The 144,179-nt window shown below is 32.8% G+C and overlaps 10 protein-coding genes and 1 long non-coding RNA gene across 14 annotated transcripts in view; all 11 read left to right on the top strand.

The window, feature by feature from the left end:
- The first annotated feature begins 17,262 nt into the window (after nt 1-17,262).
- On the top strand, nt 17,263-22,620 carry SDH4 (succinate dehydrogenase subunit 4). Its single transcript, XM_020379823.2, has 6 exons — nt 17,263-17,608; nt 17,739-17,769; nt 17,883-17,896; nt 17,998-18,048; nt 18,951-19,012; nt 22,175-22,620. Exons 1-6 carry the CDS (start codon nt 17,393-17,395, stop codon nt 22,449-22,451), a joined length of 651 nt encoding a protein of 216 aa, XP_020235412.1. The 5' UTR covers nt 17,263-17,392; the 3' UTR covers nt 22,452-22,620.
- An 11,014-nt stretch (nt 22,621-33,634) lies between these two features.
- LOC109815184 (two-component response regulator ARR6) lies at nt 33,635-36,133 on the top strand. Its single transcript, XM_020379829.3, has 5 exons — nt 33,635-34,097; nt 34,190-34,266; nt 34,365-34,442; nt 34,607-34,677; nt 35,627-36,133. Exons 1-5 carry the CDS (start codon nt 33,971-33,973, stop codon nt 35,877-35,879), a joined length of 606 nt encoding a protein of 201 aa, XP_020235418.1. The 5' UTR covers nt 33,635-33,970; the 3' UTR covers nt 35,880-36,133.
- Nucleotides 36,134-38,089: 1,956 nt separating this feature from the next.
- LOC109815180 (formin-like protein 4) lies at nt 38,090-41,205 on the top strand. The gene is made up of 2 exons (XM_020379824.3): nt 38,090-39,331; nt 39,817-41,205. Exons 1-2 carry the CDS (start codon nt 38,490-38,492, stop codon nt 41,144-41,146), a joined length of 2,172 nt encoding a protein of 723 aa, XP_020235413.1. The 5' UTR covers nt 38,090-38,489; the 3' UTR covers nt 41,147-41,205.
- Nucleotides 41,206-42,668: 1,463 nt separating this feature from the next.
- On the top strand, nt 42,669-48,952 carry LOC109815182 (protein EDS1L). The gene is made up of 3 exons (XM_020379826.3): nt 42,669-43,059; nt 43,699-44,502; nt 48,001-48,952. Exons 1-3 carry the CDS (start codon nt 42,766-42,768, stop codon nt 48,721-48,723), a joined length of 1,821 nt encoding a protein of 606 aa, XP_020235415.2. The 5' UTR covers nt 42,669-42,765; the 3' UTR covers nt 48,724-48,952.
- Nucleotides 48,953-54,684: 5,732 nt separating this feature from the next.
- LOC145958949 (uncharacterized) lies at nt 54,685-61,409 on the top strand. Of its 3 annotated transcripts, none has more exons than XR_014434524.1 (11): nt 54,685-58,234; nt 58,334-58,636; nt 58,720-58,926; nt 59,012-59,262; nt 59,351-60,043; nt 60,128-60,366; nt 60,434-60,601; nt 60,678-60,782; nt 60,868-60,937; nt 61,028-61,123; nt 61,216-61,409. XR_014434524.1 is itself a non-coding variant. In XM_083076693.1 (11 exons), the coding sequence occupies exons 6-11, from the start codon at nt 60,332-60,334 to the stop codon at nt 61,321-61,323; spliced, it is 582 nt and encodes a 193-aa protein (XP_082932819.1). In that variant the 5' UTR covers nt 54,693-58,234; nt 58,334-58,636; nt 58,720-58,926; nt 59,012-59,262; nt 59,351-60,043; nt 60,128-60,331; the 3' UTR covers nt 61,324-61,409. The 3 variants fall into 3 exon arrangements, 1 of the variants encoding a protein (XP_082932819.1); XR_014434525.1 differs by having other exon boundaries at nt 60,210-60,366; XM_083076693.1 differs by having other exon boundaries at nt 54,693-58,234.
- A 2,849-nt stretch (nt 61,410-64,258) lies between these two features.
- On the top strand, nt 64,259-66,937 carry LOC109815183 (protein EDS1L). Its single transcript, XM_020379828.3, has 3 exons — nt 64,259-64,946; nt 65,101-65,892; nt 66,173-66,937. The coding sequence occupies exons 1-3, from the start codon at nt 64,533-64,535 to the stop codon at nt 66,935-66,937; spliced, it is 1,971 nt and encodes a 656-aa protein (XP_020235417.1). The 5' UTR covers nt 64,259-64,532.
- A 4,716-nt stretch (nt 66,938-71,653) lies between these two features.
- On the top strand, nt 71,654-75,054 carry LOC109815176 (protein EDS1L). Its single transcript, XM_020379818.3, has 3 exons — nt 71,654-72,272; nt 72,662-73,453; nt 74,109-75,054. The coding sequence occupies exons 1-3, from the start codon at nt 71,940-71,942 to the stop codon at nt 74,841-74,843; spliced, it is 1,860 nt and encodes a 619-aa protein (XP_020235407.1). The 5' UTR covers nt 71,654-71,939; the 3' UTR covers nt 74,844-75,054.
- A 14,247-nt stretch (nt 75,055-89,301) lies between these two features.
- Nucleotides 89,302-95,844, top strand: LOC109815174 (TORTIFOLIA1-like protein 3). 2 transcript variants are annotated; one of them, XM_020379816.3, is made up of 5 exons: nt 89,302-90,238; nt 90,527-90,635; nt 90,908-91,461; nt 91,688-92,102; nt 95,438-95,844. In XM_020379816.3, the coding sequence occupies exons 1-4, from the start codon at nt 89,447-89,449 to the stop codon at nt 92,093-92,095; spliced, it is 1,863 nt and encodes a 620-aa protein (XP_020235405.1). In that variant the 5' UTR covers nt 89,302-89,446; the 3' UTR covers nt 92,096-92,102; nt 95,438-95,844. The 2 variants fall into 2 exon arrangements, with proteins under 2 accessions (XP_020235405.1, XP_020235404.1); XM_020379815.3 differs by having other exon boundaries at nt 95,441-95,844.
- An 18,426-nt stretch (nt 95,845-114,270) lies between these two features.
- On the top strand, nt 114,271-118,092 carry LOC145958829 (uncharacterized). The gene is made up of 2 exons (XR_014434385.1): nt 114,271-115,190; nt 117,182-118,092. It is a non-coding gene; the product is annotated as an uncharacterized LOC145958829 (long non-coding RNA).
- Nucleotides 118,093-124,846: 6,754 nt separating this feature from the next.
- Nucleotides 124,847-125,969, top strand: LOC145958541 (uncharacterized). Its single transcript, XM_083076042.1, has 3 exons — nt 124,847-124,979; nt 125,076-125,417; nt 125,509-125,969. The coding sequence occupies exons 1-3, from the start codon at nt 124,847-124,849 to the stop codon at nt 125,967-125,969; spliced, it is 936 nt and encodes a 311-aa protein (XP_082932168.1).
- A 17,592-nt stretch (nt 125,970-143,561) lies between these two features.
- The window catches only part of LOC109815172 (transcription factor MYB1R1), a 2,748-nt gene continuing 2,130 nt past the window's right edge, over nt 143,562-144,179 (top strand). The window contains exon 1 of the mRNA XM_020379811.3: nt 143,562-143,876. Coding sequence (XP_020235400.2) covers nt 143,666-143,876 — 211 coding nt within the window. The 5' untranslated portion in view covers nt 143,562-143,665. The remainder of the gene's footprint in view (nt 143,877-144,179) is intronic.

Genomic DNA, 144,179 nt, shown 5'->3' on the forward strand with positions numbered 1-144,179 from the left:
TTCTAAAATTTTTCTTATTTTACTTGATTATTTCAAATGTATTATAATATGTAAAGATGACATTCAATATATTATATAATTCCTCTTAATTTCTTAAAGTATTTGAAAAAATGCTTGGAAAATTTTACATATTATGATACAAAAAAGTCTTCAAAATAATCCTAATAATAAATTCATATTAATTGTTAACCAGATAAAAAATAAAAAATAATAATATGTAAATTAGTTAGTTTGGTTCAAATTTTAAATGTGTAAATTTAATATCTAAAACAATTAACATTGAATTTAATTGGTTTGATTTAGGTTAGATTCAAACAAAAGAAGATCCGAACCAATTTCATTGATTCAATTCGGATTGTTGAGTTCGTTTGATTGATTCGATATGATGAACTAATGAACACTCCTACTTACATCTACGTAAAATATAATAAAATATTGTTAAAAAAAATTAGATTAACAAAGACACTTATTAGTCTTAAACTATCTAATAATTTCTTAATATGGACATTATGATAATTGTACTTGCATACTATATATACATATACACACACACACATATATATATATATATATATATATATATATATATATACACGCATATACACAAGGATGGATCTATTTATTTTAGGAGCAAGTTTATCTAGACTTACTTCACTCAATAGTTCATGTTTTACATATAATTTTAACGATTCAACTGTTGGATTAAAAGTTTTAAATGTATAAATTAAGACTGCAAAGTATTAAAAATTTTGAAAATCATTTGATACTCAATTTCATTAATTCAAATTAATGGACAATCATGAAAACATTTTATATGTTGATTTGAATTAATAAAACGAAGTATCAAATAATATTCAAATTTTTTAAAACTTTGCATATTTGTTTTATGTATTAATAATTTTTAATTTGATGATTGGATCGTAAAGTTTTTAATTTAATGTGTAGTAATGAGTGGAGTAAATCTAAATAGACTTACTCTTAAAGTGTATATATGTTTGTGTGTGTGTGGTATGCAAGTACAATTGAAGATAAGGAACACTCATTACAACACATTAAAAAAAATCCAAATCTGTAATAGAAAATACATATAAGTTAAGATAATTTTGTTGGAATACTTAAACAAAGTGAACAATCATTTAATGTGTTTTTGGGTGATGAATTTAAATGGAGTAATTCATTTTTTTTAAGAATTTCAAATGTTTTTGGGTAAAATGCCTTGTTTGAATGGAGAATTTTCAAAGAATTTGAAATTCGAACGTTTGTAAATTTCTTTAAAATAGTGTAATTTTAAAGTCTCCCTAAAAGTAAGAATTAAAAATTCTTTATATTTTTCTTTCTTATTGTGAGATCTTGACTTAAGGGGGAGATGAACTTCAATAACCAAACACTTCTCTTTTTTTTTCCTTAGATTCTTAAGGGAAGATTTTTGAGACTTAAAGCTGAGAATCTCCTAGTGTAGCTGCAAGGCTTGAGTTGTTGGAGCTTAGAGCCCATTTTCGTCTCCTTCTCTTCTTCCATCTCAAAGTAGTATGAAGTTTTTTGTTTTCTTCTTCTTCCTCCTCGAAAAACTTGGAATCAAGGTAAGGAAAGCTAAAATCTTAGGTTTTGCTGAAATGTTGCTTTGTTGAATGAATTGAGAGCTTAAAATCAGTAGGATTTATGAAAATTTGAAGTTTGGGGAATGAATTCGAGGTGATGGCATATTGAAAACTGAGGTTTTGGTTTTCTTGGTGGAATGTTAAATGTTGATGAATTTCTTTGAATTTTTGATGCATGCATGTTGAAATTCTTGTGGTTTTTGGGTTGCATGAATGAGTTTAGTAGGATTATGAGTGTAGATCATGTTTAGGGCGAAAATTGGTGAAATGCAGTTGAGGAACAAAAAAGGGAGCCATAAAAGTGTAGAAAATGTGAGAGAGAAAATGGGGTGCCAGAGATCCAACGTTGTAGCATTGAGTTGAGTGTTTCAGCCTTGGGAGAAAACTGATATGGCAAAGATCTAATGCTACAGCCCTAGGAAGAAATGGAGCTGGCAAAAATCCAGTCTTGAAATGCTGACTTGAGCGCTACAATGCCAAGGGTAGATGATCGAACTTTGTATTAAGATCTGCATTTAAATTGTAGCCTTGGATGTTATCTTTCCAATGACATCAGAATCACCTAAAAAGGAGGTCTAAAACTCCAATTATGACCTTATTAGTGAGCAAAGGTTAAGTTATCAGCATTTAGGCAAATTGTTGTGGTTTTTACAATTTTTAACATGGTAGATAAATGAATTAAAACCTGAGTTCTTCGTGAAAGTTGTAGAAAATCTTCTTTTCTTTCATATGATATGAAGAATAACATTATAAAAGTAGTATAATTTCTTGTGCGTCATTTTATGTGAAGGTTGTCAGTGTAGGATAAATGATTTTGATAAGTTGTATGTTGATACATGTTGTATGATGGGTGAATTTGGTGAACATGAATATAATACTTGTGTCTATTGCATGTTGTACGATATAGAATGATGATAATAAGCATTGGTATGTTATCTTTGTGTACTTGAATGATAATTAGTATGTTATTTTTGTGTAGTTAAAATGGTGATGAGTATTAATATACTATTATTGGTTGAGGTGTTAAGCATTGATATGTTATACATGATTGATGTTATTGATCTTTATATACATTGATTGGATGTATATAATAGATGCATGGTGAGGTGTATATGTTGAAAATGCGGTGTGATATTAAAACATGATGGCTAACTTAGGATTGGAGGAAATAATTATTTTGAAAATTGAAGATCTCACACATGATATCTTGGAGTGGTGCTCGGGTAGGCTACTGTTTGGAAAATACTCATTGAGTAGGTGTATCTCTTGGAGTAGGTTTTGAGGTGTGTTAAGACTCTTTCACGTCCTTAGTTAGTGGTTGAGTAAGATAGGAGGTCGAGGGCTATAACCCTTAGCCAAGTACTTGGAAAGGTTGCGTGGTTCCTTAAGAATAATTAATGGACGAATTTCATACATGACTTGGTAATACATGCCTAGGTCGTGGTAAGCCTATATCTAGCTATACTACCTCTGATGGTGAAACCATACTTTCATAGTGTAAGTGATGAGACCCGAGAAACCAGAGGAAGGATTGATATCCCATTTTGTTGTGATCGAATCGATGCTTCGAATGTGAAGACGATTGGGTTGATTTTGTAGGGTGGAAATCACTTAGACTACTCATGTTGTTAGTAGATCTCTGTAGGTGAATGTGTGATGACGCATTAGTTGATATGTCTGCATATGATGTATGTCAAGGTTTGTTCATGTGCATTGTTGATGTTTTGTGAGACATGATTGGATGAGGTACATGGTTTGCTTCAAGTTTGTTAGCTTTCATGTATGATATATGGCATGATGTTGTATATTATAGACTTGCTTGCTATATGTATATATTTTCAAACTTTAGCTTTCCCTTTTTGTTTCCATGGTGATTTAGACTACGATGATCATACATTATATGAGAGCAAATTAGGGCTAGGCTTTGAGGAACTATTGCATACAAATGTTGTGATCTTTTTTTATGACAGTACTACTGATGTGTCTTGTATAGGTGTGCTCAATCAACACTAGGACGTATGATTATTTGGGATTACTGTATACATGTATATATCATGTTTATATCAATTTATTCGTTTTACTTACATACTCATGTTATATATATATATATATGTTATGTTCCTTCCATTAATCATGTATGTTCTAGTAATTTGGTTTTCGTTGTCATAGTAGTGATTCCATATAGTGTGACAACCAAGGTGGGTCATTACACTTATCTCACCTATATATATTTTATATCTCTCTTATCTATTGTGTTTTTTTTGCCTCTCTCTTCTATCTCTCATGCTCTTTATTTTCCATCTCCCTTCTCTATTATTTCTCTTTCTTTTTTTTTTCTTTCCCAAATTCTTTTTTAATTATTATATATTCAAAAATATTTTTTAATTATTAAATATTATCTAATATTACTTTTAAAAATTATTAAATATTTAAAAAATTGATTAATATTTATATTTATAAAATTTGATCTATATATAAAGTCAATTTTAATTATGTTAAAAAACAAATTACCATGTCCAAACTAAGAATTTAAAATTTAAGAAATTTGAATTGACTTATCCAAATAAAATATTTAAAAAATGATGAAAATTGACATAAATGTAATTTAAATTCTAAAAAGTTAAATTTCCTTAAAATTCTAAAATTTTCATACAAACACATTGTTAAGGATTTTAAAGAAAGAGTTAATCACCTATACACTGTCAGTGTAAAGTTTTTTACACTCACAGTGTATAGGTGATTAACTCTTAAAGAAATACATTACCAACATTTAATAGTGTATGGAATGTGACTAGATAAAGTGAATTTGAAAATATTTATAGTGGCCTAGACACCAATCTTCTTATACTTCTCTATTTAGTTTATTTTCACTCAAACAAAGAGAAAGAGTCTGAGAGTATAATATTAGTCAAATTACTATAAGAAACAAGTTTTAGAGGTAGGATGGATAAGTCTATTATAATCTTTAAAAATATACATAACTATAATTGTTTGATGGAGTGTCCAAATTCTCATCCTTTTTACTTATTTTATGTCATTTAACTATTATTAACATTCTATTTATCCATTTTTATTTTCTTTATCATCTTATATGTGTTATTTTTTTATATAAAGATATTTATTTCAGTGAGTTATGTTTGAATCAAATTGGGAGATAAATTTTTATTTTGTTTGAATATTTGGGTTGAGCTTAATGCAACTCATGCAAAAAAAAATAAAAAATAAAATTGTAACTTAAAAAAATTATAGTAAAACTTAATAGTTTATCAACAACTAGACAATCTCGAAATTGTGATGAATTAGTACAAATTTTTTACTCTTTATTCTTTATTATAAGAAAAAATTGATTTTATATATATTAAAAAAATTAATTATTTACATTAAATTTGACTATTTTTGTAAAATTCTTTCTAAATTGTCTTTTGTTATAAATGTTAAAAAAAATAGTGTAACTAAAAAATTATGTCTTAATTAGAGATATTTTAGAGAGATTATTGTAACGTCAAATTTAAAAAGATTAAACCATTATTTTAGTTCTTTATATTATATAGTTATATCGAAAGTTTGAAGAGTTTAATTTCTGATAATAAAAGAGAATTTTCAAACTCGCATACACATAAATAACTTACAAAGATCTTAAAATATTTACAAAAATATGTACATAATATCTTACATTACTATTTTTAATATTTACATACATATTATTCTACTATTATCGAGAGTACACGCACTACCTATTCTATATGTATATATTTTGTTATTTTACACTGCTACTACGATAGTATTTACATTGGTGGTGGAAAGAAGTTCACAATAGGATTTATATGATTTGCCGGTGGTAAAAATAAAGTCACTATAATAGGTCCATCTATGATGGTAGGATTTTCTTGCTCGGGAAAAAAAATGAACGAAGACAGTCCGATGCCTTGGAACGTGACAGAGATGGAAATAACATCTATTCCCCAATTACTCCCGGGAAAGACGGCAGTGATCACTACTGTGAAAGGACCTGGGATGGCCGGTAGATCCATTTATTTTATGATATATTAAATTTTTCACAACATGAAATAAGGAGTGAGAACACTTATTAAATAAATATTTATATGACATGCGTAGCAATAATTAATACAAATATATATATATATATATATATATATATTAGTAATAATTAACATTAAAATTTGAATTAAACTTGTAGTGACTAGTCAGGATAAATGAGCATTATTATAATATCAACCAATAAAAGGATATTTCACCTTAATCAACAATAGGATATTTCACCTTCATTTCTTACTCATTTAAAACCCCAAGGTCAAACCTTCAGCTACAAATAATTCAAATTTTATCTTCTATGACCATAGAACAATATTTATCTTCATAAATACGTGAAGAAATAATAACAAGACGAGTTCAAGATATCACAACTTATATCATAGTTGATTATAAATATATTTATAATAAATATATTTACGTAAAAAGAATATATTAAAAGTACCAATGATATAAATAAAAATGACAATCATTATAAAATAATTCAACAATATAAGATATTAACACCTTAATAATTAATATGGATAAAAATAATCATAAGTTAAGCAAATAAATAAGGTTAGGGACACCCCACTGAATAAATACACATAGAAAATAACATAAATAAATAAACATAATAATATATAAAATTTTAAAGAGATAAGGTTCTCCTCCCCCTTACCTTAGAACGTAGAATTATCACAAGTTAACCGCAAAGAAAATTTTACTACGCTTCTCCACCTGTTCTTTCTCTTTTTTCAATTTCACTCTCGTGCTCTCTTTCCACTATTTCTTTTCTTTACTTCGTGCTTCTTACCTTAGTGAAAGTGAAGCCTATTTATAGGAGCAGTTTTTGCTTCGATTACGTAAGGAAGTGCGTAATTTATGGTACGGTAGAATATTTACATTTATGAACATTGTTATCCTTTACCCTGAAGATAAATCTTCAGCATTTATGAACCTCTGATACACAGAAGAATTTACGGAAGAATCTTTGCTGACCCAGGTGTATATACATGCTGACGTGGCCACCCATTTTACTTCCCAGTTTACTATGGAAAGTTATATTTATTTTTTTTTCCTCATTTTGATTATTATCTTATCTCTACGCAGTAAAATTCCTTATCTATGTACTTTATTCCTTATCTCTGTGCAGTGAATTCCTTATCTCTGCACTCCATTTATTGTAATGCTCACATAATTTGTCACGTTCATTCCTTATCCCTGTGTCGCGGAACTTGCACAACACATTATATAATATCACTCCCGTTTTCCATATATAATTTTACTTCACTCATGTAATACTCACATCACACACTCACGTCACACACTGCACGTGTTTCATACATACCCCCTCCCCATTTACACGTAATGTACCACATCTTTTAATTTGTTTATACTAATTAATTTAATTATTTATTAAAATATATAAGTTGTAATAGATCATAATATGATAAATATTTATACTATTTTTGGATGTTATCTATATATATATATATATATGTGTGTGTGTGTGTGTGTGTATTTAAAAATGATTATTTATATATATATAGATTTATATATATACATGATAAAAAATTATGAAATATAACTATCTAAAAATAATAATAATAATACAACCAATTTTATCTATTTTAAATAAGGTAACTAAAATTTAAAAGAAATATTATTTTTAATAATAATATTGAGAATATTGTTATCTAAAAATATTAGGATATTACAATTCTCCCCTACTTACAGAAATTTCGTCCTCGAAATTTTTATTGCTTAAAAATAAATAAGGATAGTTTTTCCTGATTTTTTCTTCCAATTCCCACGTAGCATCTCCTGTAACATCATTCCAGATGACCTTTACTAGTGAAATCTGTTTGCCTCTCAACTGCTTGATCCTCCTGTCTGTGATCTGTACAGGCATTGTTTCAAATGTAAGGTTATCCTTTAACTGTACTGTATCAGGCATTATTACTTGAGATGGATCAGAAATATATTTTCTTAATTGAGATACATGAAAAACATTGTGAAGATTAGAAAGAAAAGGAGGTAGAGAGATTTGGTAAGCAACATGACCTATTTTTTTGAGGATTTGATAAGGACCAATAAATCGAGGGGTGAGTTTCTTTGATTTCATTATCCTACCAATTCTAGTTGTTGGTGTAACTTTCAAAAATACATGATCACTTTCCTGAAATTCAAGAGGTCGTCTTCTTTTATCAACATAACTTTTTTGTCTGCTTTGAGTCATTCTTAATTTTTCTTGAATCATTTTGATCTTTTCCGTGGTTTGTTGCACCAATTCAGGACCCAATATTAAATTTTCCCCTGTCTCAAACCAACATAAAGGAGTTCTACACCTTCTCCCATATAAAGCTTCATAAGGTGCCATACCTATGCTAGAATGGAAACTGTTGTTATAAGTGAATTCAATCAGAGGCAGATATTGATCCCAACTACCAGAATCCTCTAGCACACAAGCTCTCAATGAATCTTCTAAGGATTGAATGGTCCTTTCTGATTGTCCGTCTGTTTGAGGATGATATGCAGAGCTAAGGCGAAGCTTAGTTCCTAATGCTTGATGTAAACTTCCCCAAAATTTAGAAGTTAACCTAGGATCTCTATCAGATATTATGCTAGATGGTACACCATGCAGCCGTACAATCTCCCTTATGTATAGTTCAGTCAATTTTTCTAGTGAATACCTAATGTTAATGGGTAGGAAGTGAGCAGATTTTGTCAGCCTATCCATGATAACCCATATGGAATCAAACTTATGAATTGTTTGTGGTAAACCAACTACAAAATCCATTACTATACTATCCCATTTTCATTCAAGTATATCTAAGGGTTGCAACATCCCTGCTGGCTTTTGGTTTTCTATCTTGGCCTTCTGACAAATCAAACATGTAGCCACATATTGTGCTATTTCCTTTTTTATTTTAGGCCACCAAAACATTCTCTTGAGATCCTGATACATTTTTGTTGCCCCAGGATGTGTACTCAACTTTCTCTTATGTGCCTCACCTAAAATTATTTTCTTAATTTCTGAATCATTGGGTACATATATCCTATCATTAAATCTCAAAACTCCTCTTTGATCTATATTAAACTTTTCACCATTCTTTTTGTCCTATCAATCTCTTTTTCTTTTGAATGAATTTATCAACTACCTGAGCCTCACCAATTTGTCCATGTAAGTCACTAGTAATTTGAACCGCATGCAATTGTATTCTATCCTGACTTACTGTAGTTGATAAATTCATATCTCTAAATTTTTCTATCAAATTCATCTCATGAATCATTAATAAAGAGATATGTAAAGATTTTCTACTCAGTGCATCAGCCACAACATTGGCTTTCCCTGGATGGTAATGTAATTCGAAATCATAATCTTTCAAAAATTCCATCCACCTTGTTTGTCTCGTATTCAGTTCCTTTTGATCAAACAAATATTTTAAACTCTTATGATCACTAAAAACATCAAACTTACCACCATACACATAATGTCTCCATATCTTGAGTGCAAAAATAATGGCAGCTAGTTCTAGATCATGGGTTGGGTAATTCTTTTCATGAGCTCTCTATTGTCTAGAAGCATATGCTACTACCCTTCTATCTTGCATAAGAACACACCCTAATCCCATTTTTGAGGCATCACAAAATATGACAAATTGTCCATTAGGATTGGGTAAGGCTAAAACTGGTGCAGTAGTTAATCTTTTCTTAAGCTCTTGAAAACTATTCTCACATTTCTCTGTCCACTCAAAGGGTTGTCCTTTCTTGGTGAGTTGAGTTAAAGGCATAGCTATTTTAGAAAATCCCTCAATGAATCTCCTATAATATCCTGCTAAACCAAAAAAACTACAGATTTCTGTTACCGTCTTTGGAGGTTCCCATAGTAGAACTGCTTCTACCTTAGATGGATCCACAGACACTCCATCTTTAGAAATTACATGTCCTAAAAATTTAACCTCCTCTAACCAAAATTCACACTTAGAAAGTTTGGCATACAATTGTTTATCTTTTAGAATTTGGAGAACAGTTTGAAGGTGTTCTTCATGCTCTTCATGAGTTCGAGAATATATGAGGATATCATCTATAAAGACCACCACAAAATGGTCTAAATACAGATGAAAAATCCTATTCATATAATCCATGAACACTGCAGGTGCATTTGTTACTCCAAAAGGCATTACTTGATATTCATAATGACCATACCTTGTTCTAGATGCAGTTTTCTGTATGTCTTCAGCTTTCACTTTGATTTGATGGTATCCTGATCTTAAATCTATCTTAGAAAATACAGTGGCTCCTCTCAATTGATCCATCAAATCATCTATCCTAGGAAGAGGGTATTTATTCTTTATGGTAAACTTATTTAATTGTCGATAGTCCACACACAGCCTAAAACTTCCATCTTTCTTTTTAACTAACAAAACAGGAGCCCCCCAAGGTGATACATGATAAGTGTCTAATTAGTTTGATTTAATACTCACTTGAGACACTTATCTAGCACATTTTGTGTACATATTGATATTATTTTGATCTATATATGCTTAGAATCAAAGAGGTGCTTTTGATTAATGTTAGTACAGGGAATAGGAAGCCTTTGATCCAATTTGGTGCTTATTTTGTAGGTTTTGAAACCTGGAGAACAATGGCTCAGCCATTCTAAAGCGCTCAGCGGAATCAGGTCAGAGAACTTCCCAAACTCAAGGCGCTCAACCACTTCAAAGCGCTCAGCGGATTGGCCTTGGAGGAGAAGGAGTGCTCTCTGCCTTCAATCCGCTCATCCATTCCCATCCGCTCAACGGATTTCATCCAGGAACAAGGGGTGCTCTCTGCCTCTAAAGCGCTCAGCGGATCTCAGGCGCTCAGCCCTTGAGGTTTCTTCATGGTGAAGAACTCCCAATCCGCTCAGCCGTTTCAAGGCGCTGAGCGGATTCTTCTCTTTCCTGCCTACTCTGTTTTAATTCTAGCAATTATAAAAGGGTAGGGGAGGGAGAAAAGGGGAACGGAGACGAAAACAAAGAGAAAAACAAGAGCTGGGAGCACAGGAGGAAGAAAGAACAAAGTGGGAACGAAGATTTGGAGGCTGGATCACTTGGGAACGAGGATCAACTCCTTTTCTTCATCTCTTCCTTTGTAATTTCTTCTTCCACTCCTTTGATCTTGTAAATGGCCATGAGGGGCTAATTCTTTGAGGATTGGTCTAGATGTAACTACTAACTCTTCTTCTTCTTAAATATATATATGCATTTCATTTTCATTACTTGTGTTTGATTCTTCTCTTAATGCTTATATTGGCTTGATCACCCGTTGTATGATTTTTGGTTTTTGAATCCGGTTGGAAAACGTTTTTGAAAACCCGAACTGAATCTTGCACCTAAACATCTCTTGCTCTAGGAATAGACTTGATTTGTTTAGTCACCTTGTTCAAGTCATTGCTCTTAATGCAAAGTGTTAATCATAAAACATAGAGGAATCATGTTTTAGATTAATTACTTTAGGAATCAATTTTGAGGGATCTTGTTGAATTACTAAATGAACGTGGAAGTCATGAAGATGAAATCATATTTATTTTAAGGAAATTTAGGAGTTAGCAAGTGCTCTAGGGTCCAATCCTTGTTTCATATAATTGTTCTTATAACTTTTACATTACCGTTTTAATTTTGCCTCACATTAGCTCACTTCCAATCATATCAACATCTCTATATTAATCATTAGAGTAAGAATTACTAAATTCTCAAATCCCTGAGGACGATACTTAAATACTACATCGAAACTTGGTCCGCTTGCCAAGTGGAGAGATTGCAAAAATCGTCATCAATACACTAGGGTGTATGAATTATTTTTCAAGTAACTCTTCTAATTGTTTCTTCAACTCTGCCAATTTAGAAGGTGACATCCTATAAGGTGCCATTGAAATTGGTCCAATTCCAGGTATTAAATCAATCGAAAATTCGATCTCTTTGTCAGGTGGCAAACCAGGAATATCATTAGGAAAAACTTTAGGAAAATTTTGAACAACAGCTATGTTTTTCAAGTTGACTTCCTCTTTAGCTTCCATACAGATAAGATTAAATATCCTTGAACTTTACCCCAAGGAAACTTGCTTATTGGTTTGGATAATGAAATCAATAGGTCCTTAGAATCAGAAAATATTATAGACTTTTCTGCACAATTGAGAAGAACATGGTTGGAAGATAATCAGTCCATACCTAAAATCACATCTAATTGTGATAAAGGTAAGCAGATCAAATTTACAAGAAATTTTTTATCACCAATAAAAATAGGACAATCTAAACAAACTTTATTGGCAATCATAGATTTGTTTGTAGGGGTCGAAACAATTAGATTAGACTCTAAAGGAGAAACTGACAATTGAAGGTATTGAACGCAATCATTGGAGATAAAAGAATGAGTCGCGCCTGAATCATACAGTACATTTAAAGTTTCACCTTTAATGAAACATGTACCTTGTATTAGATCGTTGTTTTGAGCCGCTTCAGTTCCGGTCATGGTATAAACTCTCCCAGTTGTAGGAGGTCTCGGTTTGAGTCCAGAGGTATTCGCGTGTGCCTTTGGTTGTCCACACTCAGAAAACACATGACCAAACTTTCCACACTTGAAACAAACAGGTCCTTTGAGATGACAGTCTTTAGTATAATGACCCTGTCCACACTTAAGACACTTAGCTTGATTATTCATGGGTCTACTGGAATTTCCTGCAAATCGAGAAGATTGAGGTTTCCATTGTGGTCGATCATAAGGTTTTCCTTCATTATTCCTTTTCTTATTAAATTGAGGGCCAAAAGATTTTGGTCTATTATCCTTATTATGATCAAAACCTTCCAAAAATCGACACTTGTGTATTAATGTGGGAAAATCAGAGATTTCTAATATTCCTACTGCCTTTCTTAATTCTGGTCTAAGTCCATCTTCAAATTTAATACACTTCATTCTCTCATCAGGGTGATAAAAGAAAGTAGAGTATTTTCCCAATTCCTCAAACTTAGAAGCATATTCTCCCACTGACATGTTCCCTTGTTTTAACTGCATAAATTCTATTTCTTTAGCTCTCCTAACATCATTAGGAAAATATTTTTCAAAAAATTTAGCTCTAAATACTTCCCATGTAATGATTATTCCCCCTCCTTCTAATAATCTCCTGGTACTATCCCACCAATATTCTGCTTCTCCTACTAACATAAATATTGCATAGTTCACTTTTTGGTTATCAGGACAGTTCATGGCTCGAAATATTTTTTCTATTTCTTTAATCCATAATTCAGCCTTTTCAGGATTATATCCTCCGTCAAATTGGGAAGGTTTATTGCTTCTAAATTCTACCAGTCCTTGTGACTCCCCCATTCCTTTCGGTCGTTGATTTCTTAATAAGGCTGCGGCCATATCCTTAATAGCTTGTATAGCCTCAGTTAGTTCTGTATTTCTCCTTCTTGCCATATGAAATTTATAGATTAGTTTATTATACTAGAAACATGGTTAACACATTTCCCCAAGTTACACATGGAACGTTGCTCTTATACCACTAAAATGTAACGTCAAATTTAAAAAGATTAAACCATTATTTTAGTTCTTTATATAGTTATATCGAAAGTTTGAAGAGTTTAATTTCTAATAATAAAAGAGAATTTTCAAACTCGCTTACACATAAATAACTTACAAAGATCTTAAAATATTTACAAAAATATGTACATAATATCTTACATTACTATTTTTAATATTTACATACATATTATTCTACTATTATTGAGAGTACACGCACTACCTATTCTATATGTATATATTTTGTTATTTTACACTGCTACTACGATAGTATTTACATTGGTGGTGGAAAGAAGTTCACAATAGGATTTATATGATTTGCCGGTGGTAAACAGAAAGTCACTATAATAGGTCCATCTATGATGGTAGGATTTTCTTGCTCGGGAAAAAAAATGAACGAAGACAGTCCGATGCCTTGGAACGTGACAGAGTTGGAAATAGCATCTATTCCCCAATTACCCCCGGGAAAGACGGCAGTGATCACTACTGTGAAAGGACCTGCGATGGCCGGTAGATCCATCTATTTTATGATATATTAAATTTTTCACAACATGAAATAAGGAGTGAGAACACTTATTAAATAAATATTTATATGACATGCGTAGCAATAATTAATACAAATATATATATATATATATATATATATATATATTAGTAACAATTAACATTAAAATTTGAATTAAACTTGTAGTGACTAGTCAGGATAAATGATCATTATTATAATATCAACCAATAAAAGGATATTTCACCTTAATCAACAATAGGATATTTCACCTTCATTTCTTACTCATTTAAAACCCCAAGGTCAAACCTTCGGCTACAAATAATTCAAATTTTATCTTCTATGGCCATAGAACAATATTTATCTTCATAAATACGTGAAGAAATAATAACAAGACGAGTTCAAGATATCACAACTTATATCATAGTTGATTATAAATATATTTATAATAAATATATTTACGTAAAAAGAATATATTAAAAGTACCAATGATATAAATAAAAATGACAATCATTATAAAATAATTAAACAATATAAGATATTAACACCTTAATAATTAATATGAATAAAAATAATCATAAGTTAAGCAAATAAATGAGGTTAGGGACACCCCACTGAATAAATACACATAGAAAATAACATAAATAAATAAACATAATAATATATAAAATTTTAAAGAGATAAGGTTCTCCTCCCCCTTACCTTAGAACGTAGAATTATCACAAGTTAACCGCAAAGAAAATTTTACTACGCTTCTCCACCTGTTCTTTCTCCTTTTTCAATTTCACTCTCGTGCTCTCTTTCCACTATTTATTTTCTTTACTTCGTGCTTCTTACCTTAGTGAAAGTGAAGCCTATTTATAGGAGCAGTTTTTGCTTCGATTACGTAAGGAAGTGCGTAATTTATGGTACGGGAGAATATTTACATTTATGAACATTGTTATCCTTTACCCTGAAGATAAATCTTCAACATTTATGAACCTCTGATACACAGAAGAATTCACGGAAGAATCTTTGCTGACCTAGGTGTATATACATGCTGACGTGGCCACCCATTTTACTTCCCAGTTTACTATGGAAAGTTATATTTATTTTTTTTTCCTCATTTTGATTATTATCTTATCTCTACGCAGTTGTTGGTACCGGAAAATGAATTCGGAGGCACTCGAAATACAGAGGTGCTTTAAATCCTAGGTGATCAGAAAATGGCAAAGAAGTTTATGAGGAAGGACACGAAGACACTTTTCGTGAAAATATCGAAATCATTGTACCAGGAAGGACACAAAGGCACTTTTCGAGAAACTCTCGAAATCATTGTACCAGGAAGGACACGAAGACACTTTTCGAGAAACTCTAAAAATTATTGAACTAGGAAGGACGCTGCTCAAGAGAAAGGCTCACAGCCTCGCAACCTCTCAAAGTACAAGAAAAATCAGGAAACACTCGAGTAGTGTATTTTTCGTTGGTTACTCGAAATCCCAAGAATCCGGACATACACGAACACACTTCGCAACCTCTCAGAATGAAGAACTTAAAGGAGACACGATTTAAGAGCGATTGAAGTAAATCATGGGATAAGTGTCAAAGGCTGCAGAACGGTTTGGGGAAGTTAATGAGCAGTTCCAAGAGTTATCCAAAGACGTGCCCGGGAATAAGCCACGAGGTCGAGGTGGAAGTTTAGAACAGTTATGCACTTCCGGGGCACGTCAGAAACAGTTACCTTTCCCAAATCTTTGTCTATAAATTAAACGAGCCATGCTCGTAGCAGGAGGTCGAAAATCTAATTCCCACAATATCTCACATGCACTCCGCAGCCTGTGCATAAGGCATACTGTGCGTACGAGACAGCTTTGGGTACGATTTCTCGACCACCTTTCTTTTTCCTTTTTTAGGAGTAGCATAACATAGCGTAGCATAGCATAATCTAGTCTAGTGTAGTGTAGTCATTCTAAACACGTTTCATTACCCTTACGAATTGTAATTCTGTTACCATTTAATGAAAACTCTATTTCTTACTTGTACGATTTTATTTTTTCACTGAAAGTCTTCAATTCTGTCATGTCACGAACACGCATAAATTGAAACGTGAAATCTTGCTAGTTCGAATAAAAAGGATCCATAAAACGAAATCCACCGTAAACAACAGTAAAATTCCTTATCTGTGTACTTTATTCCTTATCCCTGTGCAGTGAATTCCTTATCTCTGCACTCCATTTATGGTAATGCTCACATAATTTGTCACGTTCATTCCTTATCCCTGTGTCGCGGAACTTGCACAACACATTATATAATATCACTCCCGTTTTCCATATATAATTTTACTTCACTCACGTAATACTCACATCACACACTCACGTCACACACTGCACATGTTTCATACATACCCCCCTCCCCATTTACACGTAATGTACCACATCTTTTAATTTGTTTATACTAATTAATTTAATTATTTATTAAAATATATAAGTTGTAATAGATCATAATATGATAAATATTTATACTATTTTTGGATGTTATCTATATATATATATATTTATATATATATATATGTATTTAAAAATGATTATTTATATATATACATGATAAAAATTTATGAAATATATCTATCTAAAAAAAATAATAATAATACAACCAATTTTATCTATTTTAAATAAGGTAACTAAAATTTAAAAGAAATATTATTTTTAATAATAATATTGAGAATATTGTTATCTAAAAATATTAGGATATTACAATTATTATTAAATAAGACAAAAATAATTTAATATACATATATTTTAAAATAAAAAATGTGTATTTTTTTCTTCTTATAATAAAAAAAAGCAAAGGGAGTATGTTTTTGTATATTTGCTTTTAACTTTGTTTACAAACTCATTTTGTGTTTTAAAAATATAAGTTTTACAAAAGTGTTTTAATAAATTTTTTCTTATTTTTTTTTTTTGAGGGGAAATTTTTTCTTATTTAACACTAGTATTTCAACTAAAAAAGTTTTGTATTGTTTGATGCAACAAATGAAACAATTTTTTGAATAAAAAAAAACAGTGAGAATCATTTGAAACATAATTCAACTCCCTTACAAAAGTGTAACAAAAGAGATCGAAAGTCATCATTTTACAACAAGTGTCCCGAAAAACCAAAATAATGACCACCGAGGTAAAGTTAAGGGAATTTAAAATAGCTTTCCATATTAAATATTTTATTCTCTCTATTCATTAATGTCCTAAAAGTCTCGACATTTTATCGTAAGATGTCTATTTTAGTACATTTATTTTTATATGGAACGCGATAAAATAATGTTTTAAATGTGCAACTAATGTAATAAATTAATCTATCTTAATTTATATTTATTACTAAAAGGAAAGTCTAACACACTTGTTTTATTTTTACTTTGTTTTTTTTACACCATTGTTTTACCTTGAATAATTTTTATTACCGTCGTTATATTTTTTTTAAATGACATAAATTTATAATTATAATTAAATTATACTCCGTATTAATTTCTTTCATGATTTATTCAACCAAATAATTAACTTATTATTTTATTATTAAAAAAAGCATCGAAAAGGTCCTAACTTCTAGGTCTTCGAACCTTTCTCATCGGAAAAAATTTCTCTATTTTTTGGTGTAAGAACTGAAAAGTTCCGATCCTGCACGGTTGCTTCGCTACACTCACTCTTCAGAGAAAATCCAAAGCGCGAAAATGCAATCTCTGTCCCTCACGCTCAGCAAGAGGCTCTCCAATTCCAAACCTCTCTTCAGAATCTCATCGAATCTCGTCGCTCACGCGTCTTCCGCCACCGCCTCTTCCCCCTCGCCGCCGCCGCCACCTTCTCCGCCGATCCCCGCTCTCAACAACCTCCTCGCCGCTCCGTGGTCCGCAACTCAGTCCCGCGGAATCACTCTCTCCGGATCTGATGTAAGTTCCTCCATTTTCTCGCGCCATTACTTCTTACGCTGCGATCTTCTCTCAGAAACTATTATCCGTCGTCGTTTTGTCGTCATTAGTGCTTTTTTAGGGTTCGTAACTGTTCTCATTTGTGTTGCAGGTTAGAGTCGGGAATCTCGTTGGAAACCGAGGTTTTATAAGTTATTGCGGTTTGTTTTTTGTGATTCGGTTTATTTGTGTTTTTAGTTTCTAACGTGCTCGCTTTGCTTTCCTGTTGTGGTGCACGTGGATGTTTTGCTTCTAGGACGCGCTCACGAGGTAATTTCGAAAATGCGAAATGCTTTTGGAATTTGGTTGTGAAGAAATGTTCATTGAATATAGTTGTCTAACTTCTCGTTTGGTTGTGTAACTTATGTTAGGTTCTTAAACTGTATCGCTCTTGTGAAGGAACAGGAAAAGCCGCTCTTGAGGTTTATTCTAAGATTTTTCTCTATTTAGTTTTTATTTATTTATTCTATGTTCTTATATACCTGCTTGAATACTGACCTCAACAGACATTTTGTTCTATTTTGGTACTGTTGCATGTTATGTATGTTTCTGGTTTTCTTTGTGATTGAAATTTGTCTGTGATTCATTGTTGTGTAGTTGTGTTGTTTGCACATATGTATATATCCCACCTGCCTTAAATAAGGAAAAGAGAATTAGAATAATGAATTATTATATGTTACATGATGTTTTAAGTGACGGGGAGGGGCTCTTTTTGGCCGTTATGGGTAGAGAAAATGTTCTGGGTAATTTTTTGCAACTTCATTAAGATGTAACTTGACATATTGAGCAACCCAGTGTCTCCAGTCTCCACAATATGGCATGCTTGATATTGTACTACTCCTCTTCCTCCTCTTGTAGGGAAAATTTTCTTAAAACAATTTTTTTCTTCTTCGGGTTCACTTGCCATTTATGAGAAATATGGTAGAGTGAGTACTTGGAGACTGACAGGTTATTAGTTGTTATAAAATATTTGCATAACCAGAGGGACTTTTTTTTTGGTTTGTTTACATATTTACTGGCTCAACAATGTTGGAGAGAAGTATTTATGTAACACATGCTTGGATTACATGAACAATGGAAAATAATTTTCCTATACAAGCTGCTGCATTGAGAATTTAATTCAAATACTAACTAGTGATTTTTCATTGCATTTACCATAGTTATTCAGTACCTCAAAGGGTCATATTGTATATTTTGATTAAGTAATATTCCATTTTAATGACGTGTGCTAAGTATTGGAAGGTGACTGCAATGAATTCTATATTTGGTCCTGGTAATGCTTAAAACTGAAGACCAGTTCATTTGTATGATCAATGACTCCCAGGTTCCGCCTCGCACTGTATCTGGTTATGCCACAGTTGCTACTACAGAGGATGACATCAAAAGGTTAGTTGGTGTGATATGAATAAAGCATTTCATGGTAAAATTGATGACTCTTTCAATCTCGTTAAGCATCATCCACTATTGCAATGATGAGCTTGTTTATTGTATTGAGTCTCTTGAGTTTAGGTGCCATGTATAGCTAGAATTTTTGAAGTCTGATTGTACATCTAATCATTACTGTCATTTATGTTAAAGAAAAAATATATTATTTGATAGGAAGGGGAAAATACAAAAGAGTATAAGGTATCCTCTAAAGAAACCTAAAATCTATAGGAACTTTGTATTTCAATAGCTCAATTACAATCAGACCAACACAGCGATCACCAATGAAACAACAAAAATGACTGAAAATGACAATGAACTGGTGTAGACAACTCCTTACAAGATGGATAGGAAAATTAAGGAGAAAAACAGTGACACTACCACCGAGAGAGAGAACCTTCTCTGCTCAGCCCAAACCTCTCCAATACCAAGATGCTCCCCTCCCTCCTTTGGGTACTCCTCCCCCAAATACTTATGATTCCCACACGTCACTTCTCCAGTTTTCTCTTGCCACCTGGCAATTCTGTTACCCACCCTTAACCTTATTTGGGCATGGCCCATTCCCCTATATGTCCCTTTACCTCTCCTTCGATAAACATTTGCTATGTGTCTAGCAGAAAACAAAGTAAAAATTCCTAGGTAACCACAATACAAGCATGACCCTAGGAGAAAATACAATTGAAGGGCGATAAATGCCCCCAAAACTCTCCTAGGAAACTCCCTCCACAAAATACCTGCAATTAAAGGGATAAACTAATCCTAAAAAATCCAAATAATACCACCTTTTCTTTCAACAAAGAAGATAACTTCAAAGCTTGAGAAAGCCTAATTAACCCGTCTGATTCCTTTACAGTACCTGCTCTCCGCGATGTACTGTTTTTAATTTCCTTTGCTGCTAAAATTGGTCATAGTTTCAATCTTGTTAAAGCATAATTATTGTATTGATTCTCTTGACATTGTTTATGTGCTGTGTACAGATAGAATTTTGAAATTTTGATTGTACATTTAATCACCCCTTTCATTTATTTTATTAAAATGAAATATAATTAAATAAGAAGGCAAAATAAAAAGCTAAAAATCCTAGGAAACCACTATGCAAACACAACCCTAGGAGAAAACAAAAAATGGAACTGCAAATGTCCCAAAGGCCAAACTCTCCTAGGCAATTCCCTCCAAGAACACCTGCAACAAAATGGATAAATTAATACTAAAATAAACTCAAAATATTACTCGCTTCGCTTTCAACAAAGATAACTTAAAAGCTTGAGAAAACCCAATTAAACCTGCTGAGCCATTTATGCTTTCAGTATTTTACTGCTGTTGCTAACCTTTATATTTCATTGCTACCTTCTTCCACTTGTATAATAGGTATTTGGCCAAAAGATCACCTTTGCTTCCTTTATACCCAACAGATTAACTTACTATATCCTAATTGGATCAGAAAGTGATTGTGGATCAGCAAATCACTTGCTTTGCGTTCTAATAGAAATAACTTCCTCATCCAATCTGATGCCCTTCACTTTGGCCAAAAGGTTTCATGTGTTCAACATTTAAGCAAGGCAGAATTGCCTTATTCAAAACCAGCATTAATAGAATGGCCTTCTAGAAGATTAATATTGTCCTCTATGGGGTATTGACTGCTTAAACTTTGTTGTCAAAAAAGGTTCTTCACTTCCACTAAAAGTTACTACTTTACTAGTTACCATCAAAATCAAGATAATCTTCCTGAACGTTTTAATAAAAATTTCCAGAAGAGTTTCATCTCTTTGATTATACTGGTGATCATCTTTGACCCATAGTTCATTCATAAGCAGACCTCCATCATCTTTGTAAAGAGGAAGCAAATTATCTCCATCACGTAAGAAACCCACTCAACAACTAATGCCTGTAAAGTAGAATCTTCTCCAACCTCTTCAGTAAAGTATAAATGTTGAATTACGAAGGCACTGCTAACATTATTTAATTGCTCTCAACCTAACCCATCTTTGAGTGTGGAAAAAACTCTAGACATGCCTGCAACTGCAGAAAATGCTTCTGCCTTGATCTCTTTGGGAATTATAATGTTTTTCAGCATTGTTCACGACTCCATCTAACCAGACATTATTGGAATTACCATCATAAATAATTTCTCTGTACAGTGATGCACATCTCCATAGTGGAACCTGGCTACTGAATCTGTGAAGCCTCACCTGACATGTTCGATTCCTTCCTTTATTAAATAGGCTTGTAACTGAAATTATTACTTGTTGCAAATTGGTTCTAGTTCTGTGGAGTGATTGGTTCTATGGAGTGATTGGGGTGCCTTTTATGGGTTCCACTGTGTTTTTGATCAATTGAAACTTACACTGTAGGACTGTTTTTTCTATACGATACAGAAGGGAAATGAAAGGGAAATTTTACTTTATGTACCAAAACAATATTATTAAAGAGGTTTAACATCTACAGCTTTATTAAATTTCTCACTCTCTTATTATAGTGTTACTTTTTTGTGTATGTTGGGGGATTGGATTGGCAAGGAATTGATTACTGTGGCCAATGCTGCTTTAGATTCTGGCGGTTATATTGTTGATGAATGAAATATATTCTTTGATTTTAGGTATTGCCACGAACAATATTTAGTAGCTTAATGATACAAATAGTTATATTACCTTCCTTTTCAGGGCCAAGGCTTAGTATGCTTTAAGCTGGAAGTTGAGCTGATAGCTATGTAATAAAAATATCCTATATAAGTTAATTGAGATTTGGATCAGACTGTCTTTTCTACCCCCATTTATTGATAATAAGCCTGTTTCACTTTTTCATTGCTGTTTTTTATTTACATCGATGGCCTTTTAGTTTCAATGCATTGGGAGTATACAAATTTATACTCTTATAGATATGCTCTAATTGTTGTGCTTATTCATTCCTAATTGTTGCTTTAGTTGATGCAAGGTTAAAAGGAGCATTAGATTGGTCTTGATGCTTGAATCATTGAAAAATAATGAATAAAAAATATTAAGATACTTAATACTTCCATGAGTTTCCCTTTTTTTTATTTTTATTTTTTATTTTTTAATGAAAACTGGTATTTTGTAGATATGGTTAGAAGAATTCTCATTTCTTAATATTGATTGGTATGTATAGGAAGGAACGAAGCAGTGCATTGGGGAATGAAACGAAGACAAAGAGAGAGCAGCTCCTTAAAGTTACTGCAGTTGCCCCTCTTCTTTTAATATACCCGAACGCCTATTCATTGCTCTTGGCAAATTTCTTTTTGTTCTGGCATACAAGTGCGGGGATCGAAGAGATTTTGGCAGATTATGTTCACCATGAAATGACCAGAGAATTTGTCGTGATTTCTCTCAGATTGTTCTTGATAATCGCAATGAAGGATGTTTTCTTGAAATTTATATTTGTATAATCAGATAATGCATGGGTTGTGCTGACATTACTTTCCAATAAGAGCTCATCGAGGGGCAAACTTGACAAAACCGTTATTTGTAGTTTTTAGTCGTTTTCAAAGGCGAGGCAACATTATAACTTCATGATTTGTCTAGTTAATGAATGAATTTTTGCGTGTATTGCATATATATCTTCTGCCGTTAATTAGTCTTCTTGCTAATTGGTAGTATTATACAACAATTATAACGGTGGATAATAATATATGTTTCGCTCTTGTTCCATGTTTTTGAGAAAAAAAAAATGGCATGCTATTATATTGTAACTTGTATTGGTTTACTTGAGGTGTGATTAGCTTTTTTAATCTTTGGAAATCTAGGATATATTGTGTTATTTACTTATACTTACAGTTAGATTTAGGTTTAGATATATGTCAACTATATAGATTTTGATAATTTTTTATACCCTTTTTCATTGTAGGATAAATTTTGCTGTTGATTTTGTTAAAGTAATTTAGGTTTAGTACTTTTTTGTTGTCATCATCCGATTCTACTTATAGTAACGAAAAGGAGAATGTTAAATTAAATGTCATTAGTTTTCTTTTATGTTTATCTTCCTATATTTTCTATTCTCATGATATTTTTTATGATAGCCTCATTTTAGTTAATTTAGATAAATAAACTACAAAATCTCCACACGACAGCAAACTAATTTGTAAAATATTGGTTTGCACAAAGTTAACCTTCAGCATGGTAAAATACAACTACTTTTTTGGTACAAAAATTTTACGTAAAAAAGGTTTTTTATTTTTAATTTTTTATTTTAAACTATTGTCACAAGCTTCAATGATAGCTTATATTACTTACAATTTGACTTATCAAAGAATCACAAATAAAATTTGAAATTGATGTTTGATTATGTAAGTATTAAAATTAGAACATGACACTTTTTTCCTTTTATATTGTGTTTGATTGCTAGGAGAGAAATAAGTGAATACAAAATAAGTACAAAAATATAGTAAGAATGGACTTGTTTGGTTAAAAAAAAAAAAGTTAGAAATAGAAGAGAAATAATATTTGTTTAGTTTAAATTAATGGAGAAAAAAGAAATTATAATTGGAATAAAATTACCATTTTATTCTTTCAAAAAAATTTCTTTGTGTAATTGACTAAATTAAATATTTATTTGAATAAATCAAACTTATTTATTTGGTTGTAATTTAACATCATGCATGTTATTTAAATACAATCAAGTCATTTAAAGTTTGTTTATTCGAATGAAAACTTTGACATTCAAAAACATGTAGTTAAATAAACTTTTTACATATTGGAATATATACAATTTGCATGTCAAAATCAAATAAGTTGTGTAACGACTTGCCATGGTCTCTACACTTAGTAGAATCGCACTACTACTAGTGAACTAAGAGAAATATTAAAATTGGACAACTCATACATACAGGTGTATAAATATAAATATAATAACTACGTTTTTATGTACAAAATATAGCACCATATATGTACAATCATTCCAAAATAACATCACCTTAGTGTCGGTCAAGCACACAAAACAGTTACCCAACACGGTAACTCTAACACGAGGACAAAACTCCTCGTCTCGCAGTGATCACCTCAACTCTAAGCTATCCCTGACCTGCTCCTATACAAATATGATCATCGCAGTCCATCCACACAGAAATAGAAGGGTAAACTAGAGTTCAAAAATCAATCATACAAGTATAGAACAAAATCTATACTACCCATTCATCCAATCTAGTCCCAAAGGAACTCCCATCTCAATCAATCATCAATTCATCAAACATGAAGTCACACCACACACTTCATCATAACATCAATCATGCAATAACATGCAACTCATGACAGATATCAATGCATATCAATCATCTAATGCGTCGTCACGTATACACCTAGGAGATCTCCCTAATAACAGAGCAGTGTAAGTGACATCCCAATCCTACCGAAACCACCCCAAGCGTTTTCACGCCTAATGCGCCCGCTCGGTCACAGTTAAACAAGCCAAAAATCTTCACTCGGGTTTACTCGAATGATGTCACTTACACAATTGGAAGTCCGAATCCACCGTCAGGTATAACACAACTGGGTACAGGCTTACCACGACCTTGGCATGCATTACCAAGTCACTTGTGGAGTTCGCCCACCAACTATCCGCAAGGATCCACGCACCTTCTCCAGTACTTGGTTAAGGGAATAATCCTCGACCTCATACTCCGCTCCAACACTAGCTAAGGACTTAGAGGAGACTCACCCAACCTAGTGGCCTACCTGAGCACCACTCTCACCCAAATCTAGTGGCCTATCCAAGCACCACTCTCAAGAGACTCTATGTGAGCTCTTCCAGTTTGAAAACATTTTCCCTCTCCTCAAGTCCTAGGCTAGACTCATGCCATAACATGCAAAAATGCACCTACATCATACATGGTCTACCCACCATCATGATCAATAATCATACTCATGCCATAAGGCATCACATGCAATAATGCATCACACATCATACATGCTCTACCCACCATCATGATCAATAATCATACACATGCCATAAGGCATCACATGCAATAATGCATCATACATCATACATGGTCTACCCACAATCATGATCAATATCATACTCATATGAACATATACTCATGCCATATCATATTTAAACATTCATATATATCATTACCAAGCATACATATGAATCACACCTCACCATACATCATATATCATACATACATGATCCAAAACTTCAACTTAACATGCATTAGCATCATTTTATTCATAAACATGTTCATGCCCGGCGTAGCCTGAGCGCGCCCAGCCTAATCCCAACCCGAGAGTCTTAAAACTCATCCACACCTAGCACGTTCAACTTGCGCTCGACATCCTTGAGACAGAGACTCCTAAGAGTCTCCACGCCCAGCGCACCCACCCTGCGCCCTGCGTGCTCCAAATAGAGACCATCAAGAGTCTCTCCACGCCCAGCGCGCTCACCCGCTCCCGACATCGTCCACACAAAGACCTTCAGAGGTCTTCGCGCCCGACGCATTAATCTTGCGCCCGACACCACACCAGTAAAGTCACAAATAGGTTCACTATCTGATATCGCCCCCGGCGTGGTTCTTCCCTCGCTTGACGTGATCCATCCAGAGACCCACCATTTTCAATCATGCCCGGCGCGACTAACATCGTGCCCTGCATGATCAAGAAATGAGTGTCTCTAATGAATGCACACCCGGCGCCAAGAATTGCGCCCGATGCAAATTCAAACAACATCCTCCAAAACTTCAAAAATCTCCTCTAACATCTGAAAATCAGCAAATCCAACCACATGCAAACATAAAAAATACAATGCATAGGCTCCATACAACACAGAACAAACTCAAAATCAACATGCTCCCATCCGATGCATCAAAATCACCAAAAATCCCATTTTTCCCAAAACCTCAAAAAATGAGCGAATTCTCCGATCCAGCCATGGATCCTCGACTTTCATGCATCAATTGAGTCACTAAACTCACATGCAACAAAACGAAAAATATTCTAGCTTCCCTTACCTGAAAATTGGCTCAGAATAGCCAAGAACGGAGAAGAAGTAGAATTTTCTTTCGAAGCTCAACCCGGAACTTCAATCCTCCAAAAGCAAGCTTCCTAGCCTGAATTTCAAGAGAAGACAAAAGAGATTATGGATCTAGAGGAGAAGAAGAATCATACAGAGAAATTCGGGAGAGAAAGAAGTTCACAGACCCAAAGTCCTTCTCTCTAAAACTTCTCTCTAAAACCTCTCTCTAAGTTCCCTTTTTCTCTTCTCCTCAACTGCATGCATGTGGCCTATTTATAGAAGTCTAGAGTGGCCAGAACGGCCCGTTTCGAATCCGGAACGGCCCGTTCTGCATTTATTTGTCATGTGTAAAATTAACATCCAGAACGACCTGTTCTCAAACTAGAACGGCCCATTCTGGGGTTGCATTTTAACCCATAACGACCATGTTTGGAACGACCCGTTCTCAACTAGGGTTCATAGGCCTATTTAGTAGTTTGGAATAGCCCGTTCTAATTTGAGAACGACCCGTTTTGGGCTACTAAATTACCTTTGTTTTAGTAGTTTGGAACGACCTGTTCCAATTTAGGAACGCTCTATTCCAGTCTACGAACTACGTTACAAATTGCACAACTCAATGGAATAAAAACTTTGTCTATTTGAATACACATCAAGTAAACTTTAGCTATTTGAATAAATTACATGACACATGCATTTTCTCTTTGTTATTTCTTCTCACTTTTGTGAAGAAATTTTACAAACATGACCACGTCTATAAATTTTTCACCTACAAAAAATGTATGTTTAACCAAACAAACCTTATTTCTTATTTCTTATTTTCACTCCCTTTGTAATATTTATGTCGTATTTCATACAAACCAAACTCAATGTTTATCAGTTTAGTTGAAAAATTATTATGTGAATGGTGACTCAATCTTCGATGGAATGCAAATTTAGACCTATTTAATATCTCGAAACAAAAGTCCTACAGTTAAATACCACAATTGAGACCAAATTTTATTACTTTAAGAACTATTTAAGAAGGTATGAGAAAAAGAACTATTTAAGACAGGGTGTTACTTCAAGGACCGATAATGAGTGACCCACATACAGAAACTTATGACCTTCTGTTAAATTTTCTCAAGTTTTAGGAAAATTCAAGAAAAATTATATTTAACTATATATGACATGGTTTCAAGCTGGGATTATTATTTTATTTCAATCTTTCTCTGGTGATAACCTATTGTATCAATAAATCAAGACATAATTGTCATTTTTATCTCGAAAATTTGATAGGTATTAGAAAGTTTGGCAAGTACTAGATAAATGGACATTTCTCCAACTTAAAATGTTTACAATTACAAAAAAACAAGATTATAAACTTAAAAAAAATATATAAACAAATTTGCTACAACAGAAGACGAGGAGGCTGTTACAAAACATAAAGTTTTTATTTTTTTCTATTTCCCTTCTTTTAAATGGAGCCCACAGTTTTTTAAAAAATTTATTGTATTCTTTGTTCCTTGCTCATTTTAACTCATTTAAAGGAAAAAATATTCTCACTCATAATTTTTTGTTATATATGTATTTATACTTTTGGGGCATTTTACTACGGTGTCGCTATGGGTTATAGCGATACCCGTGCCACGTGTAATTTTTATAATTTTAAGAAGCCATGAACGCCATATTATGAAAGTCGTTACAGTTGATAGTGTCTCATACACAGTCGCTACAGCTCCTAATGACACAAAACAACTTTAATGAAGTCGCTATAACCTACAACATTATCCATTAATTATTTTTTTATAAAATAATTTACTTAAAATTTGAGTAGTATATAATATTTTTTAACAAATAATTTATTTAAAATTTTTGTATAGTATATAATAATAAATTTTAAAAAATAAAATATTTTTAACGACACAATTTATTGATATAAATGGAAATAGCATAAAAAAAGGAGGTTGCTATGACCTATAGCGACACAATGTCGCTATGGGCCATAACACCTCCTGTGATAGTCCAAAAAAAATATTATAAATATATAAAATAAAAATCAATAAATTAATTAAAGCAATAAAATGAAAAAAAAAATGAAAGAAAAAAAGAAGTATAAAATTAAAATATTTTAAAAAATTTATAAAATAAATGTGTAAAAAGTAAAAAAAAAAAAAAAAAGGAGGTCACTATGGCCTATAGCGACACAATGTCGCTATGGGCTATAGCGCCTCCTATGGTAGTCCATAAAAAATATATTAAAAATATATAAAATATAAATGATAAAATAAACTGAAGGAAAAAAATGTTAAAAAAATGTAGAAGAAAAAATAACAAATTGTAAAATTAATTTATCCAAGAAAAAATTGTAAAATAAATATGGAGAAAAAAAATAAAAAAAGGAGATTTGCACCATAGTAACACTGCTTGAGATATTTTTGGTCACGTTTGTCTTTTTGCGCCAGTTCACAATGTTTAATTTGAATTGTGCTTTTCAAAATCGAAAGTAGCTATCTAGCATTGGAAAACATTAAAATGAAACGAAGACAAAGCCTTGTGTAGGAAAAGGTAACATCTAATTCCTTTTAATATTTATCCTTTACTAAAGTCACTATGGGCCATAGCGACTTTGTGTCGCTATAGGCCATAGCCTTATTTTTTTAATTTTTTTCCTAATATATATATTTTACCCATTATTTTTTACAAAAAATTATTTTTTAATTCTTTTTTCTTTTTTCTACGTCTTTTTAACATTTTTAAAATACATTTTTTTAATAACAAAATTTATATTATATAAAAAAAAATCATATTTTTAAAATGTGGAAGGAGCTCATAGTGACATTAATAAAATCGCTGCAGCCTGTAGCGATTTTTACTAGCTAAATTTAAGTCGTTTGTAGTTATAAAAAAAAATACACGTGGCATTAATGTCGCTATAGGCCATAGCGACACTGTAGTAAACTACCCCAAAGGTATAAATAGTTTCAAATCAGTCCCATTTACGTAATTAGTTTTAAAAACCACTCCAAATTGATCGATCAGCCTAAATTTTAAATACTCTCATTTAATATTTTTAATTATAGAAGTTATAAAGTAAGAATAAATTTTTTAAAAAATGTGCAAAAAATTAATTAATATTACTTTTTTAGGGGATTAATTAAAATTACTTAAAAATGTATAAAACTAAGCAAATTATAATATGAAGAAGGGATTAGATTAATGGAGCTCAAAAACCAAAGTGGATGATGGATGATGGATCATGTGAGGGAGCCGGGAGCGTAAAGGAAGAGAAGCGAATCCTATGAAATCGAATATAACTTATATTCTTCTCTTCACATTCACTCATAACTAAGAAACAAGGACCCACCATCTGAGTCATCGCTTCTGTCTAGTCTGTATCAGAATCATTCCTAAGCATACAAAGATATGCTACTGTACTTTAAAGGGGTCTTTCATTATCATATATTTTTACAGTTTAACCAATGCCTAAAATTTATCTTTCTTCTTATTTTCTCTTTAATTTTATTTACCAATTTCATTTATTCTTAATGAATTCTCACTAGTTTCAAAATGATTTTATTTTATTTTAGATATACTAGTTTTTTACTATAGCAGTCAAAGTACTTTGTGAATTTAGAAAGTATGGTAAAGTAAGGTTTAATTGCATTTTGGTTTAGGTGGTTTTAATAATTTTACCTTTTAAGTTAAAATATATCGTATTAGTTTTTGTATATATATATATATATATATTTAAGTTTATATAATCACATAAATTTTTTCTTTTAATCAAGTAATAATATAATTATATAAATTTATAGTTTCTATAATTACATAAACTATCTATTTTAATTTTTATAAAAATAGATGAAAAAACAAAGAGAACAAAAAATTTATATAAAAATTAAAATAACATATTTTTAACTATAAATATTAAAAAGTAAAATTTATAAAATTATATAAACTAAAAAATTAATTAAATTTAAGGATAAAAAATAAATTTTTTTTAGACGAATCATAATAGATTAGATTAAAACAATTTAAGTAATCTATTTAGATTTATTAAAAAAATATTTGAGAATTTGAGCCTAAACTGTTCTACTCTCACAAAAATACTAGATTTTTCTAATTTAAGTGGCAAAATATGAGGAACCATGTTATAAATTGGTATCTAAATTGGTTGTTGATCTAGTCAATGTAAAAAGATTGTGTTGGTTTAATAAGTTCAACCCACTTAAATTACTCACTTTTGTTGTAGAGTATTTCTATAGGTGAATGCGTGATGATGCATGTAGTTGAGATATTATGCATATGGTTGTATTAATTGTAGTATTGTTCATATGCTTTGTTAACTATATTGTTGAATGACATTAATGTGGTGAAATATGAAATTATCGCATGTTGTTAAGCTGCTTACCTTGGTAAGGTGTGGAATGCCGTGTTGAGTTGTTTTGTTGTGATGTTAAGTTGTAGATCATGAGGTGTATGTGGTGTAGTTTACATGTTGGTGATTGTTGTGTAATGATTTTACTTTTATACATGTATATGTTCATTCTTTTGATTACCCTTGCATGTTTTTTTGTGGTTGAATTGCGATAATTATGTTTACATGTGAGCGGCATAGAAATATGTTGGAGGAGCTCAACATGTTATGAGCCATGTTGTTGGCGGTGTAGCTTGATACTACCTTTAATGGTGGTTTTGTAGTGTTATTTAACCAACTACGTTATAGTTACAATTTCTATTAGATTATTGTATATATTTATATGTGTATCGAATGTGTTATAGTTTGATTGTTGAACCTTTACACTTTCAAATTAGTTTTATCCTTATGCATATATTATATTACTAATCATGTACCAAGAACTATTTGTATGATAGATGTATTTGTTTTTCATTGTTAATAGTTGATCTGTTAAATGTAAGAATTGTGCGGGGTCATTACACAATGTTAATAATGATATAATACTAAGATGTCATGACAATAAAAATTTAATAATATTTTAGTTAAATTTCACTTTTAATTCTTGACATAAAAGTAATAAAATAAGATATAAATGATAACTAAAAGTGTAATTTAGTTTAAATATTATAAAATAGGTTAAATATCTCTTTTGGTCCCTTACAATGTTTTTTGTTTCAATTTAGTCCCACTTTAATTTTTGGTCTCAATTTGGTCCTCAATAATTTAAATCGTTGCAATTTGGGACTTCCGTCTAAATGATTTAAACGGAGTTAACTGGTGACCACGTGGATGCCAGGTGGATGCTACGTAGGTGGATCTAAAAATACTTGAATACACCTGGAACCAGAACGGTCCGTTCTGAAACCAGAACGGCCCGTTCTGGTTACACTATTGGTGTGTAAATTTTGCACCTGGAACAGCCCGTTCCATGTCCAAAATTAACGCACCAACAGTGTAACTAGAACGGGCCATTCTAGTTTCAGAACGGGCCGTTCTGGTCCAGAATTTTGTGCACAAAAAAACTAAAATACAAAGCATTTCAAACACTAGATTTGGTAATATTGTTAATGAGGATTAATAACTTCAATTGCTAAATATTTGGGCTATACAGTATATCATTAAGGATGATGCAATATATCACTAAGGACAATGGTAACAAGTTTTATTTAATTGTTAGTCAAACTGGAGTGAACCACTTACTACCAAATTGACACTATACAATCAAGGATAAAACGAAACAGTGTTTTTCTTTGAAGTCATTGACGATCTACCGCAACAATAACAACTTGTTCTTGAGGAGTTACCCCTAAACCCTGAATTTTATTTTCAATTTTTGAAATACATTGCGGCATTTTAGTCGAGATTTTGAACTGGATAAATTCAAATCAAAGAAATATTTTGGAAGATCTTATCTTATTTGATTTTTTTTTTATAGTTTTATTCATAAATGAATAAATTTATTGTATTTTTTATTTATTATATATTTATTAATATAGATATAATAAAAAAAACAATAAAAAGCATGGCGTTCTAGAACGTTCAAAACGGCCCGTTCTAAAACCAGAACGGCCCGTTCTGGTTTCAGAACGGGCCGTTTTGGTTTTAGGTTTTTTTTCGGAATTTTGGTGTCCACGTGGCAACAATTAACTCCGTCTAAATTATTTGGACGGAAGTCCCAAATTGCAACAATTTAAATTATTGGGGACCAAATTGAGACCAAAAATTAAAGTGGGACTAAATTGAAACAAAAAAACATTGTAAGGGACCAAAAGAGATATTTAACCTATAAAATATTAACAATTGTGTCATGACATGATGTTTTTTTTTTGTCCGTCCCTGGAGTATCCAGGGCCGACAGCTGGCCCCAAGATTTAATGCGACTGCATACACAAGGCAGGATTCGAACCCCTGACCTTGCTTAAGCGTGGATCAACCCCTACCGCTGAACCACACGCTTGGGTTGTCATGACATGATGTTAAATCATAACTAATGTTATAATTTTAACGATAAATGGATAAATGTTCAACAAGAAAACCAAAATAATAAATTTTATAAAATTGAAAAACTAAAATTATAAATTTAAAAATACAAGAAAAAAATTATAAATTTAATATTATAAGAGAATTAAAAAGATAATTTAGCCATTTTTTTATTAATAATAATTACAATAACAATATTATGATTTGAACTTAAAATTTTGTACATAATTGATGAATCCTAATGATTTATTATAAACATTATTTGGTAATTATTTTAAAAAAATTGATCATAAAAAATTGAAAAAAGACATCAACGTAATTCCATGGGAACGAATTTGTAAAAAAATTAACATATTGGAAAACTTGTATTAAATCTTCGAAGATTTCTATAAATTAAACTTTGATATCAAAGGTTGTTTAGTCATATTTCCTCTTACGCTTTGTTTGATTCCATGAATTTGCAAAGGAAGGAATGAGGGGAAACCAAAAGCATTTTTCTATAAAAATTATTCTGCTAGTACTACGATATAGTATAATAAATAGATAAAGTAGGATTTTTTCTGATCCATAAATTATATTAGTCATCCCAAATCTGATGAAAAGGGGAAGAAGAATAAGTTTAAACTTTTTGCACAGATTACAAAACTAGAAAAAAGAGCACAAATCACAAAGTTCATTATCGTACAACATTTTAATATTCAAATAATGAAATTATCAATAAAATATAATTTGTAAATCTAAAAAATATAGTACTATGACTATCATTTATCTTTCTTTCTTTCTTTTCATTTTATTTTTCTTACCAAACAAAATGAAAAGTTATATTATTACTTTTATTCCTTTTCATTACTTTTCTTTTCTTATATTTTCATATTTAAACTAAAGACACTATTCATTTTATTTTTAATAAAAACAAATGCAAGATTCAATAAGATAGATAATTTATTATTATTATTATTATGAAATATTAAGGTTTGATAAATACTAAATAGATGAATAACTTTTTTCAATTTAAATTTTTACATTTGGAAAAGGAGAAGATTGAAGCGTGTAGTGTCGTCAAAGTTGTTCACTCAAAAAGTTAAGAAAAGGAGTCCTCACATTTTTGAACAAAAGCACATAATAATAATAATCAAAAGAAAAAATGAATTTACAAACGCGTCTGAATTGGTGAACAGGAATTGGAATGGAAGAAAGTGGGAAGTAACATGGTAATTAAGATGCAAGTTCCTTGAAGAAGCAGAGGTAGAAGATTGGTGGAAAAATAAAAAAATGTTAACTGTGTTGAAGTCAAAGAAGGTGGACCCGAAGAAGATACGCTCAACAACGTTGCTATTAATAAGAAAAATGAGATTTTGACAGGAGAAGCGACAAGTGCAGGTGGGATAATCCTCTCTGCTTCCTTTCCATAAACAACAAACAAGATCTCAAAGATTTTGATCCTCTCAATCTCCCTTTCACATCATTATAAACCATTTCTCTCTTCCCTTTTTTCTCCCATTTTTCTCACACCCCTTTTGCTTTCTACATTCAATTGAGGGAACATGGCTGCCGCCGCTGATCTTCTCATGCCGGAAATGGGTGCCGGAAAGTTGCACGTGCTCGCCGTTGATGACAGCCACGTCGACCGCAAGGTCATTGAACGCTTGCTAAAAATCTCGTCTTGCAAAGGTATGTAACTAAAGGTGGAAAATTTTGGTGTTTTCTCTTGCACCTGGATCGGGTTTTGATGGTTTTTGGAAATGGGTTTTTGGTTTTGGCAGTGACGGTGGTGGAGAGTGGGAGCATGGCTCTGCGGTATTTGGGGTTGGATGGGGATGAGAGCTCCATTGGTTTTGATGTAAGCAAATTTGCCTTTTGGGTTGTTTAGTAATTTGGGGTTTTTACTTGGCACTTGGAAGTGATGCTTATGTTGTTGTATGATTACTGTGGTGGCAGGGTGTGAAGGTTAATTTGATTATGACAGACTATTCTATGCCGGGGATGACTGGATATGAATTACTCAAGAAGATAAAGGTGAGAAATCAGATTTTTTATTTTTTATTTTAAATTTAATTTGTTGTGGTAGATGAATGGAAGAGAGAAGGGAGAATTGTTAGTGTTTTGCTGATTTAATAGTAGTGGGTTTTCCCCCTTTTTTCCTTGATTTTTAATTTTTTTTCTTCTGTTAATCTCTGCAGGAGTCGTCTGTATTTAGAGAGATTCCAGTGGTGGTTATGTCTTCTGAGAATATCTTGACCCGAATTGATAGGTAAGCTCTTGGTTAGAATTGTTAGTGTTTTACTGTTTGGTTCTTGTGTGGTTTTAGGAAGCTGGATACCTTTGATTTTCTGGCTGAATTGTTTGACAAAAATTCTGGATTTATGTGGGGATGTTTACTAGTTTTCGGATGATGTTTGTTGATTTGCCTTTGCTAATGCTTTGATGAGCTAAAGCATCAGATAATTGGGGAGTGTCACATTGCTGCATCTGTAGTCCTTGTGTTTTTTGGACATGAATCCCATCTAAACTTGAATTGCATTAGGGAAAAAGCAAGAATATATTTTTTTTGTTGATATGATTAGATCCCCCTTGATTTGGTCACATGGGTAGATTGCACTGTTTCTTGGCCATGTGAATAAGGGGATAAAGGAGATTAGATATTTGATGATTTTATTAAAAGGATCACTCACTGTGAATAATAATATTCCTGAGATTTTAGTTAGTTAGTTCAATGGCATCATGTGATCCATGTAGCTGACCTCACATAGTGGGATAAGAATATTGTTGATGTTAATGTAATAGATCCCTAACAATTCCCATTCTAGGTTGGTTCTAGTAAAATTCATCTCCTATTATGAATTAATCAACTAATAATCTCATCACGTTAGTCACATCAAGCGTTTTGGGAACATGCTGTTTCTGACTTGCGTTTGTGGCTACAATGGTTGGCATGGTAGCAATTATTGTCACTATGTTATAATAATAATAATTGACACGTAATTATGCATCTTATCAATAACTTATGCTACAATGCTTTCATAAATACCTGGAATTATTGGAAAACACCTCAGTGTTACAATGGAATATGACTATATAGTTTGTTAATGATCAGTTTAACATTTGAACAAAGTTGTATGCCACAATCTTTACTCTCAAATTTGATGATTATTTTGACTTGTAAACTCAGTTATTCATCGTTTACTTTTACTGATTGGCAGTTGCTTGGAGGAGGGAGCAGAGGAATTTCTGCTGAAACCTGTCAAGTTGTCAGATGTAAAACGCGTAACAGATTTCATCATGAGAGGTGAAGGAAAGAATGGAATAAGAAGATCTCTGAAAAGAAGCCGATCAGATGATCACACTCCATCTCTAACAGCTGCATTCTCATCAGTTTCTCATCCATGCGATCTATCATCGTCTCCATCACCACCTGTATCGCACTCGAAGAAATCTAGATTGATCATAGATTGAGCAGTGCTGTTCATGTCTCCTCCATTTTTGCCAAAACATTGTTCATATCCAAAAACCTCTGCTGTGATTCACCTTCTTATACTACACATCGCTGACAATGAGTATTAGGATTAGGAGTGAGGAAGAGGATGACAGAATCATTTTGTTAGTTTGGCCGCTCACATCTTTTTTTTTTATTACTGATTTTGCTGTTGTACAAAGAAAGTTCAATGAAATTAATGAAACCCTCTATTTTGAGGGGTCTTACTTCAAAATTTTGTTTTCCTTCTGTCTCCTAATAAGCATTCCAATTTTGAATACAAATTTGTTTTCAACTTTGTCATGTGAATAAGAAACACCATCTACTGGTTTGAACATTGAAGTACATGATTTGTCTCTCTCAATTCTAGCTTTAATCAGATTACTTTCTGAATTCCATGAGAGCACCACTAAATCATCAGACAATGCATTTACACCCCTTCCCCAAAAAGTGTACTGGCAGTACAGCAAAAACATGGAACAATCAGCAAGTTTACTTGAAATTGTCTAAAGTCACGAAAATGAAGGTTCTTCATAATTTTGTACACATGCATGACATGCAATTATGTAACTAACAGCATCCAGCGTGTATTATGCAAGATGGGTCCTTAATTGTTTATTAATAATTGATGATCACTAAAAAAAAAGAGGTGCACATAATTTTTTTTAATAAAAAAATAGTTTAAGTGATAGCCAAAACAGGTTGTTATAAATCAAAGAGAACATTATACCCTGATATGTAGATATATTAATAAACGTTGCTTTATTTTAAGGTGAGAGAACATTTTCTTTTAAGATACTAATGCAGAGGAGTTAATAGGATGGTTAGGCCTTTTCTTTTTAGACGTGCTTGTAAGGTTACTTCTCAATTCTCTATAGAAATTCTCAATTAAATCAACTACAGTTGTTCACCACAAATCCCGTTTCTGTTGAAACATCCCAAGGTATCTCAGAATGAACCTAAAAATCCAAAAACAGTGCCATCCCTGTTGAGTGAACATGGTCAAACTATTTTTCTTTTCTCCACAATCATCTGCAGAAATGAAGGAACAATAAAGATCATATTATAATCCAAGAAGTTCCTGTTACCACCCACAATAGGGGTAATTCTAATGTATTTTAGTTGTCATCAAGCCCCAAAAATTTTGCATTGATAACAAGGTTCACACTTCCCTTAGGCTTAAGGTCAAGAATTTTAATTCTTATACTTTTTTGTTCTGCACTGAGATATCTTTCGACTATTAGTCGGAGACTAATTTCTTTCAACGACAAAAATGAGTTTTACATATTATTCTAACAAAGTTTATTCTATGCAATGTATGCTCATGTAATCAAACTCCTGTCAATGTGTATGAATCAAACTCCTGTCAATGTGTATGAATCAAACTCCTGTCAATGTGTATGAATCAAACTCCTGTCAATGTGTATGAATCAAACTCCTGTGAACATGCTTAGAGAATTAAATGAATTATCTACTAACGTGAAGTTATGGTGTGTTCCTTTAATGATGCCGTGCGGCAGGTAGCATGTGAGTCCAAAATCATAATCTTCTCAATGAGAATTTAAGTATCCAACATGATTCTCGTAAGATGAGACCTTAACTACGTTGCATCTACCAAAGAGAGAATACGACAATACCCCTTAAACAAGATGTGCATTTTCCTAACGATTTGAAGGCATGACGACCAACCATAGGTTATACAATAAATAAGCAGCATTCGACCCCTTCAAGCTAAAATTCCGACAACCACCTTTCCCAAGGGCAACAGCTGGAGCAAGATTGAGCCCTCACAAGTTACCCTCTTGAGAGACGGCAAGCACAACACAACATAGGATAGGAACATTAATTATATCTAATTAACTATTGCAATCAAACTTAGAGGTGGGACGGCACAACCATTATATCTACCGTCAAAAGAGGGAGCATTTATCAATTATCACTGCCCATCATTTTTTTTTTATATAAAAAAAATGAACCAATGGCTTATATATAATTATCAAATCGCAAGTTATAGCCTGGTAATTACTTAGGCCATTCTCTATTACTTTACATTTATTATCTAGATGAACAATTTTTTTTAGGCCATTCTCTATTACTTTACATTTATTATCTAGATGAACATTTTTTTTAAATACTCTCAATTATCAGCTAGTTTTTTTATAGCTTCGAATTAGCTTATATTCCTTAATTTTGTCAAACACTCCCTAAATGAATTTTTTAGCTCAACTCATTCTGTCCCTTTTTTGTTTCATCTAAGCTAACCATCTAAATTTTGGCCGACTTATGTATAATTTCATTGGTCATCAATTTGGAATTGTCCTTTGTGGCCAATTTAAGCTCGTACTGACATGGCACCAATGACAACTACCTCATTGAAAATATCAACAACCGTGGCCAAGAACATTGAAAACATACTATACTAGTGTTATTTTGAGACTACCATTTTATTTTTCTTCTCATCTTACTATTCTTCTATTTTGTTCTCCTTTGTTCTTTTCTTTGTTCTTTCAACCAGATCATTCATGCCTGTGATCAGTTGCAAAACACAAACAAAAATTTGAGTCCTCAAATTCCCATCCCAAAATATATCAATGTCATCCCCTAGTAATGCAATTGCAAAGGCTGTGGCTGCTACAGCTGGGGCAATGTTACTCATTGCTGCAGTTTTTGTTTACTTTTTTTACAAATATGTTCTTGCTAGATACCACCAGAGACACAAAGTTGGAGCAAGTTTGCTTCGAGAATCAGGGGTGAACCTTGAGTATATAAACAAAGTTGGAGGCAATGTGAAGGGGTTAATAGTTGAAGAAAATGGTGTTGATGTACTTTATGTGATGGACACAGAAAGAAGACCTTTGATAACTGGATTCACAAATAGTATATTCAATCCAAGTTATGAAGATGATGGAGAAGAGAAGAGAATTGATATAATGGTCCAAAGGTCCAAAGTATCCGAGCCTCAGATTCCACCAGCATGTGAATCTCCAAGCTTGGTTGGTCAAGAGAATCAAGTTAAGCCAGTGTCACAAATATCATCAGTTTCTACATCACTAACACCAAGACAAAATTTGCAACAATCACCTCAGCTAGCACCTCCACTTCAACCAATACCACAATCTTCACCAATGATTATTGAGAAAAAGGAAACTCAAACACCACCGCCACCACCTCCTCCTCCTCCAACTCGTCCTCCACCTCCACCACCTGGTCCACCTCCACTTCCAAGGGCCAGTGGCTTCATTTCGTCACTGAAACCACCACCTGCTCCTAGAGGGAAAGCAAATATGAAAAACACTAAAGAGGGTGTGGTAGGAGAGAGTTCAAGAGAGAAGGGTGTTGGCCAAACAAAGCTGAAGCCTCTACACTGGGATAAGGTTGCTGCAAACGTTGATCATTCAACAGTGTGGGATCAGATCAATGATGGATCTTTCCGGTATATTTTCATATTATTGTTAATTAGTTTAACTATTCACTTGATCCTCACAGTTGTTCCAATTTAAGTTTTAGTTCTTTATGAGAAAATTGTTAGTTTTAGTCCTTATCACACGTGTATATAAATTAAGTTTTAGCCCTCGAGTTAATATTAGAGAAAACTTTGTGAACTAAAATTTGTAAATATTTGATCTCTGATTTGAACATAGAGTCACAAGTACGATTTTACTCTTATAGAGACTGATTTGGTAGGAAGGAATTATATCTTCTTACTAAACCAAAAACCAAAAAAGAGAAAACTTTATGATAGTGTAAAGTCCTATAAAAACTTTCTGTAATAAACTGATACTTTTATAGGGACTAAAACTTAAAATGAGGACAACTATAGGATTAAATGGGTAGTTTAAGCTTGTTAATTTGACTAGTAACTGTTTTCGTAGCACTGCATTTTCAACTTACACAAGAAGTTTCTTCCTCCATTTACAGGTTTGATGATGAACTAATGGAAACACTCTTTGGATATTCAAACAGCAACAAAACCCAAGAAAGAAACAGAACTCTTTCCTCTTTGGCCAAGTCCAATCCCAACCAACCAGCTCAAATATTCATTCTTGAGCCAAGAAAATCTCAAAACACTGCAATTGTGCTAAGATCACTTGCCATTTCTCGCAAGGGAATCTTGGATGCACTACTTGATGGTCAGGGACTCAGTGTTGAGACACTTGAAAGACTCACTAAAATAGCTCCCACCCAAGAAGAGGAAGCCAAAATCATCCAATTCAGTGGCAACCCTGATCAGCTTGCTGATGCTGAGTCTTTCCTATACCACATTCTCAAAGCAGTTCCAACAGCATTCAACCGTTTGAAAGCAATGCTTTTCAGGTCGAGTTATGATTGTGAGGTTCTTCAGCTCAAGGAACAGCTACAAACACTTGAAAGGGGTTGCAAGGAACTAAGAACTAGCGGCCTGTTTTTGAAGCTCCTTGAGGCCATTCTGAAAGCTGGGAACAGGATGAATGCTGGAACTTCAAGAGGCAATGCACAAGGTTTCAATCTGAGTGCTCTTAGAAAACTTTCTGATGTGAAAAGCACAGATGGCAAGACCAGTTTGCTTCACTTCATAGTGGAACAAGTGGTTCAGTCAGAAGGAAAAAGACAAGCTATGTATCAAAAGCACAACCATCACTTAAGAAATGGTGAAGCAAGCAATGTGAATGTGAATAGACCTTATTCATATAGCATGGTGCAACAAGAGGCAGATAAAGAACATGCAATGCTTGGTTTGCAAGTGTTAGGTGGGCTAAGTGATGAGTTATCTGAAGCAAAGAAAGCAGCTAGCATTGAGTATCACAATTTCATCACTATGTATTCTTCTCTCAATGCTCATGTAAGTGAAATTAGACAGATTATAACATGCTGTGGCAACACTAGGAGTGGTGGATTTATCCACGAAATGAAAGGGTTCCTAGAGGAATGTGAAGGAGAAGTTGAGGTGGTGAAAGAGGAGCAAACAAGGATCATGGAGCTTGTGAAAAAAACAAACGAGTTCTACCTAGCAGGTGCATCAAAAGACAATATGACAAACCCCTTTCAACTGTTTGTGATTGTAAAAAATTTTGCTGACATGGTAGATCAGGCTTGCATAGAACTGAAAAGGAAGGTAGAAAAGAAGAATGTGGGAGGAGAGGCTGTGTCAACAACACCACCTTTATCACCTTCAAGGAGGACGCAACTCAGATTCCCTAACTTTGATTTGTATTTTCTGTCAAATGTGTCAGAAACTACATCTTCTAGCCAATCAGAAGATGATTTCTGAATATGGGTGTTGAATTTATATCAATTTGGTTCAGCAAAATGTTCACTGGTGTTCCCTCATTGATCTTATAGATTTGGCACGTAGAATCTATAACTTTTGACGAATTTCAAAGGTGTACAAAAGATATGATGACTATATGATTATACTTTAATAAGCTTGTTAGAATGGTGATTTGGCTTAGTTGAAATTAAGGGGTGTTAGTTTGTGCCAGAAAGTTGCTGAAATCATGAAAATTTAAAATAAAACGATCAATTTCATAATGTTAAATATTTTATATTGCTTATATATTTTCATTCTCTTGGCAGGAACATAATATAAAAGAAATTTGCCAAGTTACAGGTCAAGCTGTCCTGTAGTAATAATTGAACGGAAAGTTAGACGTAACTATATGTGACTTGATGATTGAAATATGGCCTATTGCTGTTCAAATAATAATGTTGTTAAATGCTTTGGTAGATTAGATTATTAATTAATGGGTCAAGACTGAAGACAAGCTTATCCAACCAACAACCATTGAATTTATCATCGCGAACGGTTCCGCAAAGCTCCCAAATTTATAAGAAACAAACAGAAAAATTCAGAGAGGAAAAAAAAAAAAAAAGCTCACATGAAACTCCTCGAATTTTGATCAACGAAAAAAATACAAACTAACAGACTTTTTTACCTACCCTCTACGTAATATACCTTGTTTTATTAGATAATTTTTATTGGTCTTATTTTCTTAAAATTTTTTATTTTATTGAAAATCATATAGTAAAATACACTCCTATTTAATACATTTTTTTTATATCGTGGATCAAAATTCATTAAAACCTACAATAAAACTTGTAAGAGAAATTATGTCTTAAGAAGTGTGTTTGATAAGCCACTAGGATCAATTTCCTCAAACTAATTATGAGATTTAGGCTAGATTGCATGAAGTCGGAAGTTTCATTACATTGCCACTTCTATATATATATAAAATATTTATAAAGAAAAAAGTAATACATAATCCGAAGCCACTACATATGCGGGACCCCATATCATATGACAAAGTGTTTGATAGCATGTCCATAAATATTCAACGTGACAAAAATACTGACAAAAAAGTTAAGCTGAAAAGTAAGAAGTGGTCACTGCCATCACCCCACGATAAAGTCTGCTACATGAGTTTCCGGGCAAGTGTGATGAGCAACTATTTATTTGTAGAGAGTGTTTGTCCTCTTTCTAACACTTCTTTTTACCCAAATTTATTAAAAATTATAATTTTTTTTTTTTATCGATCTGCCATCTTATTTATTAAGTTTCTTCTGACTTAAAAATAAAGTTTTTAAAAATTGTAATTTTTTTAATAATAAAGAGAGTGTGAACAAGAAAATGCTAGAATGAGTGTGATGGCATTTCTTTGTTCCTTCTAGGTTTCACCAACTATACACATGTTGAACACGGATTGGTGAGGCTCGCATATCATTGGACGGTGGAGATTTAAGTCAACGTCAACGGTGGTCTTTTATCAGACATGTATATATAAATGATAAATCAGACAAGCATATAAACTTGTGAGAAACTAAACATTCATCAAACGAAACCTACTCCTCTTAGATATAATAGAAGCACGAGGGGGATTGAAGAGAATAGAGATGATGAGAAGAGAATTTATTGAGAAGGCTTGTGTTGTGTCTTTGAAGGCTCACAAGTCACCAGATAAGCCTTACCTTGTTGAAAAGATCAGCAGAAGCGAAGTTATCATCTGCTTTCCAGGATCAGATGCTGTCAGGGATTGGTATTCTCAGACAAACTTTGGTCAAACCAAAATCAATCTCGATCTCTTTCCCTCCCTCAGAAGCATTGGTAATGATGAACCAGCTTTGGTCAATGAAGCCTTTCTAAAAAGATTCCAAGCTATTTTGCTCAAACCAGCACTTCCAGCTGAGGTATGTATTTCTCCTTCTCTTTCAAAACTTTGGTTCTTCAAGATTTAGTTGTGTCTCTTGCCTGCCAGTGATTTAGCCTTTGATGAGATAGTGTTCTTTTGATATAAATGTTTCGAAGTAGTATTAAATTTTACTATAAATAAGAGTGGGATTGGACTAAAATGCATAATTACATTTTGAAATTCTAAAATAATTAAAGTTTTGAAAAAGTGATAAAGTGATCCGAATTTAAGATAGGAGGGAATATATCACAAGCAACTTTTTATCAGTTAATGATTAGCTTACTTAGAAAATTAGCCCTTGATTTTCAATTTTGGACAACTGCGTGTAGTATTAAAAAAAAAATTATGTAGAAGATCACTTTTAGTTTTTCTTTCCTTTTTAGACTCTGCTAGTGTCATAAATAATCTGGATTTCTAAGTAAAGTAACTGAAACTGATTTGTCAACTGTTACTTCCCTTGAATGAAGGAAACAAAAATGATAAATATTAATAACACCAGGTGTGACAGTTTTATTGGTAACTCACTTTTGTTCCAATGCATTACTAGTTCATGTATATATATGGTCATGCACAACTTGATTGGTCAAACTTCCAATTCTTCACTTTTCTTACATCACATAACATTAAATTTTTGCAGGTGAAGAAAGCATTGAGTAAAAATAAGCAAATAGTGTTCGCAGGACACTCCTCTGGTGCTCCAGTGGCCATTCTAGCAACCCTTTGGGCCTTGGAAAACTACCAAACTCCAAAAAACCAATTTGGTATCCCTCCTAAATGTGTAACATTTGGTTCTCCCTTAGTTGGGAATCACATATTTTCCCATGCCACAAGACGAGAAAATTGGTCACACTACTTCTTTCATTATGTGATGAGATATGACATAGTGCCACGAATCCTCCTTGCACCCAAATCCAATTCTCTCATCAGTGAACCAATTTCACAGTCCTTCAACCCCAAATCCAAAGATTTCATGAGTGAATCAGTTGGAAGAACCAATGCAAAGGCAACATCAGATTTCTACGTTGCCATAATGTCAAATGCTGCAACTGTCACAAACTATGCTGCTAGCAAGTTAATGGGCAGCACAGACACCACACTGCAAACTCTGGCAAATTTTATTCCCTTAAGCCCTTATAGACCCTTTGGTACTTACATTTTCTGCACTGGAAATGGAAAGTTAGGAAAGCAAATTGTGATAAATAATCCAGAAGCAGTTCTGCAGGTACTGTTTTTCTCTGCTCAATTAAGCACCGAAGAAACAGAAGCTGCTCAAATTCCCTTTAGAAGCCTACGAGATCATGCGATTTATAGCACCGAACTTCAACAAATGGGAACGCAGAGTGTTGTGAACTTGGATCAACTCGACAAGATTCCTTTGTCTGAAGATGCTGCAGGTGGCTCTGTTTCAACCTTTAACGTAGCCTTAAATGACCTTGGCCTGGTAAGTAACATTTATTCTGCATTATGTTAATTATTAGAATACTATAATTATGTACTAGGTAGTAGACCTTAAGCAACTGTAGGAAAATAATTAATCTCCTATTCTAGTAAAATCATGATAAAATTCTAACTGTATAGTTCTTGACCATCAAAATTGTTTTTGCAACTTTTGAACATTGATACATCAATCATTACATGAAAAAAATGTCATAAACTAACCAAAAAGTTAATCATTAAGACGTCGGTATAGTTTTTGTTGGATAATCTTAAATTTCTAGAGATATCCGAGATATCCGAGATATTCGAGATATCCAAGATATCCGGGATATCCGATTTAGTTATCTGGAATTATTTGATTTTGAGTTATTTGGTTTCAGATTAGATAAGATAGTTTTTTGGTAAGTTTTGATTTGATAAGATATTTTATTATCTTCTTGTTAATTCAGTACGTTGTACAATGGCTATTTAAAGGCCATCTCTTATTCAATAAAAATCACAGTGAGTTGCTACGATCACCCACAATTTTAGTGTTACTCGTCTCTCTTAGTTTTTCTACAAATTGGTATCAGAGCTATATGCTCTGAGTGCCGAGTGTGAGGGGAAAACAGTGTGCGCCTGTGAAGGGGGAAGAAAGAAGAAAGAGAGAGTAATGGCAAAGGTTGTGAATGGAATGACCGTACCACAACTGTCAAAGAAAACCAATTATGATAATTGGTGTTTACAAATGAAGACCCTGTTGGGTTCCCAAAGTCTATGGGACATAGTGGAGAAGGGGTTCCAAGAACCCGAGGAGGACGAAGACCAATCTGTGGCTCAGATTGCCGCATTGGAAAAGACACGAGTGAAGGACAAATCGGCTTTGTATTTTTTGTACAATGCCGTGGATGAGTCAGGTTTCGAGAAGATTGCAAACGCTGCATCTTCAAAGGAAGCATGGAAGATCTTAGAGGTTGCGCACAGAGGTAACCACCGTGTCAGACAGATCCGACTTCAAACTCTCCGAGGAGAGTTTGAGAGTTTGAAGATGGAGGATAAGGAACAAGTATCCGAGTACATAACTCGGGTGGAGAAGGTGGCTAACCAACTAGGAAGGAATGGGGAGCCAATGCCAGCAAGTAGAATTGTGGAGAAAATCTTGAGATCATTAACAGATGATTTCGAGAGTATTGCATGCGTAATTGAGGAGTCAAAGGACTTGTCAGTTCTCTCAGTGGAAGAGCTCGCTAGGTCACTCGAAGCCCACGAACAAAGGAGGAGGAAGATGAAGAATACTCTTGATCAAGCATTACAGGCGCAACTTGATTTGAATGAAACTCGGAACACTCAGGGCCGAAGATCAGGAGGACAAGGACGAGGTGATCATGGAGGACGAGGCAAAGGACGAGGTGATCAAGGACGAGGTCGAGGACGAGGTGACCATGGAGGTGGACAAGGACGAGGTGATCGTAGCCAAGGAAGTCAGCCGAGGTCCGAGGTGGATTGTTATAAGTGTGGCAAACTCGGCCACTACGCAAAGGAATGCAGATCGGCAAATTGCTACAACTGTGGCAAATACGGTCACATAGCAAAGTATTGCCGAGCTAAAAGCCGAAGTGAAGAAAAAGGGAAGAATCTTCTCACAGAAGAAGAGGACGAGGAAGCAGGAATTTTGATGATGACGCAGAGCTCGGAGACCAAGCTACGTCCGAGTTCTGCCTCCGAGGTCCAGCTAAACTTGAGTTGCGTCGAGAGATCAACAATTGAGCCTCCAAGCTCATATGAGAAGTCAGAAGCCGAGCTTGATTCGAGTTGCCTAAACAACTCGATCTGGTATTTGGACACTGGAGCGAGCAATCATATGTGTGGAGAAGAAAGTTTCTTCAATGAACTCATCAAGGTAAAGGCTGGATTCGTGTCATTTGGGGATGATTCCAAGGTGGCGGTAAAAGGGCGTGGAACCATCAAGTTTATACAGAAGGATGGACGAGTTGGAGAAATAAGGAATGTCTACTACGTTCCCGAGCTTAAGAATAACATCTTAAGCATGGGGCAGATGATGGAGAAAGGAAACTCGGTTCTGATGAAGGATCGAGTGCTTTATTTGAAGGACAAGCATGATCGTTTAATAGCCCGAGTGGAGATGAAAAAGAATCGGATGTATAAACTGGAGATGAACATCATTCAAAATAAGTGCTTAAAGCTAGACGTGAAGGATGAAGCAATGATGAGGCATTCTCGTTTTGGGCATTTAAACATTGGAGGTTTGACCGAGCTATCAAAGAAGGAGTTGGTGCATGGACTACGTGGTGTTGGGTATTCAAGAACAAGTTTTCCGAGCTCGTCCGAGTACAAAGCAAAGGAGCAAGACATCTACAACTCCACTGACGAGTTACATGTAGTATGTCTATTGACAAGAACAGAAGACATAAAATCTGAAGAGGTGGTACTTGATGAAAGATGGAAGAAAGCAACGGATGAGGAGATCGGATCAATTGAGAAGAGTGAGATGGGAAGTAAAGCTGAGCTAGTTGAGGAGTTTAAAGAAGTGAAGAGGGAGTTTGTGATGACCGATTTGGACATCATGAAGTACTTTCTGGGTTTAAAGGTGGACCAAAGAGCAACGGGTATTTTTGTGTCCCAAAAGAGGCATCAGCCACCTCGACGCAGGGGGTGCTGGACGTTGCATGGCTCGCGGGGCCATGGTACACAGAGGAGTATCGCGCTCTGGTGGAAGAAGCATCGAAATGAAAGAAGAAGGAGAAATTTAAGATTATGGGGGAGTTTTGTTGGATAATCTTAAATTTCTAGAGATATCCGAGATATCCGAGATATTCGAGATATCCAAGATATCCGGGATATCCGATTTAGTTATCTGGAATTATTTGATTTTGAGTTATTTGGTTTCAGATTAGATAAGATAGTTTTTTGGTAAGTTTTGATTTGATAAGATATTTTATTATCTTCTTGTTAATTCAGTACGTTGTACAATGGCTATTTAAAGGCCATCTCTTATTCAATAAAAATCACAGTGAGTTGCTACGATCACCCACAATTTTAGTGTTACTCGTCTCTCTTAGTTTTTCTACAGTTTTTGTCTAATGAAAATTATAGGTTTGTTTATGAAGTAAATGAATTTTCTATACTATCAATAGACAATTGTTAGTGCCAACCGTGAAATATTTGATGATTAATTTTTGTTGAATAATTCGGTTGTTTATATTGATTGAGAAGTAAGTTCGACTTTTTTGATAACTAATTTTTTCCAAGTAATCTGGTCGAGTATTTTTAGCCTGTTTTTCTTTCTTAACTTTTTTTTTTTTTTTTTTCATTTGCATATCTTGAATCCATGACTTAACAAATTGAGTCCGTTTTCACTTTGATCAATGGTTTGTTGGTTAAGTTTAATTCTTGATAATACTAACAAGAACGAGTCCAGTGAATAATACATTTTTCTTGTGGATCTAGCTAAGAATTTGGTGAATATGCATGAGATAATGAATTCCTTTGTCTGGAATTATAGAGCCCAAGAGCAAGACTGTGCCTTCGTGCAGCAGCAGAGTTGGAGGCAAGGAGATGTGACAACGAGAACAAACTGAATCAGAAGAAAGGCTTTGTTGAGGAAAAAATGAAGGAGCTTCAGAAATACAGAGAATTATGGGAGCATCAGAAAAAGGGTTTCTACGACGGCTTCAGGGAGCACAAGAAAGCCGAAGATTTCAAAGCAAACGTGACAAGGCTAGACCTGGCAAGTGTGTTTGATGAGATGATAGAAAAGCTAAGAAGTTACGAACTCCCAGATGAGTTCGAAGGGAAGAAAGAATGGATTGATCTTGGAACAAGGTTTAGGCAACTAGTGGAGCCTCTAGATGTTGCAAACTATTATCGCCATGCAAGGCATTACGAGGATGATCATTCTTCTTACATGGTTAAGGGAGGAAGGCCAAGCCGTTATAGGTACCCTCAAAGGTGGTTGGAACATGCTGAGAGAAGACCACATCAAGTTATCTCAGAATCTTGTTTCTGGGGTGAGGTGGAGGAAATTGGGTACAAGACAAGTAACGGTAATGGGTCGTTTGAGGATGTTAAGGAGAGGGTTGAGAGATTAGAGACTCAGATCAAAGGATGGAGTGTGACAGGGGTTTTGGCTAAGGATGTTTTGTTGGAGGGTTCTACCTTTGTCAAGTGGTGGAAAGCTTTGCCTCAACATCACAAGGAACAATCATGCATTAGAAATCTTATTTGAGAGTGACACGATACGAGACAAACATGCATTCCAAGTTTACTCTCAGCTTGTGTCTTGCCTGAGAGTGAACGTTTTTGTTTTTGTTTCTATTGTTTTCTTATTTATTTTCTTTTTTCTTTTTTGTTGGTTACTTCTCTTCTGTGGTTTGTCATAAACATCATGAGCTTTCTGTCTGTTCTCTTCTGTGGTTTGTCATAAAAATATTTTTTTAATTAGACTAATTAATTCATCTCGAAGAGTCTTAATTAGAATATTTAATATCATACAATGTCTTTTGTAATCATATAACATTAACATGGAAATAGGCATTCCGTGCCTACATAAAAAAATTAGTGTTTTTACAAAAAACAGAAAGTGAATAATTATTATTTTTAAAGAGATTAGTTGTATTTTTTTTTGTATATATATATATATATATTATTTTATCTTTAAATATAAATTAGTAAAAAAAATAAAATAAAATACAACACAAGAATATAATTATCTTTAAAAAAAATACACCGAAATATTCTTTTTATATATTATTATAAATATATAATGTGAAACAATACGGTGAATTAGACACTTCCTCATAAAATGTAACCAATACTATATTAAAGGGTTGATCACATGAAAGACATGTTATTATAAGTGTCATCCTCAAAAAAGAAAAAAACATTACTATTGAGGAATCTTGATGTTTATAGAATACTGTTTAACTAAAAATATGAAAGTGTCACCCACTCACACATGACTCAAAATGCCAACTTTTTTTTAAAATGCCAACTTAAAAAAAAAAAATTAATATCAAACGGTAACATTTATCGAGTATAATACGGATTAAGATTCAACTAAAAAACACACCATCTAAAAGTAATTCAATCTTGCCCAAAAGAGTAAAGTAATACATGTTTTTGTGTTGTCACAGAACACATGCATGGAATAAGGTTGTAGGATTCAGAAACGAAAAAAGATGAATGCAAAGAGATTTTGCAAAATGGTGCCCGAAATTAAAAGCATTCACACCCTACAAATTACGAATGCTAGAAGGGGTATTTAAAATTTTAGAGCCTTCAATGCATGGGTAAGAGAAATTTGCTTACAATGTGTTTATCTGCGAAGAAATGCCCAAAAAAATAGCATGGAGAGAGAAGAAATAATATTGTTCAAATAAAGTTGCATTATTTATTTAATATAAGATTTTTCAAAGAAGAAATTTGTAGATATAAATTCTATGTTTGTAAATTTTTTCACAATTTTGAGGTCAAATGGCGAAGAAAACATAAAAGAGAGAAGACATCAATTTTTCTCACATTTTTATCTCTCTACTCTTTCATCCGAGTATGAAACACACTTCATTCGAATAAGTTACTGAAAAAAGCGAAGAAAACGACTCTTGCTCTCATAGTCTACCAAATTTGATTGTTTATATTTGGTACATCTAGTTGTTTTTGGCCGTTCGCGGAGGTGGACATTGTTCTTATTTGATGGGATTATTTTTGTAATATTTGTCTGAGAAAATATTTTATGAATTATTTTTATATGGTTATTACACAAGGATACTCCACAATGATAAGATATTGTCCGCTTTAAGTTTTAGCCCTCACGGTTTTGCTTTTGGTCATCACTCAAAAAGTCTCTCAATCATTGAAGTATGTTTGTGTTATATAAATCGTTATTTCTTGTCTTATTTTATCGATGTAAGACTTGTTTGTATCCCAACATTATTCGTATAGGTGGATGTTGTATTTGAATAGTTGGATTGTCCATTTAAATACTAGAGGTGCTTATTAGAATAGTAGTATGATGTATTCGAATACCATGTGTATTTATTCAAAGAAGTAATACTTCATTCAAAAATTACTTCATTTTATTTAAATATATAATCTACTGTTTGATTTTTTATTTGAATATGTTATAAGTTTTAATTTATTTTATTGGAATATGGTGTATTTTTATTCGAATGAATAAGAAATAAAAAAAATTGGTTCATAACACAAAAGGAATAAATTTTAATTTTTTTTATTAATTATAATTTGTTTTCTCTCGATCCATTTAAATTAAATAACTTCATAATATTATTTTTCTTATATTTCTTTTTACTTATTTCTCTTATACCAACCAACCTTATTTTTATCATATTTCTTATTTATTTCTATTCACTTATTTTTTTTTATCTTTTATTTTGTTTTTTTACTTTATTTTTCACATATCTCTCTCCTAACAATCAAATGCAGTATTAATGACGAGAATCATTTTGGTTCATGCGCACAATGTTCTCTGAACACTATTTGTAAAGTTGACTGTTTTCACTTTGAAATTGAAAGTTCTAATGGCTCTGATTATAACACATTTGAATTTTTAAATTATTTTTTTCATATAGATTTTCTTAATTTCTTAATCTGTTAATATATTTTTTAAAAATTTAAAAATGAAAAGGTTGAGCTGTGAGAGAGTGAAAATTGAGAGTTGTGACATGGTGGGTTCCTAAGAGAGAGGGGGTATAAAGGGTGACCTCCCTTACATCATCAACATGTGTGCTTATACCCAAGAGATTTCAAACCATGTGTTTTATATGTGCATCAAGTATACATTTACTTTGCATTTAACAGCCGTTGTGTTTTTGGGTTCAATAGATCAAAGTAAAAAAATGTTGGATTTTGACTTTGGCAACTCAAGTGAAAACTTTTCCAAATAGATTGGTTTATAAAGGAATTATTTATGGGTAAGAGTACCGTTTGCATTTTTGTTTTTTTGGGTATATGTATTGTGTTTATATTGAATTTGCTAAATTTTCCCTTTCTATATATGTAGCTTTATGATTTCCCTTCCGTTGCTTACATTTTGCATTTGCAGTGTATGATTTTTGCATTTTGTACATTATATTTGTTTCATATATGTTTTATATGTTAAGTCAGACGAAGTAATTTCCAGTAAAGTTTTAAATGAGACAAATATAATGCATATTATTATTTCTAACAAGAGTGATAATGTTTCAAATAAAAGACATAAGTACAGATAAGCTAGCTGAAGAACAAAGAATATACATGTGTCACCGTCTACACCAGAACTAAGAGATATGAGCTAAGCATCGGTTAAAGGTTGATCAAAAGAAGGAAATACATCAGACAAAGACACCCACAAACATAGACACAAAGGAAATAAATAACAGAGTACGAGCAACCAAGATGAAGGGCAAAAGCTAACAACACGTTAGATGAGGAGATCAAACGATCAAAGGATCAAACGAAACCAAGCCCAACACAAAAAGGAAAATAATGAAGGCTCAGATGATACAAGACCATGGATGATGGACAAAACTAAGTCAACGCATCCTAGACAGAGTCAAAAGCTTGCACAACTGACCAAACAAAGACTCAAATATATAGACGAAAACCAAGAATGTTGGATTGCGTCCGAAGTCACAACGAGAAGAACTACCTAGCATCCAGACTCTCAAAAGAACACATGAAGTCATCAAAATAGAAGAAGAGAGAAAAGAAAAATGAACTAGCACTTATCCACAAATCAAATTCGCATGTGTCAGAACAAGTACACCTACCAGTCAGCAAAGGACAACGCCTCTATAGCTATAATACCAGGAAAGTACAGAGATATCTAGGTCATGATTAATGCTAGACGTAGAAGCAAACAAATGGTACAAAAGATTTCGTGAAACGCAGATTCAGTAAGAAAACATTTAATGTAAGATCAAATGCATTAAATGCAAGAATCCATGAAACCTGTGTAAACTAAACAAGAGAATCAGATGATGGCTAGTCAAACATCAAAATTAGATCTGATCACAACATTCAACAAACACTAGATGAGGCCTACTACAAGTAAGAGACATTGGAGGATCAGAAGAAAAGCCAAAACAAGACCAAACCTAGAACAAGAAAAGCTGTGTCGAACATCATATAAAACCAAATGGTCAACTCTGTTAAAAGAACAGTTAAGGCAAGACACATAATGAGAACCAGACAATTCAAGCTAATTTAATAGACAAAGTATAATATGTGCACCAGATGACTATGAGTCTAATATCATATGGATGTGTGTCAAGAACAACCTCCAGTGCAACATGAAGAAATGGACCAAGCATGAGACAAAGATAAGAAGAAAGTCAACAACGCATAAGACGAAGGATAGAACAGACTGAAAGACACTCCAGACGGAAACAATGTCTGATATTCATATTGTTGACCAGATCAAAAGAAAAGTCAAAACATTAAATTCAGACGCTAAGACGAAGATCAAGATTGAGATGCACAAGACCAATAGACAAAGAAAAAGACTGCCACGCAAGCAAGTAAAGAATCAAGTCTCAAGAGACAAACCAAGGCATCATCTACGACCACACAAAAGCTCTCAACGTAAACACGTGATCAAAGAGAAGAAAAGAAGAAGAAGAAAAGCACGCAAAAGCAAAAGCATGCATGTGTCAGAAAAAGTACATCACTTTTTCAGTTAAAGAACAACACTCTACAACTATGTGACCAGAAAAAGACAAAAAAGTTCCTAGATCTCTGCTAAATTCAGACACTGCTACTAACAAGGCAAAAAAGACTTCACGCAAGGTCTGTCACAAGAAGCAACATTTAATGCAAGAACTCAAGCATTAAATGAGTAGATTAAACTAGTCATAAACGACTATATCTGCTTCAACGGACACTTGCAACGGGCAGATTCTACAAGACAATATATATATATATATATATATATATATATATATATATATATATATATCACTATCTCAAACCTTGGAAGGTTGGCTTCCATGTTTGCATTCTTAACCAAGTGATATCAAGCCCATGAAACAACGAAACCAGAGATAGAGCGTATAAAGTCGAATGTACCAATAGTGTATTCATCTATGTAAACTAAGGAGTTCTAAACATGTGTATCTTAGGAACAAAACCTTAGTGAGTGTATCAATTTATGTATCCTCTCTGTGAGAGCAGACCAAATACTCAATCATTATAAAGACTAATGTTACATACCTTAGTGAGTATAGAAACCTATGTATCCTCTTTATGAGAGTAGCCCAAACACTCAAACCAAATCTATTTAGTCATCATATGTAAAGCCTGAAGAGGCTAGGGAAAGAATACTTGTAAAGCCTAGAGAGGCTTGTCAAAGAATACTCACTACGAGCTAGAAGTGGCTGAATAAAGAATACTAGCATTGATGAGTGAAGTCAACGGGTCAGGAGTTGGTCGAGAATACTCACTACGAGCCAGAAGTGGCTGATCAAAGAATATTAGCGCTAGTGAGTGAAGCTAGCGAGTTAGGAGGTGGTCGATAATACTCACTAGGAGCTAGAAATGGATGATCAAAGAATACTAGCATCAACAAGTGAAGTTGACGAACCAAGAGTGGTCACTAGTACAAAAATGACTTTTAAAATCGGGGTTTTAAAATCGATTATAAGGTAACCGATTTTAAAAGTGACGCGGTGACAATTTCGTAAATAATGGCATTACTTTTAAAATCGATTCTTGAAGACCGATTTTAAAAGTTCCACTTTTAAAATCGGCTATTGAAGGTTATTGAACAACCGATTTTAAAAGTGGACTTTTAAAATCGGTTATTGAACAACCGATTTTAAAAGTGGACTTTTAAAATCGGTTATTGAATAACCGATTTTAAAAGTATTATCACAGAGTTAAACTTCTATATTCTCTCATTCTCCCCCTAGCTCCATATTCTCTACCCTTTGCCTTCAATAAGTTCATATATCCTCTCTTTACTCTCTCGGACTCTCGTGTGCAGCTTCTCATTTTTTCAGAATAATACAAGATCAAGGTAACATTGTTTTCTATTGTCTCTTGTTTTGTTGTTTTTTGGCAAAATTTGTGTCTGGAACGGCCCTAGAACGGCCCGTACTGCTTGTAGAACGGCCCGTTCTGCTTGCAGTACGGGACATTCTGCTTGCAGAACGGGCCGTTCTGCAAGCAGTACGGGCCGTTCTGGGGCCGTTCATTTAGGCATTTTTTGAATTCCGGAACAGGCTGTTCCAGTTTAGGTACCCAACTTAGAAAATTAGACCCTTTGTATGTATGTGTTATATATTTGTATTTTATCAATAATTTGTGATATAATTAATGTCTACCTAGTAATTTAGTGTTTAGAAAAATTAGTTGCTTTATTTGATTTTTATAAATTATTATGATGATGTTATATTTATGCACATATTGAGTGAACCTTAGTTTCCCATTTGAAATTTAATACAAATGATTAAAATAGTGAGATTAACATTCATAGTCTATGTTTATTTTTTTTTATGAAGAACAAAAGTTATGGATAAAAGTTGGTTATTGAATCGAAGTTGGATACATGCATCACGTATAAGTGATGAGTATGAGACTGGAGTAGAATATTTTATTGAATATGTAATACGAAATGCTAATGATGATATGAATGGAAGATTATTTTGTCCTTGTGTTAATTGTTGTAATGCGACTCGCCTAGAACTTGATGTTATAAGAGAACATCTTTTGTGTGATGAATTTCTTAAGACTTATACACGTTGGATATGGCATGGTGAAAATGTTGACATTCAAAGTGTATCAGTCGAAACTCAAACTCAAACATTTACACAAGAGATAGATATGGATGATCAGTTAGAGGAGATACTTCGTGATGTGGGTCCATAATCATTCAAGCGTGCACATATGTATGAAACTATGTGCAATGATTTGGAGAAATCGTTGTATCCAAACTGTACAAAATTCACAAGACTTTCAGCGATATTAAGATTGTTCAATTTGAAGGCAAGAAATGGATGGAGTGATAAAAGCTTCACAGAATTGTTATAGCTACTGAAAGAAATGCTTCCAGAGGGTAACACATTGCCTAATCGTAACTACGAGGCAAAAAAGGTGTTGTGTCCTATGGGTTTGGAGTATAAGAAGATACATGCGTGCCCAAATGACTGTATGTTATATCATGGTGAGTTTGAAGGGTTGCATCAATGTCCAAGATGTGGGTTGTCACGATATAAAAAGAAACAAGATGATTCTGATTATGATGTGAGCACTAAGGGTCCTCTAGCGAAGGTTTTATGGTATTTTCCAATTGTTCCGAGATTAAAACGTTTGTTTGCTAATGCGGATGACGCAAAGCTAATGAGATGGCATGAAGATGAAAGGAAGTGTGATGGAAGTCTTAGGCATCCAGCAGATTGTTTGCAATGGAAAAAAATTGATTCTATGTTTCCAAATTTTGGCAAGGAGCCAAGAAATGTGAGGCTTGGACTTGCTACGGATGGAATGAATCCGTTTGGTAACTTAAGTACTAAGCATAGTTCATGACCTATTTTGTTGACAATTTACAATTTACCTCCGTGGTTGTGCATGAAACGCAAATATTTAATGTTATCTATGATGATTTCTGGTCCAAGGCAACCAGGAAACGACATTGATGTTTATTTAAGTCCATTGGTGGTAGACTTAATGATGTTGTGGGAAGAGGGAATTGATGTGTTTGACGGGTATTCAGGTGAATTGCTCAGGTTGCGTGCCATGTTGTTCTGCACAATCAATGACTTTCCAGCATATGAAAACTTGTGCGGCTACAGTGTTAAGGGGCATAAAGCTTGCCCTATATGTGAAGAGGACACTTGTTACCATCAACTACTTAATTGGAAGAAGACAGTTTACCTTGGCCATCGAAGATTTCTTAAACCTAATCATCCATATCGAAGGTTAAAAAAAGCTTTTAATGGATTTCAAGAATATGATAGTGCTCCTACTGCATTAACTGGTGAGCAAGTTTATGAACGAGTCATGAATTTAAATATGACACTTGGAAAGAAGGGAAAACAACCCAAAGAAAGAAGCATATGGAAGAAGAGGTCGATATTATTTGATCTTCCATACTGAAAAGTTCTTGATGTTAGATATTGCATTGATGTCATGCATGTTGAGAAAAATGTATGTGATAATGTAATTAGCACACTTCTCAATATTCAAGGCAAGACAAAAGATGGACTCAACTCTCGTCTAGATTTGCAACTCATGGGAATACGACAACAATTGTATCCACAACCTAAGGGTAAGCGAACATATTTGCCCCCAGCATGTCACACATTGTCAAAAAAGGAGAAAACAAGTATTTGTGAGTGCTTACATGGTGTCAAAGTGCCGCATGGTTACTCTTCTAATGTAAAAGGTCTAGTATCAATGAAAGATTTGAAATTAGTTGGCTTGAAGTCTCATGATTATCATGTACTAATGCAACAACTTCTTCCTGTCGCGATACATGACGTTTTACCTAAAAATGTGAGACAAGTCATAACTAGGCTTTGCTTGTTTTTCAATGGCATATGCAGCAAAGTAATTGATCCACATAAGTTAGATGAGTTGGAAAATGAAGTTGTTCTAATATTGTGTCAATTGGATATGTATTTTTCTCCTTCATTTTTTGACATTATGGTTCATTTAATCATCCACTTGATCAGAGAGGTTAGGTTGTGTGGTCTTGTCTTTTTGAGATGGATGTACCCAATTGAGCGATACATGAAGATATTAAAAGGGTATGTGAAGAACCAACATCGTCCAGAAGCATCCATTATAGAAAGGTATATTACAGAGGAAGCAATTGAGTTTTGTTCTGAATACATATCCCAAGCTGAATCAATAGGCATTCCTAAGACTCGTCATGAGGAACGAATTGCTGGGAAGGGTACGATAGGCACAAAATTGAAGAGCATGCCACGAGAAGAAGTGCTTCAAGCACATTTGTATATATTGAACAACACCGATGAGGTTCTTCCTTATTTAAATGCCCATAAAGACTTAGTGAAGACAAACAACCCTCGAATGCCTGAAAAATGGGTGTTGAATGAGTATAACAAGACTTTCACCGAGTAGTTCAAAAAGAATGTTGGGACAGATTTAAATGTTTCTGAAACTTTACAACGCTTAGCTCAAGGACCTAACTTTGATGTGTTTACTTTTTGTGGATATGACATTAACAATTACTCATTTTATACAAAGACACAAGATGACAAAAGTACTATGCAAAATAGTGGGATTATGATAGTTGCTCAATCTATGCATTTCTCAACCAAAAATGATAAGAACCCTATCAAAGCGTCCATGTGCTATTTCAGAGTTATTGAAGACATATGGGAGGTCGATTACGGTCCATTCCGAGTACCTGTATTTAAATGCAAATGGGTTGATAGTAATAGTGGTGTCAAAATTGATGAATTTGGATTTACCTTGGTGGACCTTAATAAAGTTGGTCATAAAGAAGAGCCTTTCATCATGGCTATTCAAGTAAAGCAAGTATTTTATGTCACTGATCCATCTAATAATAGGTGGTCAGTTGTTTTGCAAGGTAGGAGTAACAATATCGGTGACGAATTTGGGGATTCAATTGATATTATGGATACTCCTTCCTTCTCAACATGTCTGTCAACTTTTAATGAAAATGATGATGTGGACGATATACATGCCACTCGTGATGATCATCAGGAAGGAATATGGGAAAACATTCCAACTTCATGATATTTCTGAAATAGGTTATTATAATTTTGTATTTTTATTAACTTCTATTTTTATACTATATGTTATCAATTCAATTTATACTAATGACTTACAATTTATTTTTGTGTTAATAGGTAAATATGGATGAACCTCAAGACTCTACTTCAGGCTTTACACAGTCTACATCCTCTACACAATCTACAACCAAGAAGAAAGTTAGAGGTCCCACTAGAATGAAAAATGTTGCAGCCAAACGCCTCAATGGACAGAGGATACATGTTGATATAGATGAGATCACTGGGCACCCTACGGGGGATTCAGCTGCCCAATTTATGAGTACGATGGGGGTTCATGGTAGAACCAAGGTTTCTATTTTATTGCCCAGTTGGGATGAGGTAGAGGAGGTTGTCAAAAACCATATTTGGACAGATGTTTTGGTAAATTTTATTTATACTCATTTTCATTATTAAATTTAATTAGGATATCAATATGTATTAACTCGTTGTTAATTTAAATATAGGAAACTTGAGATATTTCCAACACAGAGAGGATGAGAAGGAAGACCCTCTCTATTGTGGCTGAGAGGTGGAGGCAATATAAGACCACCCTCACAAACAAGTATATTTTTGGTGAAAAGAAAGGACAATTTCCTGGTGATAAAAATCCCACTATAGACCAAGAGACGTGGAACACATTTATAGAGTCTAGAATGAGTGTGGAGTTTTTGGTAAGTTAGGATTATATGCATTACCATTTGTGTAGTTGTGAATATTATATTTTACTCTTAATTTCATTATATGATACTTTTGTAGGAGAAAAGAAAGAAGGCACAAGAGACTCAGGCAAAGAATGAAACCTATGTTGTGACGTCTCGTGGAGGTTATGAATGGCTTAAGACGAAGATCATAAAGGAGAAAGCTATGAAGCGCCAGACTAGCCAAGATGACAGTATAGTTAGTGATCCTCCATCTCCACTTGCACGCCATGAAATATGGAAGGTTGCCCGCATAAAAAAAATGGCGAGTTTACAACTGAGGCAGCAAAGGAGATTGTTAGCAAGATAGTAAGTATAATTTTATTGTTCATATGATGCTAATTAACATATTGATCGATAAGAATTTGTTAAATTGTTTATGTGTCATATATTGTAGGATATATTAGATCAGCAGGCGAAAGAGGGATCTTTTGTTTCCCATGGACGACAGGATATACTCACTGTTGCCATTGGGAAGCCCGAGTACCCAGGTCGAGTTCGGGCAGCAGGTAGAGGTCATACCTTCCAAACTTACTTTGGACCACATTCATCTTCACATTCATCTGGGTCGGTGGACCAGTTGCTAGAATTGAAGGTCTCTCAGGTTGTAGCAACTTATGAGGATAAATTAAGCCAATTGAAAGAGGAGATGCAAAGGCAACGACAAGATGAGAATAGGCAATTGAAAGATGACATGCAAAGGCAACTGCAAGAGTATATGTAGTCACTTAGCCAAAAATTTCAATAGAAAACTCCACCAATTGAACCAGTTGTTGCACATGTGAGTACAAAAGGTTCATGTGCAACTACAAATCCCTCTACTTCTGCCACTGACCATGGTACATCTAATAAGTGTGAGTTATTCGTTGATGGATCACTCGATCTTGTGGGCATAGGGAGGATTCACATGTTGGGCTCTGTTGTGCACCATCAGACCATGGGAAATGATATGGTAAGGGTTTCAGTGTTGGATGTTAGAAACCCAAAGGCTAGAGTTCCTGTGCCCACACAAGAGGTTCAAACGATGGAACAAGCCCTAAATACCTTCCTTCAATGGCCTTATAAGTTGGTAAAAATGATATCTACGGAGGTAAGTTATTTAACTATTTAATTTTAACTTGGTGCTATTTTATTATAATGTAGTATAACATTATTTGTGTACTTTATTTAATAGGATGTTGTTGCCCCACCAAAGGCTATGCTTAACCATTCTAGAAATCTAACTCCGATGAAAAATCTATGGAGATTGGTTGCAGATATGGAAGATGACAATCGACCCAAACAGGTCCCTTGGGCTCCTAAAGTGTTTGGCTTCTGTAGTAATGCCCCCTTGTATATAAGCTAGAGCGACATATCATAGATTACAAACGGGCACTGCATGCTGAACATATCAATTTTGCAATTGTGGTTATTGTAAGTATTTGAAATAATTTTAATTATGTTTTGTTGCTTTTTTCTAACTTTATTTCTAACCTTGTAGATTTATCCATAAATTGAGTGTGGATAAAGGGAATGATCACATTTATGGATTTTTGGAACCCGAGTTAATTCAAAAAATTGGGAACAAGACAGAAGAAATTCAAGCTTACATCCAAAATTGGATGTCTGAATCAAATAAAAAAGTTTACTTAGTTCCTTACTTTTCTAAGTAAGTATATTTGTATATAATTGATTATAAATTTTTAAAAAATGTATTGTCTATTACTGATAGTTTCTCAATGCAGTGCTCATTGGAAACTTCTGATTATTTGTCCTATGGACAATATATCTGTATGCATTTGTTCGATGCACAAACCTCTTCCTGCAGATTTTAAACAATTATTAGATAAGTAAGTTGTTTTAAAAAAACTACTTTATTTTATTTATTATTACATTTTATTTTAAAATATAATAATGATGTCCTTTTATCATTAGGGCTATGGAAGGATACCACATGCTTAAAGGTTCAAAGTTGAAGAAAAAAATGCTTTGGGTCTCTCTTAAAGTAAGTTATTTTAGTAATGATATTTTTTCTAAGGTATTTTCTTTTGAATTACCATTACTACTAAAATTGGTTTTTATATTCTTTTTGTAGTCTCATAAACAAAAAGGAAACTATGAGTGCGGATACTATGTAATGAAGGCAATGCATACTATTGTTGATTCACAAATAGTATCTAGGTGGACTGAAGTACGTTTTAGAATTTTAAAATTTTTTATTTTAAGTTTGCATTTTATCATGTTTTAAGAGTTACTTCTAATTGTTGTAAATTTTCTTAACAGATATTTATAGATCGATCACCATTGCCGCTAGAAGATATAAACACCATTAGGGAGCAATTGGCTACATTTTTCATTGAAACATTGGCTAGCTATGAATCATGTTTATAGTTTTACTCATTTTGTAATTTAGGATGCATCATAATTTGTAAGTTACTTTGATTAAATATATGGTTGAAATTTATCAACTCTTGTCATTTGTATGTAATTTGGTCTATTAAAAACATATGAATTGTCTGGTATTTTATTAATTTGCAGGTTTTGTTCAAGGATCCTCCTAAAATAAGTCAAATATTTTAAAAAAAATTAACCACTTTTAACATCGGTCATGCATTGACCGATTTTAAAAGTCCCACGTTTAAAATCGGTTCACAATGACCGATTTTAAAAGTCTCACTTTTAACATCGGTTATGGCATGACCGATTTTAAAAGTGAGACTTTTAAAATCGGTTATTGTGAACCGATTTTAAAAGTGGGACTTTTAAAATTGGTCAATGACCGATGTTAAAAGTCCCACTTTTTAAAATCGGCTTTTTTAAAATCAGTTTGAGAACCAATTTTAAAAGTAAAAAATAACCGATTTTAAAAGTCTTTTTTCCACTAGTGGGTTGAGAATACTCGAGCAACCAAAAGTGGTTTAAGAATACTAGCATTTGCGAGTGAAGCTGACGAACCAGAAGTGGTTGAGAATACTTGGGACCAGGAGTGGTCGTGACCTGGGTGGTCTATAATACTCACTGCTAACCTGAAGAGGCTGAATAAACAATACTTGTACTTAATTGTTTATCTAGTGGAAACCTTCGTTTGAAGGAGACTGGACGTAACTCAGTTTGAGTGAACCAGTATAAAATGTGCTCTACGGTTTAATGTTTCAAATGCACTTTATTTGGTCGAGATCTAATTCATTGAAAACTTTGTCCAATAATTATCATCTATTAAAGCTATCCTTAGACGAAAACTATATTTGCTCAATTGATTATTCTAAAAGAACAGTTTTCGTTTAAGTAGTAATTTTCTCTTTGCAGACGATGAAACTTCCAGCCGCAAAATAATTTTGATAAACCAATCTTGGGCTGTTTCAATTCAGGCATTCATCAATAATACTTTTAGTGGACGAAAGAGAGCCTTATTGCGAAAATGTATTAAAACTCCTTTATTCACATACACACACATATTCAACCCCCCTTCTATGTGTTTTTCCACTAATTTCAATTGGTATCAGAGCTTAACCCCTTGGGTTAAGCATCTAACAATGCAGGGGTACATACCAATCTATAGAAAAACGAAGGACAAAGGAAAATTGAAGAGCAAGGGAGACAAACAACCGGTATAGGTAAACCTAGTATCAAACCATTCACTTCAATAATGCATGTTGCTTATATTATAAGAACAAATTACATCTATTAGACTAAGATGTTATAAGAACATATTACATCTTGTACTTTTCTGGGTAGATCTCTAAAACTTTCGACAATTTACAATTGCTTCCAGTTACATAGTGAGATCGTATGAAAGAAATAGATATTCATTATATACTAACATCATTTGTTGATAATTATAAAATTTGTTTGTTATGATTAAAATATTTTGAGGGATGTAATTTATCCTTTAACTTAACAGATTTTCTGAGCTTTATACACGTGAGTAAATTTTACTTACCTTAATTGGTTGATAAATATTTTTTTTTTTAATATTCCTTTCTTTCGTTTTTTCCAAAAGCTTCTTAGGGTATCTCCTTAAATCTTAGATTTCAAAATCTTGAGGATTTTTCTTGTTATAAGTTGATGCTTCAAGAATCTCATCATAGAAAGACAAGAGTTTGAAAATTGGGTTCTAATTGATTTGAGAGAAGAAAGGTATTTGATTCTTATAATTGGTTTTTGGAACCCAAATTCAAAATAATCCATTTTTTTACCCTTAGAATTGGATTCCTTACATTCAAAAGAGAATTGGATTCTTGAATTTATGATAATTATTGTTTTGCAAAAATAAAATTGCTAAATTTATGAAAATATTCGTTAAACTCATTTTTTTTTCTTCATATAATAGAATGTACCTTTATTGATTACTTTATTTTAATAATAATTATTTGATCCTAAAACTTGAAATTGAGTTCAAGACTAACTTTAAAATTAAGGAAGATGCTATCCAAAATAGGTATCGATTAAAAAATCAAAGCAAGAAAGCTTTTATTCTTCTGTGTAATTTTATTGTAGTTTTCAATAAAAAAAAAAATTACTTATTGATTCATTAGTGTCTTAGTAAGTCTTCCGGAAATCTTATCACGTGATTCGTTCTTTCAATTAAATCAAAATACTAAAATATTAATTATTTATTTCTTCTCAATGAAAAAGGATAATTAGTTAGTGTTGAGTTATTAAACCACAATGTTGGTGTTTGAGTAATAATGGTAAATGCATTAGCTTTTGGGAAGATGCTTGGAACGACCTCGGGGTTTTATTGGAATCTACAAACAACCTTCCACATGGTGTGGATCTTAATTCCAAATTATTCCATTTTATGTACAACATGGGTCAATGGAATGTTAATGCCTCAGCTTCATAGCTTGGATGCAAACTAAGATGATTTAAGGGTTATTTTATGATATTTGTGAGAAATGAGAAAGATATATTTTTTTAAAAGATTATAGTTTATTATATATCGAGTAGTTATATATAACTTCATAATATGATAAGATATTGTTTATTTTAAATTTATATATTTATAATTTTATTTTTGGTTATTATTATTTTTTTAATATTAGTATGTACATATTTTATAAACTTTTAATGATATAGAATTTTATTTGTATTCTAATTTATGCGATTTTCACGGTAATTTGATCTTATGACATTTTTATATCTAAAAGTATAGATCAAAGTTTAATAATCATTAAAAGAAGATAAATATAAAATGAAATAAAGCATGTCAAGAAAAATATGATCCAATTTAAATAAGTTAATAATGAGTTAAAAATATTAAAATTAATTATTTTTTATTCAAATTTTAATTTTTTTAATTTCATTATTTAGGTACTACTAAATTACTCATAATTATTCCTTAAAAAAGTTACTCATAATTAACTATTAAGTTCACCTAATGATTCTCTCTGTAAAAAAATTGTTATCAACCACATTAATTTGAAGTACAAAGTGGACTTGTGTAAGTCTTTGTCAAGAATATTATTTCATGAACCAATCAAGCAAAGCTTAAACTTTCCTTAACCTTTTAAGAATCGACAACGAGTCCAATAAACCAATTAAGCAAGCACAAAACTTTTGATCTTGAGGAAACAAATTTGGGTGGCGAGGTTTTGATAATGTTGAGGGAGAAGTTCGTTCAATTTTTCACGCGTCTATGTGGTGTTTTCAATGCTTTTGAGGATGACATGGCACCACTCAGCCCAAATGAAGAAGATCCACCATTAGGATTGGGAGGAAAACTTATCAAGATGACTTGTGCTCTGGCCTTCAAAGCTCACAAATCACCAAAGAAGTTTTACCTTCTTAAAAAGATTGGAAGTTCTCCTTCAGATGTTAATCTTATTTTTAGTTTTCCAGGATCATGGGATGCCTCTGATTGGTTTGTTAGAAAACCTTTTGGGGTAACTAAAATAAATCTTGCATTGTTTCCTTCACTTAGAAGTATTGGTAATGATGAGGCTGCTTTGGTAAATGAAGCATTTCTGCTGAGATTTGAATCCATTTTAAGCAATTCATCTCTTAAGTCTGAGGTATGTAACTAGCAACAACCAATAATTTAGTTACCTTTTTTTTCTTTTAATATATTTGGCACTTTTATGGTAATTTTGGTAACCCTGATGGGAAAATTTTATATTTTTGCTGATTCTTTTTTAATGTAAGCAAACAATACATATAAATGTGTAGGTAAATGAAGCAATACAAAAAGGGTACCAGATAGTATTTACAGGGCACTCTTCTGGTGCTGCAATGGCCATTCTTGCAACATTTTGGGCCTTGGAAGAGCACCTTAACCCAACCAAAATCCAAAATCACAAGCCTCCATTTTGTGTCACTTTTGGGTCTCCCTTAATTGGCAACCATATATTCTCTCATGCTTCAAGGAGAGAAAATTGGTCTCGCTTTTTCGTACACTTTGTTATGAGATTTGACATAGTGCCTAGGATTTTGCTTGCTCCCTTCTCTTCTATTGACCAAACTTTTGGCTCAATTCTCCAATTCTTGAACTCCGAGTCCAAAACTTCCACCCAAGATTCAACAAGGGCTAGTTTAATTTCTGAATTTTACTCAACCGTGATGAGAAACACAGCTATTGTGACAAATCATGCTGCGTGTAATCTCATGGGCAACACAAATTTGTTAATGGAGAATGTGTCGAATTTTGTTGCCTTGAGCCCTTATAGGCCATTTGGAACTTACATTTTCTGCAACAGAAATGGACACATGATTGTGATAAGAAACTCTGATGTTGTTTTGCAACTCATGTTTCACACTGCTCAGACAAACAATTTGACAGAAAATTCTGAAGTTGCCCACAAAAGCATGCAAGAACATCTAGCCTATCAAGCTAAATTGCAAGAAAGCTTGGAACTGCTGAATTTAGTATACTTAGACCAACTTGAGGAACTTCCCTTGTCTGTTGATGGTTCTAATAGTGATATTGCCACAGTTAGCACTACTTTGGATGGCCTTGAATTGGTAATTAGTATTTACTATCTATACTTGTTTTGATAAAAAAATTTATTAATACTTATAAGGAAAGAAAATGAGAATATCATATGTTTCATCTTTAGAAAACTTCTATAAAAGTTTATAAGAGAAATTCAGTTCATTTTATATTCATATTCTCTTTTCTTAAAAGTGCTTACAAAGAATTTCAGATAGTCTTACCTTTGTATACTTACAAAGTTCACATATTTCAAGATCATAGAACATAACATTAAGCTAACATTTGATGATTGCTTGCCTAAAATTTTAGAGCACAAAGGCTAGACTGTGTGTTCGAGCAGCTGGTGAGTTGGAAAAGGAAAAAATCAGAAATGAGGGGAAAATCAATATGAGAAAAGTTCTAGAAAGCATGGAGAAAGTAGAAGAATACAGAGCAGCATGTGAGAGTGAGACAACAAAACATGGTTATTATGATGCCTTCAAGATGCAAGATGAGTTAAGGGACTTTAGAGCAAATGTGACAAGGCTAGACCTAGCCGGTGTGTGGGATGAGATCATAGAAAAGCTAAGAAGTTATGAACTTCCAGATGAATTTGAAGGGAAGAAAAAATGGGTTGATCTTGGAACAAGGTTTAGGCAACTAGTGGAGCCTCTAGATATTGCAAACTATTATCGACATGCAAGGCATTACGAGGATGATGCTTCTTCTTACATGGTTAAGGGAAGGCCAAAACGTTATAGGTACCCTCAAAGGTGGTTGGAACATGCTGAGAGAAGACCACAAGAAGTTATCTCAGAATCTTGTTTTTGGGGTGAGGTGGAGGATATTTGCTACATAACCAGTAATGGGAATAGATCGTTTGAAGATGTTAAGGAAAGGGTTGAGAGATTAGAGGCTCAGATAAAAGCATGGAGTGAAAAAGGGTATTTGGCTAAGGATGTCTTCTTGGAAGGTTCTACCTTGGTAAAGTGGTGGAAGGCACTACCTTCACATCACAAGAAACAATCATGCATTAGAAGGCTCATCGAAACTGGCTTTGAATCTTCTCTGCCCTTAATTAAAAATAAGAAATAATTTAAATAATAAAAAAAATGAAATTTTATTAGTGAAAAATTTTAATAAAAATTGAAGTAAAAAATTTGAATCGAGATAATTTCTTCTGAGTATAATAAAAAATAATCAATACATTTAAAAATAAACTTGTGTTTCTTATAGTTAGAATGAAAATGATATTCATTTGTTTTTTTTAATAGGTTCCTTATATAAAAAAAACAAATGAATATCATTTTCATTCTAACTATAAGAAACACAAGTTTATTTTTAAATGTATTGATTATTTTTTTTATACTCTTAATTTATTATTAGTCTATTAATAAGTGATTCACTCATTTATTCATTTAAGTGGATTCATTGATTCGACTACTAATAATATAAGTCATATTTATTGGTTGAAAAAAAAATCCTACATTTATGAGTTATGTCATTAAATATGCTTACTACTTATACCATTTTTTTTGTTCGTCCCTGGAGTATCCACTGCCGACAAAAGTGACTAATCCCTGACCTTGCTTAAGCGTGGATCAATCCCTACCGCTGAACCACATGCTTGGGGTTACTACTTATACCATTTAATTTTATGAATATACTTAGAATAAAATTTTAAATTCTGCTATTATTAATTAAAATTAATTTAATTACTTTTATTCATTTTGGTGAATTAAATATTTGTTTCTTGTATATAAGATGGAAGATAGTATTAAATAACTTTTTACAAGTTTGGGTATTATATGAAAACTAAAGGAAATTTATACGTAGAGATTATTTTTAAGATGAATTTCAAGATTTAATAGTGTTTTAGTTTTATTGGCAGCACTCTCTCCCGATCCATGTTGATTGATGTTTACACATTAAAATACATATATTTGTTCAATGTTATTGATTTGCAATGAAATATTAAATTTTTTGTTCAAATTTTACCTTGTAATATAGTTTTTTTTAAGAAATAAATGTTATTGTCTTAAAATAGTTAATAATGACTTTATAAAAATTAAGAATGGAGTAAAGATATTTTAGTAAAATTAGCTCGTAATAAATTCTATTATATTGGAGTAATTGATTTTTTCAATTTGTGTGTAAAAATTTTAAACATCAATAAATATGAAATGGAAGGAGTATATTAGAATAATTAATTTTAGAGTCTAAATGACTAAGTAGTTATGTATCATAATTCCATTAATTTCTCGCATAGGGCAATTTTCTTTCCTTTTAAATCATTTCCTCTTAAGTAATTAATTAATCTTAAGTAGCTTCATCATTACCAATACTTCTAAGTGAAGGAAACAATGCAAGATTTATTTTAGTTACCCCAGAAGGTTTTCTAACAAACCAATCAAAGGCATCTCATGATCCTGGAAAACTAAAAATAAGATTAACATTTGAAGGAGAACTTCCAATCTTTTTAAGAAGGTGAAACTTCTTTGGTGATTTGTGAGCTTTGAAGGTCAGAGCACAAGTCATCTTGATAATTTTTCCTCTCAATCCTAATGGTGGATCTTCTTCATTTGGGTTAGGTGGTGCCATGTCATCCTGAAAAGCATTGAAAACACCACATAGACATGTGAAAAGTCGAACGAACTTCTCCATCAACATTAACAAAACCTCGCCACCCAAATTTGTTTCCTCAATATCAAAAGTTTTGTGCTTGCTTAATTGGTTTATTGGACTCGCTGTTGATTCTTAAAAGGTTAAGAAAAGTTTAAACTTTGCTTAATTGGTTCATGAAATAATTGTAAAGGTAGGAGGGTTCGGCCACCACCCTATCGGCCGCCGAATGGCAGGACCAGGTAGTCGAACGCCAATCGGCCACCTAGATCGGCCTATCATCACTTGGTACTCTTAATCAAAGATTAGGGGTTAATTAGTCGATTAAAGTGTATTACCTAATACGGTAAATATGTTGCAGGGCCCATGGGGTCCAGGGCCCATAAATGTCAGTATAAATAGCTCAGGTCAAAAGGTAACGTCACTGTTCATTAATTATCCTAGATATTCGAGCTTGTCCTGACTTGAGCGTTGGAGTGCCTTTTGCAGGTACCAACCCCTTCACCAGCGCATTGGATCGGGGCTCTCGTTCGGCCTTTGGACTACCAGAAGACTTAGTGTGCCCACAGACAGGTACATTTGGCGCCCACCGTGGGGCCGAGGTGTGAACTTCGTGGGATTGATAGGACCCTTGAGTTTGCATGTTGGTTGCCTGAGTAGGCCTCCACGACGGATCTTGATGTTTCAGTGCCTCGTTCTCGACTCTTAAGGCCGAAAGCTCCTTTGCGTCCTTCTCCCGCTATTGTTTCATCGCGGCCATCTCCTATTTCAACAGACGGACGGTTTCAGAAAGATCGGTCTCGTCTACAACCTCAACGTGTTCCTCCTCGTGCTGATGATCTGTCGTGTTCGTTCTCCTTGTTATCGCCATTGTTCTGCTCAGTTAATCTTCACAAACGTCTCAGTTCGGAGCCACGGTGGGCGCCAAATGTACCTGTCTGATGGGCACACTAAGTTTTCTGGTAGTCCAAAGGCCGAACGAGAGCTCCGATCTAATGCGCTGGTGAAGGGGTTGGTACCTGCAAAAGGCACTCCAACGCTCAAGTCAGGACAAGCTCGAATATCTAGGATAATTAATGAACATTGACATTACCTTTTGATCTGAGCTATTTATACTGACATTTATGGGCCCTGGACCCCATGGGCCCTACAACATATTTACCGTATTAGGTAATACACTTTAATCGACTAATTAACCCCTAATCTTTGATTAAGAGTACCAAGTGATGATAGGCCGATCCAGGTGGCCGATTGGCGTTCGACTACCTGGTCCTGCCATTCGGCGGCCGATAGGGTGGTGGCCAAACCCTCCTACCTGTACAATAATAATCTTGACAAAGACTTGCACAAGTCCACTTTGTACTTCAAATTAATGTGGTTATTAATAACAATTTTTTTACAGAGAGAATCATTGAGTGAACTTAATAGTTAGTTATGAGTAACTTTTTTAAGAAATAATTATGAGTAATTTAGTAGCACCTAAATAGTGGAATTAAAAAAAAACTAAAATTTGAATAAAAATGGTTAATTTTAATATTTTTAACTCATTGTTAACTTATTTAAACTAGACCATATTTTTATTGAGATGCTTTATTTTATTTTGTATTTATCTTTTTTTAACAATTATTAAACCTTATCTATACTTTTAGATATAAAGATGTCATAAGCTCAATTCACCGTAAAAGTCGCATAAATTAAAATACAAATAGAATTTTATATCACTAAAAGTTTATAAAATATATACATACTAATATTAAAAAAATTAAATAATAACCAAAAATAAAATTATAAATATATAAATTTAAAATACGTAATATCTTATCATATTATGAAGTTATATATAAATACTCAACATACAATAAGATATAATCGTTTAATAAATATATCTTTCTCACAAATATCATAGAATAGCCCTTAAATCATCCTTGGTTTGCATCCAAGCTATGAAGCTGAGGCATTAACATTCCATTGACCCATGTTGTACATAAAATGGAATACTTTGGAATTAAGATCCACACCATGTGGAAGGTTGTTCGTAGATTCCAATAAAACCCCGAGGTCGTTCCAAGCATCTTCCCAAAAGCTAATGCATTTACCATTACTCAAACACCAACATTTAGTATTTATAAGAGACTTGAATCATCGATTATGAGACCATTATGTCTTGGTCTTTCTTATTTGAGAAAATGAACGTTGATGCAATATATACAAAATTAATAGTATGTTTGGAGAGATGATTTAGTAGAGAATGGAAGAGAATAAGAGAGGAATTATTAAGCAATTAAAAAAATATGTGTATATGAAGGCAATGATTTAAGTGGATGCAGAATGAAATTGTGGTGAGGTCTAAGTGGGTTTAATTTCACTCTTTTAAGGATAAATTTGTTAAAATTCTCCACCAAAATATACATGGACAAGACTACTCTTACTATTATCTAATTAGTTAATTAGTAAAAAAAATACAAATATAATTGTTTAAATAATATATTTTACATAAAAATCTAACTATATAAAATACATTTTTAAAATACCAATTTTTCTCTATTTCTCACTTAATTTTATTATATTAAATAACTATAAATTTCATATTATTTTCTACTTATTTCTTATCAAATCAATTTTCGAATATTCTCTTCTATTTCTCTCGATTCTTTTCCCTCTTCCAAACAAAACATATAAATGTCTTTCTCTATTTTATCATTGTCAATAAAATAAAAAATATCGTTCTAACAAGGTGCAACAAATCATAAAATTATTTTTGTTCAATAATATATATATATATATATATATATATATATATATATATATATATACTCAATCTATTTTGTATTTGTTTAAAAATCAACTAAATATATTTTTTTTATAAAAAACTATTAAAAAATAAATTTCACCAAAGAGTATTAATTATAAATTATATTAATTAAATTTCATATGATATAAATTTAAAATAAAATAAAAATTAAATAAATATATACTTAAAAATCTAAGAGTATTTGAACAAGAACGAAAAAAGTAAAAAATGAATACAAAGCAAATAAACATATATTCACCTCATCCTTTATATCTAATTTAATAAATAAAATATTATTGATATCTTTATCAAATGTTGTTCATTAAAGTGATGAATGGTTGGAACACAGGCTACAAATTTATTTCTGACAAGTCGAATAGGACGAGGCAAAGACGCTTAATTTTTGGAGTAGAAGAGGAGATAAAGATAGCACAAGTCCGCGAAAGTGTGAGCAAAGTCACCGGTAGCTTCGCGACACTTGGTTGTGGTACGAAGGAAGTAAAACAAACATATTTGTGGACCCCACTCCGAACTTCATCATCAACAAAACTTGTTAATCCCTCAGCAGAGTCTTCGTCAATTCAGTAATTTAAACCCATGTTCGGTGTTCCTTTCCCTTATAAAATCCCAAGATGAATCCCTTCTGAAACACACACAGAACGCAAAACTTTCCCAACACACAACATGGCTGGAGCCTCCCTCCGAGACACCACGGGCTTGAACGAAGACCTCATCGCAAAGGCCTGTGCTTTCGCCTTCAAAGCTCACAAGTCGCCGGAAAAACTCTACCTTTCCGAAAAGCTTAAGATTTCTTCCGAGGCTTCCCATGTTTTCGCCTTCACGGCCTCCTGGGACTCTGCCCAATGGTTCCTCGACAAACCCTTTGGAGAAACTAAGATAGATCTTGCACTCTTCCCTTCGCTTCGAAGTATTGGTAACGATGAAGCTGCTTTAGCCAACCAAGCCTTTGCAAAAGCATTCGACCGCGTGTTTAAAACTACCAACCTTAAATCCGAGGTACATGTTTTATCGCACGTGTTCAATTTGAATTTCAACTCCCCGTGACCAATAGTAAGACACTCAGTTACCCGTGATGCTTTCTACTTTTGATCTATATGCAAATCAAACTTGTTAAGCTCAAATATTCTTGTATTGATTATGATCATCTTCTAAAAAAAAACTTCTCCATCATTAAAATATGTATGTTTTTATAAATTATTATTTCTTTTCTTATTTTATGGATGGAGACTTGTTTGTCTCCTAATGGTATAGGTATAAGTATGTTTGGTAAACTTCTCAAAAACACTTCTTCATAGGAATATATTTGAATAAGCTTATTGAAACAAACTCAATATATCAGATGGTAGGATCTATTGAATGTTCTAATCTTGTTGTCGTCATTTCAGGTGAAAAAGGCTATGGGAGAAGGGAAGCAAGTGGTTTTTACGGGGCACTCATCTGGGGCAGCAGTGGCCATTCTGGCAACGTTTTGGGCCTTGGAAGAGTACCTTAACCCAACCAAAACCCAAAACCACAAGCCTCCCTTTTGTGTCACTTTTGGTTCTCCCTTAATTGGCAACCATATATTCTCTCACGCTTCAAGGAGAGAAAATTGGTCTCGCTATTTCATACACTTTGTTTTGAGATATGACATAGTGCCTAGGATTTTGCTTGCTCCCTCCTCTTCCATTGACCAAACTTTTAGCTCAATTCTCCAACTCTTGAACCCCAAGTCCAAAACTTCCACCCAAGATTCAACAAGGGCAAGTGTAGTTTCCGAGTTTTACTCCACCGTGATGAGGAACGCAGCCAGTGTTACAAGCCACGCTGCGTGTATTCTTATGGGAAGCACCAATTTGTTGCTAGAGACAGTGGCGAGTTTTGTTGAGTTGAGCCCTTATAGGCCCTTTGGAACGTATGTTTTCTGCAACGGGAATGGACAGCTGATTGTGGTGAAAAACTCGGATGCTGTTTTGCAACTCTTGTTCCACACTGCGCAGCTAAGCAACTTGGAAGAACTTCCTGAAGTTGCCCACATTACCATATTGCAGCACCTGGCCTATGAAGCTGAATTGGAGGATAGCTTGGGAATGCAGAATGTAGTGTACTTGGAGCAACTTGAGAAACTTCCCTTGTCTGCTGATGGTTCTAATAGTGATGCTGCAACTATTAGCTCAGCCTTGGATGGCCTTGGACTGGTAATCACTGCTTGTTCTTTTATATATACATATACACATGTCATAGGATTAAATGATAGCAGGTGACAAATTTGGTAAAATTATGTCTTTAATAAGTAACAACTTTGTTATAGAAGCTAAATTATATCAATCCAATCATTGAATCATGTCACGTTATCTTGATGACCATTTATACCAAATTTTAGATAAATTTAGAAAGTTTTAGGTTGTAATCTAGATCTAGTACCATAAATTTACCTAACGAGTAATTATTTTCAAAATTGTATAAAATTTTGTCAGACTTTGATCATGAGTATTTTTAATGTAACGGTTGGATTGATAAAAGTTAACTTTATATAATACTATTAGAAGTGTAATTTTTTTAACAAGTTTTGCATATCATTATTACATATTGTTGTTATATTTCGAACATATATTTAGGTATAGGATTATAGGTATTGTTGGTGCTCTTGTTCAATTAGAATTGAAGATTTACGTCGATAATATATGTAAATATTTAAAGCAAACCTTGGTAATATAACATTTACACATATTATTGAGGCAAAATTTTAATTCTGATTGGAGAACATCAATATTAATAATACTTATGGTACTGTCTCCATAATTAAACTGAAAGATTCAGCTAATGAGTGGTGATTTCTTCCTTACAAATCAGAGCACAAGAGCAAGGCTGTGTCTAAGAGCATCTGGTGAGTTGGAGAAGCAGAAAGTGAGAAACGAGGGGAAAATCAGCAAGGAGATGAGGGAGAAAGCTGAGGCAAGCATGAGGGAGCTTGAAGCATACAAAACAACATGTGAGGTGCACAAGGGGAAGGGCTACTACGATGCCTTCAAGGTGCAAAAGGAGGGAAACGACTTCCAAGCCAATGTGAAGAGGCTTGTTCTGGCAGGAGTGTGGGATGAGGTGATTGAGATGCTTAAGAGGTATGAACTCCCAGATGAGTTTGAAGGAAAAGCAGAATGGATTCATCTGGGAACCGTTTATCGGCGCCTGGTGGAGCCTCTTGACATCGCCAACTACTATCGGCACTTGAAGAACGAGGACACGGGACCTTACATGGTGAGGGCAAGGCCAAAACGTTATAGGTACACTCAAAGATGGTTGGAGCATGCCAAGAGGGAAGAGCTGAAAGGTGCTGTCACTGAATCCACCTTTTGGGCTGAAGTGGAAGAGCTTTTCTTCTGGATCAATGGCAACAAGAGTTTTGATGATGTTAAGCAAAGAGTTGTGCAGCTTGAGCAAGACATTAGGAAGTGGACTGATAGAGGGGAACTGACCAGAGATACGTTCTTGAAGGATCCTAGCTTTGTCAAGTGGTGGGAAATTCTGCCTCAGGAACACAGGGTCACTTCCTGCATTGCTACTCTTGTTAATGCTGTGACGGGATAGTGACTAGTGATTCATCTTTTTTCCACTCCAAATGAAGCTATGGATTTATTTAGGATATGCTTTTGATGTACGTGTATGTAATTCTCATGCAGGTGTATTATAGCTACTTCACTGTTGTATTGTAACTTTGTATTTCTATGGTTTATGAGAATGACTTGTGAGAACCACAAATCATTCAGACTGCTGGACTAAATAAATTTGTTTCATACTATATAGCATTTGTGTTTGTGAGATACTCAGAGTTGATGGTTAACTAGGTATGTTAAATATTAAAAAATTTACATTGAAATAAGTATATTTTTATTTTACAGGGTGAGTATATCACAATCATTTTTCTTCATTCCTTTTCCTTACTAGGGCCTTTTACATTTTGATTGATATTAATAATATAAATTTGTGCATTAGGTCAAGTCATTTTGTAATGCTATATTGGGTTCGACCCAATTAGTTTCATTTATTTTATTTTTCTGGCTATTTATGGTAGATGGGTTGGGTATGATGATATTTGGTTCTTGTTTAGATGATCTATGATGGGCTTGACCCAATTCCACAATTTGTAACATAATTTATGTTTTATTTGTTCTATTAGTTTAAGGGCTTTGTAATTGGGGCAGGTGCTCTCTTTTATTTCCTCTACCTCAACCAGCAATAGGCTCGCCTCAGTCAACAATTTTTTATTTTATTTTTTATTTTATTTTAAATCACGAGATATTAGACTTGGTTTCTTTAATGTAATAGCCCAAAGCCAATTGTTTGCATGATTAAATGTTAGTTGTCCCTTATCATGTTAAACATTTTCAGAAACCTAATAAAGTTAATTTCTAATTAGCATTTAATTGATCTCATAAATTTAGATTTTGATTGCCTCATGCTATCTTAATTAATAAGAACAAATTTAGTTTTTTTGTTTAACAGTCAAAAGGAAGCTCTCACAATTAAAGAGAAGAAAAAAAACTTCAAAATTCATTCAAAATTTAACTCGTGTCTAAATTACAAACCATTCTCTATTCTCAAGTTAACTTTCCCACTACATATTAAATTCCCGGTAGAAATGAATTCCTACTAAACATTTCACCAAGCATTTAATTTCCACTAAAAATAAATTCTCACTAACAATCATTATGGTTTAATAAGCCTCAATAACCATTGTAGTGGTTTAAGCAAAAAATAATAATAAAAAAACTTAGCTTAGAAAATATCAAAATACATATGAACTCATCCCACTAAATTAAGTGTGAAAAATATATGAAAAAAATAGTTTTTAATTGACTATTAAGCCAGAAAAAAACAAACAACTAAGTAACCTAGTTAAATAAACTTTAACCCATAAATACATGTTGATTATTAAGTGTTGGGTTTGTTGTGTTATCTAACTTATTATTTTAAGTTGGTTGGAATTATCCTAGTTGGAAGAATGTGACAATTCTTGGGTTAGTCTATAGATGATCGGAATCTTCTTTAGCTTGAACTTTCATGACTAAGTGTTGCCAAACTTCTTTATTTCTTTTAGTTTTTACTCTAGTCAATCACCTTTTCATCCCTTGTAAATAATCTTTAAAATCGTGGGATCATGATAAATTTCTATCAAACTCACTTATATAACCCCAAGCGGGTGGTTCAGCGGTAAGGGTTGATCCACGCTTAAGCAAGGTCAGGGGTTCGAATCCTGCCTTGTGTATGCTGCCGCGTTAAATCTTGGGGCCAGCTATCCCACCCTTTGAGGTGCCTCCAACGTAGCGAGGAGATTAGTCACTGCTGTCGGCGGTGGATACTCCAGGAACGAACCTAAAAAAACTCACTTATATGTTTGTCATTTGTGCGTCTAGTATATATCCAACTACGATACACGACAACCTGATAGAAAATATATGACAAAAATGCAAAAGTTTATAGCATTCATCCTTAATTCACGGTGTTAGGCTACATGCTTAATGTGTGCCAACTTTATCCTACATTGGATGTGGGAGTGTTATCCTATAAAAGATTATCAAATTCTCTATAGATTATTGTCTTTTAGTCTTTATTTAAGAAAATTTTGGCAACGATTTCCTATGATTCTCCAAGTACATGACCTAATCAATGCATATTATCACCCTAGTTAGATCTGTACACAAAAAAAACAATAGTAAATAGAATCATATGTATTCTTAGATAAAATATAAAGATATATGTAAATTCTACTTTTAGTTTTTCTTATAATATCTTATACAAAATTTTAATTCTTAATTTTTAATTATACAATTTTATTCCTTCAATTTTATAAAATTTATAATTTTGGTTTTACCTCTAAATGTTTATCCATTCAAAGTTAAAATTTTGAAATGCTTTTTAAAGTTAAAAGAAATAAAGTTTTAAAATAGAAAGAGTATTAAATTAGGCTAAGAATATTGTGCACCGAAATTCACACATCTTCGTATTGATTCGATGAGACTTTATTTATATCATAACAATCTTCTCCTCAAACAAAGGATGATGATTTAACTTCCTCTTTTGTGAAAGTCTTTTTCCATATATGAGTATTCTAAAATGACCCTCATAACTAGCGTAATCATCACCACCAATAAATATTTTCGTTAGCTTATATTAATGGGACACGTCATTTGACTTTTACATTGTCAAGAAAACTTTCAATATAAAAGATCTCCAAACATGGATCCATTATCTCTATTGTTCAATACTCATATGAATTGGTCACATAATCAAATCATTAACTCAAATATCACTTTTAATTAATCAAGGATTCACACATATTTTCACATTAGTATAATATTGTTTATTTTAAACTTAAATCCTTATAAATTTATTTTTATTATCATCCCCTTAAAAACTTCATCTTATAAATTCATAATTATTTTCTAATTTTAATAATATAAAACTTCCTTTGTAATTATAGTCCAACATATACATGTTGTGTGAGATTTCATTCTTGACCTTGTGTATAAAGAAAATATTGTTAAAAGAGTGAAAACTTATTTCTACATATTTTTAAAATGAATTAATCTCATACATATATTTGAGGAGATCATCCATAGTAATGTGTGGACATGAGATGGGAGACACGTATAGACATGAGATATTGGTATCCATTGCAAATGAAAACAATTCTGATCTCATCCTCATTCGGCAGCGTATTGTTTCATGTTAGCCACAATCCCAAGACGCGGTGGATGAGTTCCCTGCGCAACTTATCTTCAATAACTCACTCCTTCATCAAGACAACACCAACATCCTTTTGTTTTTAAGTTTCTCACTTTTGCAGAATCAGACAAACTCATATACTTTCTCAACAATCAAATACTCTATAAGTAAATTAGTTTACTAGCATGTTATTTATGAAAGTCAATTGAAAATATCTTTTTCTTATACTATATTTTATCATTTTTTTCATATTATCTTTCAATATACTTTAAATAACAAGAATAAAAAAAGTTATTGAGTTAAATTTTGAAGTAGACGGACACAAAACTTGTCACTAACATTATTATATTGTTATCATTAATCTACGATGAATGTTAAATGAAATATAAGATCGGTCAAAATTTGTTTTGTTTTAAAACTTTGGTTCTCCTAACTTTCTAGTTTGTTTCAAAACTTTGGTTCTTTTTAAGGTTTTAATGCATTTTTATGTTTTTTTAAACTATATCCTTATGTATAGTTAAGTAATCAACACATTAATGTTATTATGAGTGAAAATTATGTTTTACATGAATATGAATGAAATAGTTAAAAATATTGTATAAATTAATAACCTGAGATAATTCAATCCAAATATATTTAAATTAAATGTTTCTTAATCTGTCTAAAAGGTTAGAAAAAACAAAATTTTAGAATAGAAGAAGTAAATTGCATTTTAAGTTAAAAAAAAGAGGTAAAAGATTGTTAACATATAACTATGCAAGATAATGGAACTACTTGGAAAAGATTGATGTTCTTCAAGTTGAATTATGCTAAGTTCTTTCTTCTCTTGAGGTTCTTCACTTCAATGGAAGATTTGGATGAGTTCAAGCTTTAAAAGCTTGAAGATGTTTCCCAAGGTGGTTCGGTTTCTCTTGAAGGAGAGAAACTTGAGGAACCAAGCACAAAGGAGAAGTTCCTTTGTGAAGCTTCTAGGAGAAGGAGATTCTCCACGAAATTGGACTCTTGAAATGAGAGAGAATTTCTGAATTCTAAGTCTCATAAATGTCAAAAGTGATTACAAGAGTAGAAATTACAAATATATAGAGGTAGGTAGCTTAAGGAGCAAGCTAACCTTAACCATGGCTCACTAGGAACCATGGTAAGGTTAGTTGACCTTCTAGGTGAGTTTAGAAACTTGTGGAGCAAGCTTCTCACTTAGCTTGCTTGGGAAGCAAGCTAAGGAGAAGCTTGTAGCACAAGCTTCTCATCTCCTTGAAAGTTAGAGAAACAATTCAGTCAAAGAAAGGAGACTAGGCAAGGTGGGTGGATTTGGTCTCTTTTGGCTCCTTGAATTAATTTCAAAAATGTTTGATTTGGTTTAGTTAGGTTCATCCAATGATGATGAAACCTAGCTAAATCAAATTTATGAAAAATTAGGAGTAAAATGAGTCCAATATGTAAAATTTTGCCTAAGTCCAATTCTGGCCCAATTATTAGTCACACCCTCAAGTATTGCTAAATGTCACCCCTCTTTTCCTACTGAAAAAATAGAAAATGAGTGTATCAACAAAGGAGGTTAAATGGAGTCAAACTCTCCAAGTAACCCACCCTAAAATCAATATACAATGACTAATAAAGAAACTAAAGTGTCTTACAAATACAAAGGCAAAAATAAGCCTATACAAGAAAAAACTATGTACAAGATATTTACAATTAGAACTATACCTTCTCTTCATGATAGAGTGGTCCAATTTGAAGAGTACCTTGGACTTGGAAAACACACTGGTCTTCAAGGTGTCCACTGGTCTTCAAGGTGACCATAGCTCTAGAGATTGGGCTCTTGGCCCATAGTCCATCATCTCATTCCTCTTGGTTCTTTCAATGTATCATCTCTTGGATTCTTTGACCTTAGCCATAGTCTATCACAAGATCAGGCTATACCCATTCAAAATTGGAGAATTGTAGTCCTTTTCCTTCAATTCTATGTGAATGATCGTGACTCCAATCATCATCAAGTTTATCAGCTGACCAAAGATTGCTACCTAAATCTTGGTTCTGGACAGCCTTATCAGTTCAAAACTTCATATACGTTCTTTCATTTGAAAGTTAGACACGCGAGTCCATCACATGGTACAACATAGTTTTCGGGTAAGGAAATAAAATAAAACAAAAAATCTTAAGCGAATCTTAATGATTATGAAACTGGGTTTTTACGCCATAACCATTAGTTGTTGTACATTCGGTGGTCGCGTCGGTAGTACCTTGTTTCCTTTTCAATTTTGGTTCACTTTTATTAACTAATAATAGGCCTTAGCGTGTTTCAGTTGAATAATCCGTGTAAAATGCATTTTGCTACTTGTTTGGTCATCTCATAATCAAATTCAAACTAGCATGGGAATAAATTTAATTTCTTCACCAACTTAATAAGTTATTTGGATAATTAAGTTATGTTGGGTATTTTAAATTGGTTCCCAATACAAATAAAAAAATTTATCATATTATTAGTATTAAATATAAGTAAATTTTAAATAATTTCATTACATTTGATGATATCTTTTTTAAAATATTATTCATTAAATTAATACTAAGTTTCAGTGTAGTGTAAGAAAAAAATATTTATTTTTCTAAATGATGACAATATAAAATGATGTTAATTATTCCCTGTTGAGTTCAATAAAATAAAATAAAATAAAATTTTATGAGTATTTATCTAAACTAATTTCATCGTATTTAACATGAGGGATTCATCTTCAAAATATCTTATTTAATCAAAAAATTATTTCTTCTAATTCTTTCATATTCCTATTATTAATACTTTAACTGATTTCTAATGATATAAGTAAATATATATATATATATTTAAATATAAACAAATCTTAACTATTTTTTATCATCCTATTTAATGACTCTTTCTTTTATTAAAACATTCTTACTTTAATATATGATCTTTTGCATAATTTTTTTTACATTTATAATAATGACAATTTAAAAAGAATAGTTAGATTAATAAAATTTAATGTAGATAATTAATTCTTTTAATATACATAAAATAATATTTTTCTCTCTTGTAATAGAAAATAAAAGGTACCAAAATAAAATAAAAGGTAATTTATGAATTTTTTTAAAATGAAATTGCTATAATCAAATAATCTAGTATTAAAATAATTTTATTAATTAACAATTTTTATATGTTCAAGACTTGGAAAAAAAAAAACAATTTTAAATTAACATAAATTTGTCCATTTACTTTTTTACTTATATAGGAGACAGTAAAGAGTAGATTTGATGATTTACTAAGCAAAAGCAAATTAATGATGATGATTCAAACCATAGTTGTCCCTTTCGGTCCAACCGACAGTTGTAAATCCCCATTGGGACCAAATTAAAATGCCATTTCACCTTTCAATTTGTCACACTGACACTGTACCAACTCAAGCAATTTGCGATCCAATGCATAATAGGTAAAGATCACAGTGTGCATGCTTTTCTCTATTTTTTTTTTTTATTATCAACTTCTTTTCTCTCCCCTCGTTAAAAAGGTAATGAATTGCATTTGCATATGCATGCCACACTGATCAATATTCACATTTATTTATTTGATATGAATGATAGTTCCAACTAACAAAAATACTGGGATTGTCTTTTTCAGAGCTAGGCCTGCTTTTTCCATCCATGGATGCCCTTTACAACTATTTTGTATGTTTAAAGAAGAAAGGTTGGTGTGGAGGTTGAGACCCACTATGAGTATAGTAGGTTCAACATTGAATCATATTAGCACTTTCATAACTCTATGTTGCTCAAGTACAAAACATATATAGTTAAAGCTAATTAATTTGACTATTAATAACAATGTTTATGCAAATAAATAAAGGATACGGGTCCTAACCAATGCTAAACCTCACTCACCTAAGACAACAATAATGTACCCAATTACCATAATGTTCATCTTAATTATAGTTGAGGAATATTTATTAATTCACAATTGATATACTATTAGAACTAAGATCTTAGTTGTAATTAATAACCCTATCTTAGTTTTAATTTCTTCTTTGTCATGGAGCTACATCCAAATCTCATGTATGATTGTAATATTGATAAATATGTATACTAGTTTTAATTACTGACAACACTTGCTATTGTTCATAATAATTCGGTAACAAAAGTAGCGTATACTTTCCGGGAAAAAGAAGTCTACGACATAGGATTCTGATAAACAGCTTTCCCTTTAATTATTAACGGAATATAAATTAACTTTTTAGTTCTCATGAATAAAATTGCAATTCATTAGTTGAAATTGGTTAAGTTGCACGTTTTCATCCAAGACAAAGCATTCAAAGACAAAAGATACGCTTGTTGACCCATTAACGCTACTTATATACTGGATCCATAATTATCATTTATAAATTTAAATTGTAATAGTGTAATACTATTAAGTTTGAGAAATTATTAGTTAGCATGATGCGGAAAACCCGTTTGAAGACTAGAATCAATTAATACTTGTGTTGGTGCCGACAACACAGCGCTGAGTCATGAGAAAAGCAATGAGACGACACGAGGGTGTGTGTAGTTAAACTCTTGGCACTTTGAGTGTGAACATAACATAGTAACTTTTGCATGACAACGCCCTAGGCTCACCACGTGACACCTTAATAACAATCTTATACCTAAATTTCATCCACATCCATTACCCACTATTAATGAGTTAATTCTAAATTCTTGTTAATTAAATGGGTAGTCTAATAGTTTAAGTATTATACTAATTATTTTTTAAAAGTAATATTCTTAACATTATAATATAATATTTTAAAATAATAGATTTGATCATAACTCAATCGGCTTGTAAGGTGATAGCTTTGATATCATCTTAGAATAGTGAATTTGAGCTTAAATCGATGTGAGATTTGAATTTTTTTCAACACCCCTTTACGTTCAATACTATTAGATTTGGTACATAGATAAATGGTAGGTGACCATTTTTAATGATCTAGATCTTTTATAATGATCTAGATCTTTTATAATGATCTAAGATAATTCTGATACCATCTTAGAGTAGTGAATTTGAGTCCAATTCAACCCTACAAGACTAGCTTGTAAGGTGAGGTTACTCTCCACTTGTAGACTTTTAACTATCTTATCTCTAGTTGATGTGAGATTTAAATTTTTCTCGATATAGACTAATAGTTTTTAACTAAAACATCAATTGTAATGGACTTAAGTACCTAAAATTTTTTTGTAACATAGTTAGTAGATTGGAATAGGGCATTCCAAAATTGGAACGGGGCCATTCTAAAGTACTAAAACAAGAGTAATTTAGTAGCCTAGAACGGGTCGTTCCCAAACTAGAACGGGTCATTCCAAACTACTAAATAGGCCTATACATCCTAGTTGGGAACGGACTGTTCCAAACAGAGTCGTTATGGGTTAAATGCAACCCTAGAACGGGCCGTTCTGATTTGAGAACGGACTGTTCTGCATGTGAATTTTACACATGACGTTTGAGTCCAAAAAAGGGTTGTTACAAATTCAAAACAGGCCATTCTGGCCACTCCAGACTTCTATAAATAGGCCACATGCGTGCAGTTGAGGAGAAGAGAAAAATGGAACTTAGAGAAAGGTTTTAGAGAAAAGTTTTATAGAGAAGGACTATGGACTAGGAAGCTTGTTTTTGGAGGATTGAAGTACCGGGTTGAGCTTCAGAAGGAAATTCTACTTCTTCTCTGTTCTTGGCTATTCTAAGCCAATTTTCAGCTGAGGAAAACTAGAATGTTTGTCCTTTAGTTGCATGTGAGTTTAGTCGATGATCCATGGCTGGATCGAAGAATTCGCTCATTTTTCGAGGTTTTGGGAAAAATGGAGTTTTTGGTGATTTTGATGCATCGGATGGGTGCATGTTGATTTTGAGTTTGTTTTGTGTTGTATGGAGCCTGTGCATTGTGTTTTTGTGTTTGCATGTGGTTGGATTTGTTGGTTTGGATGAGTTTTTGAACTCTCTGACTAGGATTAGGCCGGGTTCAGGTTGAGCACGTCGGGTGTGGAAGAGCTTAGGGCTCTCGCTCTCGGGTTGGATGTTAGGCCGGGCGTGATTTGGTTGCGCTAGGCGTGAGTGGGTTTGATGTTTTTGGATCGAAATTGATACTCATGCATGTTTAAAGTTGAAGTTTTAGATCATGTATGTATGATATATGATGTATGGTGAGGTGTGATTCATATGTATGCTTGGTAATGATATATATATGAATGTTTAAATATGATATGGCATGTGTATATGTTCATATGAATATGATTATTGATCATGATAGTGGGTAGACCATGTATGATGTATGATGCATTATTGCATGTGATGCCTTATGGCATGTGTATGATTGTTGATCATGATGGTGGGTAGACCATGTATGATGTATGATGCATTATTGTATGTGATGCCTTATGACATGTGTATGATTGTTGATCATGATGGTGGGTAGACCATGTATGATGTATGATGCATAATTGCATGTGATGCCTTATGGCATGAGTCTAGCCTAGGACTTGAGGAAAGGAAAAATGTTTTCAAACTGGAAGAGCTCACATAGAGTCTCTTGAGAGTGGTGCTTGGATAGGCCACTGATATATGAGAGTGGTGCTCAGGTAAGCCACTGAATTTGGGTGAGAGTGGTGCTCAGGTAGGCCACTAGGTTGGGTGAGTCTCCTCTAAGTCCTTAGCTAGTGTTGGAACGGAATATGAGATCGAGGGTTATTCTCTTAACCAAGTACTGGGAAGGTGCGTGGATCCTTGCAGATAGTCGGTGGACGAACTCCACAAGTGACTTGGTAATGCATGCCAAGGTCGTGTTAAGCCTGTACCCAACTGTGATATACCTGACGGTGGATTCGGACTTCTAATTGTGTAAGTGATATCATTCGAGTAAACCCGAGTGAGGATTTTTAACCTGTTTAGTTGTGACCGAGCAGCGCATTGGGTGTGAAAACGGTTGGGGTGGTTTCGGTAGGATTGGGATGTCACTTACACTGCTTTACTGTTAGGGAGATCTCCTAGGTGTATGCGTGACGACGCATTAGATGATTGATATGCATTGATATCTGTCATGAGTTGCATGTTATTGCATGATTGATGTTATGATGAAGTGTGTGGTGTGACTTCATGTTTGATGAATTGATGATTGATTGAGATGAAAGTTCCTTTGGAACTTGATTGGATGAATGTGTAGTATAGATTTTGTTATATACTTGTATGATTGATTTTTGAACTCTAACTTACCCTTCTGTTTCCATGTGGATGGACTGCAATGATCATACTTGTATGGGAGCAGGTCAGGGCTAGCTTGGAGTTGAGGTGACCGCTGCGAGACGGGGAGTTTTGTCCTCGTGTTAGAGTTACCGTGTTGGGTAACTGTTTTGTGTGTGCTTGACCGACAATAGAGTGATGTTATTTTGGGATGACTGTATATATAATGTTATAATTTATTTTTAGAAAACTTAGTTATTATTATATTTTATGTACTCTGTATGTATGAGTTATCCAATTTTAATATATCTCTTAGTTTACTAGTAGTAGTGCGATTCCACTAAATATAAAGATCATGGCAGATCGTTACAAATTTAATATAAAATACTAATTTATTAAGTGAAAGAACTTTATAATCAATGACAAAGAATTTAAGGAAGGATCAAAGGAGGCCAATGGTCCCTCAAACTTTTCCGTTTTTTAATTTTTAAATATATAATTAAAAAGTATTTAAATTTTAATTTGTAGTAAATTATTTTATAATAGTTTAAATTTTATTATTAATTATTAATAATTTTAGCCATTAAATAAATATAGGACAATACTTTAATTAAAATTAATTTCCAGTTATTTTCTTTATTATTATTATTATTATTATTATAAATTTTGAATTTTTTTATAGTAAATAAGTTTTTGCTTTTTTTTTTTATAACATCATTACTTATAACAAATTTTTAATATTAATAATACTTTTCATACATGAATTATTCATTAATTAATTGATATTTTATACTATTTTTTTTCTACATTCTTTAAATTCATTTATTTGTGATTTTTATATTCTTAATATATATATATAGGAAAGTTTCTTGTTATCAATATAATTTAAACTTGCAATATTATTTTCTTCTGATTTTACGTGTTAAATTATTTTTTTAATGAATTTTTTGATTTTGCTTACAAATTATTTTCTTAAATTGTGTTATGATTTTGACAAAAATATGATCATTTCCTTACATTTATTGAAGAAACTATTGAAATTTTTACATTTTCTACTGATTTTTAAACAAATTTTGTTTTGAAAATTACAACTTAACGTGACTTCTAAATTTTAACAAGATTAATTTATAAATAAATTCTCTCTTTTTAATTTAGTAAAAGACAAAAATATGAAGGTTGTAAAACAAATTATTTGGTAAGTATATCAATAAAGTAGAAAAAAATAATATCATACAATTACTTAATTAAGAAATAGTTAATATTTAAATAATATTATTAAGGTTAAATACATCTTTTGGTCCCTTACAATGTTTTTTTGTTTCAATTTAGTCCCACTTTAATTTTTTGTCTCAATTTGGTTCCCGATAACTTAAATTAGTGCAATTTGGAACTTCCGTCCAAATGATTTAGACGGAGTTAACTGTTGGCTACGTGGCATCTACGTGGATGCCACGTGGATGCGCACGTGGACACCAAAATTCTGGAAAAAACCTGAAACTAGAACGGCTCGTTCCGAAACCAGAACGGGCCGTTCTGCTTTTAGAACGGGCCGTTCTGAATTCAGAACGCCCCGTTCCAGAACGCCATGTTTTTTATTGTATTTTTTTATATTATATCTATATTAATAAATATATAATAAATAAAAAATACAATAAATTAATATTCATTTATGAATAAAACTAAAAAAAAAATCAAATAAGATAAGACCTTCCAAAATATTTTTTAGATTTGAATTTATCCAGTTCAAAATCTTGACTAAAATGCCGCAATGTATTTCAAAAATTGAAAATAAAATTCAGGGTTTAGGGGTACCTCCTCAAGAACAGGTTGTTATTGTTGGGGTACATCGTCAATGACTTCAAGGAAAAACACTGTTTCGTTTTATCCTTGACTGTATAGTGTCAATTTGGTAGTAAGTGGTTTACTCCAGTTTGACTAACAATGAAATAAAACTTGTTACCATTGTCCTTAGTGATACACTGCATCATCGTTAATGATATACTGTATAGCCCAAATGTTTAGCAATTGAAGTTATTAATCCTCATTAACAATATTACTAAATCTAGTGTTTGAAATGTTTTGTATTTTAGTTATTTTCGCACGAAATTCTGGACCAGAACGGCCCGTTCTGGTTACACTGTTGGTGTGTTAATTTTGGACTTGGAACGGCCCGTTCTAGGTGCAAATTTTACACACCAATAGTGTAACCAGAACGGGCCGTTCTGGTTCGAGGTGTATTCAAGTATTTTTGGATCCATCTACGTGGCATCCACGTGGCAACCAGTTAACTCCGTTTAAATTATTTAGACGGAAGTCCCAAATTGGAACGATTTAAATTATTGGGGACCAAATTGAGACCTAAAATTAAAATAAAACTAAATTGAAACAAAAAAATATTGTAAGGATCAAAAAAAGTATTTAACCTATTATTAAATATTTAAAATCATAAATAAAAAGATTATATTAAAAAAATATTTTGGCCCCTCCAAACTTTTTGATCAAGCTGCACCACTGTTGGTAACTGAGTATCATATCAAGTTTTTTTTATTTTATTTTATTTTATTTTATTTTATTATATTCAATATGAAACTCTTACCAACATTTCTGCTCTATAAGTATATTGTTTTCATTTTTATATGTTATTTTATTTTTTATTATTTATCATTTTTAAAATCTAAAGATAATATTATTTATTAAATTTAATGGTAATTTTATACAATTTTGGTCTTTCAATTTTTTTTTAAAATTAATTAAGCTTTTGTATTTTTCATATTAAGTGAATTTGATTTTCTTTTGTTGATTTACTTAAAATTCTTAAATTGTTATTTTTATTAAAATATTTAGGAGTTTACGATAACATTGAGATGTGAAATGATTTTTAAATTTTATAAACAAGAAAATTAGTGTAAATTTAATAAAATTTGAAAGACAATTATTTGTTCGAGTAGTACTACGCTCAGATCCTTTAATTAAGGTTTTGTAATCAAGCAAATTTCAATTTAAGGTACTACTACTTGTCTCAACTTAAGGCAAGTTTGATTCTCAATTTAAATATGAAATCAATTTTAAAGGTACTACTTGTCTCAACTACCAATGAAGTTTGAAAAAAATAATAGATTATTGATTCTTCTAAATACATTAGGTTAAAATACTTTTTTTTAATAATTTTATTTATTTTATCTTTTAATCTTTATAATTTAAAAATATATATTTTTAATTTTTATAATTATATTTTTTTATCTTTTTAATTCTTAATGTTAATTTCTTTATAATATTTTTATTTTTTTTACTGATATAAGATCAAGAGTTTGAATTTGAATCATGAGAATAAAAAAGAATTTATTAAAAAATAAAAATTCAGTTTCAATAATTCTTTGTGTCTAACATAAAATCGTGTTCAACTATATATTCTCAACCCGATCAACGTATTTGTACTAAAGTTTAAAATGTTTTTGATCTGATAAAATTATTTTTAGTTCTTCGTTTTATCTCTGAAATTTTTAAAAATTGTGCTTTAATCTCTCAAATTATTAATAATATATTTAAAAATGATAAGTTTAAAAAATTATGTAGAATAAACATAATTTAATGTAATATTTTATTAATAAAAATATTAGTAGATAAATTTTATGTGATAATATTTAACATATATTTTTAATAAAATTTAAATATAAAAATTAAAATAAAATTTTTTAAAATGACAAGAATTAAAAACATCAATTTTATATTTAAAAAACTTAAAATAAATTTACATTAAATTTAAAAGAATAAAAATATATTGAAACATTTTATTAATAATCTACTTTTGGCACAATATTTCTCTGGACGTGGCTATGCAAGAAGAAATCCAGCGGACATTGCTCCCATAACCATGAGGTAATAGTGCATGAGTACCAGTGGTGCCATTACTTCCATGGTCCCGAGGAAATTTACTCCCATTCATATTTATCTTAAATAACCCTTCAATCTGCGGGGGTCAAAAGCCTAAGCAGTAAGCAGAGCAATGGTAGTGGTAGTTTTCTTGTGAAAAAAACAAAAACAAAAACGCCAAATCGTGTGTCGTTTTACCTGCACCAACAGAAGAAACAAACGACACGCCGTTCTCATTCCCATTTCCCAGCGTGACAGTTAAAAGGGCAAGAACGCGTTGTCGCATTGAATGCACAATGCAGGACCATAGCGCGAAACCAACCGCTCAGAGTCACCACGGGCAATGCGGTGGGAACTAAAAGCAGCTCCGTCGTTGCAGGCTTAAACGACAATGCCTCCCACCACAGCCCAAACGCAGAACACAAAGCAGAGGGTACTCACGTGCCTCACCAAGCTCTCGGACCGCGACACGCACGCCGCAGCCGCAACGGAACTCGACTCCATCGCGCGAACCCTGCACCCGCACTCCGTTCCGGTGTTCCTCTCATGCATCCACTCCACCGACGCTTCCGACAAAACGCCGGTGCGGAAGCAATGCGTGCACCTCGTCGCCACGCTCTCCCACGCGCACGCCAACGCGCTCTCGCCCTTCCTCTCCAAAATCCTCGCCAACCTCGTGCGCCGCCTCCGCGACCCGGACTCCTCGGTGCGAGCTGCGTGCGCCGACTCCGTCGCCGCACTGTCGGCGCGCGTCACCAGGCAGCCGTTCTCCTCCTTCCTCAAGCCGCTCGCCGAGGCGCTCTTCACGGAGCAGGAGCCGAGCTCGCAGGCCGCCGCCGCGCTCTGCCTCGCCGCCGCGATCGCCGCGGCTCCGGATCCGGACGCGCCCAGGCTCGCCAGGCTGCTCCCGAGGTTCGAGAAGCTTCTCAAGAGCAAGGTGTTTAGGGCCAAGCCGGCGCTGCTGGCGCTCGTCGGGAGCGTCGTCGAGGCCGGCGGCGCCGCGAGCCGCGCCGCGCTGAGGAATTTGGTTCCCTGCCTTGTGGAGGCGCTGAGCAGCGAGGACTGGGCCACCAGGAAGGGCGCGGCGGAGGCGTTGAAGAAACTCGCGGTTGCGGAGAGGGACCTCTTGCCGGAGTTCAAGGATGGATGTTTGAAAGTTTTCGAGGATCGGCGATTTGATAAGGTGTTTACGAGGTTTTACGGTTTTTCAAGTTTTCTTAATTCTATCTTATTCGAACAGAATTTCCTTCGCAGAAGATATTTGTGGAGATTTTAACTTCCGTCTTAACTATCTGATTCGTACAGAATTGCCTTAAGCAAATGACATATTTGTGGAGATTTTAACTTGAAGTCGTGTTTGTGTTAGATTACTAAAATTGCAAGCAATTGCGGTTGCAATTATTGTGGATGCAATTATTGTTCTGGAACGGTGTTTGGAAGTAAATTGAGTTTATGTTATGTTTATTTGTAGGTAAAGTTGGTTCGGGAGGTTATGATTCAGATGTTGGAGGCGTGGAAGCAGATTCCTGATGTTTCGGATGAAATATCTCCACCTCCTCAATCGCTGTCTTCTTCTAAGGGTATTGATTTATCGTTTTATTTATATCTAGTTTTTTGCTTGGATTTGTTGCCACTGTGATTGACAAGGGTCAGATCACTTTCTGCAAATTGAAATAGGAAATTCTAATCGCGTTGTGTTTTGAAAAGGAGATCGGGGTAAATAAAGGTTGTGTGGTCGATGTAGGGTTGTTTTATCTAAGATTTTTATCTTGATTTTTTTTTCCTTCTTTTTGTGGTTATAGATTGTTTTTATAATGTGTTTTGTGGTTTTGGGCTGTCTTTTATGATTCAGAGATTGCTAGTGATGGGCGGTATCCTCCTGTCTCTCAAAATTCATGTAGTCCTGGCTCTGTAATGAGTAAATTGAGGAAGAAATCGAGCCCGGTTAGCGGATCAACTCCACCAGATAGATCTGTTGCTAGGAATGCTAAAAGGATGAGTGCATTAAGTGGCAATCGGGCGAGTTCAGGTGTTTTGCAGAAACTGAACCATAACCATTGGGATGTTCGAGTTGCTGTGTCAAATGTTCCTTATCGTGGTGAACCTCAGCGGAGGGATGAAGATGTTTTGGAGAAAAGCAAAAAGGATAAAAGCAGATTTTTTAAGTCGGAAACAAAACGGGCTCTATTCGATAAAAATTCTGATGACAAAATGCATAAGTTTGGTGGGTCCAAAGCTGGATCTCGTGTGGTTCCTTGCTCTGAAGAAAGTGAAGACTCAGGTCCTGTCTGTAATGTAACTAAGGATCTCCCTAGGAATGACAAAGAGAGCGAGGAATTATCTTTGATTCGAGCACAGTTAGTTCAAATTGAGAAGCAGCAGTCAGGTCTGCTTGATCTTCTACAGGTTTGTTCCATATGCTTAAGAACACTTTACCTCAGACAAAGTTTTTCAATCTGTTTAGATCAACTTATGTTTGTGATTTTTTTTTTTTTTTTTGGAAAGAATGCATACTGGTTAATATCCATGCTGTGTTTAAATTTCTCCTTTCTTATATGTGTACTTATATGTAGCCTGTGTGCCAACTCACGAAAGATGACCATGTCTAACAATGTCCACCATATTCTTACAGAAATTCATGGGGAGCTCTGAAAATGGAATGCGTTCCTTAGAGACTCGTGTGCATGGCCTCGAGTTGGCATTGGATGAGATTTCTTATGATTTGGCTATATCAAGTGGAAGGATAACTAAATCTGATGCTCCTAAGAATACATGTTGCTTGCTACCTGGTGCTGAATTTTTAAGCTCCAAATTCTGGAAAAAAACACAGGGCCACCATTCATCCTACCGATTCACAAGATCTGGTGATACTCCATCACTAGCTTTGAGTCAGTACAGGGCTAATAGGAATGGTGAAAGCTTTCATCATAGCCACAGATTTGGGGTCCATGGTGATGGAAGTTTCATCACTAATCCTCTGGCAGAGATTAAAATTAATTCAAAGGAGATTTCAGGCTCTGCAAGATCAGAGCAAGCTTGAAAAACAGGTTCTCTTATTAATTCAGCATTTTATAACCCGCATTTAGTAGGAACTATGACCTTATGGGTGTTGGGGAATGCCACATCCCTTGTTCACATGCTTGCATAAATTCTAATAAGTAAAGGCATTACACAAATCATCCATAAAGTTTAACATGGTTTGGCCTAACTCGTCCTTGGATGAGAAGTCAAATTTACCATTAAAACTACAAGTCAATGTTTGCAGAGAACTTTCAATTTCCTCGATGCACAATCATCACGTGATTACATCTCAAAACCTTGTGAAGGTCTAGCCCTTTAATCTGAGGCAAACTTGATCTTGATCTTCACAATCATGTTCAATAATATTTTTGCTCTACAATATTTTGTCCCCATTTTGCGAGTATTGGAATTGTTGTATATCAATTTTCAATAATCAAGTGACAAGTCACCAAATTGCACGAAGTATGAGCTCTAATACCACTATTGAAAACAAAAAAAACTCTTTCTCTTTTACACGCAACAGTGACGAGGTACACACAAAATGCCATAAAATTAAAGAAAGATCGCATAAAATTTACTCATAGTAGTCAATCCCGGATAGCGGCGCGGAGCAGTCGACCCTAAAACTGGGATAGCGGGATGACGCGGAGCGGGATAACCGCTATTTTAATATTAATTTATATATATTAAATAATTAATAATATATATATAAAAGCTAAAAAAACAAAAAAATAACTCTAAATTCATACATTAAACCTTTTTAATAATTAAAAGTTCATAGTACTCAAACAATACATAATATAAAATGTTTCCAAAATAAAGTAGAAAAGAAATTTTAAAAAATTGTTGAATTATATTTAATCAGAAAACAAATCTGATAAATTAAATTTAATCAAAAATTAAAAATACAATTTTCTGAAATTAAAAATAAAATTTTCTGAATTAAATTTAATCAGAAATTAAAAATAAAATCAGCTGAATTAAATTTAATCAGAAATTAAAAATAAAATTTACTGAATTAAATTTAATTAGAAATTAAAAATAAAATTTGCTGAATTAAATTTAATCAGAAACTAAAAATAAAATTTGTTGAATTAAATTTAATCAGAATTTAAAAATAAAATTTGTTGAATTAAATTTAATCAGAAATTAAAAAAAAATAATAATTTAATAAAAAATTAAAAAACAAATTATGTTGCAATGTACATAAAGGAGAGAATACTCGAAGGAGAAGACGAACTAAGCGAGGCGCGTCGGAGCTTGCGGCCACGTCGGAGCTGGAGGCGCGTCGGACCGGGAGGCGCGTCGGAATTGGAGGTGCGTCGGAGCTGAAGGCGCGTCGGCGACGGAGGTGCGTCGGAGCCGGAGTTCGTCGGAGCTGCACGCACGATCGCCAGAGGGAAAGGGAGACTTAGGGCAAAAAAAGCCCCATTGAAAAGACTGACTTACCCTTAATGAAGGGTAAGTCGAAATCGCGCCCGCGATTCCGCGATTTGTGCCGCTTCGCTCCGCCTCCGACGCGGCCGCTCCGGCCGCTACACAAATCCGCCACGCGACAGCAGCGAGATTACGGGGTGAGGCCGCTCCGGCCGCTATTGACTACTATGAATTTACTTATTGTGGTTTGGTCCTTCATCCTTATATTCACAAGAATGTTCTTTATCTCAAAATATATTTACATATATGTTTCTAAAGATTCTCCCTTTCAAGGTTCGTGAAAGAAACTTTAAAATCTCTCCTTACCAGTTTTATGAGTGAAACTTGAAAATCTCTTCTTCACAAGTTTTGTGGATGAAACTTTAAAACACTCAACACAAGTTTTCTAACAAAACTTAGCAAACCTTCCTTTATATGCCCTGCTCTCTCATTTAAAGTAGTGACTCTATCCACAAGTCAAGTGATTTTTCTCATCTCAATGGCTTCTATTGTTGACCTAACATTCTAATCTTAAAAGAGAAAACAAATTCTTAAAATAAATACAATATTTTTAATTCTAAATAATATCTAAAGACAAATAATATTTTTTTTTATACGGGAACAATATCTTAGATATTTAAAATTGAAAATTTGAATTGTTTTCCTAACACTAACTCTCATGCTTTAGACAATTTCCTTATCTGGGTATTACACAAGAATTTGCTTGACTTGTTTTGTTTCTACCTTTAGAAGTTACATGCCAAATTTAGAGGAAACCATAACTATATGTCCATCTCTATAGAGCTGTAAGGAATGCTGAAACTAAGTTGGGTACACGATGATGGAGGCTTCATCACTAAACGTCAGATTAATACTATTCAAGGGGGGATTTTATTCCTTTCACGGACAGAGCCTGTTCAAAAAGTAGGTTTAGCAATCTATACCCCCATTTATTAGGCCCTCGCAATGGCTAGGTGTTGGGAAATATCATAATTCATATCTTTATATTCACGTGCTTACTATTAATTAAGGAAAAGCATCACACGACATTTGCAAGTGACACAATAAATTCCCTCCATCCCACAACTCTCTTCTAGTTTTCTTGTCAAAACTTTGTGAAGGCATAGCTTTGGATCTCTTATAAGACAATCTCTCTCGCCTTCTCACGAGTAATGCCTAAAATAATTCAATACAAGAATAGCGCATAATAATTTGCTTGACTAGTTAACCATCTTTACACCTTTGATATTAAGTATGATGCACAATACTTTAATTTGCTTCACTTATTCTTTATTCATATTTGATATCGATACTATTAGATATTTTACTGATACGGATCTACGAAGTATTCTAGCCTTAAAAAAATTATGAAAATCATTATTGTTACTTATGAAATATAGAAATATCTATAATATAGAAACATAGAAGCGTTGTTACTTGATGAAAAAGATGAAAATCTTTTTCTGTAGATGATTTTAGAAAAGGAATGAGATTAATACTATTCTTATTTATAGACAATAAGTGGTTTTTTGGTATATTTTTTTTAATACGTCGTAAGAAATGTTTTATGATGACAATGTTTTATAAATTTAATTTTAATTTTAATAATGTCCAAAAAAACTTTTTTTTTTTTGGATTCACATAATTGCAATTATATATTTATTAGGTTGCAAAACAAATCTCTCAATTCTCTTACACATCATCAGATATTTTAATAACTATAATATGTTATTCTACTTATAATCATAAATATGAAACTTTCAATAACAATATCTAAATCAGGTAATTATGGTTGAACCCATCAACTTGCAATTCTTGAATTTACCGAAAGAAGAAAAAAAAATGCAACCCGTTTGCTTTATTCATCGTGTTCTAGTTACTCTGTTCTACTATCTAATGCTATTTGCGTTGTGCCTCCCTACCTCTTTCTCTTCTTACTTTCTAGCAGATGTAAGTTTGATCTTCTGATTATCAACCTATTGGTGGAAAAATCCCTCCTCCAGAGAAGTGTGACAACGATGTATCAGAATATATATTTTTTATGCCAGGAAACATCGTATATTCGGAGGATACCCAATAGTATTCGACTCTCTTTGGAGAAGGAGAAGCTGGCTATAATCATATGTTCTTCGTCATGTTCAGAATTTTATTTGGTATGCTACGATAATTGTAGGTAAAGAACGTATTGGAGTGAGTTTAGGGCTAAATATTACTACTATTTTCAGTAGAGGGTGTATTTGTACATAGGAGGAACAATGCAACAGGCTGCTTACATTTTGTGTTTGGAAATTCGTTTGAAAGCAAAGAAATCACGTCAAATGAAGATGCAAAAGTTACCACTTGAAGTTTCAACCCGGATGTGAAAAAGCACGTCATATCTGGCTATAAATGCAGGACATGCTGATGATTACTTGTTAACTACTAGAAATTTACGATAAAAATATTTAAACATGATTTATTCTGCATTGAAATTAATTTTAACTAAAATTAATTTGAAACACATACACACAGAAATGACTTCATTTTTGTTTTGATTTTCTTTTTAATTTTCTGAAAAGAATGCTACAAGAATGATATTTTAGTGATTGCACTTAAAAATTTGACTGCAAAAAAAAAAAAAAAACAAACAAACAAACATCCCTACCCGGCCGTAATAAACGAGTTGAGTTGAGAGGGCCACATGAAATTCTTACACACAAATACACGTTGAGCACATTTTATTGTTTGGTTTTGCCCTAGAGATATTATCAATTTGGACCTTGATTTGGAATGGATAACTATTGGATAGGAAATTAGTTAGTAGTTCAAGTAATTTAAGAGTTTATTTTTCTGTTGTGTGTAAATTATTATTTGGAGATTTAATATTATGAAATTTATGTATTGATTAGTAGTGTTAACTAAAGTTGGATAGAAAAAGTTGTAATGATTTGTTTGATCAAACAGTTTTTCTTTTTCTTCATTATTTCCTAATTTATGTGCAATGTGTAAGAAACTCGATGTATTCGTTTTTTTTTTGGTAATAATTTATTCTAATTCATCTGATGTTAACTTTAGTGTTTTTCTTTTAGTCATTAAGGATAATCTTATTTAGAAATTTGAAATATTTTCTAAAATCGTGAAAGTCGTGACTGCTAAAGTAAAGTCGTGACAAGACTTATTATTTAAATATAAAATAATGGTTTTAAAATAAAAATAATAAAATAAATATATATCATAAATTGTTGTAAGACTTTAATTATTAATTTCTTTTTACTAAAGTCGTAAAGATGACTACAACTTTTGTTAAAAAATTTATATTTAATTCGAGGCCTTCCTCGTTTATTTTATTATTAAAATTTCGAGGTTCAATAAACCACAACTTTTATTTATTTATTTATTTTAATTTTTATAAGTCATGACGTGATTCACGATTACCTTTTTATTTTTTTTCTTTTTTCTAACTAATGTAGGACATTTATTATGTAAATAAAAAATAAAAAAATAGTCAAACTAACATTTTTCATATCATAATTTTTTTTTATTCAATTACGATTGAAAAAGTTACATGTTTCTATGTGAAATATTTATATAAGTGTCTTTCAAAAATGGTAATGATAATAAAATATTTCATGTGGAGTACTCATGGAGTAAATTATAATTTTGTCTTCTTATACAACACTAATACTACTAGAGATTTGTTTGGAAAATTATCACATGAAATGCATTCATTAAGTGAGATCTCATTGCTAAGCCAAAATCTAAAATCTTAGCACCTGAGACTTCAACCAATGAAGACCTACTCGACGACAACTAACTCATTGAGGAAAAATGTTTTGCAAATTTAATGAACAAGACATTTTTAGACCTTATCTTCAACATATAAATCATCAAAAAGCATGACAACAACATGTATTCATCATATCTAGCAACAAAAACCAAAACATGTAACAAGGTTTGGGTGCCAAAATTAACATATCAAGATTTTTGCCTAAACCCTTCAAAACTTAACACATGAATATCATAAATCTCAACAATTCAATTAATGATTCATCTACATATAACAACACCTACCTTTATACAATATGTATAAGCTGAAATTAAGTTCCCTTTACCTCAGTTGAGCTACTACAAGAAGAATTGAGGTAAAAGAGAAACTTTCTTTACAACTCCTAACCAAAGCTCTCACGACTTTGATTCTTAGGATCTCAACTCTACAACGTTCTTTTGGTTTCAAGATACTTCAATCTGGGGAGGATCTATAGTTCCAAGGACGATTATAAAATCAAACAACAACTTGGAATCCTAAAGACCTTCTCTCTAGAAAATTTGAGTTTTGAAACTTATGAAGTTCCCGTTTCAAGTTTTTTCTTATACGCCTCATCCTTTCTTGGACCAACTCTTACACACTTCAATTATATCTTTTATAACTTAAGCTTGATATTATAACGACCCGATAGGTTCTTACACTTTACAACTTAACAACTAAACAACGAAAAATATAAATCTAATTACCTAGGATTACCATGCAAAAAATTCCTGGATATACATGCAATAATATATATATATATATATATATATACACACACACACAGAGATAAATAGATAGATAGACACACACACAATAATCCAAAATTGTAAACATAAACCTTAAGTTGTTCGTCAAGCAACTACTATACAAGCTATGTCAGAACGACCACCAACACAAAACCACCATCTTCAACATGGTAGTTGAAAAATTCAGCTTGCCCTCCAACTTAATTCTACCCTGCTCCCATAATAATATGACCTTCACAGTCCAATAATAAAGAAAATGCAAAGGTAAGCTTATACACAATAAAATAACACATAATATAAAAGTAAGATACAACTACAACAACAACTTCATCACACCAACACTACAACAACCAACTATGAACAACACAACAACTTAAAAGACATTGATTATTATTTCAAAACAACTATGGCCAAATGCCGAGTGTAGTTGCACATAATCAACATATAACTTAGATTTACAACTCATCATCATTTGCAACTTATTATATAAACAACACAACTTATCAACACCCAACATTGTAACAACCCAAATTTTCACTGGGCCGTGGGCCCAATTCGTTGCCTGGAACGGGCCGTTTCGAAAGTGAAACGGGCTGTTCCGGAATAAAGAAATTTCCTAAAAAATGTAGTTGAGAACGGGCCGTTCCGGTTGGAGAACGGGCCGTTCTGGTTTGGAGAACGGGCCGTTCTGAAAGTAGAACGAGCCATTCTGCTGGGATTGAGAACGGGCCGTTCCAGTTGAGATTTTTGCTTGGTTCTGGAGGGTCCAGAACGGCCGTTCCACTTTTAGAACGGGTCGTTCCGGGTTAACTGAGGCAGATTCCTATAAATAGGAGGCTTTACCTCTCATTTTCTTACATCTCTCATTCTCTCTTCCTATTCTCTTCTATTCTTTCTTCTTCCCCTCTTCTTTTCTCTGAAGACCATGGGGCACTTAGAGGAGGAGACCAAGAGATCCCTGTTGTAGTTTCAACTGTTGTTTATCCAGGTACGGGGGAAAAGGGGAATTATTTATATGTAGAGTTACATGAGGGAACTGGGTAGAGGAAGAACCCTTAGGGTTATGAGTAATTTTATAATTATTTCTGTTTGGAGAATTAATTATCTTATGTGATTCTGTATATATTTAGGACTACGAATATATGATTTGTTTGTAAAAATGATGCTCTGGAAGAGAGAACGAAATTATAGAAAAGTGCCTGTAAGTTAGGTTTTGGGAAAAATTAGATTATTTCTGTTTGAGGAATTAATGACCCCATTAGATTCTGTATGTGTTGAGGATTAGAAATACATATTTAATTTGTAAGAATGATGATCTGAGAGGGAGAACGAAACTGTAGAAAAGTGTCTGTGAGCTAGGTTTTGGAATAATTAAGGGTTTTATTGTTTATGTTGATAATTCCATTGATTATTATTACATTTATGAATGTTATATTAAATTGGTAATTCTATTGATTTAATATTGTATTAAACTGGGGAATTAATTGAGTTTTATATTATTGTTATATTATTGTTATATTATTGTTATAATGAGTATTCATGGTGAATTGCATGAGGGATGTGTAAACGCTTATTTTGTTAGACTTATCTGTTGAGTATGTGATATGAAATTGTGTATGTGATATGAAATCGTGATATGAGATGAGATGTTGTATGGACATGAATAAGAATGTGATTGCGATGTGTTTCCTCACACTAATGACTAGGGATGACACGGCCCCTGGGTAAGTGGTGCTACAAGGAGGGCGTGACCCTAGCATGGTGTGGGATGAGTAAGACAGTTAACACACACCACTTATGTCGATTATGGCAGCCTTGACATAGGGTTAATTGCAAGAGATTGTATGGATTGTAATGTGATTGTGGTTCCTCACACTCATGCTTCAGGGACGAGCGTACTCCTGGATGATCAGGGATGATACGAACCCTGGGTAGGTGATGCTTCAGGGACGATCGTACTCCTAAATGATCGGGGATGATACGAACCCTGGTATGGTGTGGGTTGAGTGAGGCAATTAACCTGTATCACTTGTGTCAGATGTGGCGAGGTCTTGGCATAGTGTTAATTGTAAGATTGGCTTGAATTATGGATGTGGAAATGATATTGTTAATCGTAAGATTTATGTGGATTGTGATGGATTGATTGTGATGTGATTGTGGTCCCTCGCACTAATGACCAGGGATGATATGAACCTTGGGTAAAGGACGAGCGTACCCATGGATTGATTGTGATGTGATTGAGGCAATTAATACTTGTGTCGGGGGTGGCACGACCTTGGGCAAGAGATGCTATAGGCGTGACCTTGGCATAGGGTTGATTGCAAGATTTGTGATGATTGTTGTGATTGCGAATTGTGACGTGATGATGATGCACGATTGATAAAGTTATGATACATTGAAATGTTTATGAATATTTTGTTAAGTATCGAGTTATAATAAGATGATATGTTGTGTGTTTGTATGTACTTTACATATAGATGTTTTCTTTTCTCACCGTATAATTTTATGGATGTTTTAGGTGAGGAGGATCCGGCTGCGAGTGGCATCTAGAATGTCAACAGTTAAATTAGGGGTATGCTCTGATATTGTGACATCGGGGCAGAGGACTTTTAGGACGAAATTTTTATATGAATTTGGAATTGTAAATATCATTTTGAAAATAATTTGTAAACTCTTGTGTTTCATTTTTTAAATCTTTATTATTGTGGTTATTGAAGAACGATTTTTGAAGTTTCTCATGTGAACCCTTTTATCGAAATTTAAACATTTATTTGTAAAGTTACAGTATGTGTTGAGGTAGTAAGGGTGTCACAAACATCACAACAACTAAACAACACAACAATATTACAACACAATAGCACAATGCATTATCACACAATTCAATTAAGAGATTTCTTACAACATAGGTGAGCAATTTAAGTGTCTTGACCCCAAGAAACAAAAATTAATAGATTGGCCTTTTTGGCTTACTAGGTCAACATCAAATTTGAATATCAATCCACAATATAATGTGATTTCTCATATTTTATCACTTAAACTAGAAAAGTCTAGTACCCGTTGTAGACCCCTAAAATTGTCCGGGTCGGAAATAAAGCTTGAAGACTCTCGAAGACTGAAGGATAATCAGCCAGAAGGACTCCTCGAAGGCCCTAGGAGGGTTCTCTGTAGGTCCAGAGGTCTTAGAATAGCTCAAAATAAAGAAGTGGAGGGAAAAAGCCCAATACGGCCGTACTGAACTCAATACGGCCGTATTGAAGCTTCAATACGGCCATACTGAAGTCAGTACGACCGTATTGACACTTCAATACGACCGCTGCGAACTCAATACGGGCGTATTGAAATTTCTGACTTTCAATACGACCGTATTGAACCCCAATACGACCGTATTGAAGTTCAAAAATTTCAATACGGCCGTATTGGCCCTGTAGGCCGTATTGCGCCTATTCCCTATAAATATGACGTCATTTGGACGTCCTACCACACTTTTTTACTCAGTTTTGACTCCCTCCTTGAGTATTCTGGGGTTTTTGAGCAGTGTTCTGCCCTAGAAATCTCTCTGGGAGTCGATCCGACGAAGTTCCGGAATTCCGAGCACTTAGCTTGGAGATTCGAACCTAGTCGAAGGGAAATCCTCCGGATTTCCATAGTCAAAAGTTTTTAGGAAGGAGCGAGCGAGCTTGTAGAGCGAGGGAACGCCAAAAAGCTTCCCAGTCTTACTCAATATATATAAAAGCACGCTTCAAGAGGTTTCTTCTTAAATCCTTCCTTTTACTGCTTTCTGTGTGCATATTTAAACTGTCATCATGTAGATAGTCAATTCATAATTGTTTAGAATAAATAAGGGTAATTTAGTAATTTTATACTGTTCTGTTAAAAATAATCTGTCATAGGGAACCCGAAAGGGGCGCTGTGGGGTGCTAACACCTTCCCCACGCGTAACCGACTCCCTTACCCAACTCTGGTTGTAATGGCCAAAGTTGATTTATAAAATCAATTGCCTTATCCCTTTTTCCAATGTTTTGAGTAAAACATTGGTGGCGACTCCACGAACCCTCCTTTTGCGAAAACCACTAATCCATGGAGGGTCCCGCTTGGGATTAATATGGATTAGTGAGACTTTTAATAAAATTGCTCGTTTGACGAGGTCTCAGTTTGAGAATAAGTCATTCTAGCAATCCACATTTTTAAATAAATAAACGAGTCCAACCATCCTTCGCGAATGCCGAAAGCCCGTTTCGGGCCGGTGGCGACAGATGGCGACTCCACTGGGGAAGCCTCGAGAGTCAGTCCCATTTAGTGACAGATTATTTTTAACAAATAATAGTTAAAATTACTTCATTACCCCTCACTTGTATGATAACATGTTTATCTATTTGGCTTTAATAACTGTTGTATTTTTAAAATTCCGCAATTGTTTGAAATATAAATTGCACACAAACCTTTGCACACAACAGTTCCCTCTACACCCGGGGGCATGAGTGATTAACCATAGGGAGTGGATGTTAGTACGGCCGGTTGTCGAATGGGTCTATAGGTGCCCGTAGACCGTTGTCGGAAAACATCACTCAAGGTGATAACCATGAACTTGAGTCCGACGGTGCGTTGGAACTTTCCATCGACCTACGACGAGAGGAATTGGGTCCCTATAATGGGGGCACCTTGGGGGCCTTGGACTGGTGAGAACAGTTAGAACCTACCTTGAATATGCACCATTTCTGCAGGAGACCCCTACCTCGTGATTCGCTCGTGACTGTTCGCGGATGAGTGAATTGTTTGTGTAAAATGCTTATGTGCAATTGTTTGTGCATTAATAACCTCGTGATAAGGTCTAAAAATAATCCCCATACATAAAAAACCATGACATGAGAGGAAAGACCATGTGTGGAAATATAATAAAAGTGAGGAGCATGTACATCATTACCAATAAGACATCATGCGTCCTCATGAAAACATACATTTTAGGATCACCAATACCTCTTGACATGAGTGAAAGAGACCCATGACTATAGAGATTCTCCGTTGGGGAGAAATCATAGATAAAGAAGGGTGGTAAACTTCCGTCTTAAAAAGGCAGCGCCTTAAAGATGGAGGTTTATCAAGTTCATGTTAAAGAGTGTATTCATTCCATAAAATAAACTAACTAAACATTCATTTTAGAAAGTGGCTGGTCATCTCTCTGTCCTTACGCGCGCACGGAAAATCAAGAAAATGGAAGCATTGGAGGAGCAAAACAAAAAGCTCACAACCGAGCTTTCACAGCTTAAGGAGCAGATGGCGCAAATGATGGAGCTCATGCGTCATCACAACATCCATGATTCTCATCATAGTGATCATGGGTCCCATCATGAGGGAGAGGAGGAAGAGCATGAAAAAGATCCTCCAAACGCCGTACCCCTTGGGGCAGGAATTATAATAAAAGAGCCCGAGGTCTCAAAGGAACAATTCCATGCCCTCGAGGATCGGCTAAGGGCTATGGAGGGGCATGACTTTGACATTAAGGATGCCGCCGACATGTGTTTAGTGAGGGACATTCAATTCCCTCCTAAATTTAAAGTGCCAGATTTCCCAAAGTACGTGGGATCGACTTGCCCTAAAAGTCATCTCACCATGTACTGTCGCAAGATGGCTGCATATGCCACAAATGAAAAGCTCTTGATCCACTGTTTCCAAGAGAGCTTAGCTGAAACCGCGCTCAACTGGTATATGCAGCTAGACGGAAATCTAGTACGTACATGGAGGCAGTTGGCCGACGCCTTTCTCAAGCGCTACAAATACAACATCGACCTAACACCCGATAGGTCTGATCTTCAAGCCTTGAGTAAAAAGAACGATGAATCCTTCAAGGCGTACGCCCAACGTTGGAGGGAGTTGGCGGCACAGATAGAGCCCCCGCTGTCGGATAAGGAGACGGTGTCCTTATTCATCAACTCGTTGACTGGTCCCTATTACGATAAAATGATAGGGAACACAACGACACTCTTCTCGGACATCATCACCATAGGAGAAAGGGTGGAACAAGGACTCAAAAGTGGGAAGCTGGCTAAGCCTTCCCAATCATATGAAGCTAAGAAGGCCTTCGGGAAGAAGAAAGAAGGAGGAGTCAACGCTGTAACCATTGCTCCGTCTTCTTCCGCTTCGAAGTCAGGAAAATCGCAAAACAACGCTGTGAAGAAGTTTGATAGACTTCCGACCACTTATAGCGATCTCCTGCCGAAGCTAGTGGAGGCACGTCTTATAGCTTACATTCCACCAAAGAAGGTGAATCCACCCTACCCCGATTGGTACAATCCACAAGACAAATGTCTATACCACTCGGGGGCACAAGGGCATTCAACGGAGAACTGCCGAGCTCTCAAGTATAAGGTCCAAGACCTTATCGACGCTGGGTGGGTCACTTTCGATTCGACGGCGCCCGACGTGAGCAAGAATCCTCTACCGCAGCAGGAGTAGAGAGAAGGGCAAGCCATGATAGGGCCCCTCCACATTTTTTCTTTTAGGGACTCATGATCAGTACCCGAGATCATGAGGGCCTTTTCATGTAAATAAAGGGTTTTGTATAGTTTTACACTCATATATCAATAAAAAGGCATTTTTCACACATTATTCTCGCATTTTTGTTCTATTCTCTCTCTCATTTATATTAATAAACTCTAAACCTAAACAGAACCAATAAATAATTATGTCTGTGATTGCTCGCTCTGACCGGGATCCGAAAGCCGAGGGTGAATGGGTTGAGTTGGACAGTGATGAGGAGACCATCTCTCCGGATCTGCAAAGACTGCTAGATCAAGAAGCTCGTCTACTCCAACCGAATCAAGAAGAATTGGAGACCGTGAATTTGGGGCAGGGTCAAGAGTTGAAAGAGGTCAACATTGGGATCCGTATCAGTGATGGAATAAAAACGCAATTAATTCAATTATTGAGGGAATACAAGGACGTATTTGCATGGTCGTACCATGATATGCCCGGGTTGGACTCCAACATTGTCGAACACAAGTTGCCCTTAAAAGAGGGGTTTCGACCTATTAAGCAAAAGCTTCGACGAATCAAGCCCGAGTGGTCGTTAAAGATTAAGGAGGAGGTAGAAAAACAATTGGACGCGGGATTCTTGGTTGTATCCCAGTATCCCGAATGGCTGGCTAACATTGTGCCAGTCGTCAAAAAGAATGGGAAGGTTAGAGTGTGTGTTGATTATAGGGATTTGAATCGTGCCAGCCCAAAGGACGATTTTCCCTTGCCACATATTGATACAATCGTGGATCACACCGCCACAAACACACTCTATTCCTTTATGGATGGATACTCGGGGTATAATCAAATCAAGATGAATATAGAAGACCGCGAGAAAACTTCTTTCATTACACCCTGGGGAACTTTCTGCTACAGGGTGATGCCCTTTGGACTTAAAAATGCGGGTGCCACCTACCAACGAGCGATGGTGACTCTATTCCACGATATGATCCACAAAGAAATAGAAGTATACGTGGATGACATGATCGCAAAGTCAAAAGACGAAATGGACCACATCCAATATTTGAGAAAATTATTCAATCGGCTTCGTAAGTATCAGCTTAAGCTAAACCCGGCTAAGTGTACTTTCGGAGTTCGGTCGGGTAAGCTTCTTGGGTTCATCGTCAGTGAAAAAGGCATAGAGGTGGACCCCGATAAAGTAAAGGCAATAATGGAAATGCCTCCTCCTAAAACTGAGAAAGAAATTAGAGGATTCCTCGGCAGGGTGAACTACGTCGCAAGGTTCATCGCACAGTTGACTGACACGTGCAAACCGATATTCAAGCTGTTGCGCAAGAATCATTCCGAAACTTGGGATGAGAATTGTCAACGAGCTTTTGACAAGGTCAAACAGTGCTTGGCCAATCCACCAGTATTGGTGCCACCTGTCGAGGGAAGGCCATTAATCCTCTATCTGACAGTGCTTGATGAGTCCATGGGAGCCGTGCTAGGGCAACAGGACGAAACTGGAAAGAAAGAACGAGCCATCTACTACCTGAGCAAAAAGTTCCTTGATTATGAAACCCGCTACACGCCATTAGAAAAGACTTGTTGTGCGTTAGCGTGGGCAACACAAAGGCTCAGGCAGTACATGATAAGGCATACTACTTGGTTGGTCTCCAAAATGGACCCAATTAAGTACGTGTTCGACAAGCCAATAATCACTGGGAAGATCGCCCGATGGCAAGTACAATTATCAGAATTCGACATCATACATGTCACACAAAAAGCCATCAAAGGCAGTACCCTAGCTGATTATCTAGCACATGGGCCGACCAATGATTATCAATCCCTTCAGGATGATTTCCCCGATGAACATGTAATGAGTATACAACATGAAGATCCTAAGGACGATGCGTGGACCATGTATTTTGATGGAGCCTCCAACATGCTTGGACAGGGGATCGGGACAGTGTTAATCTCCCCACAAGGAAAGCATATCCCTCTAACAGCAAGACTCAATTTCGACTGTACAAATAATATGGCCGAATACGAGGCTTGCGCGTTAGGAATCCAAGCGGCTATCAATAATGGTATCCTCAAACTCAAAGTATTTGGAGATTCGGCTTTAGTCATCCATCAGCTACGAGGAGACTGGGAAGTCCGAAATCCTAAACTGATACCATATGTTGAGCATATCAAAGATTTGACACAATTCTTCCAAAGTGTCATCTTTGAATACATTCCAAGGGAGGAGAATCAGTTCGCTGACGCCCTTGCTACACTATCATCGATGTTCGCCTTGGATAAGGAGCATGAAATGCCCATCATCAATATCCGGCGGCACGATAAGCAAGCGTTCTGCCTACTGATAGATGAAGCTGTTGATGATCATCCATGGTTCCATGACATCAAACAATATCTGTCAAAAGGGGAATATCCTGATATGGCTAGTGATAATGATAAAAAGCATATCCGAAGGAGGGCCATGGGATTTCTGTTGATTGGAGAAACCCTCTACAAAAAGAATTATGACTCGGTCTTGTTGAGATGTATAGACCAAGTCGAAGCTCAAAATGTAATCAAAGAAATACATGAGGGGGTTTTCGGTACCCATATTCCCGGGCCTGCAATGGCTAAGAAAATTCTCAGAGCAGGATATTACTGGTCGACCATTGAAAGGGATTGTTACCAATACGTCCGGAAATGCCACAAGTGTCAAGCATATGCCGACAATATTCATGTCCCACCAACGCCACTCAATGTTCTGGCTTCACCATGGCCATTTGCAATGTGGGGCATGGATGTTATTGGACCCATCGAGCCAAAGGCATCCAATGGACATAGGTTCATCCTTGTGGCCATTGACTATTTCACCAAATGGGTAGAAGCGGCATCATATGCTCATGTGACCCGAAAGGTGGTAACATCCTTCATCAGAAAGAATATCATATGCAGATACGGTATTCCCGATAAAATCATCACTGATAATGGATCCAATTTGAACAATCAGATGGTGGAAGAGCTGTGCAAAGAGTTCAAAATTCAGCACCATAACTCTTCCCCATATCGACCAAAGATGAATGGGGCAGTCGAGGCAGCCAATAAGAATATCAAGAAGATAGTACAAAAGATGGTTGTCTCATTCAAAGACTGGCATGAGATGCTACCCTTCGCTCTCCATGGTTATAGGACTTCAGTACGTACATCCACAGGAGCTACTCCATTCTCCCTTGTTTATGGAATGGAGGCAGTTCTGCCAGTTGAAGTCGAAATACCTTCTCTGAGAGTAATCATGGAAGCAAAACTTTCCGAGGCGGAATGGGTTCAAAGTCGATACAACCAATTGAACCTTATCGAAGAAAAACGACTGAACGCCATATGCCATGGTCAAGCCTACCAAAGGAAGATCAAAAAGGCTTTCGACAAAAAAGTCCATCCTCGAATCTACCATGAGGGAGAGCTGGTGATGAAGAAATTGCTACCAGCTCAAAAGGACAAAATCGGAAAGTGGGCCCCAAATTACGAAGGACCATACGTGGTGAAGCGAGCCTTCTCCGGAGGAGCATTGATTCTCACAGACATGGACGGAGAAGAACTTCGATACCCAGTCAACGCTGACGTGGTAAAGAAGTATTATGCTTGAAGACGTTGCTTGCATCAGCCCGTTAGGATGAAAACCCAAAAAGGGCATCCTAGGCAAAAGTTAGGGCAAAACAAAAAGCCCGTCAGTACAAGGGTACTAGGCAAAACAAAGGCAAAATTATCCCCGCTAGGACACGTCCTAGGCAAAAATTAGGGGCAAAAGAATAAGATGCAAAAAGTAAAGCAAGCAACGATCACTTGAACCGAAAACCGAAAGGCGGTTCAAGTGATAATCTTCTAGAAGCAAGCGTCTTGCAGTATCTACACTCCTGGCTCAGGCATCTCACCCAAAACGATTAGGGGAACGAGAAAAGCGACAATTACAGATATAATTGTTTAAGCCAAAAATGTATAGCCTACCTTGGCCAGCCATTCTTTAGAAATTCCCTTTGTAAATCTTTCTGTGTAAACATTTGTGAATATTAATAAAATATCCATTTGTTTCTTTTCTTTCTTGACCTTGTGATTATGCCTTTAAAATTGATGTTTCTAAAAATTGTACGAAACTCTTAATAATCGGTCAATAAAAGAAAATTGGAGGGGTTCCTGTAAAATCCATAATCTCCTGCGTAAAGGCTCACAAAAATACTCCCTCGCGTCAATGACAGAAAGTCCTCCAAGAAGAGGAGGATAGGGAGAGCCACTCACTTCTCTAAATAAATGAACAAAAATAAAAATTGTATTGCATTTGTGCATCACACACATTAGTTGCACATTCAAAGACCTTATCATGAGGCAACTGCATAAAATAGAAAAATAGAAAATTGCTTGTGTATGACAGCAGCAAGCAAAATACAAAGATTCAGAAAATCCAACAATCAGTTTGCACAGAATAACTGAGCCTGGAGAGGCTTGCTGAAACAATACTCCTCATCCCCCACATCAAAGAATAATTGAGCCTGGAAAGGCTCGCAGAAATAATACTCCCCAGAGAAACCTCAACTCATACCCTTGGATTCAAAAATCCCCAGCAAGAGTTATCAAACAAGATCGTCAAATCCCCAATGGAAGTACGATCTCCCAAGCAGAATATCCAAGTCAAAGGACTTAAACTTCCTCAGTGAAGATAGCTCTCCAACTCGAGTGTTGAGTGAGGCTAAGCCTGTAGAGGCTTCCTAAATAATACTCTGGGATACATAAGATCCCCAAATCCCCAGTCGCCTACTCAAGAGGCATCCCTACAGAAGGAGAAGAAAATAAAAATCAATAATCATTCCCCAAGTGGAATCTGGCTCAGCCAATCATTGAACGTCAAGCTGATACGCCTAACAGAAGAGGCTAATCAAAATCAACGACAAAATCCCCCAGTGGATAACAGCCTACACAGAGGCAGCAAAATCAGAAAACCAAAAGAGACACCCGAACAAGGATAACCGGGATACTCCACCAACGTCGAAAGGACGTCAGCCAATCATAAGGCACCGCTCACATCAGAAAGAGCATCTTTGTGTCTACACCCCAAAGGAATCAGAAATTCTCCAGCGGGCACCAACTACGCAATGGAAAGTTGGGACACAAGAACCTATGAGTAACTGCACATCCCCTAGACGGATCCCTGCGTTATCCAGCCCTTAGTGGCACAAAATCAAAAAAAAACAACCGTCGAAGCAGCATCGTGGACTGTGGAGACAAAATCATCACGAATCCCTGGAAAGGAGATATTCACGCTACCCCGTCGTCACAAACACGGAGGTATGCAGCTTCCGGCTCGGACAATGAGCGAAGCTATCTCTGAAAAAGGGTACTCACCGCCTACCGTTGTCATAAAGGTACTTAGCTTCCGGCTCGAACAAAGAGTGAAGCTAAGCCTGGAGAGACGGTACTTACAGCTTCCAGCTTGGACAACAAGCAAAGCAAGGCCTGGAGAGGCAAAACTCATACTGCTCACCGTCGTCACAAAGGTGTTTAGCTTCCGGCTCGAACAAAGAGTGAAGTTAAGCCTGGAGAGACGGTACTCACAGCTTCCAGCTTGGGCAACAAGCAAAGCAAGGCCTGGAGAGGCAAAACTCATACTGCTCACCGTCGTCACAAAGGTGTTTAGCTTCCGGCTCGAACAAAGAGTGAAGTTAAGCCTGGAGAGACGGTACTCACAGCTTCCAGCTTGGGCAACAAGCAAAGCAAGGCCTGGAGAGGCAAAACTCACACTGTTCACCGTCGTCGCAAAGGTGCTTGGTTTCCGGCTCAAACAAAGAGTGAAGCTAAGCCTGGAGAGGCGGTACTCAACCATCAGCGTCATCAGAGGTGCGTTGATGTCCAACTTCCGGCTCGAGCGTCGAGTGAAGTTGACCTTGGAGAAGGTAAACTCAGCTACCGAGGATGTCAAAAGCGCCGAGGTATGCACCCACCTGGAGAGGCTACTCAACATTTTCCCACCGGAAGACGCTACAAGTCAGAAGGTCGGCACAATACCCGGACAATTGGGTCAACTCCTTTACTTGTCAGCCGATACACCAAGAGGCCGTCCGACTAAGTAAAGGGGGGGCAGCTGTAGACCCCTAAAATTGTCCGGGTCGGAAATAAAGCTTGAAGACTCTCGAAGACTGAAGGATAATCAGCCAGAAGGACTCCTCGAAGGCCCTAGGAGGGTTCTCTGTAGGTCCAGAGGTCTTAGAATAGCTCAAAATAAAGAAGTGGAGGGAAAAAGCCCAATACGGCCGTACTGAACTCAATACGGCCGTATTGAAGCTTCAATACGGCCATACTGAAGTCAGTACGACCGTATTGACACTTCAATACGACCGCTGCGAACTCAATACGGGCGTATTGAAATTTCTGACTTTCAATACGACCGTATTGAACCCCAATACGACCGTATTGAAGTTCAAAAATTTCAATACGGCCGTATTGGCCCTGTAGGCCGTATTGCGCCTATTCCCTATAAATATGACGTCATTTGGACGTCCTACCACACTTTTTTACTCAGTTTTGACTCCCTCCTTGAGTATTCTGGGGTTTTTGAGCAGTGTTCTGCCCTAGAAATCTCTCTGGGAGTCGATCCGACGAAGTTCCGGAATTCCGAGCACTTAGCTTGGAGATTCGAACCTAGTCGAAGGGAAATCCTCCGGATTTCCATAGTCAAAAGTTTTTAGGAAGGAGCGAGCGAGCTTGTAGAGCGAGGGAACGCCAAAAAGCTTCCCAGTCTTACTCAATATATATAAAAGCACGCTTCAAGAGGTTTCTTCTTAAATCCTTCCTTTTACTGCTTTCTGTGTGCATATTTAAACTGTCATCATGTAGATAGTCAATTCATAATTGTTTAGAATAAATAAGGGTAATTTAGTAATTTTATACTGTTCTGTTAAAAATAATCTGTCATAGGGAACCCGAAAGGGGCGCTGTGGGGTGCTAACACCTTCCCCACGCGTAACCGACTCCCTTACCCAACTCTGGTTGTAATGGCCAAAGTTGATTTATAAAATCAATTGCCTTATCCCTTTTTCCAATGTTTTGAGTAAAACATTGGTGGCGACTCCACGAACCCTCCTTTTGCGAAAACCACTAATCCATGGAGGGTCCCGCTTGGGATTAATATGGATTAGTGAGACTTTTAATAAAATTGCTCGTTTGACGAGGTCTCAGTTTGAGAATAAGTCATTCTAGCAATCCACATTTTTAAATAAATAAACGAGTCCAACCATCCTTCGCGAATGCCGAAAGCCCGTTTCGGGCCGGTGGCGACACCCGTCATCAAGAATAATATAATTTGCTATAGTTTCGCCACGACATTGACATGTACTAACCAAGTCACTCGTTAGTACATCCCACTAACTATCCTCGTGATACCACACAACTTCCCAATAATCAGTTAAGGATTTTATCCTTTGACTTCATACCTTACTCAAATAATAATAATAATTAACGACCTAAAGGAGACTCAACACTCCACTCCAAGAGACAACAATACTCAAGGAGGGTTTTCAACAACTAGGCTCTCAGAAAACCACAATACATATTCACACAATGAGATATTTTAACTTTTAAAACAACACATTTCCTTTATTCATAAGTTAACAACACAACATAGCTCCATACATAATGTATCTTAACAATATATTTCAACATTACAACATGTCTTATACATATTACAACTCTATACTACAATTCAACATATTTCTCATTCAATAACAAAAAAACACATAACAATATACAATTTTATACATTCAACATATTCACACCCGATATGACCTACATGTGCTTGGCATCCATGCCTAGCATGACTTCCCCTATGTCCAGCTTCATTGAGGTAGAAAACCTCTAGATCACTCACAACTGGAGCAAATCCTCCCATGCTCGATGTCATCTAAGAAAAATGCCTCTACCTTACTCATGACTAACAACACATAACTCACACTCGACGTCGTCAAGGCAAAGAGTCACTACGTTACCCATACTCAACACCACAAAACTTGTGCCTAGCAACGTCTTCAAGGTGGAGAGCCGTTGACTTGCTCACACTCAGTGCCACTCAACTTGCTTAGCATCACCAAGTCAAAATACTCCCAAGGCAATCACGGTTGATAGGGGTGAGCACTAGCCTGAGAATCGACTCAAAATCATAAAAATCGAAAGAAAAAAAAGGTAAATGGGTGAGTTCAAATGAATTACCAGTTTATTCAAGTTAAAAAAGTGATTTAAAATGGTTAATTTCGATTGGACTCAGTTTGAGTTTTTGAATCCATAGGTACCCAAATCCAATAGTTCAAACAAAATAAGGGCCAAAGTAATTATCATTTAGTCCCAAAAGCTAAGCTTATTTGGCTCATCTTTAATCTTTATTGTTGATGCACAAAAATCTCTAGTTGAGGGTGTAGTTTGTAACTTCCTTTTTTGTATCATGTAGCTAAATAAAATTATTATAATATTTAAATTATTTGAAACTTGAATAATTTTATTCATTTTGAGTCTAAACAAACTAAATAATATTTGAATGTCTAAATATATTAAAAAGGATACAAGAATTGAAAAGAAAGAGATAACAAATTGGATAAAAGCTTTATTTGAGCCAATTAAATGATTCAAAGTCCAATACATCTTGACCCATGGAAAACTGTTAGATAAAATCGAGACTTACTCAAACCAAGACCCACTTAAACCAATAAGTCATTTGGTCTGTTTCGGATCTAAATAATGCAACTCATGAGTTATATTAGTTTAGGCTATATCAGCCTGAAATTGACCGTACCTAATTGTTGATCACCCTTAACACCTGATGCCTCTCAATCCACATTCAATTTGACCAAGTTAGAGAACTGCTATTTGACTCACACTTGACACTACCTATCTCACACTCAATGTTAGTGAGGTAGATAGTCCCTAACCTTCATCACACCCGACGCCATGAAGTTGCACCTAATGCGATGATATTTCTACACTTGATTGAATAGCAATTTGACTTCAAACACCTATAAAATCACTTCCAATCTAGCATGCAACAAGTAATTCAACACATAAACATGTAAAACAACTCAAAATCACCAAAGTACACACCATGCAACAATAAAAAAATCAATAATTAACCTTTTTCTTCTTCTAGACCACCAAAACTTAGAGCTGTCAAAACGGGCCAACCCGGCCCATGTGGACCGGCCCACCTTGACCCACTTTAAAAACGAGCCAACCCAACCCGGCTCACTTTTGATTTTTTCAAAAAAAATTTGGCCCGGCCCGGCCCACCACGGGTTGGTGGGTTATACGGGCCAGCCCACCAGCCCACCAAAAATTAAAAAAAAATTATCAACAAAATTCAAAATTTTAAATTAATTATAAATTAACATAATAGTCATAAAATTAGCATAATTAATAGTCATAAGTCATAATTCATCATACAAAATTAAATACAAATCATGATAAAAGTCTAAAATAAAAATTTTCAATATCCCATCATACAAAATTGCCTACAAATCATACTTAAATTTTTATTGCAAAAAAAAAAAATGATGGGTTGGTGGGCTACCCGGCCCACCACGGGTTTAGCCCGGGTGGGCCGGGTCAAAGTGGGCCGGGTTGAGATATACCCACCTACTATAAAACTTCAATTTTTTTTTGTCCGGCCCGGCCCGTTTTCAAGGTGAGCCGGGTTGGCCCACGGGTCCCAGCCCACTTTAACGGCTCTACCAAAACTCTAGTAACAAGATACTCACTTCTCAAATCGAGAGTACAACCACAAAAGATGGATTTCAAGTCAAAATCAACATTTACAACACAATAATAATCACTATAAGAAAAATGTAAATTTCTGACGAACATAATTCGTCAATAAAAAGGAATATCTGTCGAAAAAAAAAGACTTTTTGATAGATGCAAATCTGTCGAAAAAAAAAATTGTCAAAAATAATTTAATCCATTAGAAATTTTCGAGAATGATTTTGTGGTAAATATTCGTCAGTAATTATCGATGGATATATCTGTTAGAAATTACTGACAAATATTCTGTCGGTATTGTTTAAAAAAATTTATGTGATTCCGACGGATAAATTTGTCATTTTTTTTAATAAATTTATTAATGTAACACCCCTCATATTTGATCTCTCGATGGTTCCATTCCATGACACTTCACTTTTCAGCGTGCTTTGTCCTTACTACCACACTTTTTGAGAAACTTCCCAGAAACCCATCCCTAAAGTCAAACACGCTTAACTGTATAGGTCATATCTAGAGCTCTCAACATCGAATTTGGACATTCTCAATGTTCCTAGAAAGATAAGGGATAGTTCCACAATTTCTCTATCGGGAGCAAAGGCTAGTTTGGATGCTAAGTGACCTAAAATTGTGTTGTAAAGTTGCAATCTTACATAGTATTTTCTTTTTCTTTTTAGATTGTAATGTTAGAATTTGTTTAGTGATGTAATTAGTTGATTTAGTGGGTTAGATATTTAATTACTTTGATTAGGACCATTAGTATAGTCTATAAATAAGTGTTTCACGTGTACATTTTACATCATATACCTCATTTTTCAGATTTTAGAGTTACTTCCCCTAAAAGTTTCTCAAAATCTCTCTCTCTCTCTCTCTCTTTGATTTTCTCTCTTGCTTACACAAATTGGATTGTTGCAAAATGATTATGATGCATGGTTAGTTCTTTAATCAATTATAAGTTTCAAGAATTACGATAAAATTTGAATTCTTGATCTTTTTATGGAACAAATTCTTTGTTTCTCTTCTTCCTTATTCTAGGTTTTTCTTTCATTTTCATGATTATGAATTTCGTTTTGGATCTAGAACAAAGACTGCAGATTAATTTTAAAGCTAAATTTATATTTAAATTTAAACCTAAAATAACCTAAATCGTTTAAGTCACTATTCTTGAATTTTATTAAAGTTGTGAAATCGTGATTGCATTTCATGTTTTTATGGAATTCATAGATATCTAGATTTAGATCTACATTTTTTTTATTATGTTTGTGTTGAATTAGGTTGATTAAGATTTCATATTTATTGTTAAATTATGAAAATTTTACCATATAGATTGAAACCTTGAATTGATACTTCTCCAATTGAATTTCTAATAAGATTTTCTATTTGTTGATTGAATACTGTTCAAATATTAAAAATCCACTTCCTAATTATATGATAAAATATGAATTTAATGTGATTGTGTCTTCGTAAAGAATGACCTAGATTATTCCCTATATTGCAAATTTTTAGGGGAAATCTAGTTTACTTTTGATAAAGACTCAACAACACTATCATGGTCCTTCAAGTTTTCTCCACAATACACAACCAACACCTAATCCTTATCTCTCCAAGCTTTGAATCTTCACTTAGCTCCTACAATTATGCTTTGGGGAAGACTTAGAGCAATTGTAACATCCTATTTTTTTAAAATAAATAAATAGAGATAAAAAGAAAATTATTTTATTAATAAAATTAAAGGGAAAGAGTATCATCACTCTAAGTAGGGGGAGGGAAATTATCAAGTCCTATGCATATATAAGGGATAAAGATATAAGGGCGATTCCTAAGCCCCTTAAGTTGCATGTCTGTGTTATGGTATATTTATGAATGCCTTTATAACCTTGTTGATACTCTAATCATGAATGTGATATATGTTCTATCTAATTGAAAGATGAATTTGTATGGTTTAAAGTTAGGGTTTTTATGAATGATCTAAGAATCTTGAGTTGATTGAGATGATTCTTAAGGAATTAATAATATGATGATGTTTCTGAGATATGCATTAACTGTTTGATCAAATTGATGTTGAGTTTATGTATTTTGAAAGTTAGATTAATATGTATGAATTTTGAGGGTTTTTGGATTGAAATCTATTAATTTGATGATGTAATAATGATGGATTGAAATAATTGATGTAATAATGATCGATAATTTGATGTGAATTGACGTGATTTGTTGTGATGTTGCTTGATTAAGATACTCTTGAATGACTGTGATGAATGTTTTGTAGTGATAATTTATGATAAATTGATGATAAGCAATGTTGTATAAGTTCAGTGTTGTAGACTAGCATTCAAGGAGTTGTAGAGGCATTTGTGTAGTTGAATTGTTTGTTTAAGTCCATGCATTTTATGCTTTGTTTCACAGGATAGTGTGAGTATATGTAGGTGGGATATCATAGGTCATCTACCTGTGTCCTAAAGGTGTTATGGTGGAGAAACCTCTATCGGGAATAGGAGGTTACCATGACTAACTGTAACACTTCGACAGGACCTTAATAGAAGTGGTTTAAGAGGATCACTATTGATGAGTCGTCTCTATACTATTCGATTGGGTGGTCCTATTCCATTACTCTTAGGCTATTTTGTACACTAGATGATGAGGAGGAGATTTGTACCACATGCATGTAAAGTTAGGAGCATACATCTCATAAGTCTTAATTGATGAATATGTTATGTTTGTGATTGATGTAATGATGATGATAAATGGAATGTGATATATTAAATTGTTATTAATATTGTACAAGGGAATTGATGAAGGTGTATAAGATGTAGTTGTTGTTTGATGTGTGTATCTATCCTTATACTTTGTGTATGTTGTGATTAATAAGATGTATTCTCACTTCTTGTATTTGTATGTTTTTCTTTGGGCTAAACGTCATTTGCAGAAATAGAGCACGTACAATATGATGGGTTTGAGGAAGAAGAACATTAAAGAGAAATTTTGCTTTGATAGTGTGACATCGGAGCTAAGTTTAAGAGTAGTAGTTGTTTAAGTTGAATTTCAATTTAATTTTGTTTTCATCGCCTTAACTTTCTTGATTGGAGAAGTTGATTTTAGTAATGTCTCATATGTTTTATTTTAATTGAAAAATAAAGATGTGAATCCTTTTACTAGTTTTATGAGATAAATTATTATAACTATTTTATTTTCTAAAAATTTTGTATATTATATTTGTTAAGTATGTCAAGGTAGAAAGGTGTCACCTCGATCTTGTGAAGTTAGAAGGGAGAAAGGTTCCCTTTGGCTCTAGAGCTTATCACTCTAGCTTTTTTTCTAAGTTTCTTAAGAAAATGAACTTATAAAGTTCAAGTCTAAAGAAAACATTATATATATACCTTCTCCTAAACTTGGTTAACCTTGATTTCAACTTAATAACTCCTAAACAACTAACCTCATAAGAATTCCTTAAATTTTAGAGTTTTAAAGCATTAAAACAACAATTCATATAATCATTCACTAACTTAAAACATACATAATCTCAAATATATATATTTATGAAAAATATAGTTTTATAATATATAATTTATTATAAATTTTAATTATATATAATAAATAATAAGATTGTGCAATGTACATGTTAAAATAGAATGATAAACTCATAATGGAACTAACTGTAGAAATCATTTTATAACTTTTTCTCATTTATTTATAGTTTTTGAGTAATTATATATGGAACTAATGGTCATACATTATTAGTGTAACAAGTTTTATACTAATTATCAATAATAATAAAAATTGATGGTATAACTTAAAGATAGTTATCGAAAAAGTTAAAAAAAAAAAAAAAAAAACAAAGCTTACCAATACATGTGACTTATAATTGGTGAATAATGTAAAATTGTTTTATGCATAGCCTTTTCTCATTCTATAAATTTTTATTTGCATTTTTATAAAATATTAATCCGTCATTTTCAAATTCTGAATAAAAAATAGTAAAACAGTTGTTAAATTTTCTTTATATTTGTTTTAATAAATCTTACCTAATGATTATTTAAGAAAACATATTTTTAATTAAAAACACTTTAAAACTGAATCTACCAAAAAGGACCGTAATTAAAAGTAATAACTACAAAAAAAAATGAAATAAATGTGTTCTTTAACTAATCACATTTCAATACTTATATAAGAATATTTGTCATCAGGATATGATTAGACAAATAATTTATTTAAGATCTAATTTAATAAATTCTTATGTAGTAAGAAATTATGTTATAAGTGTTCAAAATTTAATAAGTTGTTATATTTAGATATATATGATAATAAATATTTATATAATTTTAAAGTATTTGGATAAGTATCATTATTTAAGCATGTAATTTCATTTTAAAAGTTAAAAAAATATCAAATGAAATTTTGAGTGAAAATAAAATAAAAAGGTCAAAAAATATTTTCAGTCTCTACACTACTAGAGTTTCTCTTATTACATACGACTTTTCTTGCAAATTTTTATGAAAAATTTGCAAGAAACGTTGTTCCTAAAAAATTTTCTACGAAATTTTATCAGTAGGTAACACCTTCGTGGATAATATATTTTTGCGAATTTTAAAATTCGCAGGAAATTTTCCTGCGAAATTTCTTGCAAAAAAAAATTTACAGGAAAGTTTCCTGCAAAAAAATTTTCGCAGGAACGAATTTTTTCGCAAGAAATTCTGCATAAATATTTTTTACAAAAAAAATTAAAAAATTACTATAAATTCTATCAATAATTTTTCAACTTTCAAATGCTCACACTGAATTCATCCGAAACATTTGTTTCCATGCTTCCAACATGTGATACATAATCTTTTAAATTCTAAGATTGTAAATTATAAGCCTAACACTCAACCATACAAATCAACTTGTATAAGGTAAGTGTTGCCCCAACTTATATACTCTTTAATTGTTTTATTTTCAATCGATGTGGGACTTGAAGTATTATTTTCCTGCAAAGTTTTTCTACCAGTTAGTAAACATTACTTGCGAATTTATTTTTGCAAGAAAATTTGCAAGAAACAAAATAAAATTCTTACAATATTTTCTACAAATTTTTACCATGGAAAAAAAAATCTATGATTATTAAAATTGTAGCAAAATTTGTAAGAAATATCTGTAAATTATTTTTCACAAATAAATTCGCAAAAAATTTCTACGATATTTTTTTGCAGGAAAATTCGCAAAAAATTTCTACGAATATTTTTTTGCAGAAAAATTCGCAAAAAAATAACACTTTTCTAGTAATGCTATAAAATTTGTTTGTTTCGATTTTAGTCCTAGTAAAAGATTTTCTTTTTTTTTCATCCTCTGAAAGTTAAAACTATTGTTTTATTCTCTATTTTTTGTGCGAATATTTTTAATCATTTTTTGTTTAATAAAAGTTTAAGTGACTATTATAGGTATTACAAATGACTGTTAGTGATATTATCTCGGTGTTTGACATCTCTAAAAATTTGTGTAAATTATTAAAATAATTGTTATTCATCTATCTTAAAATGATTGTTAAAGACAAAAAATAATAACATTATACATGACAATAATATTAAAATTAATAAAATAATACTAGTGACTATTCACCTAATTTTATTTTATAAAAAAATAAAGTTATTAATAATTGTTAACGACAAAAATTTGTTTAAATTATTAAAATTATTTTATTCGTCTACCTTAAAATAATTATTAAAAACAAAAAATAATAACATTATACTTTACAATAATATTAAAATTAATAAAATAATACTAGTGACTATTCTCCTAATTTTAATTTATAAACAAATAAAGTTATTAATAAAATATGAGAAATCAATTATATATATATAATTATAATAAAAAAAATTAAGAATCATAAATTTTAAAAAATAAAAATTAATTCTATATATTTTATAATATCATGATTAAAAAATGTTATATAAGTATTAATAACAAAATTATTTTAGATGTGTTATTGTAGAGAGAAAAAAGTTATGAGATTGTGTTTTATTATAGGTAAATGTGAATTTCAGAGAGAAGATATAAAAAAAATTAAAGTATAAGAAAAAAAAATAAAGAGGAAGAGAGAGAAACAAAAACCTTTAAAGGAAATAATAAAATATATATATATACATATATAACTGATTTTTAATAAAAAAAAATAAAAATAAAACATATTATAAACAAATTATAAGTTTTGTATTATAAATAAAGTAATAAATTATAATAGACAATTTAACAAAATTGAAAATATCTCATAAATAATTTATAAAATATTTTATAAATTTATTTAAATACTCTTATAAACATTTATAAAAATAAAATAAATAGAAATAAATTATTTATAAATCCTGTGAAACATAACCTCAGTGTGAATGCCGCCATCAAAATAGAATAATTAATTCACATTTCCAAGTTTGAGCTGTAATTTGCATAATTCATGTTTAACATGCTTATTTCTGTCATCGATACAAGCTTGGCATGTCCTTTTCTTTGCAACTACGAAACGACTTTTAGATTTACATATCCTTTACCATACACATTTATGAACCATTTTAAAATATAAAAGACATCTCCTATCACATGATTAATTGTATATGCAAACCACCTTTCTGCAACCTGAAAAGTGACCGAAACTAAAGAAAATAAATATGTTATATATATTAAAAATTAATAGTTAATTTTTTTATCAGTACTTCATATATAGTTAAATTTACCTTTATTAATGATGTAACATTTGTCTAATAAAAGTTTGAGGTTTAAATATCTTTAGTCTTAGTCTTTTTCCCCCCCTAAATTTAACAGTGAGTACATATTCCGTCTCCTTATTTGAAAACAGTATGTTTATAAGTCTCGAAGGTTTTTATTTTTATCATTTTAGCCCTATGATCAAAATTAAGTAGCACTACAAAAAAAATTGTCGTATAGTGACACACATTCTATAATGACACAATAAGTGTTATTAAAAACTACTTTTACCTACACAATAAATATAATATATATTGGTATATTGTTAAAAAATGTAAGTATAAGCTATAGTGATATATAAAATATGTTATTAAATCTCATTCAAAAACAATACTAAAATTGTGTATAGCTATATGCCAAATAGATATATACCTACATATATTATACTTATAGTGACACTTTTTATATGTCACTATATGTAACATTTATTGTAGTGTAGATTAATTTCATATTAAAGGAAAAGAAAATAAAACCTTTTAAAGTAAGGAATCAAAAAGGAAACTAGACCTAAATTTGAGAAATAAAAATATTTAAGCTAAATTTTAACTATTAGGGTGTGGAATATAAAATATTATTGTATAAATTATACTTTTCTCTCTTAAGATAGGTGAATATTAACACGATCTCCCTTCTTATATTATAATATAAAATTCAATTCATTTATATCTTAACATTATCCTCCCATCTTATTTATAGAGATGTAAATATTTCATCTTAATTTTAAATATAAAATAAAAATAAATATTTATCCCGTGAAAAATATGAGTATTACAGTATTTATTTTTTATTATATTAAAATATATAATTTATTTCATTTGGTATAACCATTTAACATTGTTGATTCATTTTTAAAATTCTAGAATATATTGTTAATTAAAATGTATACAAGATATATAAATTTTAAAATTTTACTAATGAAATTCAATCTAAAAATAAATTTTTAATATATATATAGAGAGAGAGGGTGAGAGGGGGGTTCATTTAAAAAGTTATACATATGTTTAATACATATATATTATCATTAATTTTACAAAATTCAATAATTATATTATATTAATGAATATAATAATTAATCCTATATAAAAAATTAAATTTATTTATATATATTTATGAAAATACTACATTAATAACATTAATGTGTGTTTAATTTTGTTTTACTTAAATACATATAACTTATCACTTATTAATATCTTTCTTCCCACATAACTTATTACATCTATTGCTTCTTATTTTTCTTTTTGTCTTTTATTCTTCCACCCAATAAGTCCAAAAAAATATGTTATAACTTGTAAGTTTGCCTTTTATTTTCTCTAGTAAAAGCATAAATAAAAGTTGGTGAGCTACCACTCGTGGAGGCCATTAGCCATGCAAAGAAAGAGGCATAAGTCAAAGAGTGTAGACGAAATAATTGTATAATTTATTCACTATGGCCTATCAAGCTTGAGATGAGATACCACAACTCGTTGGTTGTAATTCTTTTTGTATGCATGCATCAATTCAATGTGAATCATGCCCTAACATCTACATGATTACAGATTCTCACGAGTCACGGCCATGACAATATGACATGACATATGACAAGGATATATATCATGAATGAAAATTAAAGTTGAAAAAATTATAATTCCCACCGGCGAAAGACTTTTTTTTTTTTTAAAAATATTTTTTTTAATAACTTAGACAAATTTTTATTTATCTAAATAACTCATTTTCTTAATAAAATTTTAATTTTTTTTAAATCTTATTGAGAAATCAGTTATCCTCAATGGGCCTTTATTTATTTATTTTTTTAATTTTAATTTTTTCAAAAGTATAATTAATTTTAATTTTAGAATTTGGAAATGATTTATTATAATTAAATTATATTTTTTTAAATAATTAATATTATAATTGTGTATAAAATTTAAAAATTGTGTATAATATTTTAAATTTATGATAAAAATAAAGATAATGTTAAAACTTATTTATTTTATTAAAAAAGAAATTTATTTAAAAAATAGAGATAATTTAATTTAAAATTCACAAATAAAATATAAAGAATAATATATTTTTTAATAATGAAATTATATTTTTAAAATATACACAATTTAATATTATAATTGAGTAAATCATTTGTTAAAATTATAAATATGTTATTAAGAATGTCATTGATTTACGTGCGTCAGGAATCTAATACTTTAGTCATGAGTGTCATTGTTGCAGAGTGTCATTGATGCAGAATGTCATTGATGCAGAATGTCATTGATGCAGCGTGTCATTGATACAAAGTGTTATTGATGCAGTGTCATTGATTTACGCGCGTCAGGAATCTAATACTTTAGTCATGAGTGTCATTGATGTAGAGTATCATTGATTTACACACGTTAGGAATCTAATACTTTAGTCATGAATGTAATTGATTGAACCTTATCTCCACCTTCTATTTAAATGAGATCATTCTTGTGTTCAAATGCAGAATGCAATTGAGCCAAGTATTCTTGTCTACAACAATGTCTTCCTCTTCTTTCCGTGTGTTGGTCTTCTTCAATGGTGAAATCACTCAAACAAACGAAAGGGATACTTTTGTATCCTATAACCCAATGTTCTTATTAGTTAATCCACGCATCACACTTGATGCGTTGAAAGTTAAGATCCAAAGAAGACTCAACTTACCACAACCACATTCAGTTGATCAACTTTACTTCCGATATCCACAAGTGGTAAGTGGAGGAATGCTTAATTTTTGAGTTGTCATGCTTATCGACGATGAAGACGTTCATGGTATGATTCAAATGGTTCGTGGCCTTAAAATTCTTACTTTTGCTCAATTATATATGGATCTCACACCAATAAATAACAATCCTCCACCTTCCTATGAAAACTAACCTTCTGACTATGAAAATCAACCTTCTTCCTATGAAAATCGACCTTTCACCTATGAAAACCAACATTCTTCCTATGAAAACCAATCCTTTTATTATCAAAACCAACCTTCGTTAGACGAATCTTTTTAATTGTCTTTTCAATTGTTGAGTGTGAAACTACATATGCATGGTTTTTCTTTCTACATTACCTCAATTCAACCCCATTTCAAAGCACGTATGACTCGCCATACCTAAATTCTACTCCATTTCAAAGCACGTATGACTCCCCATACCTAAACGATGATCCTTTACCACATGGATCCTTTACCAACCTCCTTATATTTGGAGTCCCACAAGAAGAAGAAGAAGAAGGAGTCCCTAAAGTTGGAGTTCCTAAAGAAGAAGTTGGTCCTTTCAGTGAGGGCGAAGACGATGCAAGAATCCAACAAGATGATGAACAAGACGAATAAGATATTGTTCTACAACAACCTCAGCACGTAGGCACATCTTCAACCACATTCAGTTTCCCATCACACATGCATAATGTTGATTTACAAACAGATTTCACCAACCCAGAGTATAGACATGCACTTGACCATGTTGACATCAAGTACGCTCCTGACACCCTATTTCAAGGCATGACTTTCAACACAAAGGATGAAGTCCAACATGTTTTAAATGCACACCATATAAAGAAAGGTCTGTATTACAGGGTGGAGAAATCGTCACCAATATTAATTGTTGCAGGGTGTGTTAACACTACATGCGATTGGAGGTGTAGAGTGACTTTCATTAATAGAAGCCAAAAATGGGAGGTTCGTAAGCTATCAGGTGAACATTCTTGTTCATCCCCTATCACACAAGATCATGTCAACCTTGACTATGTATATATAAGCAAAAGTATTCTTGCATTGGTGGAGTGGGATCCATCAATTTCAATTCCAACAATAATAGCACACATCAAAAGTGCTGAAGGGTACACAATCTCATACCACAAAGCATGAATGACAAAGAAAATGGCAATTGAAGACTTACATGGAAAATGGGAGCAATCTTACCATTATTTACCCAAGTTGCTCAATGCCATGACAATATTTCTTAATGGGTTTGTTGTTGAGAAGCAAACAAGGCTACTATACAACCAACAAGGTGAGATGGTTCATGATTATTTTCAATTCCATATAGTATTTTGGACATTTAAACCTTGTATTCATGGGTTCAAATACTGCAAGCCCATTGTTTAAGTTGATGGCACATTCTTGTATGGAAAATACAAAGGAACTCTTCTCGTGGTCGTGGCTCAAGACAGTAACAACAAAATCTTTCCAATTGCCTTTGCAATTGTTGAGGGTGAAATAGAAAATGCATGGTTTTTCTTTCTACATTACCTCAAAAGACATGTTTTCCCTCAAGATGGCCTTTGCTTAATCTTTGACAGGCACGAGTCCATCAAAAATGCCTACGCTAGACAAGGTAGTGGTTGGATACTAGAGAATTCAGTGCATGTGTTCTGTATTCGCCATATTGCCCAAAACTTCATGAGACATTTCAAGAATGTAGAACGAAAAAAATTAATCATCAACATGGGTATGTACTTCTTATCATTAATTATTTTTATTTGTTTGACCATATTTCAACAATACTAAATTGTTCATTTTTTACTCATCTCATTTCACAGCTTATGGGATGACCGAGCCAAGATTCAATTACTACTACAACACACTGAGGAGCGAACTAGAAATCGAAGGTGTAATTGAATGGCTCAACACTATACCAAAAGAACAATGGACTCTTGCATGGGACGGTGGCCGACAATGGGGACACATGACTACCAACTTGGCAGAGGCAATAAATTCCATTCTTAAAAAAACAAGAAATTTTCCAATTTATGTAATTATCATGTCGACTTATAAGAGATGTAATGCCTTATTCATTCAAAGAGGGAAGGAAGTCGATGCTAAACTAAGGGCTGACCAAGTTTATACTGAAATAATCAATAGGGTCATGAGAGATGCAGAATCGAAGGCTAATAGTCATCATGTCCTCGAATTTGATCGTCACAGTACATGTTTTCTGGTGCAAGAGACCATTAATCTAAGGGAAACACGACCGACTGAAAATTTCACGGTTAGACTATGAAAAAAAAGAGGTGAATTATTTTTAAATAGATGAACAATTTTTTTTTCAGTAAAAAGAGCAGTTTTTTATGCATTTTTTTTCTATTTCATCCTTAATATATGTATTAGTAAATTAAAAATTAGAATGTAAAATAAGGGTATAATTGACTTTCTAAAAGTGGTCACTAAAAGAGTCTATCCCTTTTATTTATTGTTATAAACATGATATTCATATGTTTTCACTTAAAACTAAAACTAATAAAATTTTGTTATAATTGATAATTTATAATGTTTGGTTGCATGATAAAATTATAACACTATTAACCTTTTTTTTATCTTATTTATTCTTACTTCTTTTTTTTATACATATTTTACAAATGATAAATTCAAACTATTTTTTTACACATTTAAGTATAATAATTTGTGCTTAATTTAATAAAATTAATTATAATAATAATTGTTATATTATTTTTTTTATTAAATTAACACCTAATTTTAATTAATTAAAAAGTATAATTAAATATTAATCAATTTAATAATTATATTGTCAGAAATCTTACATCATCTAGAAATAAGGTGATGATAATATATATAAGTGGGGAGTGATTCTCACCTTATAAATCGATTTTGTAGGGTTGAGTTAGCCCCAAACCCACATTATAAGATGGTATAAAAAATATCTTAGAGCCATTCTACAAAGAGATACTCACCATTGATATATGCACCAAGTTCAATAATACTAAGCGTGAGGAGGTGTCAGGTGAATTAGAAAAAATCTCAAGTTTCACCTATCCTAGATTATTAAAAAGAGTCACGCACTATTTATCTATGTATCAAGTCTAATAATGTTGGCCGTGAGAGGGTGTATTGAAAAAATTGAAGTTGGTTTTGTAAGGTTGAAATAAAGTAATTAAAGACTATATAAGTGGGGGGTAACCCTCACCTTAGAAATTGGTTTTGTAAGGTTGAGTTAGACTTTGAATTCACTTTTCTAAGATGATATCAGAGCTTATATTCTAGCAATTGTTAATTATTATTAGACTTATCAGGCCATCTGCTATTAGGTCGTCATCAAACCATCCATAGATGTCTAGTCCCAAACTTCACACTCGAGATATTTAACCCTCAATGTGAGAGGAGTGTGTTTGAGATTCACATCATCTAAAAATAAGGTCATAATAGTGTATATACGAAAGATCAATCCTCACTTTACAAGTTGATTAATTTTATAGAACTGAGTTAAATTCATAACCTACTATTCTAAAATATATAACTATTTATTTCAGAATATAGCATGCTCATTTAAAGTAGTGTTCTTTCGTGTCTTAAAACATCTAATAAGAAAAACATGTTTAAAAAAATATTTCAAAAAATATATAATATCTAAAAAAATATAATGTCGATAATTATGCTAAAAAATTAAATGTTGTATTATTATTTTAAATATTGTTTCAATATGTAATAAATAAAAATAATTATAATAAAAAAAATTAATTAATGATAGAAAAAGTTATATTTAATTTAACACATAAAATTATGAAATTATATATTTAATATACTTTTAATTAAATAAAATTTAAATAATTCACTTATTTAGTGAATGTCTGGTTAATAATAATGAAGGGAGGCATAGGCAAAAGTAAAATGCGGTGGTGGGACTCACAAAGCCTTATCTTAGGATCATCTCCCATTCCCAATGGTTCCCTACCACTAAAGCAACAATGTCGATCAATCACTCGTCATTTCTCATTTCGTGCTAGTGAGCAAAAGAGACACCAGTGACAGAAAGATATTGCTAAAAAAACAAAAACATATTCCCCTTCCTTATCTTATGACCAATAAATGAGTACTAGTGTTTACAAATGCCATCCTCAACTCATTTCCTGAGGAGCATGTATCCCGATTTTTTAATGGCTTATTAATTTCGATACTAGATAATTGTTGAATTTATTCAACTTAATAGTTTTAATCAACATAAAATTTTGTGAATTTTAATGAATATTGTTCCAACCGTTAATTTGGTGATATTGTTAGAATTACCATGTCCAAGGTATTATCCATTTTAGTACTTGCTGGACCATCACAGTTTTATCCTTGAAAAAGACACCCCAGTAAATTAAGGGAGAAGAGTGTTTATAAACTATTATTAGTCTTGATTACTAAACAATGTAAGATTTTTAAGCATACAGGAACAAGTTTCTCGGTCGAGGTTAAGGGGCAAGAGTGACCCTCCTTCTAGTGCTTCTATGGGTTAAGGGAGGAAGGTGTTTATAAACTACTTTGGTCTTGACTACTAAGCGATGTAGGATTTTTAAACATATCGAAACAAAATCCCCTGGTCAAGGCTAAGGTACAAGAGTGACCCAAGTCCTTCGTATAGTGTTAATGTTCTGACCATAAGTCGACTAACATCGTTTGAGACATTACGTCTGAGGTATTATCCACTTTGGCACTCGTTGTCCCATTATAGATTTGTTCTTGAAAAGGCATCTTAGTGGATTAAGAGAGGATGATGTGTACAAACTACCATTGGTCTCAACTAATAAGCGATGTGGCACTTTTAGACAATATTGGAGCAAGCCCCACAATTGAGGCTAAGAGGCAAGAGAGGCTTAGGCACTCCTTTTAGTGTCAATGTTTTGACCGTAATTCTATTAGCATTGTTAGGATCACCACCTTCGAGATATTGTCTTCTTTGGCCTTTGTTGAGCCACCACAGTTTTTTCATTGAAAAAGTATCTCAATGGGTTAAGGGAGAAAAATGTTTATAAGCTATCATTTGCCTCAACTATTAAATGATGTGAGACTTTTAGACATGCTAGAACAAGTCCCCCAGTCAAGGCTAAAGGGTAAGAATGGCCTTTGCTAGCATTGTTAGAGACGTCGCATCTTAAATATTGTCTGCTTTGACACTCATTGGATCGTCATGATTTTGTCCTTAAAAAACACCTTAGTGTAGGGATGACAAAAAAATCTGTATCCTATATTTGCGGATAAAATTCACAACAAATAATAAATGAATACTTAAATGGGTATCCATGGATAATTTAAATGGATATATTTGTACCCATTAATAAATGGGGATGCTATAGATATCAAGGTACTTGTTTTGCGGATGCTGTTAAAAATCCGTTATAATAAAATTACTTAAATTTTATTTTTAAAATATATAACATGTATTTAGTACAAATAAGATATTACTTAAATTTATTTTATTTAGACTCGTGAGATTGAAATATTATAATTTTTTAACTTTTTATTTTGGACTTGTGGAATCGAATTATGTGACACCCTTTACCTCGCATGCTATAATGCATTAATTATAACCAAATTGAATAAAGAAAGTCTATCATAAATGAAAACTAACATGCTCAACATAGAAGGTACTACATTTTAACTTAATAAATGTCAATTGAAATCTAACTAAAGTTACAATGAAAATAACAATTATCTAAAACATAACAAAAATAGAAACTCATAACTAAGTCCCAATTTTACATCCAATCAAAGCATAACCCAACCATAAGGACTAGCTCTTATTGCCAAAATCCTCAACATCATGCCATGAAACACCTACAACAACATATAAAATAACAACACAAGGCAACAGGGAATGAAAAACATTTCACTCTGCCTCACGGCATAAAATAAAGCTAATAGCCAAGCACAAACAAAGATGTAAAGATATAAATCATAGTAGACAATTGATACATATATATTGATACAATGAAATACAATTCAACTAATAATACATATATAAAATCATATTACATAAAATCACTTGTATACATATACATATAATGCAATGGACACAGATTTCAAAGTTGATATGCATGTGGTGCTTATCAAATCAATTGTCAACTGTTGTCCAAAGGCTCATTGCCCGAAGGCGAATTCTCAATTATGTGTATGATGCATGTCAAAGAATACTTAATGCATTATCATATTATAACAATACGTATCACAAATATATGTCAATTTACTCTTCACAATAGTCTCATCAATATACCAAGGTAACACCTCATTCACTTTATCAAGATATCAATGTACATACTCAAACATTTTACCATTTCATGATTTTCCATACACATTTCATTTATAGCATTCAATTCTCACAACTTCACAATTTCATACTCAATCATATCCATCAATTAGCACAAGAATTGTTCTTTGGACAAGATAACCAACACACACAATACATTATATCACACAATACATTATATCACACAAGAGTCACATGTTCATAGTTCAAACAAACATTTACACAATTTAATCTGATACACCTCAATTCATTAACAATTAACTCACATTATAATTTGTTCACAATTTTTCTCTCTCATGATTTCTCTTTCCTAAATATTGATATAGGTACTTCAAATTATTTATAAGATTAAACACTAAAAGGGTAAAGTTATTCATCGTTACCATTCACAAACTACTTTTTCATAACTTAATCTTCTAAGACATCATGTTGTCCAAACACCTTATCTAGAGTTATACATATGTTATCAAGTTGATCTTAATTTTCTTAGAAAGATAAAACAATTATCTACAACTTCTATGTTGACCTCAAGAGCTTATTCGCCCATATACTATTTTCATAAAATATAAAATCATAATGTTTTAGTTTAAGTTTGACAGTTTGACCTTTATCCACTAATTTAATCATAACTCGAGCTCTATACCTCATTTTTAAGTGTTTCTAATGGCATCTGAAAGCTAACATCTAGGGGTACAACATTCATGAAGATTACAAATATAGATTAAATTGTAATACTACTTTATTATATCATCAATTACTCAAATCCAACCTTGATTTTACATATTCATGCAATTAACATCAATTTTTATTTTACTCTATAAAGAATGGTTTCCTATGGGAACTATAGACACTCAAAGATTCTCAAACAATTCAAATTACATAAAATTAATTATATATATAATTCAAACATTACATATAACACACATAATTACATACATAATTACATAATTACATATAACACATATAACTACATACTCATATCAAACATTACATATAACACACAAGAAACTACAGACAATTCAAGAACCCCAAGATTAGTTCAACACATAGAATTAAACATACATATTGCTCAATGTCATCAATTAGAGCAATGAAGAATCATATAGAAGACGAAATTTAAGAACAAATACAAATTGAGTTTTCCCCTTATACAACACATATAACATAGATTGAGAGTCAATCTCACTACCTAACAATTATCTAATGCCTAAAGCAAGATTACTCACTCTCCCTACCTTGATGAGCTCTAGAAGATGGATGTGTACGTATCTCCAAAGTGTTCTCCCACTAGTTATGGTTCTCTAGAGCTTTTAGAGGGCAAGTGTATGAGAAAAGAAAAAATAAGCGTAAAATAAAATTGATTAGAAACCCTTTTTTAAAACTTAACCCCATCAGTTAAAACAATTAACTTTAGTTATAAACTCCTTCCCTCAAAATAATTAAACAATTAAATCCTTTAAATATAGAACTTTATAATACATACATATCCATACAAAAATAATTAAAATAATTATTAAAACCAACTCAATTAATTATAACAAAATACAATATTAGTAATTAACAATATATATATATATATATATATATTAAAATACCCTAAACCAAATATTTCTCTAATAAATATAATACAAAACATTTTTCACAAACATTTTTTATTTAATTAAAAATACTCATAATTATCAAAAGTGTGTAAAATATTTTATAAAATCTCTTTAATTGATCAAAATATCCTTTTGATAATTTTAGAATACTTAGAGTGTTACAAATTATTTTAGTTTATTATATTTGTTTAAACTTATTAGATTGAATTACTTTAACAATTTAATTTAATTTTTAAATTGAAGAATCTTGATTAATAAAATATGTATAATATTTGAATAATTTAAGATTTTCTTTACTTTCAAGCTATTATTTTAACAAAACTATTAGAAAAATAGAAATTATTATTAACAAAATTTTTAAATTATTTATATATTTTTTAAAAATTATTCACGTGTACCCATGGATACTCCCAGGTATTGAAAAAATATTTCGAATATCTGCTTCATAGATACTTGCATGGATATGGTGACAACTATGGGGTAGATATTTTCTCACCTCACCCCCATTGACGTCCCTTATCAATGGGTTAAGGGATAAGAGTATTTATAAACTATCATTGGCCTTGACTACTAAGCGATATGATATTTTTAGACATATCATGAACAAGCCTTCCAATTGAGGCTAAGGGTCAAGAGTAGCCTTAGCCTTTCTTCTAACACCAATATTCCAATCGTTGGTCTGTTGACATCATTAGAGTTACCATATTTGAGGCATTGTTGGCTTTGATGCTCGTTGGACCATACAATTTTGTCTTGAAAAGGTGCATCAATGATTTAGGGGGGGAAGATGTTTATAAATTATCCTTAGCTTAACTACTTACAATGTGTTTGTATTATCATCAAGTTCTGATCAACACCAAAGCTACATGAGAGAGAAATTACATTGAATGTGCTTTGGAATTTGAGAATTCGAATAAAGAAAAACAAACACGCACTTAGTGATGTGGGATTTTTAGTTATCCCAAAGCAAGCCCCCAATCGAGACTTAGGGGAAAGAGTGGCCTAGGCTTGAAAAGGGGCATCAATGATTTAGGGGACGAAGATGTTTATAAATTATCTTTAGCTTTACTACTTAAATGTGTTTGTATTATCATCAAGTTCTGATCAACGCCAAAGCTACGTGAGAGAGAAATTACATTGAATGTGCTTTGGAATTTGAGAATTCGTATAAAGAAAAACAAACACGCACTTAGTGATGAGGGATTTTTAGTTATCCCAAAGCAAGCTCCCAATCGAGACTTAGGGGCAAGAGTGGCCTAGGCTCTCCTTATGGCCCCAATGTTCCAATCGCAAGTTCACTGATATCATTAGGATCACTGCGTTTGAGGTATTTATCTTTTTTTTTGTCTTTAATTTTTTTTATAAAGTGGTTTCTTTTGTGTTGACATGACAAGTATTAATTCAACTTTGTGTGTCTTATGTCAAATTTATTTTACTAGAATTACTCTAAATTAGGTCTCTCGACATTTTGTGTCTCTTTTGTACTCTCACTTGTGACACTCATTATTGAAACATTTTTTTTATCTTCACAAGATTGAAGATATTTACTGTGCACATCAACATAAAGTAGACGTTACAAAAGGTTAACAATAGGGATTAAAAGAATTAAAAAAAATAGAAAATATAGGGATTAAAAAGATTTATCTTAAATTATAGAAACTAAAAATTATTTTAAAAAAAAGTAAGATAAATATAATAAGGATTAAAAATATCTATTTTAAATTATAGGAACTAAAGGGTAAAGTAAGTGAAACTACTTACTTAGACTAATAACCTTAAGATAAATATACAAAAAGTTTACACACATGTTAATTTCTTTCATCTTAAAGTATAATTTAGTATATTTTATCATATAATTAAATAAGTAAGTGATCAACAAGTCATTGATTCAAGGAAAATTAGACCCAATCTCCTTAAATAAAGTTTTCAGATTCAAATCTTGTAAAAATAACATAGTTGAAAGGAAAAACTTTCATTAAGAGGGTGTTTGGTAGGCGAGAATTTTTTATACCCAAGATTCATAATTATTGGAAATTTCAAATCCTGAGAACCATGATTCCAAGAAATAATTAAAATCAGTTACTCATAAAGGTTCCTAGGAATATCCATACAAGATTTATGAGAATTAAAAATTTTATGTTTGGTTACAATAGTATATTTCTGGGTATATAAATATTTTTTTACAAAAATATCCTTTATTAAAATAACCTCATTAGATATATATTATTTATTTATTCAAATCTTATTGCAAATATGACATTAAACTATTTTAAAAAGTAAAAAATTTATAGTTAAAATTATTTAAATACAGAATTCAACAAAAGAAATAAACAAAAAAATGTTACATGATACATAGAAAGGATAAAAGTATATTATTTTATTTCATTCAAATATAAATAAATAAATAAATAAATATTAATAAATACCATTAAACTATAAAAACAAAATAATTTTTAATAATATTATTAAAATTGATAAAGTCAATAAATAATGAGATACGGGAAAGAGAGATAGTAATAGAGATATGGGAGTGAGAGTGAGAAAAAGAAATAGAAGGAGAGAGAGTGGAAGAGGGAGAAAGGAAGAGAGGAGGAGTGAGAGTGAGAAAGATAGAGAGAGAAAGAGAAATAGAAGGAAAGAGAGAAAGAAATAAATAAAGAGAGAGAGAGAGAGAGAGAGAGAGAGAGGGAGAGGGAGGGGGAAGAAAGGGGGAGTGAGAGTGGGAGAGATAGAGAGAGAAAGAGAGAGATAAAGAGAAATAGAAGGAGAAAGAAAAGAAGAAAGACTTATTATTTTTAAAAGAGATATTACAGTCTTTCAATATATAAAAAAGTTTTCTTCCTAATTTGAAAAAGTTAGATTCTCACTCTCTTTCATGTAAATGTTTTTGTAGGGAAATAAGGTATAAAATAATTCCTTAAAAATTATATTCCTGAATTTTTTTTAAGTAACCACCAAACATGAGAAGACAAAATTCTCAATTTAATATTTATAGAAAAGCATAAAAACATTCTATATATCAAACACTCCCTAAAGATAATCAATCACATTTCTGGTAGAAATTAACTATAAATAAAATTGATTGATATATTACATCAATAAAATAGTTATCTAAAAAAAATATATAAATAAATATTATAATATATACTTATAAACATTTAAATAATCTAAATTTTAATATACATAATTATTAAGATAATACATAGTATAAGAAAAAAGATAATATTACATAATTTAATAATTATTGCATTTGTCAAATTTGTACGCTATACATACTTAAATCTCCTAGAATTTTTTTTATTACATGTAAATTTTATATATAAAAAAAATGCAAGGAAACTTGTTTTGTGTGGATTTAGGCTTAATATTTTTACGGATAGAAAGTTTCTTACATGATTAAATAACAATTTCCCTTCGAACTATATATCCGATTTTAAATCAATACTAGTACTTCTGGTTGCTGAGTCGTGAAAGTATTATGAAATTAATTGGCATCGGATAATGTGATCAATAACGCTACAATAACTTTAAATTGATAAAAAAAAACACCCACCATCAATCCGAACTAGAGGAACCAAACACACGTATTTTATGTATTTCCATAATTCAATCAATATTACTGAGAAAAAAACTAAACACAAAAAGGTAACGATATGGCACGGGGCATAGGTGCAAAACTAGTATTACTTCAACTAAAACACAACTAAGGAGCTTCCTAGTACATGGGTTTTGCTTTTCTTATATATACCACTGTAAAAAGATATCAATTTTATTTAAAAATAAAAATAAAATTAAAAGAAGATTTTTTCTTTGGTGTTAGGGAATTTCTATGTCCGCTCATTATTTAGTCATATATTGACGAGTCTTCATTACCTAAACTATTTATTGATATTGCATTAACTACTACCTAGGGGCTTAATATTAAAATGTTTCAAGTTTATTTTATTTTCATTTTTTATTATTTTTATTTAATTCTTCTCTTCTCCTGATAAGAACCCTAAAAGACATTTTTATTTTTTAAAAAGACAAAAAATGAGTATTTGCTTTTAAATAAAATAAAACACTTTATTCACCACTTTAAGTGTAATTGTGAGTGATAGTACTTTATTCACTCCTCTTACACATAATTATAATCTTAATAGAAATTAATTATTATTTTTTATGATAAATATTTTATATTAATAATATGGTTAAAAATTATATATATATATAGAGAGAGAGAGAAGGGGTCTGTTTATTTTAAGAGTAAGTTTACATATACTTATTTCATTCAATAATTTATATTTTACATCAAATTTTAACGATCTAACCGTTGAATCCAAAGTTCTTAATGCATATATCAAATATGCAAAATTTTAAAAATATTAAAAATTATTTGATACTTTGTTTCATTAATTCAAATCAATGTATAAAATAATTTTATAATTATCCGTCAATTTGAATTAACGAAATGAAGTATCAAATGATTCTCAAATTTTTTAAAACTTTACAGATTTGATCTATGCATTAAGAATTTTAAATTTAGTGGTTAGATTGTTGAAATTTGATGTAGAACAAGAGTTATTGAACGGAGTTAGTCTAAATAGACTTACTCCTAGAGTAAACGAATCCCTTCTTTTATATATATATATATATATATATATATATATATATATATATATATATATAGTTAGTCTAAATAGACTTACTCCTAGAATAAACGAATCCCTTCTTTTATATATATATATATATATATATATATATATATATATTCTTTTTTTATTTGTTCCTGAAGTATTCATGGTTAATAGCAGTGACTAACCTCCTCGTTACATTGGAAGTACTTCAAAAGATGAGATAGCTGCCCCAAAATTTAATATCGAAAGAGCGTGTGGTGTGGAAATAGTATAAAATAGAATAGTTTAAGGCGTAGTTGCATTGATGATATATAGAAATATTTGATCTTGTGTGTTCCACTAGTGACCAATGCATGTGGGATGTGGCCCCGTGAAACTGATCCTATTTCTTTTACGCTTCAGTTTTAAGAAAAGGCAAGGATTGGGGAGCACGTGTTTCCTCCACCAAAATTAACAAAAAAACAATCACATGCGTTGGGTTATAGACTTATACTAGTCAAGCCTACAAAATGGGTGTCTCATGCACCTTCACTTGGACAATTATACACTTTGGATTCCGTTACTTCCATATCACCATATATTCATATCCATTATTAATAAAATATTTTTTTATTTTAATTTAATTTCATTATTTTTAAATGAGTCTATTTAATTTCACTTTTATTTATTTGATATCAACATTTAATTTTCGTTAGAGTAAATTAAATGACATTATAATACACGCCAATATAGAAGACCATCTCTTGTCTTCTACCGTGGGAAAATTCTTTTCCATTATTAGATTAATTCATTTTTTTTATCGATGGTTGCTATTATTTTCCTTTTTATTTTTATTTTTTATTTTTATACTCTTTCTCCATTTTGACCCTTTTCTTAATTATTTTCCATAATCTTTATTTCTTTACTCCTCTTCAACCCATGCATGACACCATCTCCACGGTGCTTGAATACTACTCATTGGTTTTCTAGATTATGTAACAGAGAGAAAGAGAAGAAAGCTATAAAATTAATGGTGGTGGTGTGTAACCTTTATTTGAGTTCAATGAGAAACTAACACAACTTAACTCTTTTTTTCTTATTATTTGCGTAAATTCTTTTCTTTGAGGTTAGGTTAGGTACTTTCTTATCTTGTTAGGCCTGATCTATTATATATCTTAAAACAAACACAGAACAAAACAATGGATGTTCCTTGAGAAAACAACAACATTGGAATTGGAATCCATGGATATATGGATGTTGAAATCTAAATCTGATTTGAAGTTGTTTGATTCTTTATGATCGTTTGAATTTCTAGAATTGTGAGTTATGATGAGAGAAAAGAGTAAAAGATAAAGGAAGAAACAAAGAAAATAAAAAATGAAACGTCAACGCTTATGATTGACTCAATTTAGTCTCACTTAAAAATTAAAAATCATTTTAAAAAAATACAATAAATTCATGTCATATCCATGTATGCAGTCACCATTAATTATTTAAATGGAATTATCAGAAATCAAACATTAACATTAATTAAATAAAAATAAGATTAAATTGACTTATTTAAAAATAATAAAATTAAATTAAAAAATAAATAAAGAGATTAAATAAATAATTTAGCCAAAATATAAATAAGTAATTTTTTAAAATAAATTGAAATAAATATACATTTATGGAAATAAAATTTTCAATACATAAATATTTTTAAATACATAAATTATATTATAATTAATATTTATCATTATATAAAATAATTTTTATATAAATGAGTTATATTGTGATAGATACAAGTTATTTAACTATTGATAATTTATTTTAAAAAATGTTAAAATTTAAGATTAAAAGAGATAAAAAAATTTTAAAAAATTTCCTTAAAGTACTATTGATGAAAAAAATAGTTAAAAATATTTTTAATAAAAATAATTAAAAAAAACATTCTAAATTAATATAATTATTTTAATTTATATAGAGATGATATTTCATTCCTTTTTCATTTTATATTTTAAATATTTTGTACAAAATTTTTCTAAATTCTTGTAAAAAAAGATTAATAGAATATTCATCTCCTATTATATTCCTTTCCTATTGTTCACCTCTTTTCAAAATTGCAACATTGTTTATTTTGAGGTGCTTGATTTAATTATATGATCAATTGTAAGTTGTTGATTTAGAATTTTAAGGGTCTAGGAGCCCTTAAGAGTTAAGTTATCTTTGAGTTAGTTTTAGTTGGAGTTAGTTGAATTAGAATAAGGGTATATAAGATTTTTTTTAAGATGTGAATCTCACAAACTCATGTTTTAAGGAAAACTAGAAAGAAGTTAGAGAGAATGTCTCTATAACTCGAGAAAAAATCTTTTTCATCCCTCATTCCTTGATTTATATTCTACTCCTCCTACAATTGATTGGGTGGGTTGATTTTTGATTCAAAGCTTTACGAAGCCAAGAATCTCAAGTCTTAGGCCATGCAAAAGTTTGTTTCTTCTCTTCTTGGTTGATCGACTGAAGGTAGGAAACTTTGTATTTGATTTTGTTGGGTTTCATGTGGATGATTTGTTGATTGATTTCATTATTGGTGGTTTTTTTGGACTGAAAATCTGAATAAGATGATGAATATATGGTGTTGGGGTTTTTGGTTGTGTTTTGTGAGAGATTTGATGATTTATGAATTACAGTGATTGCATGTTGTAAATGAGGTTATTTTCAAGCTATTTGTGGAGCTTAGATAATGTATGATGTATTACATGTTGGTTATTTATTGAGTTTCAGGTGAATCGAGCTAAAATGAGCTTCTACCAAGTGTAGAATTTATCATCATGTTGGATGTGCCTTTATTGCGTTGGGTGTGACTCAAGTTAGGGGAATCTTTACCCTGATCACATCGGGTGTGAGATTGGTAGTCTGGGGCATGGATCAATAAGGTGCATCCTTTGACTTAGTCACATTAGGCATGGAATGAGTGAAGTCGGGCATGAGAACTCGAGAGTTCTTTGACTTGTTGACATTGAGCTCTAGAAGTGTGATGCCTAGTGTGATAAAGTCAGTGGATCAATGCCTAAATGACATCGAGTGCAAGTTGAGTGGTGTCGAGCATGAGTTAGGTAAAAATTCTTTGCTTAATTGAGTCTGAGCGTGAGTTTTGCTACGCCAAGTGCGGGAGAGTCAGAGCTTCTCTACCTAACCCACATTGGGTGCAAGAGAATTAACGTTGGGCGTGAGTGAGACAAAAATCTCTTTGTCTCAATAGCATTGGACATGCTAAGAATGACACTAGGCATGATATGTTGAAATGAAGGATGATGTTCTAAGTCATTTACATGTTGAAGTATGATGAATTGTTTATTTGAATGATGATATATGGTGATGTTTAAAGTTGTTTATGATGAGAATTGATGAAGTTGATCAAGTTGTAAGATGTATGATGTTTTAAGCTGGATGTTAATGGATGATAAAATTGTAAAATTGTATTGATGTTATAATTGATTAAGTTGTTAGCCTTTTAGGCATGTGGTATAGATACATGTCTTTGCTAAGATACATAAAAACTAGAGGAGAGTAAAATATATTTTAGAAATTAAAATATCTCATTATGTGGATATAAGTTGTGGTACTCCGCAAGCTCAATTGAGAACCTTTCAATAAGTAAGTTCTGAATGAGTAGTTATTTTAAGTTAATTATCTCATCTAGGTCTTACATGGAATCTTTATGTGGACAAGGTTAAGACATACATGTATAAAACGACCAACTAAGTAAAGTATAAGGTTTGGAAACTTAGCCCCTAACTAAGTATTAGAATGGTGTAGTATTTGAAGGGTAATGAGTTAATCCTATAGGAGGCTTAGTGTTGCAAACTAATGTCGTTGTAGGTTTATACACAAACCATTACACCCTAAACTCCCTAATTTACGTAGCAAAACATGATAAATCAAATTTAAGTTGTTGAACATGTACTCTAAGGGGCTTGAAGTTGTTTATATATGTTCTGGTTGCGATAGGTCAAACGTTATAGTTCGGTAAGGTCTAGTCACTTAAATTTTCCACCTTTGTTGTAGAATATCTATAGTTGATATACATGATGACCCATTAGTTGTTTGTTGTTGCTCATGTTGAATATGTTATTAAACTTAAGTCAATGAGTTGTATTATATTGTAGGTTGTTTTTGTTGTACTTGATGGTAAGTTGAAGTTGCAAGATAAAATGAATGATGTTGTTCAAATTGATTTAAGTTTTTACTTAATGTTATTATTGTATATCGATTATTTTCACAAGCTTATCCTTCTTTTTCTTGTGATTGGAATTACAATGATCATACTTGATATGAGAATAACACAAAATTAGCAGGTTGGCTCGTTTAGTTGCTGGAAGGTCATGCTGTTTAATGATCCTTTTGGTGGTGTCACTTTGATGTGACATAGTTGTTACATAAACACTTGAATAGCAATTAAGTTCATTTTTGCACACAATGATGTAGTTCATGTATTTGTGTGTGTATATATACACACACACACATACATGGTATATATGTAACCCCATAAAGAGATCTATGTTTTTCTATTGATGTCCAAGAATTGTTTTAAATTTTTTACCTTGTGACTGTTATAGGATAAACTTAGATTAGTTGATTCTGTTTAATCTTTATGTTACATAATAATTGAATTATATTAAGTATAATGATCTATCAGGTCATTACAAAAATAGTTTAGATAAACAAAGAATAAAAAAAAACTTTTGATTGATAAAAATGTAGAGATTCATAAAAAAAAATTTGGTCTCCTAAAAAAAATTCATAAAATTATTTTTTCAAGTAGGTGATATAAAACATTGCTTTATATATATAATATTAATTAACAATTAAAATCCATCAATAATTACTTATATTTATTAAACATAAACTTATATGGGTAGGTTAAAGACTTACTCAAAATTTTATATTCATTTAAGTCAAACCAACCCCTATATATTAAATGCAAATGATTATATTGTGTGAGAATATTTTTAAAAATTATTTTTTGACAAAAGTACTTTTAGAGGTTCTTTTAAATTTTTATATAATTTAATTTTTATTTATTATATTTATATATGAATTAAAATTTAATGTTTTAAAATAAATTATTAATAATTAAAAATAATTTTGTGTCACAATATAAATTATTTATTTTAAATAAAAAATATAATTTATTTATTTAAAAATATTTATCTATACATATTGTAAATATAATTTATATATTTAAATATAATATTTATTTTTTATATATAAATTATTATAAAATTTAGTTATTATAATAAATATTTAATATGTGAAACATACATATTAAAATATTATTTAATTATAAATATCGATAGTAGGAAATCTAAAGTAAATATAGTATATAAGAATCAAATTAACTTACATTCTTATACTATTCATACTACTAATTACATACTTGATAACAATTACCTTTTTCATATATTTAATATCCTTTGTTATTATTATTAATTAATTTTTTTTTATCTATTTAGGAAGTATAACTCATTTACATGGAGTTGACCTCTCTAAATATAAATTAGTAACTTCAACTATGATTCTATATTCAAACTATAAATTAAATTATAATTCTTAATTAAAGAACACAAATACACATTATTTGAGCCAATAATTTTGATTAACTTTATATAATTTAGGTTATAATTTTTTTAGTCCTTGTAATTTTACTTATTTTATATTTTAGTCTCTATAGTTTAAAATAAATATTTTTAGTTTATATACTTATCCTTTTTAACCTTTTTTAGTCCCTATAGTTTAAGATAGATATTTTAAATTTCTATACTTACAACTTTTTTAATCTTTCTAGTTATTGTCATTCATTTATTTTTATAATATTATTTCTTTTGTGTTGACATAATAAAAATATTAATTCAACTTTATGTGTCTTATGTCAAATTTATTTTATTAAAATTATTCTAAATTAGGTTTCTTGATGCTTTATATCTATTTTGTACTTTTACATGTGACACTCATTGTTCAGACATTTTTTTTTTTACTTTTACAAAATTAAAAATCTCTATCGCGTCAACACAAAACAAATAATTAATGTTAAAAAAATTAATGATAAAACCTAAAATAATTACAAATAATTACAAATATATAAACTAAAAAACCTTATTTTAAATTATAGGAACTAAAAAAATTAGAAAAATAAATATAAAAATTAAAAATATATTTTAAATTATAAAAATTAAAAGATAAAAGAAATAAAATTATATGAAATAAAAAAATATATTTTAACCTGTAATTTTAAAAACACTTATATTCATTAAAAAAAACAGTTATAGCATGTTTATAACAACGTCCTTATTATAGAGAAACATCCACGAAAATAAAGTACTTTACAAATATATCTAACACACTTAATTTCATGAAATCCTTATGGAAGTAAGATTTCGTAAAAGTTAGTAGGTGTCTTAAATAAAATGTAATCTTAATTTTAAAACAAATTAACGAACTTAGATCTAAAGATATTACCACCTTTAAGTAAAAGACCAATCCTAATGCATTACTTATATAAAAGGAACAGTTAAAGAAAAAAATAAATTGAATAATTATATTATCACCATTGATATATCCATGAAATATTCTGAACACAAAAGATTCCTCAAAGAGACAAGATAAAACACAGGATAGCAGCAGATAAAACGGACCACTTATTGCCACGTATTAAACAGCACACACAAACTTTTTTTTTTTTTTTTAAATGTTAGTTTCTCTAAGATTGGAAAAAGGAATCCCACTGTCCACTGTATACTATTGATATAAATTATATTATATTATTGAGATTATAAAACTATTATATATATAAATTATTAATTCAGCTGTAGGAGTTGATCCACGCTTAAACAAAGTCAGGGATTCGAATCCTGACTTGTGTATGTAATTATGTTAAATTTTGGTGCCAGCTATCACACCTTTTAAAGTGCTTTTAACGTAGCGAAGAGATTAGTCACTGTTATTGGTCCTGGATATTCAGGGACGAACCAAAAATATATAAATTATTAATTTTTTATTAAGAAATATTTTTGGTTCAATAGGGACAATATGATGTAAATGATAATTAGTGATTAATAAGATAAAAAGAGATTAAAAAAGAAAGGATGAAGCATTTGCACATAATCTATATTCTATGGGAAGGCCAGCTAGCTTGACTTTAAGTAACATATCTCTTTCAGCTTTTGTTGGTATTGAAAAAATAAAGAATGCATTCCATTAATCTGATGAAGAAATAAGATTATAATAGAGAGAGAGGATGTACTAAAAAGAATATTTCCCTTAATCACAATGAAAATTTTGAATTATATGTGGATCAAGTACATCACATGTTACCTCATATTATTTTAAACATTTCTGTCACTTCTCCCAACTTTCTGTCTCCCTTCTCTCTCTTATATTAATCACTCGTTCGCTCGCTCCCTCACACACCATAATTCGCCTTTCCAACGCTCGCCGGAAAATGCCTCACTCCGCCGAGTTCATGCTCTTCGGTGTCCGAGTCGTCGTCGACTCCATGAGGAAGAGCGTCAGCATGAACAACCTCTCGCAGTACGACCTCCCTCGCGACGCCTCCGCCGCCGCCAAAGACGACGCCGTCGTCACCGCCGGCTACGCCTCCGCCGACGACGCTGCTCCGACCAACTCCGGCAAGAGCCGCGACCGCAAGCGAGGTCAGATCATCACCTTCTGGGACCCTCTGCCACGCTTTGTGGTTTTAAATAATTAAATTGTTTTGTTTTTATGTATAACTTGATTGGTCACTCCGCCGAAAATTTAGGTGTTTTTATTAGAGTGTAATTTAATTAGATGCATTATTTATGTCCATCGATTTTAATTACTATGACCTCCTGAGTAGCTATTATTTATATGAAATATGTTAATCTAAGTTTTGTATTTGTTTAATTTAGAGTATGAATGTTTATATCCGTATCTAGTGGAGATTTTAATCACTGAGACATATTATTGATACGAAA

This window comes from Cajanus cajan, chromosome 6, assembly GCF_000230855.2.
Source record: "Cajanus cajan strain Asha chromosome 6, NIPB_CcT2T_4, whole genome shotgun sequence".
Classification (NCBI taxonomy): Eukaryota; Viridiplantae; Streptophyta; class Magnoliopsida; order Fabales; family Fabaceae; genus Cajanus; species Cajanus cajan.

Bases quoted from the DNA above. Each gene is read 5' to 3' on its own strand.
- SDH4 (XM_020379823.2), top strand. From the start codon at position 17,393: ATGCAATCTCTGTCCCTCACGCTCAGCAAGAGGCTCTCCAATTCCAAA. The intron at 17,609-17,738 runs GTAAGTTCCTCC...TTTGTGTTGCAG, and splicing joins TCACTCTCTCCGGATCTGAT to GTTAGAGTCGGGAATCTCGT. The intron at 19,013-22,174 runs GTTAGTTGGTGT...TGGTATGTATAG, and splicing joins ACAGAGGATGACATCAAAAG to GAAGGAACGAAGCAGTGCAT.
- LOC109815184 (XM_020379829.3), top strand. From the start codon at position 33,971: ATGGCTGCCGCCGCTGATCTTCTCATGCCGGAAATGGGTGCCGGAAAG. The intron at 34,098-34,189 runs GTATGTAACTAA...TGGTTTTGGCAG, and splicing joins AAAAATCTCGTCTTGCAAAG to TGACGGTGGTGGAGAGTGGG. The intron at 34,267-34,364 runs GTAAGCAAATTT...CTGTGGTGGCAG, and splicing joins AGAGCTCCATTGGTTTTGAT to GGTGTGAAGGTTAATTTGAT.
- LOC109815180 (XM_020379824.3), top strand. From the start codon at position 38,490: ATGTCATCCCCTAGTAATGCAATTGCAAAGGCTGTGGCTGCTACAGCT. The intron at 39,332-39,816 runs GTATATTTTCAT...CTCCATTTACAG, and splicing joins ATCAATGATGGATCTTTCCG to GTTTGATGATGAACTAATGG.
- LOC109815182 (XM_020379826.3), top strand. From the start codon at position 42,766: ATGATGAGAAGAGAATTTATTGAGAAGGCTTGTGTTGTGTCTTTGAAG. The intron at 43,060-43,698 runs GTATGTATTTCT...AAATTTTTGCAG, and splicing joins AACCAGCACTTCCAGCTGAG to GTGAAGAAAGCATTGAGTAA. The intron at 44,503-48,000 runs GTAAGTAACATT...CTGGAATTATAG, and splicing joins CCTTAAATGACCTTGGCCTG to AGCCCAAGAGCAAGACTGTG.
- LOC145958949 (XM_083076693.1), top strand. From the start codon at position 60,332: ATGCTGAACATATCAATTTTGCAATTGTGGTTATT. The intron at 60,602-60,677 runs GTAAGTATATTT...TTCTCAATGCAG, and splicing joins TTAGTTCCTTACTTTTCTAA to TGCTCATTGGAAACTTCTGA. The intron at 61,124-61,215 runs GTACGTTTTAGA...TTTTCTTAACAG, and splicing joins TAGTATCTAGGTGGACTGAA to ATATTTATAGATCGATCACC.
- LOC109815183 (XM_020379828.3), top strand. From the start codon at position 64,533: ATGTTGAGGGAGAAGTTCGTTCAATTTTTCACGCGTCTATGTGGTGTT. The intron at 64,947-65,100 runs GTATGTAACTAG...ATAAATGTGTAG, and splicing joins ATTCATCTCTTAAGTCTGAG to GTAAATGAAGCAATACAAAA. The intron at 65,893-66,172 runs GTAATTAGTATT...CTAAAATTTTAG, and splicing joins CTTTGGATGGCCTTGAATTG to AGCACAAAGGCTAGACTGTG.
- LOC109815176 (XM_020379818.3), top strand. From the start codon at position 71,940: ATGGCTGGAGCCTCCCTCCGAGACACCACGGGCTTGAACGAAGACCTC. The intron at 72,273-72,661 runs GTACATGTTTTA...TCGTCATTTCAG, and splicing joins CTACCAACCTTAAATCCGAG to GTGAAAAAGGCTATGGGAGA. The intron at 73,454-74,108 runs GTAATCACTGCT...CTTACAAATCAG, and splicing joins CCTTGGATGGCCTTGGACTG to AGCACAAGAGCAAGGCTGTG.
- LOC109815174 (XM_020379816.3), top strand. From the start codon at position 89,447: ATGCCTCCCACCACAGCCCAAACGCAGAACACAAAGCAGAGGGTACTC. The intron at 90,239-90,526 runs GTGTTTACGAGG...GTTTATTTGTAG, and splicing joins AGGATCGGCGATTTGATAAG to GTAAAGTTGGTTCGGGAGGT. The intron at 90,636-90,907 runs GTATTGATTTAT...TTTATGATTCAG, and splicing joins ATCGCTGTCTTCTTCTAAGG to AGATTGCTAGTGATGGGCGG.
- LOC145958541 (XM_083076042.1), top strand. From the start codon at position 124,847: ATGGCAATTGAAGACTTACATGGAAAATGGGAGCAATCTTACCATTAT. The intron at 124,980-125,075 runs GTGAGATGGTTC...CCATTGTTTAAG, and splicing joins GCTACTATACAACCAACAAG to TTGATGGCACATTCTTGTAT. The intron at 125,418-125,508 runs GTATGTACTTCT...CTCATTTCACAG, and splicing joins AAAATTAATCATCAACATGG to CTTATGGGATGACCGAGCCA.